The sequence below is a fragment of the Anser brachyrhynchus genome, assembly GCF_964034855.1.
Source record: "Anser brachyrhynchus genome assembly, chromosome: W".
Classification (NCBI taxonomy): domain Eukaryota; kingdom Metazoa; phylum Chordata; class Aves; order Anseriformes; family Anatidae; genus Anser; species Anser brachyrhynchus.
The window spans coordinates 26,026,268-26,165,456 of NC_137704.1; the positions used below are offsets into that span (position 1 = coordinate 26,026,268).

General features: G+C 45.0%; 7 protein-coding genes and 2 long non-coding RNA genes across 24 annotated transcripts in view; 6 read left to right on the forward strand and 3 right to left on the reverse strand.

Annotated features, from left to right (window-relative positions):
* Window positions 1–11,343: 11,343 nt before the first annotated feature.
* Window positions 11,344–16,574, forward strand: LOC308184935. The gene is made up of 2 exons (XR_013943048.1): window positions 11,344–12,947; window positions 15,721–16,574. It is a non-coding gene; the product is annotated as an uncharacterized lncRNA (long non-coding RNA).
* MBD2 (methyl-CpG binding domain protein 2) lies at window positions 16,396–49,164 on the reverse strand. Its single transcript, XM_080572447.1, has 7 exons — window positions 48,848–49,164; window positions 38,704–38,863; window positions 32,385–32,522; window positions 23,900–23,990; window positions 22,984–23,161; window positions 18,335–18,475; window positions 16,396–16,880 (listed from the first exon to the last, which is right to left on the reverse strand). Exons 1-6 carry the CDS (start codon window positions 48,958–48,960, stop codon window positions 18,346–18,348), a joined length of 810 nt encoding a protein of 269 aa, XP_080428573.1. The 5' UTR covers window positions 48,961–49,164; the 3' UTR covers window positions 16,396–16,880; window positions 18,335–18,345.
* Window positions 48,090–65,432, forward strand: POLI (DNA polymerase iota). 6 transcript variants are annotated; one of them, XR_013943045.1, is made up of 13 exons: window positions 49,303–49,549; window positions 50,292–50,417; window positions 51,104–51,268; window positions 52,012–52,164; window positions 52,786–53,022; window positions 53,954–54,132; window positions 54,437–54,528; window positions 55,991–56,124; window positions 57,213–57,415; window positions 58,559–59,361; window positions 59,691–59,963; window positions 62,006–62,083; window positions 64,566–65,432. XR_013943045.1 is itself a non-coding variant. In XM_080572437.1 (11 exons), the coding sequence occupies exons 2-11, from the start codon at window positions 50,381–50,383 to the stop codon at window positions 59,824–59,826; spliced, it is 2,139 nt and encodes a 712-aa protein (XP_080428563.1). In that variant the 5' UTR covers window positions 48,090–48,106; window positions 50,292–50,380; the 3' UTR covers window positions 59,827–60,103. The 6 variants fall into 6 exon arrangements, 4 of the variants coding, with proteins under 4 accessions (XP_080428563.1, XP_080428560.1, XP_080428561.1 ...); XR_013943046.1 differs by lacking the exon at window positions 62,006–62,083; XM_080572437.1 differs by lacking the exons at window positions 49,303–49,549; window positions 62,006–62,083; window positions 64,566–65,432 and adding an exon at window positions 48,090–48,106 and having other exon boundaries at window positions 59,691–60,103.
* Window positions 59,964–67,701, reverse strand: STARD6 (StAR related lipid transfer domain containing 6). 3 transcript variants are annotated; one of them, XM_080572453.1, is made up of 7 exons: window positions 67,658–67,701; window positions 67,125–67,218; window positions 66,923–66,972; window positions 64,021–64,147; window positions 62,555–62,672; window positions 61,030–61,123; window positions 59,964–60,655 (listed from the first exon to the last, which is right to left on the reverse strand). In XM_080572453.1, the coding sequence occupies exons 2-7, from the start codon at window positions 67,212–67,214 to the stop codon at window positions 60,502–60,504; spliced, it is 633 nt and encodes a 210-aa protein (XP_080428579.1). In that variant the 5' UTR covers window positions 67,215–67,218; window positions 67,658–67,701; the 3' UTR covers window positions 59,964–60,501. The 3 variants fall into 3 exon arrangements, with proteins under 3 accessions (XP_080428579.1, XP_080428577.1, XP_080428578.1); XM_080572451.1 differs by lacking the exon at window positions 67,658–67,701 and adding an exon at window positions 67,545–67,617; XM_080572452.1 differs by lacking the exon at window positions 67,658–67,701 and adding an exon at window positions 67,484–67,617.
* A 70-nt stretch (window positions 67,702–67,771) lies between these two features.
* LOC308184927 (lung adenoma susceptibility protein 2 homolog) lies at window positions 67,772–76,015 on the forward strand. Of its 4 annotated transcripts, none has more exons than XM_080572439.1 (8): window positions 67,772–67,973; window positions 68,834–69,155; window positions 69,615–70,388; window positions 71,530–71,680; window positions 72,447–72,555; window positions 73,887–74,018; window positions 74,872–74,945; window positions 75,608–76,015. In XM_080572439.1, exons 2-8 carry the CDS (start codon window positions 68,846–68,848, stop codon window positions 75,708–75,710), a joined length of 1,653 nt encoding a protein of 550 aa, XP_080428565.1. In that variant the 5' UTR covers window positions 67,772–67,973; window positions 68,834–68,845; the 3' UTR covers window positions 75,711–76,015. The 4 variants fall into 4 exon arrangements, with proteins under 4 accessions (XP_080428565.1, XP_080428564.1, XP_080428567.1 ...); XM_080572438.1 differs by having other exon boundaries at window positions 67,773–67,973; window positions 68,834–69,170; XM_080572441.1 differs by having other exon boundaries at window positions 67,774–67,973; window positions 69,615–69,791.
* A 136-nt stretch (window positions 76,016–76,151) lies between these two features.
* Window positions 76,152–88,806, forward strand: DYNAP (dynactin associated protein). The gene is made up of 10 exons (XM_080572442.1): window positions 76,152–76,656; window positions 80,170–80,271; window positions 82,035–82,259; window positions 83,535–83,741; window positions 84,185–84,418; window positions 85,108–85,261; window positions 85,962–86,071; window positions 86,250–86,363; window positions 86,992–87,141; window positions 87,439–88,806. Exons 2-10 carry the CDS (start codon window positions 80,194–80,196, stop codon window positions 87,550–87,552), a joined length of 1,386 nt encoding a protein of 461 aa, XP_080428568.1. The 5' UTR covers window positions 76,152–76,656; window positions 80,170–80,193; the 3' UTR covers window positions 87,553–88,806.
* An 11,831-nt stretch (window positions 88,807–100,637) lies between these two features.
* LOC308184934 lies at window positions 100,638–110,404 on the forward strand. The gene is made up of 3 exons (XR_013943047.1): window positions 100,638–101,216; window positions 108,209–108,388; window positions 108,626–110,404. It is a non-coding gene; the product is annotated as an uncharacterized lncRNA (long non-coding RNA).
* A 95-nt stretch (window positions 110,405–110,499) lies between these two features.
* RAB27B (RAB27B, member RAS oncogene family) lies at window positions 110,500–133,961 on the forward strand. 3 transcript variants are annotated; one of them, XM_080572448.1, is made up of 6 exons: window positions 110,500–110,630; window positions 119,942–120,113; window positions 123,067–123,152; window positions 125,372–125,475; window positions 126,619–126,742; window positions 128,244–133,961. In XM_080572448.1, the coding sequence occupies exons 2-6, from the start codon at window positions 119,961–119,963 to the stop codon at window positions 128,431–128,433; spliced, it is 657 nt and encodes a 218-aa protein (XP_080428574.1). In that variant the 5' UTR covers window positions 110,500–110,630; window positions 119,942–119,960; the 3' UTR covers window positions 128,434–133,961. The 3 variants fall into 3 exon arrangements, with proteins under 3 accessions (XP_080428574.1, XP_080428576.1, XP_080428575.1); XM_080572450.1 differs by lacking the exon at window positions 110,500–110,630 and adding an exon at window positions 118,693–118,820; XM_080572449.1 differs by lacking the exon at window positions 110,500–110,630 and adding an exon at window positions 118,860–119,836.
* CCDC68 (coiled-coil domain containing 68) overlaps window positions 129,362–139,189 on the reverse strand; it is a 13,227-nt gene continuing 3,399 nt past the window's right edge. For 3 of the 4 annotated variants that reach the window (XM_080572443.1, XM_080572445.1, XM_080572446.1), the window contains exons 3-10: window positions 138,458–138,601; window positions 137,858–137,983; window positions 137,438–137,566; window positions 136,959–137,041; window positions 136,507–136,612; window positions 135,771–135,854; window positions 135,497–135,573; window positions 129,362–135,106 (exon numbers count right to left, since the gene is read on the reverse strand). In XM_080572443.1, the coding sequence (XP_080428569.1) occupies window positions 135,040–135,106; window positions 135,497–135,573; window positions 135,771–135,854; window positions 136,507–136,612; window positions 136,959–137,041; window positions 137,438–137,566; window positions 137,858–137,983; window positions 138,458–138,601 (816 nt within the window). In that variant the 3' untranslated portion in view covers window positions 129,362–135,039. The remainder of the gene's footprint in view (window positions 135,107–135,496; window positions 135,574–135,770; window positions 135,855–136,506; window positions 136,613–136,958; window positions 137,042–137,437; window positions 137,567–137,857; window positions 137,984–138,457; window positions 138,602–139,189) is intronic. The other variant, XM_080572444.1, reaches the window with a different exon arrangement.

The following is a 139,189-nucleotide window of genomic DNA, read 5'->3' on the forward strand; positions in this document are numbered from 1 at the left end:
TGAAAGGACAGCAGGAGATCCAATTTTTATAATTAACTATTTCTTTTTCTTGTTTAGAAGGACATTTAGAAATCGAACCTAAAACCTCACAAAATATTCTGTCTTTTAATTACTAATAAAGTTGCCTGGGAAGAAGCCCTTTAAACAAAGAATTTTAATGGAGTGAATATTTAAAATATTGTGGTGAGTAAATACGTTGAAAATGTTGGGGTCTATTAGTTTCCTGGCAAGCTGCTCTCGTAAGCATAGTTAAAGAGAATTACTGTCCAAGCTCATAAAATAAACTAGACAAATAGCTAGCAATATATTTTCCACCTAATTTTTTTTTTTCTGCCTTACTCTGCATTTTCCCCAAGCCCATCTTTCTCTCCTTTATAACCCAAATTCAACTTTCCACTTTGATCAAGTTTAAAACTCCATCTCTTCTTCTTGCTGTTCTTTCAGCTCCGTTTTGGGAGCCAGGCTTATCCTCCTGAAGCGAGATAACAGAACAATGCTCTGTGACCTGGAGTGTCCGAGCAGAGCAGCTTTTAATCATTTTCTTAGCAGACCACATGCAAACTGATTTCTGGAGCCTTGACCTGGAGAATTATTAGTGCAAAGGAGGGGGATCAACCCTGCGGACACTGTTTGCAGAAAGGCAACTTATTTCCAATATGAATGACACTTAATTTTCCATCAAATTGTGGGGAGGGATAATCCTCCGTAGCAGTTATTTTGGAGAAAATTGCCGCATCTTTGCATACGGTTTGCAAACAGAAAAAAAAGGCTGTTCTCCTTAAACAACTTCTGGGACACAAATGATGTACTCAGCTGCGCGGTGCTGAAGCCAGACTGTCAGCAGGACGAGAAACTAGTTCCTGCCAGGGAAAGATGCGAACCACGATGCTCTGCTTGGACCATCACTGTACGTAAAATATTAATATGTTGCCAGCTGTGAATGCGTACCTGGTGCTTCTTTAGAATTGCCCAAACGCGGGTCAGATATTAGATGCCTTCCCAACTAAATCTCCCTGGGGGAATCTGACTGCATGCGTTAACTCACGTACAGCAAACCTGGAAATACGCCTCCGAAGCCGGGCACAACGTTCTCAGCGAAGATGGTAATAAAGCATGCCTTGTTTATATAGCTGCCTGCATCTTCCTGAGTTAGCGGCCTCTACCCGTTACGATATTTACAGCATTATCATTGCCGGCGTCCTGTAACTAAGAAGCAAATCACTCTAAAATATTGTTCTGTTTTAAAAAAAACAACAACAAGGAAAACCAGCAGCCCAGCACAACTTTACTGCAAGGCTGTGCTCAAGAATTTAAGTGCCCAAAAGTCAATGTGTTTACTCAAGCGGACAGGGTGATATATATATGATCTACAGCGTTATACATGAAAGAAACGTATTATTGCTAAAACAGATCGATGACCAGTTACTTCACCTGGTGAATTAGAGTTTGACAGGAATAATCATTTGCATAAACCAAAATCGGACATACCTGAGCATTGAGAGAGAGGCTTTTGAGCTGTGAGGTTATCATACCCTGCAACTGCTACAAGTGATTTTTTTCAAAAAGAGTCAAAGTTTTCCATTTCTCAACATCATGGGCCAAAGGCAGAGGGTAGGGAACGTCCTGATATGTTTTATACTAATCTCAAATGCATTATGATGCCAGAGAGGCGGCTGTAGAAGTGTTTTCTTCTCCATAATCATTTGTCTTTGTAAGTGACTCATGATTTGGCACCCATTAAAATCAGTAACATCTTTTTTGGTTTTGGCAAGCAATGAATTCTGGTTCCAGCGCATAATGACAACAAACGAACAAAGCTGTTAATGGTTTCTGTGTGTTAAAGATAAGTGCATTGATTATTAAAATGAATGACTAAGAGAGGTACAATGGCTTAATTAGTCATCATGCTTCTTTGCTTTGAAAACTCATATTGTCTTTGATTTAATTTAGGTCTTCAGTTAGTACGAATCGCTTGCACTGGCAACTAAAGGCAGGCAAAAGTACAAAGTGACTGCAACCTCTGCCCAGATATGGTGCTGTCAGGTCACACTGCAGCATGAGCATGCCAGTGGGGTAGACAACACGGTCTTCATCGGCAGCATTGCAGGGTCTCTTGGCATCCGTCCTGGCTTGAATGTCCCCAGAACTGACGTCCATCTGGCTCCGTGGGCCCTTCCTTCTTGCACATATATTTCATGCAGCCTCCCTGTGCTAGTATAGGGAAATGCAGGTGGAGTCAGCAGCGCTGAAGTTGTCAGTACAAGGAATAGCAGAGCTTCCTGGAGGGTGCACTGAGACTCTTTCCAACATTAACAGTTCATCGCAGCTAGAAGAGGAAACATTTCTTGTGTGGATGGAGATTTTGCTTAATTGTAGGCATAAGTCATCCAGTTATCTTACTGTTGGCAATGCTACGATTTACTGTTTTTCTTCCACCTTGGATGGGTAAAGGTGTTATAGAAAACCTGATAATACTCTGGCACTGCCAAGGTACAATGCAGGGAGTTGCTGGGATTGTTCCCTAATCCCATCAGCAATCCTGCCGATAGCCTATTGTCCAGGCTGCTGTGCCTTTCCCTGGAAACTGGGGATTCCTTCTCCCAGCTTCCCAGTGGGTGGACAGGTCTCATCCCCTGCTCCACCTACAGATGGGCTGCAGCAGCCTGGGACGGCACCACTGCTCCTGGGTGTACCCCATGTGCAAAACTGAGCGTCCCCTGCAAGTTGTCTCACCCATTTGCACAGCTACGTGATTGTGCCAGGTGTGGAGGAATGCCTCTGAAAACTGAAATTGTGAGCACGAAGCTCATAGAAGCCCTTGTTTGTATTCATTCGCTCGGCGTAATGCACTGTAATGGTTACATTTCATCACTATTTCTTGCTAGCATTATTATGGGTAAATTTCCAACAATCGAAGTGAATAATAATTCAGAGCTGGTTTCAGTTTACAGATGAAGGCGCCTAAATGTTTATGCCTACGCATGTGGAAATTAGGTATCCAAACTTTCACAGTCCTCAGTGGGGACTGAATTCACTGGAGCCCGGGGAGCTATTTCTGCTCAGTTTAATGTCAGTTCCTGGCAGCAGAAGAGCCGATTGTGTTCGCTCAATTCAGCTGCTCTTCTGTTGGTAGTTCTTGCTGTTTGGCATGCTCTGGTGTATTGGAGACACCCAAAATGGAGGTAGGCCTGACACAAGGCCTAAGGGATCGCCGTAGCTGTCGGCGGTAACAACTAGAAGACAAGATTCCGCAGAATGGCAGAAAAGGCACAAAGTGCCTTAATCTTTAACCTAAATGCGACATGGATAACTTTGGGCTAGGTGACATGCCTGCTGGAAGTCAACAGGGCACGTGCTGAGGAGGCAGGATTCCCCGTGGCTATTATATAGCTGAAAACAGATTAACAAAGAACAGGTCCGACTGAAGTTCTGGAAAATTCCTGTGTGGGTTTCAGCTGATTCGGTGAATAATTTGGCTCCCCAACTTCTGTGTGGTGTATTTGGCATATATGAACTCATAATTAATATGTTTATCTACTTCAAGGCTATTGGCATCTAATTTTGTTCCAGATTCTGATCTTTGAGGGTGTTTTCATTCTCTGTGACGGGAGCTGACATTTTTATTTTGCAGGCTGAAGGATTAGTGAGTCCGTCCCCCCTCCCTTTTTTTTTTTTATCTTCGCTTTATATTGGATTCTTCCAAATAATTCAGATCAAAATGTGTGGTGAAAAATGGCATATTAAGGTGTTTGCTCTAAAGGAACTGTACGAGATTTATAAGAGTTTTCATGTCTGGGTTCTTGAGAAGTGATGTCTGTAGCTCTTCCCATTCAAGTACACACAAAATATCAGGGACTGATCGCAGGCCCCGTTCCCCTATGCCGCTCGGGGGGGGGAAGAGGGTGGATGGGGGAAGGCATTTTTAGTTTGCTTTCTATAAAAAATAGGGGTTGTGGTGGAGCTCGGCTGCCCACCTGAGTAAAACCACCAGAGCAGGGCAGGGCCCTGGGCACAGCCTGTGCCCCTGGGGGGTCCGCAGCAGCCCCCAGCTGTGCCTGGGGCGCCCCATGGAGCTGTGGGGCCAGTGGGGTCTCGTGCCCGTGTGGGAAGAGGGTGTGGGGATGGGGCAGTCAGCAGCCGAGTCACAGCTGTGGGTCGGGGGATCGGAGCGAGGGGGTCGGGCCCGATGGACCCAGGGGTCCCTTCCGACCCCGCCATTTGCAGACCTTGCCAGGCAGCACGGGCGTGCGATTTTAAACAGCGTTACCTCAGAGTTTCCCATTACGGAAAGCATGTTGCAAGGGTTAAGTAAGACTAGATTAATGCTATTTTTCAGAAACAGGATTTTAAGCATCCCAAGGTTTACTATTCCTGTACCGAAAGCATCAAAGACAATGGCAGTTTGCGGGGAAGTCCTTGAGGAGAGGCTCACAAATAACTCATGCTGGGACAAGCAAGCATTTAAAATGCATTGCGGTAACACAAATGGAGCAAGTGGGTGATTAAATCCGGAGTAGTTTAAGTCCAGTCAGCAGTAAACGTGGAGCAAACCCCCCCAGAGGTGCCCCGAGATGCGGTTGGAGCTGAGGTGAAGATGAGCTCAGGGCCTTCTTACCTCAGATGGCGTCCTCTGGAAAACGCATTTCGGATCCATTCTTCTAAACGGAATGACTTCATTACTCATTTATCCCAATCTATTTTTTGATAGAGTAGGATTTTAGAAGACCAACTCTTAACCAAAAGACTTTTTAAATGTCTACTTGAAAGAAACTCAGGTAAAATTCCCAGTAGTCACGCTGTAAGATCACTGTGGTGTCCCAGTCAGGGGGCTGAGGATTGGATCACTCCAGAATGGTGATACGGTTGTTAATAACAGATTTTCAGACATTTGTACATTTGTTAATAATGTATACTTGCTGGTGCATTAAAAAAAAAAATCCACATCTTCATTCGTCTCCACAGCAAAATCTCTTGCCTTAATATAGCTAATGCTGACATTATTATTCCCCATCAATAATTCACATCAAGTTGATTATAGTAAAATTCCTTGTGCCATTTTTTCTGCTGCTCTTTGCTCATTCTTTCAGGCAGCCAGCCCGTGGCGGCTGGGTTTGTGACATGGGCTAAAAGCACTAATTTGCAGAACTTGCTCATTGTGAAATACTCTACTCCTCCGTGCTAAAGAGACTTTGCTATTCAATACCAGAACAATTAAGAAGCCTTGAGGAAGCCACAAAACACATGGGATATGAAGTGAATTACTGTGACTATGTCTCATGCCTTTCATTTATTGTTTAGGCTTGTCTTTACAGAAAATTTATTGAAAATATCATCTACTTAGGATCCAGCCCAGGTTCTTACTTGCCCTGTAGTTCTGTAATCCCAGAGCATCCCTCACAAAGTCGCATACCTTAATGAAGGAAAGTTTCTGAAGTATTTAACCAATGTGCTAAGCTCCCGCTGTCTTTGTGGGATTGAACAAATGTAATTAAACTGAATATTCTGTATCTTCCCCCCAAGCCCCTCAGATGCTCCCCTGTGATCGTTATTGAATATTCTTTCACCAGTTCAGTACATAATCCTTCTGAGAACAACTGCATTCACTTAGAAAGGATAAAATCAGATGTGCTATATATGAAGCCAGTTCAAGGCTAATGTTAAATGGCTTCCAAGTCATTCTTTTGAACAATAACATAAAAACAAATTATTTTTTTCCTTCAGATACAGAATCTGTGCTCATTCTGTTCTTTTCTGTCTTCAGCCTGTCTTCGACTTTCAGTCAAGATAATCACTGTTGACTTAAAGTACAAGTTTAGGAACAATATCAAGAAATGATTTGTGTCCAGGTGAGTCCTGGTCCTACTGAAATGGAAGTAAATTAGAGATATTTTAAATATACGTATCATTCAGCTGGACAGAAAAGCCTGGAAGGAAAGCACAGATGGTAAAAACGTGATTTTGAGGAAGTCCCCCTCATCTTTATAGGACTTAACCTCCCAAACGTCGTTTGGGAGGACAACTCAGTGAGATGCAAGGAACCCAGGAGATTTTTTTGTCAATTGCTGTTTTTCTTCTTTGGCATTTAAGTCTGGTGTTGTCTTCCATGACTGCTAGGAGAAAACGGAGGCGCTAACAGAGATATCAGAGGATGAAATGAACGCCGCATGGACAAGGGCTGAACTCATTCAGCAGGTGTCTTTGATGACAGAAGCACAATAAAGAAGAACGAACAATTGGGAAGGACGGAAAAACCCTGAGAAATAACCTCAGGTAAAGAGGAGCTGCTCTGGCAGAGATGAATGTGTACCGATCATGTAGCTGCGTGCCATTTAATAGCATTGCGAAGGTACAAGATGCAAGACATGGTTTTCACATTGTGATACTGGTTGTCCTATAAATACCATGAATAGACTGATGAGTTTGGATAGACAGCGTCCTAATTATGAAAATGTGAACGTATTACATAAATAGGAAAGTACTAGTAATAGCTTTTGGCACAAAGCATTCAATGTTATAATAAGTTAATGGAGCAGCCTTAGGTCCCCAAGCTGTGCAAACAAGGGACGAGGCAGGCTTCCCATTATGCGCTCCTAGCTGAGACCCGCGATACACAACATTTACTCTAACTACTGTCCACCAGCATAAAAATCAGCCCCCGTGGGAGGCTGAACTTGCAGCATAATCAAGTGTGCAACAGAGAAAGGGGTATAGAATTCTGCCAAAGGAGATAATGAATGTCCTTTCCAATCCGGAAAATAATGTAAGGGGCCATTATTGTTTAAGGGATCTGAAAGGAATAGCAAGTAGAGGCGAGACAAAATTACGCTGTTTTAAACACACACATACCTATTGGAGAGTGACTCTTCCCCTGGAGAGTGAGATCCTTTGTTATTGCCTGCAGAATTTATCCCCGTTCTGTTTGCAAACACTTCTAGGTGCTGTAAAAGTGATGGGTGCTAATTTCCCGAGTTACCTCAGTCTTACAGATAAGACGCTCAATTCCACGAGGTATTAAACTCAGTGGTACCCGCTGGGTCCCCAGTGCTCCACCGCTGACGTTTATTGACTTTTTTACTTCTTTTCTGCTGCATACCTTGGCCACTGACACTTTTATATCAACAACAAGACTTGGCCACAAGAGTCAGATCCCTGTTGTCATATCCAGACTAACAGCAATCATGCAGTTGCTTTTTCTCATTGATATTTTTTTCTCATTGATATTTTTTTCTCATTGATATTTTTTCTCATTGATATTTTTTTCTCATTGATGTTTCGACGTACTCGAAATGAGAGAGGTCACCCCTCGTCTTCAGCTGATGCACCTCTGCCTTCGTGACGCTTCAGCAGCCTCGTCCCCTTCTCCTAAATTAACTGGCCAACGTTGGCAGGGGTTTGGTAAGAAACCTGCAAGATCACCCAGTGCCTTACTTCTGGGAGTTTCAACGGAAAAGAAGCAGAAAGCACACAGACACCTAGAGGAAGGACACGACGTCGTTCGGTACGCCTCCCCTCCCCACCGTTCCCTCCTCACTTGTTCTCACAGCTGGCTCAGAATAAATTCATTTATTCAGAACGGGTACTTGACGACGAGCGCTAGCCAAAAGCTCAAAAATGCAAGCAGTTATTTCAGATTTGTAGCGTTCAACATTCTTTATCTGCCCCCGTACAATCCAAATTCCAGCAGCTATGCCAAACACCTTGTTAAAACTTTCAAAACTGCCATGAAAACTGTCAGGGGAGATAAACAATCTTTAAATCAGAAAATAGCTTCTTGCCTGCTATCTTATCAGCCAATACCACCTACTTATAAGAACGTGTGCCTGCTGAACTACTACTGCTGGGAAGACATTTGCAGAAGACTGGGAGCTCTGAGACTTGATTCGAGTAAGAGTCAGCTTCTCTTTTTTTTTTTTTTTTCAGATTTACAGCCTCTCTTCGAGACTGACAGGAGCCTTTGCCTGAACTGATCGTTGTAACTTTAAAAGCCAGCCAGTCACCATCAGGGGCCTTTGCAAATCTCTGCCTTTCACTGCCTACATGAAAATTGCTTTGTGTTTCCAGGTACTTCTAAACCTTACATACAAGCTTCTGCTTTTGTTTACTCCATTGTTTTTTTCTGAGTCTTTTATTATTTTTTTTTTTCTGGTAAGGCTGCTCATTTGAAAAAAGTTCCCTTACACTCCTTTAGTCCCTTCTCCCAAGGCTGGTTTCTAGGGGAAAAAAATTGCCTCTTTCTTCCTCTTACTGCAAGTTGTGACACTCATCATTTTATAAATCCTGATTCAGACCGTCTTTTGAAAAGAGCAGCTTGGTTGTCCATCAAAATATCATCCGAGCCTGGAAGCTGCTGCATAAACCGTTCTCGCTGGTAGGAGGAATATTTCAAACCCAGCCACACAAATAACGAGAACAAATGTATGTAAATAAATCATTCAAAGCAAGATTTTATCCCATTGCTGGTAGTAGTGAATGTTAACAGATAGAGAAAGGAAGATATTTTAGCCACTGAGTGCCTGTCAGGTATTGCAAATAAAGAAACGATGTGCAAGAAATCACCGGTGTGGTGTAAGTCAAAATTTGTAGTTATACAGCCTTCCTGGATGTGCTGTGGCAACTGCCCTGGGTCACAATTTTCAAGAACAATTGACCATTTTGCGCATCCAACAAACGGTATTTCAGCCCTCATTTTCAGACCTGCTGAGCCCCAGACAAGCACACTCCAATCGAATTGCACGGATTCTCAGAAAAAAAAAATAAATAAATAGCTTCAGACTGTTCGGAGCAAAAGTTAAAGCCTGTGCTTGAAAAAAAGTAGTTGTTGAACCCCTGCCTCTCAGTTCCTGTTTCACCGAGAAATGAATAGCCCTGATCTTCCTCCTAGCGGTGGATTTCGAAAGCACAAATCCAGAGAGAGAAATTGAAAAAAAGAAAAAAAAAAAAAAAAACAAAACACAAAACGTTGACGTGTCTTCAGGAAACTCAGTAGTTCAGCCCTTTGTATTTTCATTATGGTTCGAGAGAATTTAAGTGCTACAGCGAGCAGAGGGAGACTCCGTCCCCACCAACACTGGCACAATTCCCTTTGAAACCAGCAGGGTATCCGAGCAGCACTGGGCAGCAAAAAGTGTTTCCCAAAGTCTCTTTTAATGCTGATAAAAACCGAATGACTCCGTTCCCCATGGTGAAGGGGGATTCGTTTCAGAGACGAATCAAAAGTAAAGGCTGCAAGCAAAAGAAAGCAAGCTGGTAAATACAAAGTAATGAAACGCCACGGATTAGGCAGCGTGGTCTGATGGTGTGTGGAAGAAGGGGAACACGCAAATTGGGAGTGACGATAGTGATAATGATATAGAAAAGTGTATTTAGATGTTCCAAAGGGGAGTGAGGTAAGAAAAGAGAAACCTGGGCTATGCTTAGGGGTGAAGTTTCTCGTGGGTCTACGGGATTTTGAATAGCTGCTGGAAGAGTAGTAGATGTCACAGGGGTTAGGGTTGGGGTCCTTTAACAAGGCTGGAGGTAGCTCTAAAATGTAACAGAGGACTCAATCCTATGACGTAAGAAAGATGAGCCGACAGACTGCCAACTCAAAGGGCTTTCCATTACAAAAGAGTTGAATATTCAGCTGGACAACGTGCAAGATACTGTTGTAGGAGAAGCAGAATATCCATAGTCAAACCAGAAGAGAAAGGGACTGATCTTGTTCCCATTACAGGTGACACCTCTTTTTTTTTTTTTTTCCCCTCTTTTCTTTTTTCTTTTTAAACAGCAGAGACATGCCCAGCTCTTCAGTTAGACAATCACGTGTTTCTGCAAGAGAAACTTTTTTTCGTTATCCTTCTTTTCCTTTTATGAAACAGTAAAACTTCAGGAAAAGTTCTAAAGCACTTTGAAGTCTGTAACCTTATAAAGTCGTAAGGTTCTCCTGTCCCTAAGCTACACTGTAAAATAAGTCCACTGCACAAGCTCGTTTCATTTTTAATAATTCTATAGTTATTGCCCCATAACTTTCCTGGTCATGAACTCCAGGTATAAAATCGAGCAAGAAATCTGAGGGCTCATTAATAAAACGCTCTCACACAATTTCTTTGCAGTCACTAATTTAGGGGACGGATTCATCCCTCGGATGTATGCGGACAGATGCCGCCAACGAGTGGCTCCGTGGACACGGCAGCTGAGTTTAACCTGAGAAAACGCAAGGTGAGACGTAATTGTGGAAAAGCGTGCTCTCTGCTGTTAGTTTTAATAGGACAAAAGACAGCAGACGCATCACGCACACACGGAGGTCCGTTCTTGAAAATGTACTGAAGGATAAAATCAGGCTGTGAATGCTGAAGGAATAAGACAGTGTCAGAAAAATAAATAAATAAATAAAAGTAACACTTTATGTAGCTTTAAATAGAGACGAGTCTATATGATCCAGTGCTGGAATTCAAACTGTCACGCAGAATTACAGTCTTTACCAAACCACGCGGTGAAAATAGTCGCAGGGACAAGAGTCCTGCAGATTTTTCAGCGCCTGACTTGTTTCGGGCCCGGGGGGGACGCGAAGCCCCTGCATCAGGACAGGGGGTGTCCGGCTGCAGAGGTGGCTGGGACCCACGGCCAGGGCACTGCCAGAGCACTTCTTCGGAGGCTCCGCAGTGGGTGACAATAAATCTGTGACATTCGAGATTTATTTTTGAAGTTCCATAAGCTTGCAACAGCTGAAAATGGAAGGGTTCAAGTCCTCTACTAAATTTTGAATTTTGGTTTTAAAAAACTGCCTACTAAAGACATCCCTGAAAGGCTTCCCGGGTTTTAATTGAAAAAATATTTTTTGCACATACATGAAGTGTCATTTTAAAAATCACATTTTATATTGTGGTATTACAAAAACTGCACTCACATTTATTGATTAAACCACTATAAAACCAATTATAGATTATAAAAATTCTACGGGATTTTTCCGTGCAAATAAATGATTCACATTAATCTGTGCTGGGAACAAAGAGTTTCCAATGGCATGAGCATAACTGTGAGTACTGAACAAACATCAGGTTCAGAGCAAAACATTTTATTATATTCATTACATCTTGCTTGAGACTCACAGAATGAGAGATATTGGAAATAGGTTTTTTTTTCTTGGAAATGTAAAACCCCGACGCTCTTAAGTAATTGTAAATGTGGTGGTAAAAATTCTCCTCTCCCCAGAAACCTGTCCTGTTTCCTTTTCTATTTTTTTTTCCTTATATTTTTCATGTTCTCATTTTAATCTTTTCATTGTAACACAATTCTTCTGTTAAGGAAAAAAAAGAAAAAATAGAGTCGTGTTTGTCTTGTCCCTCCAAAATGCGGCTCTGTGGTGTCCAGCTGTCCCCGCGAGGCTCCGTGTGCTCTGCGCTCACCCGGGCACCACTCACGCTCCCAGTGCCGTGCTGCTCTGGGAAATTTCCCAAAATAGATGTGTTGGAGTAATTGTTCCCTACGAGTTATTTTGGTATCTACCCCTGCGTGAACTCTCTCAATCTGAAATCATTAATTTTTTCCCCATCTGGAGGCGGATTGAGCTAAATTTGAAAAAATAATCATTGCAATCTGGAACAAATTTCCACAGGGGGCCTACACTGGAATAACTTTTTTGGAAATAATTAGTCTATTGCCAGTCTGTTGGCAAACTTCCCGGCGTAGCGAAGCCGTTGCAGGGTGCTGCTGAATTCGTTTGCAAAGCGCCGCGCAGCGCCGGGACCAAATGCGGATGGCGGTGCCCACGGGGAGCCCAGCGGCAGGGCTGGCAGCAGGAGCTGAGCTCACAGGTGGGTGCAAAGCCTGCTTTCAGGGCTCCACTGTGCCCACCTGCAGCCCTAGGAAGCCCTAGGTAAGTCAGAAGACGAGTTGTAGGGCTTTTCTTTGCTTCCCGACCTTGCTCGGCACCCAGGAGTGCTTCATGTTCTCCAGCAGCTGCAGACGTAAGCTGCGTTAAGGATGAAAGTTATCAGTAGTGATTTTAATTGTAACAGCCAAATGCTGCTCCTTCTGGACCCCCACCACAGCAATGCCTCTATCAAATACTTAATAGATTATTTTTATTTCTCCTCTTCAGCAGAAAGCAGCACGTGCCAGCAGCGCAGACGGGAAGGAGGCTGCTGGAGCTGGAGGGACCCTGCGTGGTGGCAAAGTGCCCGGGAGCAGAGACAGCACACCCAATTTCGTGTGAGATCCCAATCTCACCCGAAAGGTGGCATTTTGAGGAATGAGAGACCTCTACCCTCGTCTTACTCGTTCAGAGGTGACAGTACGGGATGGAATATGACGCGGCACTCCACCTCCTCACTCCCAGCAGCGATTTCGGCATCGGGCCCATCAGGTGCTGAGCCAGCCTGCCACCTCTCCTTGCACAACCTCCAACAAGGTGCTTTGGCTGGAGGCCAACGAGGTTGCAAGCCTTCTCTCTATAAAACAGCTAAATTACCAGGAATGACAGATGTGGGCCACTGCAGTAATTTGAGGTGGATTAAGGGATGCTGGGAAGCAAGAAGGCACCGTAAAACCAGTTCTTGCTAAACTGGCAACTCTTGACTTTTAACAGAAGCTGACAGAGTTTCAGGACTGAAATAAGTAGGATTGAGGGCCATGAAACTGCCAGAGATTTGGAATCCTTCGTGAAAATAGAGCGATGCTAAATTGCCTGCTGAACTGCTGATCTCTGGATTTGAGGATGCGAACCTGAGGGCCTTCCCTTCGATGGAAACCTTTGAGAAGAAGTCATTGTTGATGGGGAGAAACAGGGGCTCACTTTTTACTACAAATTTTCCCCAGAGACAAATGTGAATATAATTATTCAGAGACTAAAATCTGTCCTGGGACAGGAATCGATACTTCTGTTTTAAGCTGCAGTCACAGGGAATGAGTACGTGCTAAAACCGTCCATAAGGGCTTCCCGAGGCTCTGTCCTGGCTGTAGCCTCCCAGGTGAGTGCTCACACCCTTTGCTCTTACCTGGACTGATCTTTCCCCTCTGTCCTCAGAACGAAACTTTCCTGAATGCATTTTGCTACCTCGTCAGGGAAGCAGCAGAGGAAACAGAATGGGAATCACTCCTCATTCAGCCTCATGCTAATGCAATTTCCCTTTTTGTTACTTTCCACCTTTCCGAGTTCAAATTCAGCTGCAGGAGCTCAGATTAACAAGTTTAAAATATCAGAAATATTTTAGGGGCAGCGTTCCCACTTCATAGGCCAGCACTTAGTGCCTCAGAAGAAAGCCATCAGTTTGCAGCCAAAGGTCAGACCCCGGAGGCAGACCTCTGACAGGCTTTCTGTCTGTGCCCCAAACAGAAAGGGGTGCTTTTAAACAGAAAAAAGTCCCTGATGTTTATCAGGCAGGAGTCTTTAGCAAAATTTTAGGACAAACTGCCACCAGCTGAGGAGCTGAAAGCCACACAGGTACCGAAAAAGACCTGGCAGAGTGTTTCACATGCAGGTTTAGGGTGATCACTTCATGCATTTGGTTAGAACTGGACAAATGTCACCGGACAGAGGAGAAATTTGGAAGCACTGCATCATTCACTTTGATATTTTTACCAAAATAACGAAGCCCTTGCTCGGGAGAGATTAACCTTTTAATTTGGCGTGCTTAAACTTTGCAAAGAGCAAACCCACCCGGGGGGGGAGACGCTTTGGGCTAGCGTGTTTCCTTTTCAAACAAGAAAAATCGGTTTTTGTGGTGAACGATGTCCCCTCGGAGCGGTGACATCCCGGGGGGGGGGGCCCAGCGGGTACCTCAGCGCCGGCCCCGCCTGAGGGGAGCCCGCTCCCGCCGGGCCGCGGCCTCACAGGGCCGCAGGCGGCGCCGAGCCTGGAGCCGCAGCGGCCCCTGGGGGCGGCCTCGGGCCTCGGCACACACGTTCAAAGCGTTTCGATTCCCCTCTACTCAAGCACCCCGAGCTAAGCTGCCGGTGTCACCTTGGGAGTGGGGTTTTCATGAAGGCACCTTCAAATATTTGCCTCACAAAGCAATCCTCCATCGGGACTGGGGAGGAGCAGGAATCCATGCGGTGGATGAAGGGAACTGACGCATCCTTTAGAGAACTGTAGCAACTACCTAACGTGCACGTGTTGTAAATCATATTTATTACCGAAAAGTTCAGTATAAACCAGCAGGGGAACACGTCCTGCTGGAAAGAAAATAGGAGGGGAATATTGTGATCAAATGCCACCATTAGTGGCACTGATTTAATGGCAGCATCTCGTCAAGAGAGACAAAAAGTTGTCTCTTGCTGCCCTACCTCATATAAACCCAAAGCTGAGCCCCTGTCCCAGACACCCGCAGCATGGGTGAGAAGAGCAAATCGTGGCATTTAAGCCTTCTTTTGGGTGCTCTTGCTCTAAAGAAGCTGTGGCTGCAAGGAGAGCACAGAGGAAAAGAGGGGTTTGAAATTGTTGTCTGGTTCTGAAAGAGGCTGCCAGAACTGTTCGTGTGCACAGGTGTCCACAACGGACTGCGTTTCAGAGCCCTGAGTGCTGTGAACTTTCCGAGTTCTCCAAATAAGAATAAGTCCTTTAAACAGCAACTGAATCATTCCTGCTTTCTTGTTTTGACACCTGCTTTCACATGAAGTGCTCTCAGTTTTACATACCAGCAGCTTATATCACTTGTCAAATCTATCTGTGACAGGATAAAGCTAAAGTAAGAGCACTAAACCATCAGCCAAAATGATTAATAATCCACTTGTTTAAGGGCACAGGAGAAGGACGAGGACTGTCAGTGATAATCTCAAACTCACTTGAGCTAGGGCAAGGCACGAGATGGGAGAGCAGCAGACGGGTGCCCTAAGGGAAGAGGCAGACTCATTTCAGCTCGAAGGGCCGCCTGTGGAAGCAGGGAAGCCTTGCGTGGGTCTCCCCAGGCTTCAGAGCCAGAACCATGTCCTCTTCATGAGCATGTGCGAGCTCTAGGCCAGCGCTGCCCTTCCCTCTCAGTGCTCTTACTGATTTCCAGACAGAAAGATACCATTAAAACCAGGAAGTCATTCCTCAAGGATCCCTCAGTGAATTTATATCCACCTTCTTAGTACTGAAATGCCACCTTACATGAAACATTGATGCCACTCTGACATGAAACATTTTAACTTGGAAGAGCCTCTAAAGCCACTTCTGTGCGGGTTTTATTGGACTTCAGCACGCGGTCACCTAAGTGTGATGTCCTGGTATTTTCATCCCTAAAATGAGACTGCATTGTACAGCTACACGGGAGAAGCCACTCACATCCTCATCCAGGAGCTTTTGATCAGTAATTACACAAAAACAACTTTGGAACTAGAACAGAGTACAAGCTATTTTTTAAGTCCAAATAATTATCTGTGGCAACGTGTATTTACTAGCCTTCACCACTGTTCTGCCTTCTGAGCTGTATCCCTCAAACCCTTACCTTGTGTTCTGAAATGTTACTAGGCTCTGCAGCACAGACAGATTTTCCCCCAGAAAAGCAATCTTTGTGAAATTCACCAAATAACAACCATTTGCTGGGAACATGGTTTCTTTCCAATTTCACCGAAGCTTGCTAGTAACAGGCTCCATTCTCTTTTTTCTTGAGGAGAGAGTTCGATTGTTCCCTGGTCTCCCGCCAGATTGGAGAAAGCCAGACCCATTAATTTCTTTTATTCTGCCCAATTATAAATGTGAAGGAAGCTCATTCGTAAAAGTGATGGTTTTTCATAAAACTGATGGTTTGTGTTGATTCCCAGCCCCCCAGGACAGGAGCACCTGCAGACGGGCTGGCTCTCTGCTTTCCCTCCTGCAAACCGTGCTGTGCAGACAGAAGAGGGATGCTGGAGGTGATGGAAAACCTCACCCACTGCAGGCTGCGGAGCAGGACGATGTGTTACCAGACCTGGAGAAGCAGCCTTTAACCTTGGAGCTACCGTGACCTGCCAGGCAATTCAGTCATCAAACCCCCAGGGAAGTTAAGCAGACCCACTCTGTTCCTGAGTCTGCAGGAACTGCGCAGACCCAACTCACTTCACAGAAGTCTCCGCAGTGCCGCGGGCCATCCCGGTGTCCTAACTGCTTTGTCTCAGCAGACAGAAACAACAGTGAGTTTCGGCACCTGCTGCATTCTGCACTGAAGGCACTTTCTTTGCAGTTTCACTTCGACCTCGGAGCAGAACTCTGTGAAGCCGTGCCGGCTACTTATTTTTAGCAGTCCTCTTTCTCAGGGGAAACGCAATTGTTCTTCAGCTCAACTGAAAAATCCACAACTGCCCCCAAGATCAGACAGCTTTCCCGAGGCAGTGCTCTGGGCAAAGACAGAACTTTTTGACACACGCCCTTCCCAGCCTACCCAGCACCTGGCCAAGCAAACCAAATATGAGCAGGGACTGTCTTCACTTACCGTATCCACAACACAACAAGTTTTCAACTGATTGGAATATAATCTTTTATTTATCTTTACAGTGATGACGGAAGAATGTACAGGTGTTTTCACCCATAGGTATAAAAATCTGTTTATATACAGAGTCACAATAATCTTTAATTGGGAAATCACTCTGTTCTCCTGATCCATCCTTACTAAAAACCACAGGAAAAAAAAAAACAAAAACAAATATTTAATACAGGCAATATAATTCCAGTAGGTTTGCAACCTGGCATCAAAAGCTCAGCTTTAGATTAAGGGTAATGTTTGATACTTAAAAAAGGACTTTAAGTCATAGGACACAAAATAAAGTTGCTTTTCAAATAAGATATATACATCAAAAATAGGAGTCTAAAAAAGGCATTGGTTTTAATGCTATTAGAAAGCTATATAAATGTGCATGGGTCCGTTTCTTCTTATAACGAAAGACCGAAGGAAAAAGTGCCTCTGGCTTTTGGGAATTTCCTCCTGGGACAAGTCAGTTAAAAGTACCTGCAAGAGAGACAGAAATAATCCCTTTTGGAGAAGTAAAGGCTGACGGTTGCATCAATTAGAGTGACTTTGTTTGAACAGTTACAGCTGTGCTTTAGTTCTGTATTAAGAGCACGTTATAAATTGTTCCTAGTGAATAATAAAAAAAAATTACCACCACGTAAGTAGCTGCTCAGTTGTTAAGACTCCTGCTAGTGCCTAGTTATTTTTTTTTTTATTAAGCACAACCACAACATGACATGCTTTTAACATTCAACCTCTTTCACCACACACCCTCCTGCACGTTACCCAGACTCTGCAGTGTTTCGTTACAGCCTTAAACCACTTTCTGGATTCTCATTTTTAAAGATGGAATAATTAGTATATAAAAAGTTTCTTAGTATCAACAGATCAGACTGGAAAATTAGTCTGGGAATTATTAGGGAAAAATTATTAAGGAAAAGACACTCCTCTTTCAAGCTGCTTTACATTAACTAATCCACTTAAAAACCCTGTTCAAATCTATAATGAAAGTCATTAGGGCAGAAAGCAGGGATTTTATAGAATACAGACAACACACTGGCTAAGTACATGTAAATAGGCAAGGAGCTGATGAAAAATCAAGGTCTACTGATCCAACTGATTTCTACAGAGAACCACAGCATCGGTGCAAAAATAACCACTTCTATGACTCCATTACGGAGTAATTATTTCACGCTAAATTAAGAAGCTCAAATCGACAATTTGAGCCTAAAATGGCAAAGGTTCGAAATTTCACACCTTAAATCAGTGTTCTTGCCTGATTTCCTTCAATGTTATCCATAATTAGACTTTTACAGGAGAAAAATTCAGGGATTAAGAGTTTGATAGTAAATATCTAGAACTTAATTAAAAGATTGTAGTAGCTTGGAAGGTTACTGGCCTGTTAACTGGACTAAACAACGCTGGCAAATAGCTCTCGTACACAACGTAAAGAGCAAATTTCTCTTTATGTTGCGCTCATTCTATAAGTAATAAAAATGTGCATTAGAAACATGAATTAATGAATACGTGAATTCGTATTTGTAAGTATTATCCATTTAAAAATAAAGTTTCGGGAACTTGTTATGTAATTTAACTAAATTAAATTCCGAAGAACAGAAGGCGGCCAATTACTTTGATCGCTTTACCCCAGTTCTTCAGCATCTACTAAGCCCTAAAAGATTCACCTGCAATGGTTTTCAGAGACTGGGCTTTTACCCTAAAGGATGAAAGCCACTTTCTTCCTCCCCCAGTGACCTGTGTAGCATTAACGTGAGGATATTCATCTCGAAATATGCAAAACTGCCCCTGCTGATGTGGTGCACGTCAGCTAACAAATGTGCTGGGAGAACGTCGGGCCGCGTGATACGCTGCCGTCTACCTCATGACTGCCGAGTGATCGCCGGCGGATGAGATAGGGAAATCTGAGCGTGCCTCCTGGAGGCCTGACTCACCTGATTTCTTTTTATGCTTCATCTCCATTATCCATTTCTACCTCTATATCTTTTGTCGTATCAGCCGCCCGTGACAAAATGTCTGCCATTAGTGCTTCCTCCAGTTTTTTACGCACTTGTTGCACCCGCTCTTCTTGTTTTCTGAAAGGAGAGAAGGGAAGAAGGGGCAGAGATGTCAATCCTTCAAGTATAATATCAGCCTGGGAGCATGCTACGTGGATAAACAATGACTCAGGACTGGTTTTTTAACCCACATTGACTAGTTCTTTAATATATTACCTTCACGTTCAAGTATTATCTACTAGTCACTGATGCATTTTGGGCAGCAGCAATAAATGTTTGTTTCCCTGTTGAGCTATTTCAAACATCTTACCTCAGATGTCTATGAAAAATTACAGCATTTTGAGTCAATAGTTAGTTTGGAAGGTAAAATGTAGCTTTCCTGTGTTACCTGAAAACAAGGAGTCCTCTTCTGAAGTTTTCCCAAGAGCACACAACTTTTGCAAAAGAACAATTTTTTTAAAACTCAAAAATACACCTGTTCTATCAAGCTACGTTTTCTAAAAATAAAAAATATGCTTAAAAATGACCAGAACTCATCAGAAACAGGCACAGTCAGCACAGGAAAACATTTGTCAGAGTGCCGCAAACACCCTGCAGCTATTTAGGATGGCAGGACAGATAGGAAGAACATCAAATCTTAGAAGAGCAGGAGTGATATCTAGCGTGCTGCACAAGCCAGAAGCCTCTCAGGAGCACCAGCCTCTAAAGCTGTTCAGTCCTACAGCTGCAGCTACTGCCAGCACTCCCTGAGTACTTCGGAGGAGGCTGTCTGCTCACAGAGATAGCAAAAGGAAGTCAAGAACAAACTAGCAGCTCGGTACAGAAATTGTTTTCTGTCTTCCAGCTGTTTCCTATCCTTGTTTTCTATCCTCCACAGACAGCTCGCTGTCTCCCAGAGCTGTTAACTTTCAGTGCCTTGACAGTGATATTTCAAACCCCTGGGCAAAGAACCGAACCAAAGATGCCTTATAACCTGTGTGACAAAGGAGAAATAAAACACAATAGCAACTTCAGTATTTGTTAATTGAATGAAAGCGATCCCGAGACCAAAAATAAGATGAAATATAATCAAAACCAAAAAAAAAGTTTCCTTCTTACCACCTCAAACCTAATGTCAGTGGTATTTAACTCTCACGAGACACAGAAGCGACAGCCGATTTCCTGCATACTGGACCAGCTGCTGTTATTAAGGGCCCACGTTCCCTATTAACAGGGCACGTGGCCTCCTCCTGAGATTCTTCTTCCCCCTTGCAGGCCTTCCTCACCTCCCAAAGTCAGGTGAAGACAGCGCTTTCCCAAGTTACCTCATTTCCAACTTGTCAGCCAGCTATTTGATCTCCCTGGCAGCAATAACCATAAAACAGCTCGCAGCACTTCCAGTCCTGAGTAGGCTGCTCTTCTAGCAAATAGGTTTAAGTATTAAAAACCCAGCTCTGTTTACACAAGCGGTATTACTTTTAAAGCGCAGGAGCCACCAAGAGCAAACACTTAAGAACCAACAGCAAAAAAAAAACGTGCTACTGAGAAGAAGTGCTCATCTTTAAGTAAAACACTAAGGCTCAGACTATCTGCGCTAAGCAGCTCCCCGGCCACATGCTCTTTTCAGCCTTCCTCCTGCCAAGACACAATCCTCATCCTACAGTAGTCGTGCTATTGTCTTCAAAAGCAAGCGAGCGGTAAAGCTACGCTCCTCCTAACACCGAAATTCATAAGCCCCTCATTCAAATTCCGACCGTATTTTCAGTGGAAAACTGCTTTATGCAACAGGACAGCGTATAAAGTCGCATTCAGACGATTTCTTTAGTGCTCAGAATGATTTTCTTTGTCCGCACTGCTTGCGTACATCACTTCGTGGTGGGCGCTGAGAAGAATGCATGCTTTAAAGACACACGTGATTCGACATCGCTGCCTGCAATCAAACCGTGGTATTGTGCCAGCCTCCCTGATGATTTCTCCTCCTGCTTTGCTATGTCGTTAAACCTATCGAGGCTCCATCTGATTGAATTCCTTACGTACTGGCACTGAAACACGTACTCTGTCACCAAAACAGAAAAAAATTGTAATAGCTCTAGTAAATAGCATTTAGCTGCGGAACACAAACCTGTCTTTACATTTTGGATTGGGGTCAGATTCGATGGAACAAAATGCACAGAACCAACCTGTTCCTGACCGAACACCAGTTCCTCCTCCCTGCGTATCAGGAGAGAGAACTCACCTTCTCCCCTGATCCTCCAGCACACTGAAGTGCAGTGTTTTTTTTGGAAAAAGTCTAATTAAGAACCATCACCATGTAAGTGCTTACAGTAACATGTACCCTATTTCTGGGTAAAACATCCTCCGGAGCTTTTCAGCAGCAGGTTTCCGGAAGTCTTCCACTAACCAGGATCTGAGATGCAGCGCTGAAAGGAGAATTACTCACTCAAATGTTGACAGCATTTGCCAGATTATATTAAATTCAGGTTTAGGGGCATCTGCTGCCTCCCCACACACACACAAGTTTCCAATACATCACTTCAAAAAGATCTTTTCTCCTCCCCTCTCAGCAGAAATTAACCACTGCTGACACAGCAAGTCTAAACAGCAATGACAGAAATTCTCGGCTGCCTAGTTTCCTGACATGCTCCGTATTAAACTCATCATTAGAAATGGGGTCAGAAAGTTTACGTCATTGCTTAAACGGGTTATTTAGGTTTTTACCTCTCTGCAACACCGAAGGGTGCGATCGTTACAAGTTTCTTATTCCTGAGGGAGAGTTCAGACTGTTACAGCATCCTCTCATTTCCTCCCTTTGGCACTTTATAGTTCTCGTGGCTTTGGTCTGCCGCACAAAGTAAGATTTGTGCAGGGCATCGAGGAATATTGTGAGGTACCAAGCTCCAGCTGACTAGCCTGGATCAAGGTTCACATAGCTGAAGAAGATGACGTACTTAGCTCCAAGCTAAGCCAACTTGGAGAGCCCTAAATTTGAATTGCTCTCCATTCCCGTCTGATGTTAAATGCCACTTGGCTTTTGGACAGATTAACAGGTAATTTTTCTTACCCATGACTGTGCAGAGCGTGACGCTGCCAGACATACTTCATTTATTGCTATGCTCTGGTGAATTTAGCAGGTTATGGCTGCTTACAGGAAAAAGCAGAAGTCCTATTAACATGCAATTTCAAAAGGCCATTTGTCAAGACGTCTGAGAAATCTCAGGAATGAAAGCTACTGGGTGACACCACTCATTCAGCAGAGAACCTAGACCGAGCAAGAGAAAAGGCTCTTGAAAACCAAAAGGTAGGATTTTCAGAAACTAGAAAAGCAATCCCTCTGTTTCTTTCAGAAGATACCATTCCCCAGTCCACCCCAAAAGAAGAGAACTAGTTAAAGCTTTTATCTAATAGAGACGCAAGGATGTCACTCCGAGCCTTTTACAGAAATGGAGATAACTCAATAGCGCAGCTGCAAAGAAGAATAAAATGATGTGCTGGTCAGGAAAAAAGCTACAAACAAGCTGTGAATCAGCAATCTCAAGATAAATGATCTCAGACTCTGTATGGGAGAAGACAGTTTACAGGGAATTCCAAAAGCCTGCCTAAGGAGACCAAGACTGAGATGCAAACACCCCTGGGAACCACACCATGCTCATTTTACACCCTTACCTCGCACAGGACTAGCATTTAGAAGCCCGGAATCATTCAGAAGCTGTATCCCGCAGCTGAGAAATGTTAAGTGCTTATCCCTACTAATATGGAAGTGTGGCTGATTCTTATTCATGCATTTACAAAGAGGATATATAAAATGTTTGCTGGACCGAAAGATGAAATTTTGCATTTTACTCTGATTATGAAAGAGATTTATCATCACTATATGACCAGGAATACTTCAAATTAAACACGATTCAAGCTGGCAGCTATTTTTAGAGAATCACAGAACGTCCCAAGTTGGAAGGGACCCACAAGGAGCATCGAGTCCACCTCCTGGCTCCGCGCAGGATCACCCGAAAACCAAACCCTGTGTCTGAGGGCGATGTCCAAATGCTCCTTGAGCTCCGGCAGGCTTGGGGCTGTGCCCACGTCCCTGGGGAACCTGTCCCAGTGCCTGACCACCCTCTGGGTGCAGATCTTTGAAAATTAACAGTGCAGCTAACAAAAAGAAAATTGCCCGTACGAGTAGATGGATCTTTCTATCATATCCGAATCTCCCATTTCAAGAGAGTGCATTAGCCACGAAGTTATATGTTATAATATTCTTTATTTTTCCCTTTTTGAAACACTTATTTTTAACTGAGATCAAAAAATTAACTTGACCAAACCAGAAATGGGAAGGGAGAAAGCCAATATTGATCTATTGAACTATAGCTTAATGGTTACAGCATACTCTTGGGAAAGAAAATGTGGCTTGTGACTCATTTCTTACTGAATATTTTATATTAATATTTTCACCACGAAAAGAAAAAAACGAAGATTTCATTTTTTTTTCTAGTTAATGAACTAATCTGTATGTACAAGAAACATGTTCGTGCTTGTCTTCCCTCATGCCCAGGCCAGGAATCTAGTTTAATCAAGCTTGCTTTTCATTTCCTTGAAGACTTCATAAAACTCACCTAATGTCATCATCTGTGACTATGAAAGCTTTGCAGAGGGGTTGAGATGTATTGAGCCAGACAGCTGGGTTCTTCTCCACAGCTGCGGAGAGCTGTCCCGTGATAGGTGCCGAACTGGTGTGCAAAGCGCTGGCAACAGCCGACAACAAGGTATCGTCGTTGTTACCCGGGCCGACTCCTAAAATAAGGATAACCAAAGAGTTACCATTCACATTTCACGTGCAGCTTTCAGAGGCAGAGCTCCTCTCAGTTTGTAGGGTTACGTACACCAATGATATGATTTCCACTGGATACACGGCCGTATAATCTAAAAAGTTAAACACAAGTTCTTAAAAAACAGCTTTGCAATAACACAGTTGTTTCAATAAAAGTTAGCATTTCACAAGGCAGCTCACTGCTAAAATTGGCTGGATTTTTTCCCTGCAATAGCAATTACGACATCGTGAATTTTTTTAATAAAGCTGATCACATCATAAATTTATCAGTCACGTACTGAAACAGTTTATCTGCAACTTCATGATGATAATCCACACCAGCACAGTCTCTGCTTTAATCCTGCAAGGTGTTAAGTTAATTCTGAAAAATACACAGTAAAGATTTTTACAGCCCTCAAATTCCCGTGAAGGTCTCCTAGGCAGTGGAACAAAGTTATTAATTCTGACCAGTGATTTGATCATATTTGAGATCAACTTTCACCAGTGAGAGTACAGTTCTGCAGCGTGGTTTACATGAACTGCTAAAAATAAAGAGAGTTTTGGAGATTGAGGTATTTTGTTAGGAAGCACATTTACAGTTTGAAGGTTACTAAATCTGACGGGAAACTGAAACGCTCGTTAAGAGCATCAAAAAGTCTGTCCCTTTTAAGCACAAACTACTTTGTGAATCTGAAGCAACAGCAGTTGAGTGAGCGCAGTACCTTGAAGACCCTTAGGGAGCTCCATGGATTTTATGATTTGTTCACTGACATCCGACGCGCTGAGGCCTTGTAGCCTCTTCTCCCAGAAAAGCTGCAAAAAGAAGACGAGATCCCCATTAGAATTCGAAATAAATCAGCTCACGGAAATCAACTGTGCTCATAATCAAAGGAGCATCAGAACAATATACAAGACGGACGCCACCTTGCAGCTTACAAAGCTATGGAGAAGTTAACATCCTATCTGCTGCTGGAGATCCGTGCGATGCTGCACATTACAGCAGCGCAGATCACCAAATAAAGCTGATCAGTAGCTGCACCCCCTCAAACCTACGCTGGCTTGATGACCTGGCCCTTTCCGTTGCTGTGTAGGTATCTCTTTTCTAGAAACAGGATCAAATCTTTTCACTTTTAGGAAGGTACACGAACTAAATTCACATTCTCTTTCCTTTCCATTGTTTAGTTTGTTAGCTGGGAACATGCTTCCATTTCTCATTTCTCGATCTAAGGGAGGTTTTTTTAATGATAGGGATTTCCTTCTTCGCTCCTACCTTACCTGTCTGAAGATACATGCCGAAGCTCTGGGCTGCAGACTGGCCATGCCTATTATTTAGGAAAAGTTCTCTATCTAGCAAGACAGTGAAGGAAGCTAGTTAAAAAGCTGATTTCCATTCCACAGGAAGCTAGGCTTAACAAGGAAAGGGAGAATCAGAGAATCATTAAGGCTGGAAAACACCTTCGAGATCATCAAGTCCAACCACGCAGAACGTAGCTATGCAAGTTCCCGTGGAAAGGGCATTCCAAAATAGTTTTGATTTTTCCGCAGGCTATGAACCTACTTTTTTCATGCCTTCAACACCTGAGACAGAATCAGACATGCAGTTATCCTAATTCCGAGGAAATTCCTTGTTGTAGTCAAGAGCCAGGAGCCTCAGTTTAAGACAGGGCTCTCAGATGTCACATTCTGTTTTGCAGACTCTGACTGCAATATTTCACACGTTCTTGACGTCTCTGACTTGACAGCTTTTTGAAAATACCATTTGCCACTCATGTCATTTTACTAGAAGCGCTTAAAACGCTTCCTGTAAACTGACTCCTCACTTGTATTAGTTTTTCACCATTCCAACCCAGTTTTTAGCTACATCAAGACATCCCTTTGATTTCCTTTTAAATTTTTAAGTATTTAGTACCTCCAGTCCTTCACTCCTACTGTTTACCACTAAGTCCTCACCCCAAGAAAGCACTCTAGAGGTCTCGTAGCAGTCCTTACTGCTTTGTGGATGGCGTGGCAGTGCCTTAAGACTGTCTAAAACTAGCTAAACTCTAAAACGAGCATTAGCATTCATAAAAGTGAAGTCACAGTGAAACCCGATCGATTCAGTATTTCATCACTGGATTAGCTTGGCATCTTGAAGTCTCTAGGAACTCAGAAAGCTTTGGTTGCTTCACTTACAAGACGAAGACGCAATATTCTCCAGCTACAGAAGTGCACGCTCACGTGACTGAAAAAGATCCCGCGAGGCTCGATGCGCGGAGCGTCTGCCTCTTAAGTTACAGCCCTAAAAATAGTTTACATTATTTAACCTGCGACTCTCTCAGCGTTACGGAGACGGGGAACCCCCAAAGAGAAAAGAAGCCTCAAGTTCACACATGCTGTGCCCCGCCCCAAGCAGAGGCCACCTTCTTTGTAACAGCCTGCCGCCGTCTCGCAGTTAGAGGCAGCCTTCGGGACCAAGTGTGCTGCCTGGCTTCGGGGCTTTTCTCAGCCCGAGCGCCCCGGGGAGCACCGCGATCCCCGCTGAGCGGGGCAGGCTGATCCGCTCCAGTCCTCGGCCGCCTGCTGAGGCTGCACCAGCGCAGCCAGAAAAGCGAGATCCATGCCTCCAGGAGAGAGGCATTAGCAAACATGACCCTGTTAGACAGTAATGAGAGTCCTGATGGGAGCAGGATAAGGAAGGAATGAGAAAAGAACCGGATTTAAAGATTCATCATTCTTACGGCGCGATATTTCATTACTAATGCAGAATGAATAACCATTCCGAGCATCCATCAGTCACTTAGGGGTATTCGTCCTGTTGGAGGATGAAAAATGGCCCCATTTCAGTTTCGCCTGAAGTCTGGCCGTTAGGAAACACACACTGAAAAGTGCCTAAAACCCAGGCCCTTCATTTACCGATGCTTGAGCGTTCTGGGTTCAGACGGAGCCAGCTGCCAAGCGACCCATTTCCCAGGAAATTAGTCAGTACGCCTTATGCCAAAAGTGACCTCTTACGCAACAACATCCTGCAGAGCGAGAAATGTATCCCTTATCGCCCAAACTTACTATCTCGAGGGCAACTCTGTTTTCTTCTGATAGAAGAGGCAGCATGGGAACGCCATGCCAAGGTCCCCAGGGCGGAGCGGCATTTTCGCTTCCTTGTTTTTTCTGAGACCCGACAATGGTAGCCCCGCACTGCAGATGTGCTGCTGAAGTCCTTTGTTTGGAGAATTATAAAATATTGCTTCCTCCACAATTGTTTCTTTTCCAAGAAAAGCTATTTGTGATTAATGGCTAGCCATCAGCTAACCTGTAAGCTTTGTAAAAACATCATCTCCTAAGTAACTATTATTTCTCATTCAGAAAACAAAGAAATGATAGATTTGCCTCTCTATTACAAGAGCCACCAAATACAAGCAGCTCCTTTTAGTTAAATGTGTAAAAGTCTACTTTGCAGTTGCTCAAGCAATGGAAGCCTGCAAGAAAACCTTGCTGGAAAGGACACACTCCAATTCTGCTGTTTTTAAAAGAAAAGCACGTACATTCTTAGCATTCAAACATTCTTGGAGGGTGGCTGATTTATACACAAGTCAACCAAGAACCTCAAGTATCACCTGCAACTGACGATTTGTGGTATTAAAAATACCATAGATGTCAACAGAGGAGGTACTGACTGGACACAAAGAAGGCAAGACTGATTCTGACGCTGGTGAGTTCAGAGCTTGTATTTATTCCATAGTTTCAGTTGATTGACTTGGTTTCTTCCATTTAGACAGCTACAAGTATCTACTAACGTGCACCGGTACTCAGAAAAGGCTAACATCTACTTCACAGCTGCGAAGAACAGCAAGTTTAACAGCACGGTCCCAATTCCAGGTAGCTGGCTTGGCACCTCCCCAGCTCCCAGGAACCAGATTCATTTCCACGCCGCCTGCAGATGCGTTATGACCTGGTGAGCAAGCTGATTAAAACCTTACTTCATTGACAGAACTACATCTACAAAATCCAGTCAACATGTTTGGGCTGCACCGAGGACCCAAGCACGCAATTTTGTTACGTTTTAACGTCTACTTTAATGGCTAATTGAGGCCAGAACACCCCAAGTTATCACTTGGGAAACTGCTCAACTCAATGATATTGCAAGCAATGAAATGAGGAAATACGATTATAAAGAGGGCTTTTCAAAGTGTCTGTGGAAGATTTTTAAATGAATGAGAACTCCTCCAGAAAGCTAGAAAACTTCTTTCATCTTTTTATACCCTGTGAGTTGCTCGGCTCTCCTACACCCATAACTGCCAAACAAAATATCAGTGTTTCTCAACTTGCTTGGGAGAGGGAGGTGGAACTTAATCTCATCAGGTTCCTTCCATCCCTCTTTTTGATAACTCTAATAGATATCAACCAACAAGCTTAAGTTTTCCAACCCAATCTAATTTTGGATTCTAATCTTTTAAGTTCAGCCGCAGGAAATAAAATTACATCTATTTGACATCCTGCAATTTTTCTAGTAAATTAGGCTTTTGAGGCTGCATATATCTTCTGCAAAAAAATGACTATGGTCGGATTTAGCTTGTGATCTATCATCTTATTCAATAATTCATTGCAATACAATCCACTGCAAGTATCTACAAAGTATACTAAGTATAAAATAGACTTTCAAATCAATTGTGAAGAGAACTTTTGGCCTGAAGACAGATTATTTTATAAGCAAATACAACAGGTTTGTCCTCAGGTGGTTTTAGGAAGTGAATACTGTCAGGTTTATCCTCGGGTGGTTTTTAAAGGTGGCTATCTGCCATAGAACTAGAGGAATCAGATCACACAGTATTAACTGATTACTTGCTCTTCTTGAAACAAGCTTCAAAGAGGAGGCTGGATGTGTTTTAGACATTTGATGCATGTTCATGGATTTATTTTTTAGCCAAATGTATCAGGAAGATAGAGTTGAACCTTTTGCAAATTCAGTTTTGTAATCACCACTTAAATTAGTTTATTTTACTAGTGTGGTTTCAAGTTCTCTCTATCACCACGGTCAACAGTATACAGCAGAATTAACAAGTGATTAATCAAGTCCTCAGGAGTCTGAGCTCACTCAACTCAATACCTCAGGTATGTTACACGTTTGGAGAGTGAAATAAGTGAGCTTGGTGTTTACTCTGAAAAAGGCCAGTAAGCGTGGAACAACGTGAACCAAGGAGCTCTAAAACACAAAGATGATGTTAAGTGCTCTACACAGGACACAGACCTGTGTCTGTGAAAAGAAGTCTGATTTGCAGCACCACTCCATTTGATCCGATTAGGTACAGAACACTTGACAGGCAAGTAACTCAAGTTTAAGTGATTACATAAAAGATTTACTACCTATAATAGGTTCAAATAGCCACAGGACTTGCTCCGCTCCCCACTGAGGAATACTCAAATCCAGATACAAAAGTGGATGACGAATGTGTCCTGAAGTATTGCTACACCTAGAGTCCTTTTTGCCATAAAGGAGGGAGGAAGAAAATGTGATTTTAAGACAGTGCTCACCATCATCTAAGATGAACACGACAGATACAGCTGCATGATTTTTTGATTCATCATTACCTCCATGCTCAGTTTCAGCAATGGCAATCTGACTTTTTAAAATCCAAACCATTACTCTGAAATTTATCAAGAATATATCATATCTTTTTGAAACTTTGAAGCAGCAAGACTGACAACGTTTAGGAGGCTAAAACAATTTATTTTTTTTCCTTTGCAGGACCCACTAGAAATCTTACAGGGTTCTTTTTCTTATACTGGCTTATTTGTGGACTCTGCAAAGGAAAAAAAAAACAAACCCACAGAAATAGTAAGGAAACGTATCCTAAGTAAACTTATGGAAAACTAAAATATATTTGAGCAGGATGAAGCTTCAAAAAGAGATGTGAAAGCACTTTGAAGGAAATTGCAATTAAGGCTCCTAGATTTGCTATTTATGAACTTAACTGATTTTCTGATCGTTTGATTAGATACAAAAAAATCCAAGAAATCTCCATGGCTTGCCTGGTACTGGTGTTGGAACAGAGACCACTTAGAGGAAGAAGACTTAAGAGGAGAAGTCTTGTGCGTATCAGAAGACCCTTGACGAAATGTATGCACACACAACTCGAGTACTTCCAGGATTCTCCAGAGTATTGCCACTCCTTGGATGAAGTTCTCCACTCTGATGATCAGTAATCTATAGAACCTTTAAGGCTTTGAAAGCCTTTAAGACGCTGTCTTGCAGAGCAGTTGCTTGAAAAAGTCTTAGACAACCCTGTGACGTTATTTGTGTGCAACTAAACATCGCGCTGAATATATGGAACCAGCAGTGCCACAGATCCTTTGCTCTAATTGACAGCTTTACCTACACCCAGATCCCAGGCAAACTGTTATCTTTCCAGGAACTACCACAGGGTTTACTGCTTAAAGAAGAGGCGCTGCCAAACGTCATCCCTGCCAACACTAATAACCATGTCTTTTCGCTCCCAGGTCACAAGAAGACTCCTGACTGCCAAAGGAACTACAATGCTCGTTTATTTTCATCTCTACATAAGGAGGAAGGCCAAAGAGAATCTTCAGGGAACTCTGGTTAGGCTGTCTTTTCAAAAGGGAGATACAACAGATACAAGCCAAGTGAGGCTTTTAGAGATGTGTATCTAGAAATGCAGAAGCAAGAACCCCTTAAGGGATTTGGGCCAAGAATTGAAGAAACAAGGGAGGAATGACACTGGAAATGGGAACTGAATAAGCTTTACATACAAGTAGGCAATAGTCAGTGCTTCAGCATTCAAGTATCCACCACTGATTTAATGTCTATGTACAGGGAGGTTTACACGCCAGAATATAAGAGAAGGAGGAGGCAGTGATGCACGTAGGGATCATTTATAACAGGAAAATATAGTTTTTATCTGGAAGAGAACTCAAGGACGCATTTATCTGACAACTGTATCTCAAGTGCTCCAAGGTGCCGGTTTTATTCTTTTCTATTTCTTTTTTATTTCTTTTATTTTTTATTCTTTTTACTAAGAATAAAGTTTTCCAGCAACTTCACTCCTCACCCCGGCTCTTCTATTTTATCTCAACTGATCACATCAAAAAAAAAGAACCCTTGCTTTTTGAAAACCAAGCAAAGACCATATCTCCTAGTATTTACAATCCAGCTAGTAAGTAAAACCTCTGAATGAACTTCTTGATGCTTTCAAACAAGATGTGCGTGTCCGTATATTTACATACCTTCAGTTACCAATACCCAAAGAAATATTGATAAATGTGCGATGGAAATCTGTGTGTAAAGAAACCAGATCACTGGAAATTGCTTATGGAATTGCTTATGGAGTCTGGCAATTTGCTTAAGATTCTCCAGTAATTGACAGCATAATATCTACACTAAATCGCTTTGTTCCAGATTTTTTAGTGGAAGTTTTATTCAGAACTCATTGAAGCTTTACGTAAAGGCAACGCTGACCAACTACTCTCTCCCTTCTCCAAGCTTCCCACCTGCGTCAGTCACCAAGACAAACAACAAAATAGCTCAAGGCAGCACTTTAGCTTGGGGAAAGGCAGAAGAGTAAGACATTTCAAGACTTGCTTTAATATTAGACGTATAAGATAAACTATTCTACATTCAATGCAAGTAGAGTTAGCATTTCTTCCAAATGAAGTATGTCAATACAGAAGAATAGCATTTTAAGTGTCCTCTTCTGAAGATGTACTGTTGCAAGCAAAGCAAAAGGATGTTGATCAAAACCAAATGCTGACGCAGTGATCAGCAGACAGTGATTTCTTGAAGATCTTGCTATAGTTTCATCTGTTAGAACTTATCTTAAAGAAGCAAAGATTTTACTTGGGTGGGTTTGAAAACCAACTATCCTGCAAGTCTTTACTGGATAGTCATTCTCAAAAGACAAGGGATGCGTTCCAGATGGTTTCAGTTCACGACGTATTTGAAGCAAAGATTCTGGAAGAAAGAAAATTGGGAGGAAATAGGCAAGCACGAGAGGATTTGAAATCCATCAAGATATGAATCGCCAAACATCCACTTCTCTTGCCACAAAGGTGCCGTAACTTTCATACCTTTTAGTGATTATTACCGGTTCAGCAGACATGACTAAAAGGCAATTCCTAACACACAAAGTGTAGTAGTTTAAAAGGAAAACCCAAAGAACGTGAAGAGAATCAATAGACACATGCAATTATGCATCTTTAAGATCTGAACGTGATACACTTACATGGCCCCTGTTGAACTTCACGGGACCAACAGTGAGGTTAGCTGAGGCCTTCAAATCTTGCTAAAAGACATCTCAACAAGATGATCCCATACGGCTCGATATTTCTTCCTTCTCTTTCTCACCTGAATTTAGAGGATGCAGAGTCTAAATTCCTTATGTTATTTCTAACGAGAACAGCATTCAAGATGTTTGAAAGTTCAATATTAGAGACAGCCTGAGTTTCAAAGGAAATGTTGTTAAAAGTTTGTGACATACCAATGTACAAAAATGCGAATATGCCTCTGCATTTTCTTCTCATCCCTGTACTAAGCCAGAATAAGATGCTTCAATTTGATGGTAGCAACACTATGACTCCAAAAATACGCATCAGACTTAAAAATAATGCCTAAATCCAATATACACTATGTTATGTAGTCGATTATTCCTTCAACTAGATTTCCTTTTCTTCTCTGCTCTTCTCCCCATAAAAAACTGAAAAAGCATTGTGCGAAGAGGTGATCTGTCGCTGATATAAAGACAAGCAGCTAAAGGAGAACTTGTGTAAGATGAGTTCAAGTTACTGTTTTTTGCATTTGTTGTAGTATTATACTGAAAAAGAGGGATTTAAAATAATTTTGAATTGATTTTGCACAAATCTCTTCTACATAAAAGGGATAATAGTTCTTGATGACAACTGTATATTTTACAGAAACTTCTATTAAGAAGCTGCACATGAAAAAAGTTTTGTATTTGAGGTCTAACTGCGACAATATAACATGTATCTGAAATTCAAGAGGAATTCTGTTGCCAAATCTGACTGAAGTTTTGGATTAAGAAAAAAATCTCCATATCAACTGACCTATTTCTGGAATTTAATTGTATTTTTTTACAGCATATTTCCATAAGTAACCATCAATACAGGATAGCTCATCTGTAATTGAAGCACAGCTGAAAATATTTTGATTTTCAGCTTGCTTCAAATTTTGCACAGTTACAATGGAAATAGATTAATTCTTACCTGCCGTGGCTGTTCCGTCACTCGCTGCGGATCGGATCTCACTTTGTTACTCGGATGGTTGGTGACTTTGGTGACGGGTTGTTTGAAAATTGATGCAGTTTGTCTGATGGGCAAAGTTGTATTCAAGTCTGGTTTTCCCTGTTTAAAAAAAAAAGGTGAATTAACAAAAGATATACATAAAATTCCTACAAATTAACGTTGGATAAACCATCCTCTACTGATGAGCAAAAGAAAGCTTTTTCTGGAGTAAAGATTTCCCTTAAATGCTGTACTTAACTAACCTTTGCAGCCACAAACTTTAAAGAAAAAAATGTACCAACTCGACCAGTTCCCCACATTCTCACCTTCTCTGGAAGAAGCATACTGCTTCAAAGTCCACCTTTTAGTAAATGATAAATGTCATTTGTGCAAGTGACTTACTTTCTGAAAATAGACAGCTTCATGAAAATACGCTTGTAGCGAATGGTTTATAGAGTCCTAAGTCTTAAAGGACAACAACTTCCTCCTTAACTCATCACAGATTTCCTAAGCAATTCCTCCATAATACAATTTTTAAATCAGTAAAGTAATTTATTCTGGAAAGAAATTAAAACTATATAAACTGTAGCAAAGTCTTTTGGCCAAGCTAGTTTTAATCAGGTTTGTTAACTGGTGGTTCCCAGGCAGACAGAACACTTCACCAGTAACATCTTGGCACATACAGAACCCTCAGACCCTCGGAGATGCTACAGAAAGGCATTCAGGCATTGGTACTAAGAACGCCAGATGAATCATTTGGGGTGGGGAATGGAAGTCTCCCCTAACCCCTAAGACTGATGAAGACAACAGCACATCAACCTACGCATCATTCAGCTTTTCTGAATCTATCAAAGACCTGCCTGCAAATTTGAAGTGCTGTGCCAGCAAAACAGTACCCTAAAGCTCTTTTTGTAACCTCATTTCCCAAAAGTCCTGAAGACATTCAGATTTCTCTGCTTCTGCATTTTGCCTTGTTTTCCCTGAAATAATACCCATTTTCCAGGGGTGTCACTGGCAAGACACGTGCTTAAATCCATATAAGAGAGACGCTGAAAATAAATATCCTATAAAACATACTTTCCCAATTAACATATACCAAAAAGCATGTTCATGTTGTGTGGCTGTCCTCAGCACTTCAAAATATCTCAGTCATATCTAATTTTTGACAAAGAAAAATGTTTTTTAAAAAATTACTGCTATTTGCTCAAAAGGAAGAAAAGTTACTGTGTGGTATTTCAGATCTTAGAAGGAAGTTTTATAATTGGCTTTGAGATCATTGGATAAAAATTGCACAGCGAACATTTTGATAGCGGACTCCATCCAAGGATCACGTTAAAATGATTTAAAGTGATTTCTACCAAGAAGAATCTCATAGCTCCGTGTCATCCCGGAGAGGCATTAAGTGCCTTGCCCATAGGAAGGTTTTCATGTTGAAAATTACTTTCTGCACACTTTCTGTGCAAAGATATTCGTTTGATTGCCGGTTTATAGGTGTTACACTGCACACATACAGAAAGAATGACTTCACACACTCCCCCTCATCAGCCATCCACCTTGCAAGGACAGAATTGTGCTAAAGTACTGGGCATTTTGATGATGGAAGAACCACCCCGTCAGGCTGACCTAGCAAAGCACTAAAAGAGGGACGCTTTTAAAATAACAAGTAAAAAATAAGAGGGATATTTTGAAAATACAAGAATTTAATGTGAGACAGGTGTAGTGAAAAGACTTGTTGGTTAATAAACCTGAGCATCTAGCCATATTTTAAAGTCATTTTTATACAGGTCATTACAGAATACCCATAGTGAGTAGCTAGCTTTCATCATCTGGATGTGTCTTTAGCTCAGAAACTAATGATTTTTTAAGAACCAGAGAGCACACGCTTGTTTAACAGTGTCTTTTATGAAGTCGTCTAGTCCAAATTGTATAATCTAAATACTGAGGATTTGAAGATTGAGATTTAATTCCCATTTCTAAATCCAAGAAATTGCTTTTTCCTCACAAAAATCTTTCCAGTAGAAAAATAAGAATAGAAAAATAAGGAATTCCTCCACATAATTTTAAGGAATGTAATCGATAGGAAAAAGCAACAGAGTAATGCTTCATATTTATCTGGGCATCTCAGTGTTACCTAAACGAAGGGATGGTTGCAGTACTTCAGGCCTGAATTTTTTTTTATCCAGATGGCAAAGAAGGTGATTTATCAAGAGTACCACGTACATTCCTAGCTATTCAACATTATGACTCAATTCACACACTCATTTTTAAGTTCGCCCTGTAGCATGTGGGGAATCTTTGCTTAATACCGACTCACTCAGTCTCTCAGGAAAGCCAAAACAATTTTCCAGAGCAGCAAAAGTATGCTAGAACACAGAAATGAATTCTGAAAGAGTTCTAGAAACATATTATTTTCAGTGGAAGTCTTTCTGTCTCTATTCCTACCACTCCTTTAGAAACACCTTGTGATTTTATAGGTCCCCTTTCTTCATTTCCAGGTAGCGCAGTTAACTCATTTAAATATAACAACGCTAAAATCGCGAATTCCCATGGAAGTTTTCCTCAGAAATGCAGGAATCTATCGCTTCTCATTTATAAACTCACAGCTAGAAGCCAGTCCCCACGTCTTGTAATATTACTGCTAAAAACCGTAATAATACGTCCCTCCTATCAAATACGGGGCCTACGGTGAACCCTCTGACAGGATCTCTAACTGATGTCTAATGAAGTGTAATGTTAGACTTTTTCCCGTGTATTTTTTTAATATTTAAAGCAGCTCTGATGAGCACAGAATCGCCAACCAGAGCTAGACCAGAACCGTGACAGACTTTACTTATCCTACCAGCTTCGCTTTCCCTGATCTTGTGACATCAAGTTCAAAGCCGTACGTGAACCTCTGAAGTCCATGCCTCCGGGACGTTCTCTGCAGTAGCTTCAGTATTAGTGGTAAAACAGCTATGAAAATTTACAGAAGCAATAATACGACAGAGCCATCCACAACGTGGGGGATAAATCTGGTTTAGCTAACGCTTCCGGAGCAAAGGCCTTAGTTTCAAGCTCCTGAAAAAAAAAGATACAGGTTCCTTTTGTCCTGTAATATGACTCACAGAGAAATTTTAAAATATACCCATTAAACTAAGCTTAAGAAAAAAAAAAAAGGAAATTCCTTCAGGCAGTGTGAGAACTTAAAAAACTCAGCTACATTAATGATCTAACCCTTAGAATTAAAGCAAAACCCTGATGAGTAATGAAGTACACAGGAAATGCCATTTTAAGGACTAGATGTCCAATATACTTTTTAATCGAAGCAACACACTAGAAAATGGTCATTAGGATAAACTGTTTAAACTAAGAACAGATCAAGTCCCAAGCACTGTAATTACACTCGTTACTGTCTCACTTTGTTTCCTTTCTCATCACAGTCACATCTGGGCTCGCTGATCTCCTAGCAAAACAGTCACTGTGAGTGTTGAACAACAAATAAACTCCTTAGGACAGAAACTTGCTAAGCCCATCTATCTCCAGCACCTGCAGATCCTCTGAGTTACAGGGAAAAGCCATCCTAAGTTAACAGGAAACGACGGATGTTCAGAGAAACTCTTTTTCACAACAAACCATAAACTCGCCATACACAAAATTCGTCCCTGACATGGGAAGAGCTTCCAATCCGTCTTGAGGAAGGAAGCAGCAGCAAACATCCCTTGATGTACAGTCAGCACCTGTCCCGAAGCACAGGGAACTCTGAGCCTTCCGGCCAAAAGACTTGATTTACACTTTTCAAGTGGTCAGGCACAGGTTCACCACCTGAAGTTCACCACATTGAGCTTTGAGCACACCTACAAAACTTCAGCATCCAGAAACACAAACCTGTGGGAGTTGCATCGCTTGATCACTAGCACAAAAACCTTTTCCTGCCCTAGGAACGATAGCAATATATCAAACAGCAGAAATATCGGTGTCCCCTGCTCATTTTTATTCATTAGGAGCACCTTATTTATTCTCCAGTAACAGTTTCCAAAAGAATTTCAGGTCTTCAAAAAGATACCAGACTATTTCCAGAAGCATCAATATGCCCCCATCATGAAAACATTTTAAAACCTCAGTAATGCACTTCCTAGCCTTTCCTATCCTATAATCTAAGAAGTCATCTATAATCAGACAGCATGTTAAATAGTAGCCTCTATTATGGTTCCCCTTCAAAATAAAAAAATAAGCACATTTTTTTCTTATAAACACAGCAGGAGTTGGACTCGATGATCCTTATGGGTCCCTTCCAACTCGGGATGTTCTATGATTCTATTCTGTATCTATTGTATTCCTTATTTCATTGTCTCTTCAAAAACACTCTAAATAAATAACTTAATCTGCAACTGAAAGGTAAAAAATGGTTACACTGAAAACAGCGGGAAGGTTATTTTAGGCTGAAGCAAAACTCCTGTAGTCCTACAGTAGCTCAACCTATCAAATATATGCCTTTATTTTCAGTACAGAAAGGCCGATAAGAATGCATACTACTAAGATTAGAGAGTACAATTTTGCTAGCAGAGTGTGTGTGTCATTTACACTGTTGCACATGAATGTCAAAACTGGAAAGCATTTATTAGCATGTATTACCCTCAGTTCCAATTTGAACCAGGAGAGGTTCACGTGTCAGTTCTGACATTGAGCTCTAGGCTGCTAACGATGAGAATCTCCAAAGCTAGAGGTATGGCAAGACAGCCTTTCCATCCACCAGATGCATAAATCTAACCGTCTAGACACGTCGCAGAAGGAAGGCTAAAGTATATTTTGGATATTCGGTCTCGTAACAGAAGGGGAGCCAAAGAGTTTAGAAACGTTCGTGGTGAGTTGTTTGTACAAAAACAAACAACCCATAAAATATGAGCAAGTTTATACCCAAACATGCCTACGCAAGGCTCTCGTTTATGGTCCCTCTAGCAGCACAGCTGCAAGGCGGACTACAAGACGACCACAACCAATGTTTTTCACAATGTCTGGTGGAAGGAAGAAAGCAGAAACTTCAGGATTAAGCTGAGGTCCCATTTTTAACTATCGCAGAGACTGCAGAAATTCTTGAAAGCTCATGAGCCACACATTCATTCACTTTCAAATAATAAGTCTTATTTACCTAAAAAAAAGAAAGCGTTAATTATAGATTCTAATCTGACAGTTAAGAGTTACTGCAAACGGCATACAAGCAATCTAAATCATAGCAATACAAAATTAGCACAGTCTCGTCTAGATTTTGTATACCAAATTTTGTAATTTCTGCTCATGCAAACTGCCCACCCAAAACGTTCCCTTGGAGTAGCCTCAATAGTTGTATTATTTGAAAGCCTCACGTCTGTGGGAAGAAAATGAAAGAATCTGAAGGCATGATTTAAATAAAAAGCAATCGGCATGAAATGTTTGGATCACAAATTACAAGCGGCAGATGACCAAAAACAACAGTGCACAAGACACAGCTATAGCTTGTTAGGCATTTTCATACACTACTGTAAATTACGAAATCTCAAAGAATAAAGCTCTTCCAAAAGAAAAACGTTGCAGGTTGTTACAGAAATCCTTCTGAACTTTTGAGAACTGTTGTACAAGGTATCGATATTTTCTTCAGGAATATACTATCTGAGAGTCTGATAAATTTACTTGTCCTGTCCTTATACGCTATATCCATTATTTTAATCCTCTACGCTTCAGACTTTCATTTTTAATCTACCTTACATATTCCCTTCGGCATTCAAAAGGGGATGTTTGTTCAAAGAGAACTAAGACAATCAGAGAACAATCCGATCAATTGACAAAGGCCCAATCAAGCAGAAAAATATCTGGCCTTGCGTGGCTCCAAACGGACATTCGGATTTGTACAGACAAATAAGCTGCCTCAGAAAACAAGCTTCCTGGCACGTACTCAAAATGTGAACTATTTCATCTCAGAACAGGAAGATGAACATAGGAATTAGGAATTTTGAAGTCTTCCACAGAAGAAACTGACGTCAACAGTCCTAACTTTTACCATTGAGAATATTACTCAGGCAGATGACTAGAACTATAGCTCTTTATAGCCTTTAGCCAACCTCTGAGTTACTCAGACCTTTGTTTCATACTTAACATCACCTTGGTATTTCCTTGGTAGTAGCAGAGCATTCCCTCTATTTAAAAATTTTCCATCTCTACCACTACTAAAAATTAAAACATACACGTACAACTTAGAAGCAGGCTGCTTTAAGCAGAAAAGAAATTGCTAAATGAACTACAGGAAAGGAAATTCTTAGGATATCCTTAAACACAGTATTTGCTAACAAACCTTATTTTGATTGAGAGAATCATTCCTTAGTCTCTGTTTGTTCTTCTGCAATTTACTGGGCATCATCTTTCCCGTTCTGAAGTCAAAACTGCTGAGATCAACAGTGTTTCCCAGGTATCTTGCCAACTGAGGCTTGCTTCTGAACTTCTTACCACTTGGACTAAAAAGAAGAAAACACTTTAGTATGTTTTGTTGTACAAGAGGATACAACCTTGACTTCTTACAACAGGTTTTACGCCTTGTTAAAGATTCAAAATGTTTCCATTATCTTTATTCCATGTGGCACGTTCATTGATGTGTGGATTAGCGATGGCACACCTGCCCGATCCCTGCACATATCCAATCCCATCCTTGGCACACGTTTCAATTTACGTGTCAGGCTAAACCAGACTCAGCGTAAGCAGTAGAAACGGCATGTCAGGCTGCGTCCAAGGGCAGGAACTTCTCTGCACAAAAGGTAAAGATCATGTGCAAGGTCTAAATTGATTGCTAAGGTCAGCCTAGACTGAACAGCAACCCTTCTGAGCTATTAAACAGCAGGGGATTAAAGACACAGGCAGAACTGAGACTGGAGGTGACATCTCTTGGCTATTCAGTCACTTACACTGGTGAGCAAAGCCAGCGAAGCACCTGAGCAACAAGCAAGCAAGCAGCAAGCAGGATGGTGCGGAATATGAAGCAGGTCCAAAGTTGCAGTTGTACGTATGGTACATCCCATCATCATAAATTAAACCACTCGTACAGAAGTTATTTAAATCGTACTCGTTTGAAATTACGCCCTTGCTACTACCCCAAATTCCCAGATAAAGTTCTGAGTAAGTGAGACGTTCTCAAGTGTTCCTACGAAGTGCTATTTCTACCCCTCTTTACATTACAGAATTTTCTCTCCCCGCAGCTCGAGCACCCAGGACGGTGATGCACACGCACTGAATTACACATTTCATCTCGGATACGTTTCACCTCTGCAGATTTTCACCGACCTCAGTGAGGCTTCCCGTGGACGGACTCGTCAGCGGGTCATCGCTGATACAGTTTGACAAAAAGCCACAGGGTTTGCATCACCTTAAGGGACAACGGCGCTGCCCCCAGACTCAAAAGGTGGCAGAAAAACTGCTGCGTGAAACTCAAACCGCACCCCTGGTTGGAGGTAGCTTCTTAGTACGTGGTTGTGAAAACAGCCGCATACCTATCGCACAAAGTCAACAGCCATTTGATGGTCTAATGCAAATCTCCCTGCAGAGAAATGACCTACGTGTCAAAAAGCTTCCACACCAGTGACATGCAAGAGGTTAACTGAGCTCAGAGCGTTTTCCACAACACTTTGTGCAGAAAACTACTGAAGATTTTTGTCTTCACTTTTCCTCCGAAGCGTTGTGTTTTTTTTCCAGCTCAAAAAACCCCTCGAGGCAAGAACTTCCACACAAAAGAACACGTACTGAATTCTGGGAAAAACAGCTAATTAAGCCAAACGTTTAAAAAAATATATTTAAATGAATCCAGAAATATGGAAAGATATAATTAACAAGAGGTAAAGGGTGGGAGAAAAAGACTTGAAACAGATCGCAATCTGAAAGCTAACCTCCTCAAGGATGGGTGTGGGAGGGAAAAAAACCAACACACACACACACGCTCCCCACAAAACTCTTTTCTGCTTCTTGCAAGCCAAGAACTGAAGCTGTCCTAGGAGCCAAACTAAACCCAACGCGCTTGAGTTGTATTTTAGATGGTGAAGATGAACGCCCTAGCTTGCTGAGAGCAGGAGAAATCCTACACTGCAGGTCAGACAAGGCGCAAGTCCCTCGTGGGGCAACTAAGTTCCCTGTTAAAATAATCTGATCTATTGCCTTTCAGTCTTCTTCAGAAACCTGCGAGAGAAGTCCAAGATAAAACCTTGTCTAGAAGCACCAGCTGCCTAGCCAAATGTCCCTGCTTGCTCCGACTTCACTGAATAAAGCCTCCTGGTAAGAGCTGCCGCCCCATCCTCCATGAAATCCTGAATGAAAAAGGGGAAACAACGACTATAAGCAAATCCTGAAGTTTATGATTAAGTTCTCTGTTCCAAAACGTGGGTTTTTTTTTGAATTAAAACCCTTACACACTGTCATTTTAACCCACACCTAAGTCACTACTGAAAAGATGGAGAAACTGGAAATCCTAACACCTTCTTCCATTATATCCTAATTTTTGTACCAAGGAAGAATCGTTTTATCTGTCGTTATTCCCACATCACCACCTTCTTTGCTCGGTGATAAGCTAACAGACTGTCACGAAGATAGCACTGTTTCTACTAGCTTTCTTCTTCAGTTTCCTTGGAGAGAAAAGCTTCACGTACACCTCGAAGGAACCCAAAATTCCAGCAGCAGGCAGCCATCAGCCTAACTCCACTACAAATTCTTCCCGGAGAACTCTGAAAACAGATTTCCCAAGTGACAGCAGAATTTATAAACACATGCAACATTCTTAAATTCTATTTTTTAGACATTAAACATTGTGGGGGGCTTTTCTGTTTGTTTTGTTCAGTAATGCAAGAGCAAACCAGAGCATACGCTCCAATATTCTGTATCAGCATCAGCATGGATCATTGGCAGGGCTGCTGTTAAAAGCTATTTCGATCCACAGCACAAATTCCACCACTTTACACTGAAACTATTAGCAGGGAGAAACCGCAGTACGCTAACAAAATACCTCATTTCACCTTTAATTAAGCGTTAAGAAAGAAACGCACACTTGGGCTGAGATTAAAAGCTAAAAGTAAAAAAAAAATACAAATTAAAAAATAAGCCGAAACAAAGAGACTTCGGAAGAAGTCTTCTTGCAAAATGGCAAGAAATATTAAAAAAAATATATATATATTTTTTAAACTGAAAGTGTCAAACCACTGAAGTAATGCCTTCATTCCCGAATCGCTCCCAGATTACCTCTACCCTGCTCCTGCTGCCAAGTTGCCTCACTTCTCTTACCTGCGAAGAAAGCTCCGTTAGGCAGACGTCAAACAGAAGGCCTATTTGCGGCAGCTTTATCTGAACATCTATTAAGTAATTGCTACGCACTAACGATAACGAGCGGGGTTACAGAATCTATTTGGGCTAAAACAGCTGCATACGAGCCTGCTACTCACTCATCTCGGTTGGAACTACGAAACGGTATTTTCTTTTGAAAATAAAAGTTCTAACTTCGTTTTCAGTAGAAAAGAAAGGTGGAAGGATGGACGTTAAGCTTTCTGCTCCCAGAGGGGACCCTCTGGATGATGATGATGCTCTGGAGACACCTCGGAAGTCAGGCTGAAAGGGATGCTGAAGGAAGCTGAAGGAAGTGCAGACTTCAAAGTCACCCTTGCTCAGAAGATTTTTAAAACGCGTTGGTCTGAGTTCACATAGCCGGGAATTTAAACCGCTAGAAGAGTCAAAAAATGGATCACTACATTATTTTAAGGAAAAATTACCCAGATGTGGAGGAAATCGGTACAGTCTGCCCTCATCCAAGTGTCCTGAACATTAATTTTATGCTTCTTTCATGCTTCTTTCAGCACCTTTCAGGGTGCTGTGACATAGGGGAGCCTCTGGTCTGACCAAACTGCTGCATAACCCAACGCTCAGACAGTTTAGAGTCGCAAGATACATGTGGAATTACACATATCTCCAAATACACCTTCAACAACGGATGGTTTTAGGACTGTTATTCTTGTAAGCATTAACAAAAAAAGTTACAAATACGTAGCCTTACGTATTAACTTCCCAGAGCTTTTTTAATAACTTGTCGACCTCAATTCGAAGTTTCTCAGCTTTTTTTCCCAAATAGAAAAATTATTTTATATATTACTTCCAAATAGAAAAGTTATTCCAAATTATATTTAGTGTACCTGAGAGACTTGGGCCTATCATATCTGAAAAGCGTACCAGCATCTGCTCCTCATCCTTTCGAAGTAAACATTTTGGGATGTTTTTCAGCATCATCGGTTAACGACTAAAAGCACATCTCTAAAGAGGTGATGTGGAAGATCTACGAACTACTCCTTCGGTGACGTTATCAGGACTCAGATCGCTCTCTCTGAGATTAAATGAAGCACGCTACACCTCACCTACAGCTACGCGCTTGTGCAAATTTACATGCTAGACAAATTGAAGTTCTTAGCGGGCTGAAGGCGATTAACTTCAACAATGAGCTTGCAAGGAACTTTATTAGAAAAAGGCACTTTACAGATGTTTCCTGTGAAGCAGCAGAACAAGTTAATTCGCATACAAGGAAGTTACCTTGGATTTTATTGTACAGCAAAGCCTACTTGACGCTACTCTCCCCGGCCACCCCCACAGTTCAAAACGCACAGCAAGTTTACAGGCAAGATAGTAGTGCTGCATATTAAAACAATAACCTTAAACTTGGCAGACAGTTCTGTTTTCAGTCGCTTTCAAAAAAAAAAAGAGTGCTGGCAGACTTCCTCATTTTTTTGAGCTTTTACACGCCAGCCCTCCCCATCCAACAGATTTTAGAGGAAAATTTCAACCGGAGCAAGCTCGATGCTCCAACAGCAGATGGTAACAGGGAAAACACGTCGTCATCTTAGGGTTTAAGAGTCTCATTTTTTTAGAGCTACCCCAAATAGCCATAAACTAAAGGGCTCCTGCTTTTCAGGATCCACTCTGACATCCTGCAGTCCGACCTGGAGGAGCACGGAGCGGCCAGACACCAAAGAAGAAGAACAAAAACGCCAAAACGCTTTTCAGATTCAGATTAATGATGTTTTAATTTGGCTACCTAACAGAGGTAAAGCAAAGCGCAGCATTTCTCCCAGTCACTCCTTGCGGGATGGGAATGAAGCCCAGGAAAGGAAGGAGACTGGGAGTATATCCGAGCGTTTCACGGTGTAATAGTAAATAAGACCACAGAAATCCCTCAGTAAAATCAGTCGTTTGATCTTACGTTCAAGGGAACCTAATATTGGACAGCTGCTCGTTAGAGCCTCCTAGGTAGCTGACCTCTAAAGGGAACGTGAAAGATTTGTCCCACCAGCGTATAAAAACTGCTCTGCGATCCTTGGAAGATACCTCGCCTCGAGGATTTGAGTGCAAATGCTCAAACACGCACTCCTAGACGTTCAAAGATTGGGTAAAGAAGTCACTGTATGAACGGTGAAGTAAAACACATTCTCATGCCTTCAGGGAGTTCAGAACTTGGGATCTAATCTTCCTTGCAAGAAAACACTTTTTTTTTTTAAACACACTCGTCCTTACAGTTTACATTGCCACACGAAATCACCAACAGCAATTGATGGCGACGAGCTTTAAAAGATTATTTTCTAGATGGCTGTTCAATTTTCTATTCCTGAAAACATTTTGGCTTCGTTTTTCAGACTCCCTTCCTACGTTTCCTGAACAACTTGACCGGCTGCTTTGCCGAGGCCTGACTCATCGTGCCCTCATAAAATGAAGTCAGTTACCACGACGGCTTGGTAATAACCATCGGTATTGTTCCGTCCGGGGACGGATTCACCCCACTGAGAAAATAAACTTGTTTTACATACTAAGACCCTCTTAGGCAGCGCGGTTCGAGCAGCTACACCAAATTTAAGTAGGGGAGATTGTCACCGTAATATTTCACGCTAAAACCTGCAGATGATCAGAGAAAACAAGAAGACCGAAGGCTGAGCTAACGTGTTTGCTACCACCATTGGCTTCGTTTTGATTACAAGCAAAGATGCAGAGTTTCCAAAGAGGTCAGAAGAACAAGAAGGCAACTGAGAGCTCTCCTCGATGAAGCCCATCCCATGACGGGGATGCTCTGCAGAGAGAAGACGACACAGGAAAAGCACTGAGAGATCAATAAACTGCTAACGCCAGCAACTTTTTTCTTGCACAGAAGGCAAAGCACGGTCTCAAGATTTAGACCTCACTCTTAGGACTTGTTCTACGTCCTAACTACCTCTGGAAGCAGCAAAATAAACAGTAAACCTACACATAACGTAAGCGTAATTCAGCAGCCAAGAGCATCACTCAGGAAGTTACGTCTTGCTCGCTTTTAAAGATAAAGGTCTGCCCTCAAAAAACCAGCACCGAATTAAACTAATCCCGCTGTCACTGGAAACTCTCCGGCGTTTATCTTCCTGTCAAACCACAAGACAAACTTCAAAGGGATGTCTGTTTGCCCCACGGGTACACCTAGGCTGGAAAAGCTTTTGTAGTTAAGCGTAAGAGCCTGTTAGAACCCACTGAAAGCCGTGTCAAACTACTCAGCTTTTTTAATCTCAACTAGGGAAAAAAAAAAAGAGTAGCTCTTGCTTGCTTTTTTCCCACGAAGAACAAATGCACCAAACCAGAATACTAACGCGCTGTGAAAGAAGTCGTTCCGTGCCAAGTTTAAGAACCCTTTTTCGACAGGTAAATGCCCGAGGGGGTTACACACGCTACGGAGGAGACTTCGCCGGCAGAAAGAAGGGGTCGTTAAAGCAGAAGCTGAGACACCCTGTTCAAAATTCCCACTTTGGCAGGACTCGGGAAGCAGCTCCGAGTATTCGACAGGACAGCAGCACCCCCTACCTCACGGTACGCTGAATAAATAATTCAAAAAAAAATCGTGGTGCCAATTTCAATTCAGCATTGGGACCTGGAGAACGAAGGAGAGGCAGGTACAAAAATGTTATTTGTGGATGGAGTTTCTTGGCTAATTTCGATTGCAAGAAGATAACAACGGTTACGACAAATTGGCAGCGCGGCTCACACAAGCACGGAGGCTTGATTTAAAAAAAAAAAAAATCTGATGTGGAGCCTTCAAGGCAATATCCTGTCTGCAGGCAAAGCGAGAACACGCAGATTATCGCGCCGCAGATACGGGCAGGATGTCATAAATGACACGGAGAGGCGAGCTGCTCGGAGAGGGGACTCACTCTTCCTGAGGATGAAGAAGAAAAGCTACCTTCCAGCTCGCCTCTGCTGCTGCTGGGTCACTTTATCACAAAAAAAAGACGGTCAGTAAGGGAACTCCTACCTTCTTCCAGCTAGATGGAAGCCTAACGGGAGCGTTTATTCTGAGAACACCGCGCCGCTTGCATGTGCCCTACATTCAGCACCGCGATTTTTCATGCGGCGTCGCCTAGATCAAATAAGTTTGTAGCGCTAAATATAGAAGCTCCCCATTACGCTCAGCTCCAGCAGAATTCGGTTTTCCTGCCTCGCCCTTAGCGAGGATTCCCCGAGCCATCCTAGGCCTCCGGCGTCACCCCTGCAAGCCTCCTGGGAAGAAACCCACAGAAATTTACCCGGCACACACAGAAATTTGCCCAGCACGCACAGAAATCTACCTGGCTGGACTGCCCGCGTACAATTAAGCAACTGGACCCTCGATCAAATCACCCTGGCGATGCCACGCTCCGAACGCAACGTGTATTTTCACCGCTTCCTGCGACTGCCAAAAAAGTGTAATATTAAACTTCGAGCGGCCGTGCCAAATCCTGGCTGCGCAGGCTTTTAGGGAATATTAGTCCCTCTGAGGCACGCCAGGCAAAGCCCACTGTATGCCCACCTACGTACTTCAGCATCACAGTGTTTATTAACATTCACTTCTTATTTTTTTTTTTTAAAGGCGCTGGAGTGACATAGCCCTTTCGAATGTATTTGGCCTGCTCTGCTTTTACTGGATCAAAACAGGTTTTCATTTGTTTTAAACACAGCGATGCCGAAATCTGCCTCGTAGCTATAACAGAATGGAAAAAAAAAAAAGAAGATAAATTTCCTATGCCAGTCCTGCCTGCAGCCATAAAAACATTTTTTTTTTTTATTTGTTTCGCTTTGGTTGTGCAGAAGTAGGCCTGTTGCTGAACAGAAGTTATTTCTCCAGACATAAATGACTACTTCTTTTTCCAAACCTGTAATCTGTAGTGAAATCAACAAGCTCTGAGCTCTGAGCTGCCTGGTAAGTTTTTAGTTTCAATTTTGCGGTTGTTTGGCAGAAGATCTGCATCACTGCTAACCATGCTGGAAGGCGTCCTAAAATGCGAAGCATTTATTCCTCCCGCTTTCCCACATTAAAAAGACAGAATTCCGGAGTCAGTGATGAGCAGATTACAGCCCTGCATCTTAAACCGAAGAGTGTTAAAGAGCTCCTTAGCAGGATTTTCAGCAGCGGCAGAATCTGAAGGCCCAGATCGTCACAGAAGGGGCTAACGCTAACCCTAAAAGCCGCGGTTTGATCTCGCACAGTACTTGTGAGCTACTTCCACCACACCCCTCCTTTAATAGCTTTTTTATGATAATCGGCAAGGTCAGTACGACTCAAGGCTGTACGTGAACGAGGGGCAAAAACCATCCGAGCAGAACCGACTGAAAGCGTTTCCAGTCTGTCCGAGCGACTGATTCACCTCTTCCTAACGCGTGTCAGCTTAAAGCACCGTAAAGCAGTCCCGAAACAAGCGAGTTTCGAAATGCAAATCAGGTAGATTGCAACATGTATTAGCCTCGCAAGAGCTCTTCTTAATTACTGCCATTATTTAGACCATCACCATAAATGAAGCTTCGTCCAATCCCTTTTTATTGTGCCTTTTTTTTTTTCCTCTAGCCTTAAGAAGTCATAAAACCATAAACCTCAGGTTTTTAGTCAGCTAACTAGTTCTAAGCAGCTAACATTAGTGCCTTAATGAACTTAATGAGGTTCCATTATCATTCTTTGCGAAGCAAGAACTAAAACCTGGAACTGCCAGGACGTATTTTCCGTATATTTTGGTCAAGAATCTGGGGCGTATAAAACTGACACCCCCGCGTTGTAGCGGGACGGACACATGACTGAAGTCAAGTGTTTTTCCAACAGCCCACTTCGAGCAAATAACTGAAGTTATTTGGGCTTTCTACATTACATGTACTCTAGCAGAGTCAGCAGCGAGTGCCCAGCCCGAGAAAAGCCTGGCGTTTAACTCTGGAAAGAGCAGCCCTACGCAGCGAGTTCAGGTCAACGGTCTGCAGGAAGCCAGGAGCCATCCAGAAAACGGGATTCCCGCGGCAGGACTCGGGTTCAACCTCTCAGCCAGGCTTCACGAGGCAGCGCCGAAGGAAGGCCAAGCAGACGCAGAGAGGCAGACAGCGAGGCCGGAAGACAAAGGCAGCGAGACGGCAGAATTTGCTTTAAAAAGTTCTCGGCTGGATTCGTTCAAAGGGCTCGAGGAAAAGCACTACTCCTCCTCCGCACGCGGGGACGCCTCTGTCGGACATTTCACGGTGTTTCGCAGCAACACGTGATGGGTCAAGTGATGCCACCCTCGGCACTGGCAGGAGCCGACTTCTCCATCAGCCGGGATGCGCGAGGGAGCAAGGCTGCCTTCTCCCTCCTCCAGCTGGCCGGAGGAAGCCTCGAGTCCATTCACTGCAACAAAAGGAGACTGCTGAGGCTGCTCAGAGGCAGCAGCGTTAGCGAGAGGTTTCAGGTGCGGTTCGTCAGATGCTCACCGAGCTATAAATAGAGGAGCTGTGGCCAGCAGGCCAGCCTGTGCACAGGGCGGTTTCCTCCGCTCTGCAGCGGGCTGGACCTACTCGAGCACGGCCTAAGAGCACGCTTTCAGACCTGATTCTTTTATCGCCGCCTCGAGAAAACAACTATCCGTATAACATTTCTAAAAGCAGGCGGGAGGGGGGAACGAACCGAGGGTGCTGGCGCTTCTCCTGCTTTCCCTACGAGGCGCGCTTGCAGCGGGAAGGCTGGCAGCTCTCGCACGCGTTCAACTTTAATAAAATTACGGCTCCTGCTCCCCACAGGCGGCTGAGGGAGGCTCCCCCCTGCTTCTGCCCCACAGTTTGGGCACCACAGCAGCTCCGGGTCGGGGTGAGGCGAGGGGCTCCTGGCACGCTGACAGCCTGAGGGGCTCGGGCAGGGGCCGGTGCCGGTCCTGAGGGGACACCGGGCCCGGGGGGGTGCCCACAAACCCCGGGAGGTGCCCCAAACCCCGGGGCCGGCTGCTCTGAAGGGAACCCGGCCTCCAGCCGCCGCTCCGGGCCCGGCCAGGGCCCGACCCCCCCGGTCGGCGGCCCCTGAGGGGCTGCGGGCAGGGACCGAGCCCCCCCCGAGCCCGGTTCCCCGGCAGGTGGCGGGGCCGGGGGGGGGGGGGGGGGGAGGGTGGCTTGGAGGGGGGGGTGCTGCAGCCGCGGGGGTGCCCGGTGCCGGCGCCTACCTGAAGTAGTAGACATCGCTCTTGCCGGCGCTGAGGCCCGACTTGCGGATCACCTCCTCCTTCTTCCAGCCGGGGGGCAGCGCGGGGCAGTCCATCCTGCCCTGCCGCTCCATGCACCGCGCCGCGGCCCCGGCCGGGGGGGACGGGGCTCGCCCGGAGCCCAGCGGCTGGAGCCGGAGCCGGGACCGGGAGCGGGTCCGGGGCCGGGAGCGGGGCCGGGACCCCCTGGCGATGGCGGCGGCGGCTGCTGGGCGCCAGGAGCGCGGGCTGCGCGCGCAGCCGGCGGGGCGCTCGCCCGGCGCCCGCTTCCGCGGCCGGGCCCCGCGGGCGGTGGGAGCGGCCCCGCGGGCGGGGCGCGGCCTCGGAGCCCGGCCCGGGGTGAAGCGGGGGGGGGGGGGGCCGGACAGCGCCGCCCTCACGCGGGCAGCGCCGGGAGCGGGCCGGGAGCCGAGCCCGAGGAGCCGCCGCCGCCCTCCCCGCCCCCGCGCGGGCACCGCCGCCTGCTCCGGCTCCGCGGGACGGGGCCGCCGCCGCTGAGCGCCGCCCGGCCGCTTCTAGGGCCTGCGCGGAGCCGCCGGGCCATGGCGCGGCCCCGGGGCGGCGGCGGGGCCGGGCAGGGCGACGACGAGGAGGAGGAGAAGGAGGAGGAGGAAGAGTGGCGGTGCCCGCAGCCGGGCCGCGAGGCCGCTCCGCCCGCCCCGAGTGAGAGGGGGCCCGGGGCGGGGGCTGAGGGGGGACGGTGTGAGGTGGCGTGAGGGGCTGGCGCGGTCTGATTGACTAATTGCTCGACTGATTGACCGATGGATTGATTAATTGACTGATGGGTTGGCTGATTGACTGTTCGATTGATTAGTTGGCTGATCGATTGATTAATTGGTTGACGGACCGCCTGAGGGACTGATTAACCCGGCGGCTTTGGGCTTGCTGCCTGTCAGGTGGAGATTTGCCTCCCTCTTTGCCTTCCCCTGGAAAGGCTTCAACGTCCGAGTCCCCCAGGCTTCTCGGAACAGCTCGCTTAGCCTCATCCTTAACCCCAAATTTTGTGGAACTGACAAGGGTTACTCTCCACAAGGGTTTGGAGTCACTGCTACTGTGCTTAGAACTGAGCTAAAGGCAGATGACTTGACAGAAATATACCAAAATAACTTCAATATTCCACTGGGAACAGCTACTGCATCGCTTAAACTATGTACTAATGTAGTCCAGTGAAAAAAGAAATCCAAGTGGCCACCTGAAAACAGGAAGACGCCCAGCAGTAAGCTGAGCTGCTGTGGATGACTTACCCTCCTAACTGACCCCAGAGTTAACACGGTGCTAGAATTAATATAAATCTCATCGATTTTATATTCTCGTCATATGTTTAGTAGCATAAACTGATCTAAAACCTTTCATCGCGTTGAAGGCGGCTAGTAATATTTAATCTGTTTGTTTACTCTCCTTGCAGCAGGCCACGGCAAGTCGGCATCAGCAAGAAACGCGGCGTGCAGAGTAGTTGTGCACGTGGACTTGGACTGCTTCTATGCCCAAGTAGAGATGGTCCGTAATCCTGAGCTAAGAGACAAGCCTCTAGGTAGGAGTTACTTTGCTGCTGATTAATCTGGGGAATGTCTGCGTTCAGGCAGGAGAAACCGAGGAGGTAGGGCTGCACGGTGACACGCAGGCAGTCACCCGGCAGCTGTAACCACATCCGCAGTGAGCAAGGTGCAGGCTCGGCTCCGTGCAGCCGGGTGACTACGAGACTAATAAATCCTCGGGAGCACAAGCGTGGGCACTCGCCAACACGTCCGAACAGTTCTGGGGATTGAGGCTGGTTCATAACGCATGTAGGCACGGAGAGGGCTGAGCTCCACGGGTGAGCCGTTTGACACAGTCATGCTCAAAGCACGCTTTATTCCATCCAGAAGCTGAGCCTGAATGCAAGGCAGTCAGTAATGGCCACAATCGGTGGAGGGTGCACATCTTAAATTAACTCATACATAAAGGTCACTTTCATGGGTAAAATTGCCTGAAAAGGGCCAAGGGTAAGAGGAAAACGTGAGATTTTAAAATGTTCTTACCAGATGCTAATCTAAATCAGCAGATCTGTCCTTGCAGTCTTGTGAAGTAAGACTTTTGGGATTGTTTGCTTATTCTGTAATGTCATGTTCTGATCAAAATCTATGCTTTGTAGTCTTTGCAGTGGCATGAAAGTACTCCGGCCTTCTGTGAAGTACCAAGAAACCGAGACTTTGAAAAACATTTAACCCTTATTTTCAGGTGTGCAGCAGAAATCCCTAGTAGTAACCTCTAACTATGAAGCCAGAAGACTTGGAGTTAAGAAACTGATGTCTGTGAAAGATGCTAAAGAAAAGTGTCCTCAGCTGATACTGGTTAACGGAGAAGATCTAACTCCATACAGGGAAATGTCATACAAGGTTACAGGTACAAAATTAACAATTTTTCGGTACAGGACAAACACATCCAGTTAAATCCTGTGTGCACATGCACATGTATGCAATATTACCGCTATATGCTGCTCTAAAAGTTCTTGAGCCTCCTACTATGGTGATAATTATGGTCATCAATGTCAATATTTCATAAAATAAGATGCTAAACTTGGTTGCAGTCTGGGTCAGGCATTATATCATACTGATGTTTTATGGGATCTGTATGCTGCATTGGGTTTATAGCCGTGTAGTTCTTACGGAACATTTTTTCTTACTTAAATACTGATTTCATTAACATATTTCCGAATGTAAAATGATGGAGAACGGAATCCTGAAACCTTCAAGTTGGTAAACTTCTTCAGAATCTCTTAATTATATGGTATGTCTGCGTTGTCACTTATTACTGCTTTTTATTACTAGCAGCTTTAACAGCTGAAATAGTGATAAATGTGAAAGCCAGTCTGACTGAGAAGCAGATTTTCTTTGAAGAAGGTACTGCAGAGGTTAAGAGCTATCATTTTGTAAAGAAATGAGGAAAGAAATTTGAGGAGAAGAAAAGCAGCTGACGGAGACAATTGTGGGATGGAGAAATATTTTTCTTCTTCACCTGCTCTTCATTTATTCAGTAAATACATAGATAAATAAATGTATATTCAGGGCCTTATCGTCCAGAAGAGAATGGGGTCTCTCTTCTTGCAAGCATTCTGTATGTTAAATTTGGGTATCTCTTCCTCCTAGGATTGTTGGAAGAATTTTGTCCTCTAGTGGAAAGGCTTGGGTTTGACGAAAATTTTGTAGATATCACAGAGATTGTCGAGAAAAGGCTAAGCCAGCTACAACAAAGCGGATGTTCCAGAGTGTGTGTGTCTGGCCACGTGTACAACAACCAAGGTGAGTATAACGTTCTGCATGCTGAAAAATACAACGTTTGTGACATTCAGGAAAAGTATCCTTCTGCCTCTAAGTATTGTCCAAAGCTGAGCAGCTGGAAAATTGTCTTGCTCTGTGCTTTGTATTTGAGAGTTGACATATCACAAGTGTGAATTGGTCTGCCAATTAGACTGTACATAAAATAAATCTCCGCGGCAGAGAAGCACGTACAATCATTATAAAGAACTGATTTTCCTTATATTGTTTTTTTTTTCTTGTTCTTGAAGCTATTCTTAGCGAAGTCAGGGCAGCCCTCTAAATCAAAGATTCTGAAATCTCTCATTTTATTACATTGATACAAGAATCTGCAACGTTAAATACTTTTGCACCAATTAATATATTGTATTTAATGTTTAAAATGCTCCCTTAACATTCTTTATCCTTGACCGCATGCTCTTGGTTTAGACAGTGGCAGCGTCTTTTACCGGGACTTTGGGGAGGAGTGTGGTTAAACTTGGATGCTGAAATCATAGTGGTAGCACTTGTACAGCTGTAACAGAATGTAAAAAATGCCCAAATCTTATTAGAGAACCAACTAAGGGACTGTTTAGACACTGAACGCAGCTTGCTTGCCTTTTGCAGCTATCGATTTACGTGATACAACGCACGTAAGACTGGTTATTGGATCGCAGATCGCAGAAGAGTTCAGGGAAGCCATGCACGCTCGACTCGGCCTCACAGGCTGCGCAGGAGTGGCCTGTAACAAGTTACTGTCTAAGCTGGTATCTGGGACCTTCAAACCAAACCAGCAAACAGTTCTGCTGCCTGAAAGCTGTCAAGATCTGATGCGCAACCTTGATCACATCCAAAAAGTGCCTGGTAAGCGTGGTGCTATAGGCATAGGTGGCGAGCATATTGACAGCCCTTAAAATAATAAGAAAAAGTACTGCAAAGATGATAAATGGAATAATTTTAAATCTAGTTCCTCTAAGTGGGCAGGGGGATGTAGAGGTGTATGTTTAGGGTGCTTTTTTTTTTTTTTTTAATAAGCTGTTTTGTTTAGCAGAAGGAACAAAACGACTTTGGTCTTCTTCGTTTTTGATTGTGACATGAATGTGTTGCTGCGCTTTACAAGATACCTTCAAAATACTTAAATCCTCGTTTACCGAAGCTTGAACGTTGTGACTGACGCTAGGTTTTACATGCAAAAGTTTTTTTGGTTGTGTTTTTTTGTTTGTTTGTTTGCCTTTAATTTTCTGTCTGGGAACCTATTGAGAGTTATTTAAACAGTCTCTTGGAGCCTGGTCGAATATTCTGGGGAAGTCCTCTGCCTAATTATGCTACGCTGCCGCTATGTTGTTGGCCAGCAAGCATTGTTGCAGGCTACAGGCACAGCAGGACCTTTGCTTTGTCCCAGTATGGCTTTTCTAATGACAGATCCTAAAACTGGAATGGAAACTCATGGAATCATAGAATGGTTGGGCTTGGAAGGGACCTTAAAGATCCCCCAGTTCCAGCCCCCCGCCATGGGCAGGGGCACCTCCCGCTAGACCAGGTTGCTCCAAGCCCCATCCGACCTGGCCTTGAACACTTCCAGGGACGGGCGTCCAGAGCTTCTCACCAAAAATGTTGCTGAGAAGCCTTCACTGCATTAGCGAAAGTAACTGTCAGCGCTGATTTCTACGTGGGTGGGCAATATTTTTATTGCGTACATACAAACATTCACAGAAAAGTGAAAGCGTGTGGATACGTGTGTGTATTTTTTGATTTTCATTTTTTTCTATGTATTTTTAATACACATTTTACTTAGGCATTGGCTACAAAACCGCCAAGCGTCTCGAAACGCTGGGTGTTAGAAGTGTGTGTGATCTCCAGGCGTTTCCATCTGCTGTGTTAGAGAAGGAACTAGGGGCTTCCGCTGCTCAGCGCATCCAAAAACTCAGCTACGGAGAAGATGACTCCCCTGTGACTCCCTCAGGCCCTCCTCAGGTACAAGTATTGTTCTGAGATACTTAGCAGAGAGCAAAAAAAATTGCTTTGAGTTCTATAAGGCTTAGCTGGGCTAGCTAACTGAAATTACTCCAATTATTTTGCTAACTTTATATAACAATTCCTGCATTTTCATATGCGTTCCCTAGCATAACTCATAATAAAATATAGTTCTGAAATTCAGTTGAGCTCTGTCACAGTTATCTTGGAGTCAATTCTACAGAACTATGGTGTGTTGTTTTTTTTTTCCTCTTCAGAATTTTGAAATGAATATAAAATTGAAGGGATTATTGTGTTTTTTCAGTCCTTTAGTGATGAAGATTCCTTTAAAAAATGTTCCTCAGAAGTGGAAGTTAAAGAGAAAATTGAAGAACTGCTTCGTAGCCTCTTAGACAGGTGACTGCCCTCCATAGCTCTTTCTGATGACTGAATTTGTGAGCTGAAGGGACTCGGAGCATGTGTTAGGTTTGTCTCATACTCGACATTTCTTCTCCGAGCAAAATGCATTTTTAGGAACAGCACCCGCCTTTCCAATTTCTCTTTCTTCTTTTTTTTTTTTTTCTTAATCCATGAATCGTCTTTCTGTATTTTCCTCTCTCCCCCTGGTCTTTTGGCTCACCCCTACCTCCCCCTGAGCTGGCTGCCAGCCCTTCCGTTGCCGTCCAGCTTTTTCTGACAAAGGTCTCCGCATCGTTCCGCTTGCTGATTGTTCTCTGTTGCTGCGGTCGGGCACTGCAGTTCTTACTGCGTCGTCACTAATGTCTCTCATTTCCTGTGAAGATCCCTGGTTTTTCTTTCGTTTTCTGTAGGTGAGTGTCTGTTGCTACTTTCAGACCCTTGGTTATCACTGTTTATATTTGTCTCCTACTCCACAACTTACTCTTCTGTTGGACTGAAAGAATAGTTTCACTTCTTCCCCTTCCTTTGCCTCAAGAATCCAGGCACTATCCAAACCCAAAATATTTGAAAAGGCAAAACAGCATAGCAGGTGGATTCCACTACTCATTTCTTAACTACTATGACTTTCCTATCCTCCCTTTTTATCCTGTAACTGTTTAAAACCAGTTAATTACAAGGATAAATAGCCTTACAACACTGGATTGTTTCTCTTCTGCTATGCTTTGATTTCTTCTGACTTTTAAAACCCCTTGTGTCCCGCAGTTGCTTTCGATATTTTTTCTTGAGAAATAGTTTTCCTATTCTCCCCATGCCTCTCTAAGCCTTAAAATAATCTGTAAGTCATGAAAGCTTTTTTTCCCCCTACATCTATGCAAGTCTCACAACAGACACAGCAAATTTAGTTACATTAGCATTCTGGACAGGGAATCTTTTCTCTGCATCTTAGATGTTTCTCAGAACAGTCTCTGTCTTTAGAGTTTTTAATTACTGTGTCCTATCTTGTTATCTTTTTATTTATTTATTTATTTATTTTGTAGGGAAAATACCTCCATGGCTTTTGGAGGGGGAAAGAGAAATGAGTACATCATACTTCGTTTCTTCCCTTTCTTCCAAAAGCTAGCTATTTTTTTTTGCCCCTGAATTGGGGAAGTCTTCTTGAAAAGCTAAAAACTAGAAGCTGAGGATTACGTAGTGTGGAACTGCAAAGACTACGCTAAATGTATTTAAATGTATTAAATGCTGAAATGTGGCAGTATTGCAGACTAACCCACTTAATTTTCACATTTTTTTTTTTGAGTCTTTTTTTAAGACTCGCAGAGACAGTACTCACACGGTTTTGGAATTCTAACTTGTGGGTAATTAAGAGAAGCAGGTAGGACCTAAAGTTCCCCACGTAATCAGCGGAGGAAAATAGGGAGTTGGGAGAGCTTATCACTTTGCACACATTCATGTTCCGCAGGGTATCCAAAGATGGAAGACAGCCACACACCGTGCGACTGACTATCCGCCACTTCTCTGCGACCGATAGGTGGTTTAATCGGGAAAGCCGTCAGTGTGCCATTCCACCTCATCTCGTTCAGAAATTCGGAAAAGGTGCGCTTAGAATTTTTGAAAGTGGCAACGCTTAGAATTTTTGAAAATGGTAGCAGCACAAAATTGGTCCTTAACTTCTCTGAGCACTGTATGTTGTCCAAAGATATTAAATGTTAGCTGACTGATGCTACAGTCAGAAGGTGCGTATTAGAACAAACCCAGGAGTTAAAAAATGTTTTGAAAAGAGCTAGTCTGGTGCTTTCTGACTGTCAGAGTGGCTTGTGCTAACTGGATTAAGAAGAAAAAACTGAGATACCTGGTCTGTTTTTTCTGCTAAACTCAATTACTTTATTTCATGATGATATTCCCTATATTTAATACTTACAAGCTTTTCCATTACTTGTCGTGGATGTATCGTGGTGAGATATGTTAAAGACGTGTAGAACTTCACTTCAGGGATAATATCTAGGGTACTGCCAAGTTCTAACCCGGCCTGGCTGGATTCGTGGCAGTAAACGTCCTGGGCTGGGGGAGGTCTGCCTCCTGGATTAATAATCTGCTTGGTTTATGGATTTGAATTGTGTTCTTAGATGAATGGCTTATTTATTTATTTATTTTATTTTGTAATAAAATGCCTTTTTGCTCTATCTCAGAAAATTAATAACATGCATTTGACGCTTCATTCCGAACTGAGGAAGAGGAAATAAATCTGAATCGCTGCTGCGTTAGCATGCAGAATTGCTATTCCCTGAATTTATTTATAATTTATTTCCCTGAACTTTTTAATTCAGTTCGTGGCATACCTGACAGGGCAGAACAAACATCTTAATGACTATATTGATGAATAATTTTGGAAGCCTATAGCAGTGTTTAGAGCCTGACACTTCAGGAATTCATCTTTTGAGATGAATAAAGATTTCCTTAGTGGATTTATGGAGTTATATACTACAAATAGCAGCGTGTATTAAGCTTTTTAGATTGTCATTGATGTCTCTGTTCCTGTACATGCAAAATGGTGAAAGTTCACAATATAAAGTTGGAAGTGCCTCGTACATTGCCTTGTACTTTGCTATTTAAATCAATCTTCAGTCACCTACTTTTGATTATATACATAGCTTTTTTTTTCAATTACTGTTTGTTTGTTTCAGAAAGCAGCAACATTATATCTCCATTGATTGCTATACTAATGAAACTCTTTCGAAAGATGGTAAATGTAGACCTACCATTTCATCTTACCCTTCTGAGCGTTAGCTTCTCTAATCTCAAAGATGTTCCTAGCAGCAAGAAAGGATCAATAGGTTTTTATCTAAAGCAGATGCCACCAACATCAAGCTCTGGTAAAAGTGTCCAGGTAAGCTGAAAGATGCTGAAAAATTATCTTTGCAGATAAGAAAGTTCTGAGATATTTCAGTCTTTATTGTTATAGATTTAAACTTTAACTGCTTGGAAGTTTTTGGATCATAAATTGTATTCATCAAATAAAAATGAAGATTTATTTGGAATCTTCAGAGCAGGTGCTACTCGTTTGCTTTCTTTCATTAGATAGCACGAAATTTGTTTTAAGCAATCTGTTTTGAGTGGAACAGCCACGTAGCTTATCAGCCCTCTAGACTTCAAGAGGACAGAATTCGCTAAGGGAGAAATCCAGATGTACATCTTCTGAAAACAATTCCTGATTTTTGCTTTTAGTTTCAGTAAGATGTGCCGTTATTTAGCACTTGTGAAACAATAAGCCACTTAGGTATCGTTACACCGAAGCACGTTTTCATGTTTTACATCTGAAAATTGTAGAGTTCATACTCCTGTACGACAGATTCTGGTGGAAATAATCTCAGCTTCATTTAAGATAAAGCCAGGGATAGAACTTGTAACTTTTATCTTAGATTAAAATCTCCTTGAAGTTGCTTATCATTTACCTTGTTGCTTTTACTACGATACTTTCACAGTGATTATTTAACTTACTATGCATTCTTAAATCTCCCTGTTCAGACTAGAAATTAAACAAAGATGTGGTTCTGTGTTGGCCTCTAGCACCAGCTTCTGCTCTGCTGAGCTTTTAATGCCCACTTGAAATCGAACGCATCTAGCCCCCAGTCACACATGCTGGACTGTGCAGACTATGGAAACACTGCGAAGTAATTCCACAAGATGTTTTCCATACATAATAGAAACAGTGACTTCAAAATGACATTGTGCCCTGAATTTACTGTTTCTGTCCTGACATAGCAATTTTGCATATTGATACTCGTCTGTTTCTTGACTGCTCAGGAGTAAAGCAATAAAATACAGCTTCAGAGTTGCTCCTTTAAATTAAGAAAAGGATTCCTACCTGAATCTACCTGTTTAGATCTGTGTTTGAGAATAAGATTAGAAAAAAGCATTACTGATTCTTATTATTACCGTCTATTAAGGAATAATTTGAAGGAGTTGCCGTTAGTAACATAGCGCTCAGTGGTTAGTAGGCTTGTGGTTTTATGTACATCTTATGTCACAGGAGATGGAAGATGGCTCACAAGGTGAAGGAAGTGCTTCTTGGAACCAGACCTGGAACAGAACTGGCACTACAAAAACGAAGAGACTTTCAGAGGAAAAGAAAAGCAATACAAAAAAAGCAAGAATTCCTGACTTTCCCTGTCATTTGTCTCCTGGTGGTATTGACCAGGAAGTCTTCAGGGAACTTCCAGAGGATATTAAAAAAGAAATTATGTCTGAAAAAGCAGGAGAAGTGATCTCTGCTGAGAATGTCTTGGGTCAGCCACCAGTATGTTTTGCAGAGGAGGTACAGAGCGCTTCCCTGAATTCTAAGGGGCTGAACAGCGATGAGCACTCTGCAGGGTACAGTGCACACCTCTCATCAGCTCGTGAATCAGAATCAGCTTGGACACACAGCTCCAGCACCAGGTGCTCTGTTGAGTATCCTCAAAGCGTGCTCACAGGCAGCAGTATGGAAGAAAACCCTGCTGACTCTCACAGCTTCAGGGACTTGTCAGTTGTTGAAGCTGCTGCCAGCCAAACTGTTCTGCGTGTCCCTGCCTTGGATGAAGATGAGCAGGCCTTTGAAATAACTTCCAAGGGTAAAAACGACAGCAAGAAAGTAGGAATTGTCCTTCCTCCTAGTGTCGATCCAAAGACTTTTTATGAACTGCCTACGGATGTGCAAGAAGAACTACTAGCTGAATGGAAGAGTCGGGAACCTGTGTCCAAATCTTGTATAGAGAAACCTCCAGAAAGGCCTAAAACAAATAGAGGAAGAAAGAATACAGCGTCGAGTTCCTCACAGTCTAACAGTTTGCTAAGGTATTTTAAGCCACAGTGAAACATTTTTCATAATAGTAACGCTGTAGGATTCAGCACTGGAAGGCACTTTAGTTACTGTAAAGATGTGAGTATTAAAAATGTATTTTGACATAAAACCTGCTGCTGACTGCTTAAGTAGTAGTTAGTCTTATTTTTCTTCTCTGTTCATTTATATGATGAATCTCAAATTGTCCTAAGATGTTACTTCATGCTAACTTATTTTAATATTCACTATCAATACCTTAACACGCTGACCAGAGGGAGAAATTTTGAATTTACTTGTCAGTGATTTGTATTATGCACGCTATTAATTTTTTCTAACAACTCAGGAGGAGACCACCCAGTGAAGATGAAAGCTATGTTCACACTCTTCTTTTAATTTGCACCGCTGCTTCTGTGATGATTTGTAAAAGAAATTGCTCTTGTCCTAGCTGCCACCCTTTCCTGCCATTTAAGCTTATGTAGAAGTACTGGAAAATCTACAGGAGTAACGGGAAATGCTACTTCCACATAAACCAGCTCATTCCTGGACTTCGGGCAGCATACAAAAACTCACGGTGGGTTTTGGAGCTCGGGATTCAGAGGATGACAGACAACTCTGAGTGAGTATAAAGAGCAGCTTTTAATGAGATGCTGTATAATCATATTCATCAGTCTTTCCTTCAAATATTTAATTCCAAAACAGTGATATAGTTGTTAATTACACTTGCACACTTAATAAACATGTTTAAAGTCTCTAGTACACAAGATCTTCGCTTGTTTCAGTCAGGAGTGCGTAATTGAGGTAAGAATTTATCAAAGTGTTTAAAGCTATAGCAAAATATTTGACATTTGGCATTTTAACATTGCTGTAATTTACATCACCAAGTTCTCATGTGACTGCAAACAGAAGTGCAAAAATATTACAAGACATCGCCTGATAACAGTGAAAGCTACATCGTCTACTTCGATGGCACTTCAGGGTAGATTCTTGCACCATTCCCCAAAAGCAGAGAAAACTAGCATTCACTATTTTAACAGAGAAGTTGAGCTTTACACGTTTCCACATAAACCATTAAAATAAACTTCACCTTCCATTTTAAATATGAATCGAAGTAAAAAATGCACATGACTTAAGCACATATTATTTTCCACTTCCGTTTAATTACGGTCTTTAAAGCTTTTCAGTCCAGCCCTTGTTTCAGTGATTAAGTTTATGAGAGTCGTAGGTAACGCTGTCTCCACCACAGAGCAAGGAAGCATTCCTCCTAGTTCTGGCTGAATAAATACGACTAGCTTAGAGTGCTCTGGATTCCTGTGATGAAGGGAGCGAAATCCTTCAGTTAACAGTTGTTACTGCTGCTCTGAAACTTACTGAGCTGTGCGAATGTTTACAAGTTACAGTCAGTCTCTGTTGAAATTACTCCTATAAGAAACGGAGGATACACGAATGGTCCTAGAAGATTAAATTCAGCTATCGAGTCTAACGAGGTTCCCTCAGTTGTTTCAGGAGGTAGCGTGAGTCACGAAACTGATTTGCACAAAAATCTAAAAGTTTGCCCAAAATAAAACCGTCTAAATAATAATAATAATAAATAAATAAATAAATAAAGCTGTTTGGGTTCAGTAGATTAAAGCTTTGTATTTAGAGGACAACTGAGTAACTGAAGATGCCACTTAAATACTTACTCAGGCAAGGGAGAACACACGTACCCACAGGGATTGTTACGGCCTCGGACACAAGAGGGAGTTGGAGGGCAGTTGGAATATTCCACACTGATAGCTACAAGTTGCCACACACACACAAAAAAAAAAAAAAAGGCAAATTAACCTATTTTTATACGTGTGAATCATAAGACTCAAAAATAACTTCTGGAAACATCAAACAACTCCCACCGCTATGGGATAGCGCAAGATCCCACAATATGCTCACTGATGTGTTTAATCGTTTTATTCTGTAAGCGAGATACCTAAAGGACATCAAATATTTGTGCAAGTAATTCAATATGCATCGAAATCTCCGTGGATGTTTGGGCAAGCGTAACCAGCAGGATTATCCTTGAGACGCGATTACACATACTTAAGTGTTGAATTGTGGTTTAGTTCAGGGCAAAGTAGTCAGTTTGTTAGCAGATGTCTTTAATTAGTTAACGCAGTTGCAAAGAAGACGAGGAAACTGTTGGCTGCGTACATGCACAGTAGTAGTTGGGAGGGGTTGTTTTGTTTAGTTACATAGTAGTAGTTAGGAGGGGTTGTTTTGTTTAACTCTCCATTAGTTTTGCGTAATAAAGTATTGTGACATGGCTTGAAAAATGGTCGTAGGTCACTAAAGATCCAAGATGAATAAGGGCGTTTTCTGCCATGTTCTAAGACCCCCCACAAAAGGAAAAGCTCATTACAGAAATAAGAGATAATAATAATAGAGATAATTTCCTTGTTTATCATGTAATATCAATCGTTTTACATTTTGTATATGTATACAAAGCTAAACTCAGGATCAGCTACAGAACAAATTAGCAAAGTTCAGTCTGAGAATTCCGTATTAGGCAAGTAGTATTTGGTCAGGAAGACCCCCAAGTACAGAAAAGAGTTTATTTAACAAAGACTGAACTTCTATATCGAAATAAATTCTAAATTTCTCGTTACTGCTACTATTTTTTTTTAGGGCAGGAGGGCAACAGAGACAGTGAAAGGACTAGAGGGCATGTGAGGAGGAGTTGCGAGGAGCAGCTGAGGCCACCAGGTTTGTTCGTCCTGGAGGAGAGGTGACCTCCTCACCAGCCACAGCTTCCTTGTGAGCTGGGAGCAGAGAGGGTGGTGCTGAGCTCTCTGGTGACCGCAAGAAAACAGCTTAAAGCTGCATCGGGGAAAGTCCAGGTTGGACTTCCAGATCAGGAAACAGTTCCTCACTGAGAGGGCTGTCAAGTACTCAACGCCTTTAGCTATATAATAAATGGTTTAACTCCTAGCTTGCCCTGGGCAGAGTCAGGAGTTGGACTTGATGATCCTCCTGGGTCTATTCCAGCTCAGGAGATTCTGTGAATAGTTTCAGTATTAAGGAAACACCGTTTTGGAACAAACGAGAGGGAACTGTTACCATCAGTAAGACCGTACGCGAGCAGTATGTATACTGTGATTAGACTTAGCAATTCACAGGAGGTTTTCCAAAATGCAGCCAAAATCCGTAAACACGCAGCAGTCCCACGTAACTCACAGTTAGTTGTAAGGATACCGCCAGGGTAGGCTTTGACATGCAGCAGGTCAACAAAATCTCTCGATGAAATCAGGCCCATGCCGTAACTGTGCGTTACGCTGTGGTATATACCCGTGTCCTAAAAGTAAGTACATGTAATTTTTTTTTGTGCGTTAATACGTAAAAAGCTAAGCTTTATTCGATTGACAAGCATTACACGAACAATGAGAGGATGGCAAAAATGTATTTCTACTTGTTAGTGTAAGCAGGCAGTTCTAGCTAGTTAATGGTGAACTAACACCACAGCACCAAAAGGGATCTTCCAGTAAGAAGAGGTGGGGGGATTCTTTACCCGTCCTTGAGGCCTGGATCTGAGCAGGAAAATCGCTGCGTGAAAAACTCAAAACATGCACGTTTAGTATCTGTGGAGCTAGAATACCTATTTGCATTAAAATACACGTGCTAGATGGTACAATACATTTTAAGGTGTAATTTATTTGGTAAGGTAAGCCAGTAATCCAGTTCCAAAGAAAAAAGCGAAGGAGGACGGATGGCTGTATCACTACATCCCAATCCTGATCAGCTCCGGCAGATCCAGGCAGAGGGAAGTGGGGTTAGATAAAAGCTAAAATGTTTTTGTTCAGCTTAGTGAGTACTTTCATGTACTCGAGTCATTCATTCATCGGCCGCGAGACCCCTCCGTGATGCGCAGGGCCATCTCTCTCAAGTTGTTACAGAGGTCCCCTAGTACAGAACTGAGATTTTCCAGAGGAATTTCAAGCTCCTGGTTTCCAGAGTGCTTGGGACAAAGCCCCAGACAACTGGAATTCAGAACACAGAGGAGTTCGCAGCACTAGTACAGCATCATTACGTTCTGCCCTCGACTCGTGTACCCAAATAAGCACAGCACCCAGTCAAATCCAAGAAATGCTTTCTGATAATTTCTGTTACCACTAGCATAAATTAAGGATTTGATTTGCAGATTCCCTGGTGTGATTTCATTCATACTTCCTACAGCAGCATGGAAGTAACTGTAACCTACCTTTTAAACCCCCGTATTTTACACCCCATTCCAAATTTGTGTGCTACCTGAGAAGCACACTAGCCTGTACAGTGGCCAGAAGAGGTTTTTGAGTTTTAGTTGGTTTTTTTGTTTGTTTCTTTTAAATCTGTGTAAACTATGCTTAGAGAGAAGCGTTCCCTAAATTTTGTTATGATTCTGTCTCACCCTGCTCTTGGTGGAGACTTCTGATGTTTTCCATCCGCTTAATTCTTGGCCTCTTACTTCATAATAAATATTTAAATCTTAAGGGGAGCGATGTACACATCCATTTCACATAAGCAGCAGGTTTAGAAAAAGTTCTGACCAACTCAGAACGGATTTCATATTAAGAGCTTTCTTCATCCCAAAAGAGATCTTTTTAGTCACCACAATTCAGGCAAAAATAGTTAAAATAAAAGCTGTGTATTTTAAACAATTGCATTACCTGGTCAACGCTTTCTAACAGACTGTAAGATTTTAATGCTTTGTCCCATTTGTTTCGATATTCAGGAAGATACATAAAAGGAATAATTTTACTAGGGACTTCCTCAATTATCCCTTCTCCACGGTATCTACATTTCGTAAAACAAACAAAAACAAAACAAAAAAAACCAGGTTTTTAAATTCACATTTATTAGAAAAATAGGTTACACAATAATAAACGTCTAGAAGGTGGGAACACCAGCCTACAATGAGGGTAAAGACAACAAACGTGATTGCGCTTGATGGCTTGATTAAAATGCAAGTAGTAAAAAGATTACTATTATTTGTAGCTGATTTTTGAGACCATCACATTCTTAATACCACACATCTCAAATTAATATCACACATCTCAAATGCATCATTTATTGTCAGCTATTAGGTAAGAACATGCTAATTTAAATGTGATTTATCTATTAATTTATATTTTTCTACATGAATACTTTCAAACCGTTTTGATACTGCAAATCTTCTTACTGCTTATGAACCAGTACACTGGTGTTTCTCCAGCTTTTGTTCCTAGTACTCTGGGAAGTTCAAGGGAAAGTTCAGAGCGGGGAAGAGCGGCCTCTTACAAGGAAATAGGAAACTCCTCTAATGCTGGGAAACGCTCCCTAGCACGGGTAGTTCACACACCTGGTTTCTGGGAAACGGTGAATCACTCTGATAATCACTAACAGACAGCAATCGAGCGCAAAGGTTAAGGATGCTGCACAGAGACAAAGGAGCTCAAAGGATACTGCTGGCAAAGAGTTTAAGAAACGCGGTTATCAGATTTGCGGCCCCTGACAACACACGACTGGAAGCGAGAAAGGGCGAACGGACATTTCAGCACCACTTACTGCCTCGGTGAAGCGAGTGCGCAGCGTGGGTGTGAAGGACTGCTGCGGAAACTTGCCTCTCCGCTAACTACAACAGGTCTGACGGGGATGGAAAACATTTTAATGTCTACTCAAAAATGGGGAACGTAAACCATGGCGGGGCCAGTTGAAATCGTATTTAGTATTTGAATACACCCTTTATTTCCATAGCTGCCAGGAATTGATGTTTACCGGTATCCTAAGCAACTCTCGCCTGCATCCTGTAATATCTTCTCTCCTAAGCTCTGTAGTCGTTAATCAAACAACTACAAAGTTTGATTAGGAGACAAAACATCACGAGAGACCCCATTCACCCTTGCGCAGTTGCCTTAATGCTACCCTGAACTCTGCTGAAAATATTTCACCCATGTGAAAAGCAAGAATCTGCATTTTCGCTACCAGATTCCATGCTGCCTTCTCTTTGCAAGTAAAGCAAACTGTTCCTACTCCTGCCACTTAGAAAAGAAACTGGCATTTGTGATACGCGGTTAATAAATATTGAATGTCAAACTGGAAATGGGAACAGCTCTATTTTTGCTTCTAGAAACAGCTGGTATTCCTTCCTAAAAGGACATGCCAGAGATCAATACAGCTTGTTAACGTGACAAAGATATTTACGAAAATAAACGGAAGAGATCCTGGCTCCCTGCCCGAGTGGCAGAAAGCATACCACGCTGCTTCTCCTGCCTGCCTACGTGCCTGACTGGGACTGCAGGATGCCTTTTTCATCCGAAAGATACAAGTCAGGCGCATCCTTCTGAGTTCCAAGCTACCATATTCTCAGTCCTTCACATCCACCTGCACTGGAATAAGATCTGAAACACAAGAATAATGCCACTTCCAAACTATTCAATTTCTTATTAAGATAATAGTACTCTTAAGATATTCTAATGACATATTACTTTCCATTATAATACTATAATGTAATTCTTTTGTAATACTATTAATACAGCATTGCATTCTCTAGTGAATACCTTCTATGCTTCAGAAGGAGTTAAAAAGCCAAGCACAATCTTTGGATTTAGAATGCCATTAATCAGAAACATCTCATCATACTGAGAACTTACAAATTTGAATAAAAATAATCGGATTCATATTGTCCCTACTGCTTCTTTGTCTAAACTGACATTTAATATAATTTAATACCCATTAGGCATTAAAAAAAAAGCTAAGGACACACCGTAAGTGTCCTTTTACTCCCCTTTCGCATGCTTCTCTTCAGTGAGATTTCTTTTCTCCCTGTTTCAATGATCTGTCTCAGCCACCAGTTGAGTGCCACAGCCAGCATAAATGGGAAGGACTGCAGAGCTTGGAGAGGGGTAAGGAAGCAGAAAGGATGAATGTAAAAAAGAACAGTCTACTCCATCAGCGTCAGCAAGTTATATGATCAGGTTACTCCACCTCCCCTAATTCCACCCTCTGGGCCAAATCCAGCTCAACAACAGCACTGAAGTCATAGCTCAAAAGAAGGATGGACAGATGCTGCTGCTGCTTCAGAGACTAAAAGACCCTCTTCTTCCCAGTACAGCAAACTCCTTTTCAAGTGCCAGAAAGAAAAAGGCACAGGTAAAGCAGCGTGAGAGCTTTATTGTGTTTACATGTGTATCGGTGATTTCACGAGTGTGAAGATGAGAAAAGGGAACTCCTGCTGATAGGTATAATGGCATGAACAGGATATTCCACCAGGAACAGCTTCCAACTTCAGGCTAAAAGGTAGTAATAGGTGTCTACTTATCCTATATTAATAACTGCTATAGAATATTTAATTTCCATAGCACATTTAAAATCGTTTGGGAAATGCATCTCTTCTATTCCAGCGCTACTGCTGACTCAGGGCAACTACAGTGCAAAATCTCTGCAGTTAACAAGACTAAACACATCCCTGAGGGACAGAACACGATCAGTTTTTCCATTTAGATCTTGGGTGTCACTGTTTAGATCTGGGCGTCACTGTTCGAGACAGATGTTGGCGTTCGTTACAACGACAAACAAAATGCAAATACTTACATATTTCCCGCATACTCTTTTGAAGGCTTTGAAGAAACTGTAACATTTTTCTCAAAATGAGAAAAAGAAAATAAAAAGTTAGTAGACTACCTTCCATCAGTTGCTAGTTTTTTAAAGCAAAACAAAGTTTTAAACACTTTCTGCAACAAAATGTGTTTAATAAGGATAACTTCATAAACAGTATTAACTAGTATTCACTTACCGAAACTTTTATCACCCTCCATCCTGAAGTATCCTGGCTGTACGATAAGATTTTTTCTGAAATTTCATCCGTGATTTTCTTATAGTCCATTTATCTGCAAAAACGTAAAAGCAACTTGTTGGCATGCAATAAAAGCATTCCCTGAAGGGCAGTAAGGGCTCGCTTCTCTATTCTTTCCGAAGGCTTTAATAAACCTTGAGCGTTCCTATCAGATGAACTTCTTGGCCATCGTATTCCAATTCAGAAACGAAGCCAGTCGTTTATTAAAACGACATCATACAACCGTTTCCCAGCCCGAACTCCTGATGACCGGGGCTCGGGGTGGGACTTTCGCATCAATTCCAGCGCCCAGCCCGCACCTCGCTGCCACCAAACCCGTTGTCACCACAGGTCGGGTGTCGCCCTCCTCACGGAGCTCACCACACGGGGATCCGGAGCTGCCAGGACGCCTCGCAGCCCGCTCCGCCTCGCCTCCTTCCCTCGCCTCCGTCCCTCCTCACACCCGTCCCCCCCGGGCTCTCCTCACGCCTCACCTCACCCGCCTCACGGCCGCGCTCGGCCCCGCCCCGGGGCATGCCGGGAGCTGTAGTCCCAGCCCGCCCCGCCCCGCCGCCCCGCCGCCCGCCTCGGACTACAACTCCCATGGGGCCGCGCCTGCCCGCCGCCATTTTGTGCGGGTGCGCTCGGCGCTGAGGGGGCTGCGCGGCCCCGCGGTGTGCGAGGGGCTCGGCTCCGGCCGGCGGGGCTGCTTGTCCCGGGCTTGGCAGGGGCACCGGCGGTATTTTTTGGGGAAGAAGCCCCGGGAGGCCTCCACCGGCCCTGCTGCAGGGCCCCGCTACTCCTTTCCGTGTAAATCTCGGTGATCGGCGTGTGCTTGTGGTGCTCTGCGTAATAAAGTTACTAATTCCTGTGCCTTGTCGCAGCGTCTGTTTCCTTCTAACACGCTAACGTGCTTTTCAAACGGGCTTTTGCTTGCAGGAATGATACTTACAAGGAATTTTCGGTCTTGGTTGCGGGGTTTGGAACCAGCCTGCACTTCAGTCCATGGTTTGGGGGGTTACAAAGTCAGCTTGGATAGCAGTGACTCAATGGTGTAGATTGGGGAAATCTTAAGCACTCCGATGCTCTGTCAGTTCCTGTTGTGGCCTGTAAAATTATATCAGTATATGTGTACATCTGGCTGTGTGAAACAATCTATAGGAGTAATGCATTTCTACTTCAGTTACATTCAGCTTTTTTTCTTCTTTATACTAGGCTACTTCTATTGTTTTCCATGAGTACCACCGTTGTGCTGGTTCTGAAATAAAAGGTTATGATATTCCTGCATTTCTTTGCTGAATGTCAGCAACATGAAGCACAGTTCTTGCAAAAGCTGGATGCTGAGGGCCCTTGGGAACTAGCGAGGAGCTGGATTTCCTTGCCATCCTCTTAGCTTTGTGCTCCGCTAAAGCTTCAGTATACAAGAAGTTTTCCCTATTATCTTTTTTTTTTTTTTCCCCCGAGGCTTTATTTTCTGCCTTTTGCTTTTCTAGGCGTGACGCATATGTACGACTAACTTACTTGAAAAGCAGGAAGTTGAATAGCTAAATATTATTTTCCTAAAAATTACTGACATTTTACATAACTAAAAAAAGAAAATCTTAGATACATTACGGTTTGAGAACATGTTTCAGTGCAGATGGTCACTTGGGCTTTCTTTTTCCATTTAGACTGATTAAAAAATGAGTGAAGATTCTAATAGAAATCTGGATAAAAACCATGACCAGCTTAATAAAAAACACAGCGTCTCCTCTCCTGATTCAACAGTATCTTTTCTTCTAACAAGCACTGGCAGCAGCAATTCGTGCTCAAACAGTTTGATTCAATACAAGGACAAGCTTTACAGCTCTGCATCTGAGGCTCTAGAAGCTTATATTGAAGATTTTGATCTAAGTCTCACGTCTTCAGAAATAACCACTGGAAAAATCTGCCTGTGCCAAAGTACTCCCAAACAAGCTGAGTTTTCGAAGCATCATGTCAAAGAAAAATACGGTGTGTTTTCTGCAAGTACGTCTTTTAACAAGTCTCGGAGTTTGCTGTTTTGTTTGTTTTTTTTTTTTCCTCCATTGTCAGTGGTTTTGCAACTCCTTGTCTCATACCAGCTATGTTTTGGTGAAGGAGTATTCCCTGTACAACTGCCTGCAAGTCTTTGTGGTATAATAAATGATGCTTGTTCATGGCTCTTGATATTTGTCGTTCTCTGTGGTGCAAATAATTGAATTCAGAAAATATTCCAAACTGTAAATGTGTAGTATGAAAGGTGGGGTAACTTTTGACTGCTAGTTTTTTTTATCAATATTCTGATTAGAAATGGAACCATTCTTGCAAGAACTAGAATTCAGTACCCTTTGGTTAATAATATATTCAGTTTTAATTTATTAGCTCTTACAAATGTGTCATTCTGGTATGCTTGAAGTTCTGCGATTCATGTAAACTGTCTTTGTTTTTCAGCGCTGGATGACTGTAATGAGCCCATAGGATTAAGTTCTCTTGCTTCACCCCGTAGAAGGGAGACGGAATGTGACCCAGACTTGATTAGTCTTGCGACAGATGATCTCTTAGCGTTTCCAGCAGACGGATCGCTGCCCTGCGTCCCGAGTAGTCCTTTTAAATCAAGACATCAAAATAGTGAGTGGAACAGATGGTCACTTAAGAAACCTGTCTGCCCTTACCACACCGTGTCACTTGGTGCTGAAAGGGGTTTCTGTCTTCAGGAGAACGGCAAGGCTGATGCTAATGAAAATGTACACAAACACTTCAGTAAAAGGAAATACAATGCGTTTACACCTAACAGGTACAACTCTGTCTCCTCTAAAGGAAGTTCCAGAGCCTTATCTGTTGAGAACTCTGCCTCTCTTCCTGCTGAGAACTATCCGAGGTGGCTTACCAGTCAGAAGTCTGACTTAAGCATATCAGGGATAAGCAGTATTCCCAGTTTTCACTACCCAGTCTGGCTTAAGAGTCATAACCTTTTCTCTGCTGCGACTAAAGAAAGTGATGGACACAATTCTAACATACAAGGCAAAGCTTCCTCTTCACAGGTTTTTGAGATCCTGAAAGATCAGTGCTCCGTAGATAAAGACAGTTCTGGTTTTCTTAAAAAAAATGGTTGCCTGGATCTGACAGGGGATAACGAAGTAGCAGAAAGTTGCAAATATGACAGCCCAGATGCACTCTTCCAATCTGGTAACTCCTTTTTAAGGCACACGAAACAGTCATTCGGAGGTAACTATCGTTCACAATTGTTTTTGAATTTTGAGGGTGAGCTAATAAAGACATGTTCATTTTAAAACAAAAGCTCTAGTTATGTTAGTCTGAACTGTACAGCAGATTTATTTACTTCCATCTTTGACAAGTGATTCAAAGCGTTTATTAGTAGATGACCAAGCCGAACAGCTTTTATACTGTAAATTCTCATATATTAATGAGTATTTAAGCATTCCTTTTACAGCAAAGAATATTTATTACAGTGGCATATTTGGTCCCTTACTGCAAGATAAAAACAGTAATTCCATAAATATTTGAATAGAATTTTAGCGTGAAATTAAATTATATGATGTGTATGCTTTTTATTCGTTATGCAAAGCGCAAATATTGATCTCTTCCTTTTTCCAGGAGGTGAGATGGAAAAGCTAAGTTAAAATGTTATTAATGTTGTGAATTCAAAGTCACAAAATGCCAGATAATGCAAATGTCTGCAAACACCTTTCCAATACATATGCATGATGGACTTCGAATACATGCATATATCCTTTTTTTTTCCCACACAGAATTTTTCTACCAATCATGAAAAAGTTGGGCATAAAAATATATGAGAATGTCTCTGTCGTGATTAGTGCTTGTCTCAACTTACTTTAGAATGTGAGTTCTGTATGTGATTGTATATGTGATACGCACGTACATGTTTGTGTTTCTTCTCCCAGGTGTCTGTAAAAACAGCTGTTAGAAGAACCTGTACAAACAAATAAGAAAAGTAACTTAAGTTTTTGCAGGATTAATAAATAATATTTGTTTGGTGAATTAATTAAATTTCTACAGGAATTTTAATTATATTTTCTACAGCATGAAAGCATATAAACATTAAATAATCTTGAATGCAGCATGTGATACTTGTTTTATGTAGGAAGAGAAACACTTGATTACTTTAAACATTCTCCCACCTAGAAACAATTTTTTGGTACTGCTGATGCATGTTTTATATTGCCATACCAACATAAGCAAAGGTGTTGTGATGCGGCTACACAATCTGTGAGATTTTTCCAGTGATAATTTATCTATAGTAATTTTGAGTATTACATAAAATTAAAAGTAGTGTGGAAATAATGTGTCTAATCCTCTTCAAGGGCTTTCTGTCCTTGCTTTTTAGAAGACCAACTTGAGCTGCTTACCTGGAAGGCTGACAGAGATCTGGAGAGTTCAAATGAAGGCTCGTCAAATGCTCTGGAAAATGATGGCAGTCCTTCTACAACCGATATACTCGGAGCAGAAAGATCATGGGAAAATGTTCCGGGTGCTTTGTAAGTAAATACAGATTACGAAATACTTTGTTCGGGAAAATGCGTTATGTATTTAATTGCTTTTGTGTATAGTTTATAAATAATGGTAATACGGTATGTGCATAAAGGCTTTATTGTTAGATTTCCTTTGTAGTGCTAAATATTTGATATTCTGAGGTCAGGAGATTAGTGCACTTCTTTCCCTTTTGCGCTGTCTTGCAAAGAGTGCTGTCAATATTACTTATTGTTGCCTTTTAAGAATATATTTTATATATCATTGATACACAAAGATATTTACTTTAAGAGAACCATTATTCAGTGGAATTTAAATTGGTCAATTTAACAGTAAATGAAAAATGAAATAATTTTAGCTATATTTAACAGGTGAGCAAAAGTCTCAATCTGCAGCATCCCTATTACTAAAAATATTATTAAAATAACTATTTTTCGTCAGGTGTTGAATATTAATGCTGGAATTGCAGATGTAAGAAAAACACCCCCGTATACTATATTATAGCTAAAAATTAGTTGTTGTTTTTTTTTTAATTTATTATCATTATTATTTAGTTAGTCGCTTTTTATGGCTACTCAGGATTCGATTAAACTGGCAAAACTGGAAAAAGTAGTAGTGTGGTTCTCTCACGGTCACCACAGCACTGACAGGACTATTCAGTGCCCTTCAGTGTTGCATTTATGAGGTATGTCTGTTTTCATCAAACGGACTGTATAATTCTCTCAGATTATAAACCCGTTGTTATTCTCCATTGCATGTTTCATGTTGGTGCAGCAAATCACCAGCGCCTGCACGCTGGGAGGACAAAAACGATCCTCTACCGTTCCCCAAGGCGGACATCATTCATAAATTCTTGGAAGACTGTTTAGATGACAAAAACAAGGTCAGTAAAATTGAGTGTTTACTGCTTAGAGTGCCCAAAATGTGTAAGGCTGGTAAATATTAGAAGGGGAGATACCTATAAATTGGTTTCCTTCTTCCAAAATGTACAAAGTAGAAAGTCAAACTGACGTAATTTAGTCACATTTCGGCATGATGAATTCTTAAAGTTATTAAATCCTATAGTCTAACACTTAGTTTTACTTTTACGTTCCATATTTTGTTTAAATAGTAATTTTCCTGCCTCAAGTAAAAGAAAAAAGGGTTTTGTTATTGATTTATTAAATGCTTCCAATTTAAGAACCTTGCTGATGTCGTGCTGGGTATGAGTCAAGTTCAAGGGGTAAATTAATATATTATTATTCATGCTGTTGCACTGGAATTGGGTTTCGGATTGAATTTACTCTCTTTAGATTATTCATTATTTTAATCCCATTCTTACATGTTAATCACCTTCTTGGCAGTCTTAATATTGTTCAGTCTTTCATTTTAATTATATGAACCCTCTCCATTTCTATTATCCTTTACTCAGCTAGGGAGATGAGCCCCGAGCCCGCTGTTCTAGTTCAAAGGCATAACGTTAATTTATGTCGTGGTATGTTTCTTTTACTTTCTGCCCTCTGTCCTTGAATCTTAACTGCTCTGATATTCTGTTTTCCCATCCTGCAGTAAACAAAGCATCATCCTTTAACTTATTCCACAGTGGCACATACGTCTATTTCGCTATGGGGTTTTTTGACACAGAACCTAACAATCCACATGGGTAATTCAAATGATTCTGTCTAATGAATTTGGCATCATTTCTGGGCACGAGTATTTCTAGATTACCCCCAAAGTTTGTCACCTTGAACTATTTTGCTTGCTTGTTTTGTTTTTTTATTATTGAATGAGCAGATATCACGTAGGTGCTAATTATATGAATAAATCTATGCTTATCATTAATGATGCTTACTTGCTCTGTCAGTTATGTTAGAAGATGTTTTAGCATTGCTGCCGTAGCGTTAAAAGGACTTGACACTGACAGTCATCATATTCTTGGATGATTTTACACAAGCCAGGGCTGAGACCTTTCTGTGTTGCTTCAGGTCTTCCTAACAATGTACGTATTTACAGTGACTTCACTAACTCTACAGTGGCATAAATTAAGATGATCCAGTGTCATATATGTGCAATTTATTAATAGATCTGTAAAGAACAAATAGAGAGAAACACTCACAAATTTGCCTTTAAGCTGTTTGAGGGAAACTTCAAAACTTTTTTGAATTTTGATGCGTACTGATCAACAAATGTTACTGTTAAGTGCACAATCAACAAATTCTTTGGATTTTGGTTTAGGAAAACATCTTTTCTGGAGACCATAATCACAGACCCCTGGAAGCCTTGAAGCTAATGTTGTTTAAGCTTCAAGCAGCTCAGGGAAGTTTAAACCCGAACGAAACGGCTGGGCAGAAGGAAGAGTTTGCAAAAGTAAGTAGTCAGTTTCCTTGTACTGTCTTGCCGGTATTGATGTGCTGTTTACATTCTTTTATGGCCTAGGTTTCCAGTCAGTTTCAAAAGAACGCTGCCAGCAGATTCCATCCAGGTTGCATCAAGATCCAAACCGCTGTGCCCTAAAGCCCCGGGTTTGTTTTTTTTTTGCTGTTGCTGCTGCCGTTGTGAATCAGAGTCTCTGCGTCCTGTTCCGCTGGGGCAACCTGTGGCTGATCAGCAACTCGACTGAGCAAGTTGGCTTCAACGGTGCTGCAGAAAGCTCTGGTTATCCAGAAGATGGCGACATTCCAGAGCATCCTGCCCGAAGGGAGCACATCCCGCTCACCTGCTGCTCCAGCAACAGCTAGAGCAGCCACTTGCTGTGCTCTGGTCACGCTGTCTTCTGGTTATGTCCCAGTTAACATCAGGCTTTCAGTGGGACGGGCCACATTTTAAAAAAGGTCATTCTCAAATGCGTTATCCTCGCCTGCTTTGGCATCAGGGATTCAGTATTCTGTGTCCCTTTTGTTTCAAAATGATTTCACAGATTTATTTCTTCGTAACGTTTTCATAATGCTTCTTATATACAGTGCTTAAAGTTTATGTCCTATACTCGGTAGTGAATGAATTCTCCGTGCATATGGCTAAGGCAGGCTGAAGGAATGGGCCGGGGGGAGCAACCTTCTGTAACATCATAGCTGCATAGGAAGCTTGGATTAAACCCCTCCTGAATTACTCCGTGTTTCTGTAAAGTTGTTGGTAATCCTTTCCGATGAAATGCGCTATAAAAATGTTTTGTCACATTCAGGTATGTTCCTCAGTTTACAATTTCTTTTTTTTTTGTTTTAAGCTTTTTGAAAAAGCAGACGCTGAATTAAAACTCTGTGACAGCGAGATAATCCCTCTTACTAATTCTATTCGGAAGTAAGTGACCTGATTTTCTGACTTTTCACTGTTTTCAGGAAGTAGAGAAAAAGAATGACAAATTAGCTGAGAGTTGTTGTGTGATCTGAAAACTGTTAAGAATAAGCAAATTATGAGTAATTAACAACAATCTTACTGGGATGTCGTAAGTAACTAAAGAAATAACTTTGGGAAAAGGCAGAATGGAAAACAGGTTTTGATTATGCAGAGCATTTGTTTCAACAAAAGTCAGTGTTGCAGTGTAGTTTTCTACTGTAATGTGAAATTAAAAGGTTTATGTAAAAATACAGTAACTTTTAGTGCGGGTATCCTCTTTGGTAACATGATGTTAGCGTTTATCACCGTGTTAAATACCTATTCCGTAATAATTTAACAGAAACTGGGTGTGCATGAGTGGCCATATTTGAGAAGATGTGTTTAAAATTTCAGTTCCAAAAAGTATTTCATCTTTTTCTTAAAGAAAATCTTAATATGTTTTATAATTTCTAAAACAGAATGAATGGACAGTTAGACAAGATGATGTGAACTGTTTCTAAACAATTCAAACTGATAAACTGTTAGTAAGCAACCTGTTAGTAAGCAAACTGTTAGTAAAACATAATTTTGTGTTGAATGTAAATACTTATACACTGTTATTAAAGTCTTCATAATTCATAATTTAGGGCTTTACACCATGTGTCACGTCTTAAGAGTCTTCTTGAAGATACCAGTATGAAACAAGAGCAAAGTGATGATCGTCAAGAAAATAAAGAAGAAAAAAGCTGATATCTACGAATAGTTTAATACTGTATAATTTAAATAATTTGTCGGCCTGTACGTTGTTCCTTTTTTTTGAAAGGTGGACCAGTGCCTGTTCTGAAACAATATTTTATTCATTATTTCTGTACATGTTCGTTACTTTCATGAGTTATTTCAAACCTTGAGTTATTAGTGCTTCCAGCAGGATCTAACAACATGTGATAAGACACCACTTTTAAAAGAATACGGAATTAAAACAATGTTAACATTTCATGGAAGAAGCCCTGCATGTTTATATTTAAAATAAAATAAAATAAAATAAATAAACTAAACTGTTTGTCCAGTTCTGGTTATCATTGTTAGACAGCCTATTCAATTTTTTCTTATTTTCTTATCTGAACTTTATGGCCACTAAAGAGTATTTTAAAGAGGGGTTTGATTGCTTATATATCAACAGAAAAAGTAACTTTTAGGATATATACACGATGCACTTGCAATTATAGCTGGAATTTTGTTTTCTTCTAAGCTAAAATGAAGTTACCACTCAGGAACAATAAATGAATATCAAGTACCAAACAAGAGTAATTGCCATTTCCAAGTTGTCAGAGGTGTTTGTTTCCTGGAGGCTACATCAGGGAAAAGGCATTTTATTGAACTATAATCTTTGTTTCGATAGTGGCGGGGTGGGGAAGGCAGGCAGAAAGCCCGAGTCCGGCACTTGGAGGAAATAATAAATTAGCAGGGCTTGTTAGAAGGAATGTTACCGTTTCTCAGCAAGTTACAAGAAGTGTTTGATGAAGATGTACACAAGTGTCCGTGACCGTATGTATTTGCATACACAGGAAATCTTTTCTGCAGAAGGCACTTCCTGAATTACAGTGTATATATACATGAGTAAAACCGAGCTAGGGCAGCAGAGGCTTTGATGAGGACAAGTATTGTGCTCTGAGACCTTGCGAAGATCCCAGCGGCGGTAAGACAGCGGGTTGGCACGGTGGGAGGAAGACGGATGGGAATTTTGTCTCTGGGATTTTTGTCCTTCCAAGGGAAGGTCTTTAGATGGAACAGCTGTATGCTGCAGTTGTGTTCTCCTCTGGAACAGCCCATTTGCATTAGGGCACCTCTCTGCATCAGTTCACACTGATTCGGAAGGATGCTGGTATAGGAAAACTTATTTTCAGGGTCCAGATATCATGAAGACTGCCAGCTGAGGGGTAGTCTGGTTAGTTTATACCCCTTCTGGTCTGAAAAGAAGGATCTGAAAAACTGCGAACCCTGCAGTCACTCATTACCAACAGCATAATAATAGTTGTCACTATTAATTCTTTTCCTGTGTAACCAGGTGAACTCCTACCCTATCAAGCGTTTGTATTTGTTTGTCAAAATATGTTTATGAAATCTCACATATGTATACGTATCTGGAACTGTGAAACCCTTGAAAATCGTAGTATGTATTTTCTTTCTTGTTGATCACGGATTCCGTGATCTGCCACGTTTTTTCATTTTTCTTTCCTTACTCAAAATATTCGGTCAGGTTTACAGCTGGAAAAATATCTGTGCCGAGGGACTTGGTGTTCACAGAGAAAGGAGAAAAGCTTTTCGTTAATTCCAGTTCACTCTATCCTGCTGCTAACGACGCGAATGGCTGAGCTTTTCACAGAACGGAATAGAAAGGACTGCTGAGGAGAGACAGGCAGACAGAAAAAGAAATGCCTCTTTAAATTTAGGATTACGAACTTAGGAGGGACGGCTTTCAACTAGAGCTAACGAGGAATGACAGCAAAAGAATGTGTTATCAGTGCAAAGAAAAGGGGAGGGAAAATACATTTCTCTACGGATGTTCGCCTTTTTATCAAAGTTTAGAAAATAAAAGGAGCTAATCTGTTGAAAGTCTCTTGATGACAATAAAGGGAGAAAAAATCTGTTACATTGAGCTCCCACCATTAAGACCACCAAACCAAGAAGATAAGATGGAAAGAACATTGTTGTAAACAACTAGAATAATTTGCCTTGAGGAGATGTTATTTAACCAAATGCCTGTTGGGAAAAAGATAAATTGATCACAGAGTATCCAGGATATTTTTTAGGCTATGATGATGTCAGGTTTTGATCAGAATGTGAAGATAAGTACAAGTTTTAAAGATTTAAAGGATTTAAAGGTTTTTAGAATGGAAGAGAGGAAGAATAGGAAAAAGCAACTTCGATAAATTCAGAGGGCTGTTTGCAAAATCCGGTGAAAACAGTCTAGGAAAAAGGTGCTCAGGAATTTGGATGTTCGTAAAGGTACAGGTATTTGAAATATAATTGTAGGACATCGTTACACGGAGCAATGAAAATAAATATAATTTGGCTTGTAGTCTGCAATGGTCTCCAAGAAGGAAGCACCAAGGAAATAGGTGGAATTGTACCTAACCATGAGTCATCTTTGACTTTTGTGCTTTTGGGAATGTCCAGAGCATAAAGAGGAGAGACGAGGAGGAAGAACTGTCAAAGATAATAAAGTGGCACCGAAGTTCCTTATTGTTCGCCTTATTTGTCCCTTACTGACGGAAAGGAGGACCTGGAAAATCCTGGTCCATGAGTTTCCTGCAGAGATTAATAAATTATGTCCGTGAAGATACAGTGTTTACTTAAATTCATTAACAGCAATCAAACAGCTAGCAATACCACCGAGGGGCGGTGAATAAAGTCCAGATTAGAAAAGAGAAACCATGGCCGAGAGGTCTTACGCAAGTTGCCTGTGGTCAGTGGACTGTCCCTTTTGGCATTAATGCCAAGAAGAATAATAAGAAGGAAAGGAAAGGAAAAGGAAAGGAAAGGAAAGGAAAGGAAAGGAAAGGAAAGGAAAGGAAAGGGAAAGGAAAGGAAAGGAAAGGAAAGGAAAGGAAAGGAAAGGAAAGGAAAGGAAAGGAAAGGAAAGGGAAAGGAAAGGAAAGGAAGAGGAAAGGAAAGGAAAGGAAAGGAAAGGAAAGGAAGGAAGGAAAGGAAAGGAAAGGAAAGGAAAGGAAAGGAAAAGGAAAGGAAAGGAAAGGAAAGGAAAGGAAAAAGGAAAGGAGAAGAGAAGAGAAGAGAAGAGAAGAGAAGAGAAGAGAAGAGAAGAGAAGAGAAGAGAAAGAGAAGAGAAGGAGAAGAAGAGAAGAGAAGAGAAGAGAAGAGAGAGAAGAGAAGAGAAGAGAAGAGAAGAGAAGAGAAGAGAAGAGAAGAGAAGAGAAGAGAAGAGAAGAGAAGAGAAGAGAAGAGAAAGAGAAGAGAAGAGAAGAGAAGAGAAGAGAAGAGAGAGAAGAGAAGAGAAGAGGAGTATAAACACAATGTATCACACAAACCTAGTTTCCTTTTATGACAGGCTAACAGCATTTAGCACTTATGTGTCTCAAAACAAAGAATCATGGTCTATATTAAATTATTTTTAAGGAATCATTGAGATGGTTGGAGAACAGTACTTGGGGTTAACAAGGTTTGTCTGTTGCTATTCATGATTTTCATTAATGGGGTGCAGTTGGAGAAGGTCTGAAGGAGAAATGCTGAAACGATGAAGGAGAGGGAAGAACTGCCTAAAAGGGAGAGACTAAAAAGGCTGGGACTCCAGCTTGGAGAGGTGAATGCGTGTGTCATGGTGATATTGCTCCAAACCCACGATACAGAAATGTAGGAGGACTTAATGGAGCTATATTAAGTGGTCTGTTTAGAACAGAGAAGTGTGATTTATTATTATTATTATTATTATTATTTTTCCCTTACCCAGCAAGCAGCCTATCTATTAAGTCAGGGAATGTAAACGGGTTCAGGAAAGACTTAAACAAAGTCATGGTTTTCACAGAACGAAATCCAAAGGAAAGAGGCTATTCCCTCTAGCATCTCTCACCCAAAAGTTAAGGGTGCTAGTAAAGCAGGAGAGGCGTAACCCAGGAGTAGTAGCCCAGCTACACCCTCCCTTATCATCTCCTAAAGCCCTGTCGGAGGGAGATTTCAGGGCTGGACGCACTGCTGCGCTTCCTGCGCGGTCGGGCCCGCGGTGGGAGGGTAACCGTAACGGGCTGCAATTGCAGCAAGAGTGACTTAGCCTTGTGAAAAACTTCTCAATTATAAGAATATGGAAGCAGCGAAGTGGATTGCCAAAGGAGTTTGGGGACCTCGGCCGTTTTTGTTGTTGCAAAAGTAGGTTACGCAACCACCCAGCGCCGCGTTCGGTCCTTGAGCGAGGGCACCAGATGACCTCTGATGATTCCTTTCTGCCTTTTTTTTTTTTTCCACGTATTTGGTGGTTCAGCCTCATCTCGCCGCCACGTTGTGTCAGGCCTTTCTGCCGTAGCTCGGCGAGGCGTCCCTGTGTTGCCGCGCATCGCTGCACAAGGGCGCTGCGCTCAGTGCCGCCGCTGCCGCCGCGGCGCAAAGGCGATGGGTCCCTTCCCCGGCCTTAACGCAACCTAAACGAGCACACGTCGGAATTAACAGCCTTTCGTGTCAATGTGTCTCTCGTCCTTTGTAGATTGATCCGTCTCGGCTTCACGGAATGGATAACCAGGCATTCGAAATGCACGGAGAGAGAATACAAAGCCCTTCAAAAGGGAAAGAATGGCCCAGGAAAGAGGTACCAGTCCGTTTCTTTTGCAGTCTTATCAAAACGTTATTAGCAGAGACGGTTTGAAGATTTAGCCCTTACTTTTTATTAGTTCACCATACGACCCCATCCTATACCATTAAGAAGGTCCTGAGGAAACCAAAAGCTCCCAAGGGCTTCTGCTGCCAAGGTTTTACGATGTCCTATCTCACGTGCACGTGCCAGGAGCTGGACAGCGAGACAAAATTCCCTGGCCTCACTGAAGTTAATAGCTAAATTCTTTATCCTGTGACACAGTAATTAGCTTTGGAGGATTCCCCCTTGATTTTAACCAAAACAGCTACTTAAAAGCACATCTCGTGGTGGTCTTTAGTATCTCTTCCGAGTTACACATTTGAGTACTATTTCATTTTTTTTTTTCTTGCCCTTGAGAAAATTCACTCTCTGTGATTTTCTCATTAAACCTTTTGCTTCTTGGGATTTGAATGAACTTCGTGGAGAAGGAGCTGGCGTATTGCTCCTAAAGGCGTTGCATTTGCTTGCAGCCCGCCCAGCGCTGCCTCCCGGCTGTAAATACAGCAAAACCAGTGATTTCCTCGCAACATAACTCATTCCACACACTTGGGCTGAGGCTGAATGCTCTGCGCTCGCCATTCTTTCTACATTAAAAGTAATTATTGTATCGGTGCCACTGCTGTGAAAACGCCGTAAATTAAAGGTCGTTCCAGCCTGGAAAATGAGGATTTTGAATGCATTTAGGTCTAAAGCCTTGTTCTCTGATGAAACTCTGTGGTCTGTGTACTACTGTTGTAATATTTAATTGAATACAAGCTTGAAAAAAGGGGTAATTTAAACTGAAGAAAGGATTATTACTGAGTAAAATACATTGGTATTTTGAGCACTTTTCCACTGGTAAGGGAAATTTATTAGTACAGAGCTTTTGTCAAATAGATTCATGAAAGAGGTCATTTTGTTAAAATCAGAGGGCAACCTTCAGATTTTTCACTTCTGAGTGTCCAGCTAAAAGAATCAGCTTTCAGAGCTCATTTTCAGGCCCTCACCATCTGAAAATCAATCTTTTAAAGGTAGATCAAGCTGTGCACCCAGAATCGCTGGAGGTTAAAAATCTGGGTCAGGGAATGTAGTTTTTTATTCATCTGAACCTGCAGCTTGTAAGAAAAAACGGTAAGGGGCAGGAAACTGAAAATCCTCATCGAGGAGATGCTTTGTGGTGCCAGAACTCCTCCAGTAGGACAGCACACAGTTGTGGCTTCTTTTTTAAGAGCAATTTTTAGTGGTTTTTTGGCCTTCCATAAGCTCCTGTGCTTGTGTGTGCCCAGCTGCTTCTTTCTCCTTGTCATTCCCCTCCCAAGGCCTGTGTGTCCGGAGGTAATTTACAGCAAATAAACGATGCCACGAGCATTTCTCCTCCCATACCCCATGGACGAAGGGTTGCTGTGGGGTGATCCTACGGGTGTCAGCGTTTTGAGGGACAGAACAGAAACAGCAATGGGAAAAAAACTTCAGGTGCTTGTAAAACCCCCGGCTGATGAAGACGTGTTTTCACTTGGTGAAACAATGGAGGGACAGAATGAAGCAGCCCTGTAACATGTGCTGTGAGTTTTCCCTGCACTGGGCCCAGAGATTTGGCTGTAAGCGTGGTTCTGCAAGGCATGCTGTTACGATTACGAAGAAATTATCACATATTTTTTTTCCCCCTGTGTTCGATCTAATAAAGCTTCTTGTTTTGCTTTGCTTTTGTTTTGTTTCGGTGGGCTTTTTGCTAATGCCAGGAAAGAAAAGGCAACTGGTCGCTGATGAAAATCTTCCTAGTTTGTCTGCTGGCCTGCGTTATCACCACCGCGATAGGAGTGCTGGTCTTGTCCTTGGTCTACACGAGCACCACCGGCATCGTGAAAGAGGTCAGCATGAAAGATGATGGGGCAAGCTCCACAAAACCAGATGAAAAGAGCGTGGATGTCAAATTCCAGTTCCTGAATCATCTGACGAAATCAAAGGTAAACTGGTCAATAATATTCTGGCATCGTATGTAGAAGTTTAGTGAATTCATGTCACCTATTTACTTATCTAAAACATTTACTTATTTAAGTAATAGGGGACCAGTCTAGAATCGGTGAGGAGAGACCCAGACTTCCTAACAGCGGTTCACTGCTTTATACAACAGCTTTCGGAGGTGCTTTGCATCTCTGGAGCATCTCTTGGAGAGCTAAATAGTTGCTCCAATAAATAAGGCTTGCAAGAGAAGGCAACTGTTTTAAGTGCGATTCCCAAACTACAGAGTGTGAAATTGGGTGAAGCATAAACAGAAAGATCAAATCTTAATGTAACCTGAGTAGCACAGTAACTCTTTAGTTCTTATGACTGGATTCAAACAAATTCTTATGTTGCAAGAAAAATGGATTCCGTGGTCTTGTTTCAGTGAGCTAACACGTTAATTTTACAATGTCACAAAGCTATAGGAATTATACAGTTCTTTTTGCAAGTGTATTTTGATATTTATCGAAAGGTCTCCTTTGAGCAAACACTAAAGACAAGATCCATCTTGTATTGTTATATAAAAATAATTTCTGATTGATTAAAAATTTAATTAATTTAAATTTAAAAATTTAATTTAATTTTGCTCAGCAAAGAGTGAAAAGGATAAATTAGGTAGCTGGACACTTTAAACTGATGACAGCCATTCTGGTACTCCTATACGTTATATTTAACTATGTAATATATTTGCAAACAAAAATGTGTTTAAGAATGCAAACAAAAGGACAAACAATGTGTTTAAGAGGAGAGCAACCCTTTTCATATGCCTTTCCCCAGTGCAAGATGATTCTTTCAAATACAAAACACATCCTAGAGGCAGTACAAATGTTGGGAAGGGAATATTTTCTTGCGTAAATAGTTTGCAAATGTAGAAATGCAGGAAAAATATCTTACTCAGGAAATTTTCTAAGCCTTTTGAATCTAAAAGTTTAAGCATGTATGCAACTGGTTTCCTAAATCTGACTCCAGAATGACATAAGAAGATGAGCAGATAATTTTGTCCTTGATATTTCTATGTATCTCTCATTTGTACAAACATTACTATCCCGTCATGACATGAGAAAGCATGTAAGTGATTGTGAGAAGTGGCTAAAATACATGCTGCAAGGACCCTCACTGAGGAAAGAAACAAGTCTCATCAGTATTGCTCAAATCAAGTATTTCCTAAAATACATTTGGACTGTTTGGTCACCACAGTCCACAACTGATAAAACTATCCACTTTGACTCACTTTACAGGTGTTTAATTTCGCCGGTGGCGAAATTCAGTGGGCAAGATTCAGGAATGACGTAAATGAATACGAAAACGATGAAGAAATGGAATTTGGAAAAAGTATCAATAACCATCGCTCTTCAATGACTTTTGGAACCTTGCGGATCAAAAGCAAAGGGCTCCGGGTTCCCCACTGGCACTTCAATGCCAACGAACACGGCTACCTGCAGCAGGTACTCCTGATTATTTCTGCATCTTTGAAATCTTTGTTTGCTCTATTTCACCTTAGTGTCAAATTTCATAGCTGTAAAAATAAATACAAAAAAAATAAAAAAAGATAAATAGAAACTCACAGTGAGGAAAAATTCAAGATACAAACTTTATTTGAATGCAAAATCATCTTTCATTGGAAGTATATGTATTTATATATATCTCAATTATTAGTTGTATTTCTAAGAACAATGATTCTTAGTTAATGCTAATAGTTAGCACATAACCGGGCTTTAAGGTCTCTTCCAGCCCAACCCATTCTGTGATCCTATGATTTAATTTCACAAAAGCTTGCAGGCGAGTGCGTCAGGTTCTGTTTTCTCCTAAGAGCCTATTCGAATTTTGGATTATGTAGATTAAATGAGCAAGTTTTCATTCCTATTGTTAAATTCCAACTGTGCTACAGGGCACTGCCTGGATTGGAGTCATTGGTGCGGACGACAGCACGGTTACCACCTACAATGTCACAGCTGGCCAGGTGATCTTCTTCCCCAGGAACACCGTGCACTGGATAAAGAACGTAGGCACAGAAGACTGCCTGTTCTTGCTGTTTTTCACGACACACGAGGAACTTCAGACCTTGGATGTAGATGATGCGTTCTTCTCTACCCCAGAGGATATAGCCGCAAGAGCATTAAAGGTCTGTACGCCGGGATAACCAGCCTCTGTCTAGTCTTCTTGCGCTCAGCACGGCAGTCCTTTTTTTGGGGGAGAATTCCCCTTATCTCAGTTCATCTCCTCAGTTCCCCCAGTGTGGGGAGACGTACGCTTGTCCTTTGCCCAACGTTGTGCCACCCTGTGTGCTCCTTTACACGCAAGGAGAAATAAACTTTTCACGTCTTCCCAGTTCACGGGGGAGCCTCCACATTTACAAAGATGGCAGGGAAAATGACGTACTGAAGCCCAAAGCTCATTTCCCAACAGCCCCTTGATGAATCTTGTGGTAAAATAACGTCTCATAAGAAAGTATAGATAAGTCCACCTCATTGTTAAAACGGAGGTCATCTGAACTAACTAGTTGGCAGTGTTCCTTCATCAAGAATACAGCCTCAGAACTTCTTCTGGGTCTGAGGAATCTGCATGTTCAAACCACAAAACTGTGATAAATCTCCCCACCCTGAAAGAATTTGATGGGAGATGGACCGAGTTACTCTTCTGCTCCAAATCTCTGTGGCACCTGAGAAGGAAGGGCAGAGCACAGGGGCAAAACAAAGCATTGGCAGGACTAGGCAGTCAAGGAGGTGAAGAAATATCTGGAGAAATACAATTCTAATTCCTCAGTTTGCTTTTGTGCATCCGTCAACTCTATATGCACTTCGTGTCCCGCAGCCACGAGGTGGAGTGAACTTCATCAGAACGTTCAAGAAACAAGTGGAAGATCAAGCAGTTAACCTCCCTCCAAACCTGGATGAGCTCGTGAAAAGTGCCGACTACGTGCAGTCTCCGGACCACCTGGTGTGGCAGTACTTCTATAACCTCAAAGGTACGCACCCAAGAACCTGGTACGGAAGAGCTCTCTGCCTTTATAGACAGGGGAGAGAAGGGGATCTGTAAACATTTCACCGAAATGTGACTTAAAAGCGTATAGAGAAATGATAATTTAAGGAGATTGAAAGAATAGGGAGTCATAATAATTTGTTAAACATCCCTCTGTGCAACCCGGGTGTAGTGATTACCAGGGAGCACCTAACGAACACGGACGGCAAAACTTAGTTCCAAGTAGCACAGTCTGTCCAAGAAGGCCTAAAAATCAAATCTAGGTCCATAAGTCTACACACAACTGGGTGGATCATGAGAAAGAGATGTGTGACAAAGATCTTCGCACGTGGGCCAAAACGTTCCCCTGCGTTAGCAGCACCTTACGAAATACAGCGATACGCAGTCAGAAAGGTAACATGTAAATATACTGGAAGTTAATGTGTTGGTATTGGTAGCAATTTGGGGTGGAAAAGTTCTAGTCTGCGGTTTCCGTTGTGGTGATCTAACTACTCAAACACACAATAAAGGAGATTGCATAGTGCCTAGTGCATGACAGGCAGATAAGCTAAGCGGGCTTTCTTTTTTGTTCCAGAGGCTCACAAGATTCGAGGCCTCGAGTTTAGCACGTAGTAATTCCCTGAAGTTCCCTAACAATGTTAACAAAACCTTGCTGTAAGTGCTCATTTAGTTGTCTTTGTCTTAAGGGTCCAGAGAATATCATTTTCCGGGAGGAATCTTCCAGTGGGCTCGCTACCGCAGAAACAGCACCGGGCTGAATGAAACAGAGAAAATTTTCAGTGAGTCACTGAACAAGGTATGTGCTTTCAGCTGAATAGCTACCTAAAAATAAGGCATTGAATAAGGTATTTATAAATAGGGCACTTAGCTACCTAAAAATAAGGCACGGAATGCATTTTGTGTAGGTTCGTCACTGCTATGTGATGTATAACAGGGATGTAACTGACTCTGAACATTTGTGTTCTGCTTTTCAGCATGAAAATACCCTCACCTTAGCAACTCTCAGGATATTCAGCAATCAGCTGGGACAGCCTCATTTCCACTTCAATGCTAACGAGATGGGTTATGTCATCAGCGGCTGCGGACAGGTAATTCCTTACCCCAGTAAGGGGCAAGGCAGTGGAGTTCTGGCTGTATAACAATTACGGATCTTATAACGGATTCCCATCCCCGATTATTAATAGTACTCCAATCAGTATTATTACAAAACTTTCAGCGTCCACACATTCCTTTTCAATATAAATTTTGCTCTCGGTTACATTTGTGGCAGCCTGTCTAGTCAAAGTGGAGCTGAACAAAGAGCAGAATTTGTCCTTGGTAATTCTTCAGAAGTCATACATGCTATTGAAAAGAATTCAAACCGAATAGTGGGAGAAGAAAGTAATAGTAAAACAAAACAAAACAAAACCATACTTTTGAATTAGCTCCTCTGAGAAAAAAGAGAAAGCTTACTAGAGTGTAGGATTTTATTATTTGTTTTTCACTCAATTTAAATCTGAAGTGCAAATGCAACTGAGACAGAATGACGAGACCCCATAACGCAAGGCGTTTGTACTTGGGAATTCGCCTTGGACTATTCTACCTTTCTAGAGTCTCAGTGAAAGCACCGACACTGCGCGAGCTGATTGCAGCACAGTGCTAGGACGTCACTGCGTGCTTATCCACTAACAGTGCACTGAATGTAGCTGTTGAACATTGCCACTTTCCTTGCAATAGGCTGGAGTTATCACCTCCTCTGGGGCCGTCAGCAGTTTCAACATCGGCATCGGAGATGTTATATTTTTCCCCGTTGGAACCCAACATTACCTTAAAAGCATATGTGATGAGGACTTGCTTCTGATTCTAGCCTACAGCACAGGCGACCAGGTGAGAAAACTTCATAAGGGCAGGAGGAGTCAGAAAAGCCCAACTGTACATAATCTTATGCTTTAAGCAGCTCTGCATCCGAGGAGCCAGAGCAAGGCTGTATTTTTCTAACCTAGGCATCCAGTGATATTAACAGCTCAGTGTAAGGCTTATTGTTAGCTGTATACTTTCATAGTCATTGGTTTTCATCTTCCATTTGAGATGCACTTTAATATTTCATATCATGAATGTTGTAAAAATAGCCCGGTAGCTATGATTATTCTCTCTCAAACAGTGTGGTTTTTTTTTTTCTTATAGCTGGAAACTCTTCGTATGACTGACTACTTCCATGCGACAGCAGACCATATCCTTGCTCAGATTTTTTTCAAGGAACAGGACGAGTTTCAGAAGTTCCCAAAGTCTAAAAAATAGACTGCCAACAAGTGGTCTCAGCAGTTAACGGCTCCAAGGATGTTTTGTACAATTGCTGTGTTTCTGGCAGTACCTTCTGATGTGTACAGCACCTTTCTCACTGTTTATCCAGAAGAGATGTTCAGAAAACGGAATTTATGGTTACTAATTTTTTTAAATTTTTTTTCCTCTTTGTATTTTTTTATCATGTATTATTTATAGTGCGATGTATTTTGAGCGTGTATTAAATTAACTTCTACCTCTGCAATTGCCTCTTGTTCTGTACATAACCCATTATCCCGCTTTATCTCTTTCCTCGCATTACCGAAGTTTACGTTGATTTTCTGTCACGTTGACAGCACTTTATCTACCAGCATCTGCACAAATACAGCACATTTACCCAACTCTGTCTGCCCCGACACCAGGCATAGCTGTAAGCCCTGCGTCTAGAAGCGGCTGCAGGAAGGAGCTCATCGTGCGTTCACCTCACATTCCCTCTCCCTCCGCTCACCGCAGCCCCCTCGGTTGAGCTCTGTGTTAGCGTTTAAGACAACTAGTTTATTTTCCCCACTTTGCCACCAATCTGCTTTCTGAGGATTGATTCGTGGGATATTTGAGGACAGGTTCTTAGCAGAAACACGGACCCAGCAGCAGCCAAGCTCCGTGCTAGACACCCATGCATCCCGCACAAAGGCTGGGGATAGTTGAGCCCCACAAAAAGCAGGCAGGCCAAAAAGAAGCAAGGGTGACTTTTCAGATTGGCAGCTATGCCGTTGTGTTGTAACCCTCGGGATCGCTCTCCATCTGTAAGTATTTAGGTAATTATAGCCAAGGAGATGGCTGCAGCAGGGAGACAGAGCTATCTTTCTCCATTTCTTGGGGTTTAGGGTGTGGGCTCTTTTCAGAGAAACGGTCCCTGTCTCAGGAAATACTCGCCTAGTTCTTGGGGCTCAAATCAAATCAGGATTAAGGTGGTTTACTAAGTTATTATTGCAGACATTGCTACACTTTCCCCAAGATGAGGCCCCAAACGCTCTGAGTTACGTTGCACCCAAGGAGACAAGGACCTGGCTTATTATTAGAGCATTAACTGCTTTCAGGCATTAGGAGAGTAACAGGCTCTGCTCATTACGAATAATGTCATTCAGGTGCCACCAATCAATCCGCCCAGGGCTCTGGTTTAAAGCAATTCAGCTGAAAAGTAGAAGGTTTAGATGCTGGCTGCTTGCTTCTTAGTTGAGCTGCTCCTTAGGAAGTTCTTCATGTCCTCACCAGGTAGGGGAGATGCTTTGCTTGGCGGGTGGGGGAATGTAACCTGCTAAGGAACAGGGATGTGGCTCTTGTCCTGCTGTTGTCGTGTTTTTTTGCTGTTCTGAGGGTAACAGGCTGAAAGCTGAGGTCTCTTATCACAATGGCTGTGGTGTCTGCTGTCCTCTGCCCGCACAAGCCCTGCAGTCCCAACGCGTGGTGTTCGGATGCTGCTTACGGGCATCCCCTAATTATTTCAGTGCCCGGTTTCTGTCTGTCTTCTCAGCTCTGTGCTCCTTGGGCTGGGTTTGACCTGCTGTTGGAGTGGTTTGGCTTGCCTGTTGGTGTTATTTCATGCGTTTGGCTACAAGCTGCTCCTTAAAATACTATTTTGATAGATTCAGGCCCTTTGCTTGTTGTTATTCCCGATGTAGAGCAAGACTGTGACCCCTCAATAGAAGAGGGTCATAATGTTAGTTACCGAAAAAATATTTAAGTGTTGAAAGATGTGACTTTTTTTTCCTATTTGTATCTTGTAAACTGGTCTTTGTGAGTCCTGAAATCCTAGAAGGCCTCTGAAGACTGGGTTTAGGGTGTGTGCCACGTATCCAAACTGAAGGAAGTGCTTATTTCATGTGCTTCATCAACTTATTTAGCTCTAACTACTCTATTAAGAAACGCAAATAGTGTGTTCAGGTATCAGTGCTTCTGTAGGCATGTGTCTGGAGCCCTGTGGGAAATTTGGTTCTCTCCCGGTGTTTTCCTGTTTGGATGCGAACCTCTTACTTGATCTCCCTTGCTTCGTGCCAGTCTGCCTGAAACGCCGCGCTCCGTAGTGCAGCGAATGCTCTCTGGAGAATCTCTTGGAAGGACCGTGAAGGGAAATGCATGGCTGTCATTTATCATGCCGTAATGAAGCGATCATTGCTTTGCATGTCCAAATCCATCAGGTTAACGGCCTGTGAAATGCATTTTCCGGCAGTGATTACTGCCCAGTCAGCTGCTGTAGCAGTGCCCTTGTGCTTCGTAGGCAGGCTAGCGCTGAGGAATGCTACAGTTCTGTTTGTTTTACTAAATAATTAGCATGTTTTCAGGCTTATTTTCAACTTTGATTAAGTTTTGGTCAACTAATTGCAGACCAGTCCTCCAGCAGAGTGAAGTGGTTTTTGCTGTGAGTGTGTATGCAGGTGGACTAACTTCACCAGTTGTCTTACTGATGGACCGTTTTTAATTATTTATCAATTTTTACAAAGACTCATAACCCAATTGCTGTCTCCATAGCTTCTTTAGGTATCAGTCAGTCAACCTTTAGGTCGACATCCAGCCATTTTTCAGCTGACTGTGGCGGAGTCAGTACGATGTTAAATTACACTTCTCGTCTTTCCTCTTGGAATCAGAATCCAAAGAAATGGTCAGAGCAGAAGCATCAGATCCCCATTTTGCGTTAAGTTGCCTAAACCGGGGAGCGTTCATTAACGTTGAGCCGAGAGCCTTCTCTACAGACCTCGTAAAGATCCAGGCGCCTGCTAGTTTCATCCTGCCCTTAGGGTCTGAAACTGCTGCTCGTACAATATTTGAGATACGAGTGCAAGGTGGAGCATTAGGTGCTCAGAGGAAGGAGCACAATGAGATGCTGCGGAGATGCTTGAGGTTATAAGGTAGCTCTGTCTGACAGAATATAAGATTGTTACTGTGCGTTGTGGAGTGCTGGCCAGCTGTCAGCTCTATAATTCTTGTTATCGTTCCAGGCTGTTAACATCACAGCTCTGCAGATAACGCTTGGATAGAGTGATGTATTCAGTGGGTGACAGAACATACTCTCCTCTCCTGCTTTCTCTTTGACTAGCAAACTATCTAGATTCCCTCCCCAAATACTACAGGCCTGAGATGATTTAACCAAAATGCAGTGAGGTCTGGTTCCTAAATATCAGATTTACCTCAGAACTCTCTTCATCTCTTTGAAATCTTTTTCCTATTTACCCAGAGGACAATCAGCTAGATGCTGTCCAAAAAAAACTTCCAGTCATGGCAGCGAGAGGTTCTTGGATTGACGTGGTAGAGCTGGGCTTGAAACGCATCTAACCATCTGTGATGAGCTTTGTCAAAAGAGATTAGGACCAAGCTTCTTAGCTCGGCTCTGAAGACTAAAAAGGCTGGAAGCAATAGGAACTGCAGAAGTTCACGAGACTGCCTGTGATACAGGGAGCTCCTCGCTGTTGGTTCTGGTTTCCGTTAGCTCGAACTCCTGTTTGCCTGAGGGCTTTGCTTTAATCAACAAAAAGATACACAAGCAGACACAGCGTTCTGCTCAGTCCTTTAGTTTCAGTGCCTGCTTTTTGTTTGTGGTTTGGCTTTGCCACTTACCCATCGGGACGTGTCCTGCACATGAGGAGTGACGGATGGGAACGGTGAGGGCACCCTGTGCTGAGGACACGGGTGCTGGAGGTGTGCTCGCTGCAGAGAGGAAAACAGCGGGCATGCTGAGCACGTGGGCTGCTCTGGGATCTCCAGCACAGCCGTGCAATGCACCTTGTCCTGCCGGACCAAAACCCGGGGAGATATCTTGGTTGAGCTGCTGGGAGAAAGGGAACTTGGCAGCTCTGGCTTTCTCAGAATATCCCTGCAGCGATTCACTTGAAACTAGAGGTGCTGTTCAGGCGCTGTAAGTCCGTCCTTACGTGTCCCCTGAAAATAACGGGTAAAGCATTGATTGGAACAGCAATACCTAAAGAATAAAGGCTGTGTTATCCTGCCCCTGGGAGAAATAGGAATTATGGCAAATATTTCTTGTACAGAAACTGTGTGGGTATATGAAATAGAATAGGTCTTGTCGTGTTTGGGTGATTATAATCAGGAACACTACTACAATGGGTGTGACACTTGAGTGGTTGGTAGTGTGTGAGTGAAATTCATTCAGAGTAAGTCATCCCGTGGCTCATTTAAGACAAATCATCATGTGGTAACCAGCGGTAAGCTCTAAGCAACCCTAAGGGCAGGGTCCAGAGAAGAGGTGGTGCGGTTGGACTTGACAGGGAGAGCCTCATGCTGGGGACGACTGATGTGATATATGGAGGCGTGGGCAACCCGAGGGTGCTCTCGAGAGCTGGAGCCCAGGGCAGGGCGGGGGCAGCAGGACTGCACTGCACAGCCACTTCTGCCCTTGAGAAGAAAGCTTAAAATCTGCCGGGAGGCGATGACGCCAATTCCCTGACTCAGGGTCTTGTGGTGCCGGGGTCACAGGAGAAGCCTGATTCACATCCTTATTTCAGGGCTGTCTGCTCTGCCCCGTGCGGAAAACACAGCCCAGGGCAGCTGGGCTCCCTTCCAGTTTCCCCAAATGTAACCCCCTTCCTCAAACTGCTTTCTTTTTGAGGTTTTCTGACTGGCTTCAGACCTTCCCGGAGGTGACAGCAGTCCCTGGCATGGCTGGGACGGGGCTCGTGGCTATCTGGGGGATGTGAGGTCTGGAGGGTTTGGCATCTGGGCCGCCCCTTTGGGGAAATCCCCTCTCCCTCTGTCTTCCTCCTGAGCTGTCCCGCCGGGGCCGGCTGGGTTTTACAGCCAAGGGTGCTATAGCACTGCTGCAGCCCGTGGTCATAAACCTCCAGCGGCCGTAAACCAGCCGCTGCTTCGTGCAGCACGTGAAATATGTCATGTTTTTTTAATAATCCTCTGAGCGAGTTTCAGAGTTCGTGTGTATTCACACAGTGGTGCTGTAGCCCCACTCCTGTGCTTGTTTTCCGATGTTTCGCACCTAAATAGTCTCAGTTTACAAATATTGCCTTTATAACGAGTGACCTGTGCTGTTTCTGTGAGCCCACATGAACACATCCAAACACCTGCAATGTTTCTGTTGAGATCCCACCAGCTAAAATCCCTCGGCAGCCTGGTAGGATCTCGAGAGGCCTCGATATGTGATGGTTTAATAACTTACCCTGCTCTGTAAATCTCAGTCCTGCGTGCTCCTCCTCGTGGTGTGTTTTTAAGGATGTGTGTACGTAAAACGTCTGGATTGTGTATAAAAAAATCCAGCTGTTTTTACTGGTTCAGAAACATGCCGGTTTTTGTGTTTTCTGAATGGAAAGAGGGTGTTCAAGTGCTACTGCCAAATAAACCTTGAGGTGAAGCTTGGTCCTTATGGATCTGCCTTAATGAGACCCTTCAGTCATTAAAGCCTGTAATCAGTGGCTGCTTCAGAGCTGTTCGCCTGAAAAATGCCGAGAGAAAATTGTGAGGGTTTTACATGTCAAAAAATCAGCAGATATTTCAAGGACTCGGTAACTGAAGGAGGCATTTCACGGCCTTCAGGACAGTCACTGTTCTCTGCAATTCCTGGCCTTGGTTCGGTGGGATGCTTTACGTGCAGAAGGGATGCAGCACCGTTGCCTGCATCTCTGTCTCCTTCTTGGGTGAAATCCTGACCGAGTCCATCATAAAATCCGCACTGACCTTGTGCTAGGTGAGGTCTTCCTTGGTGTCACCCGCTGCTTTCCTGGAGAAGCAGGCGGTGGATGTGGCCCGGGCGTGCACTGCTGGGGCTGCCCCGAGCCATTTCCCCTTCCCCTGCTGCCACTTCCACCCTTCCAGGAAGGGTGAGTCAAGGGCAGGAGCCCCGGGGGCGGCAACAGCACCCAAATACGAGGAAAAACCTGCCTGCGGATGACCACGTGAGCGTACATCACAGAAATGCCGCTGTGAAGAATGGATGTTAAAATCAGCCCATCTCTGTGGCAGGCAAGCTAAAAGTTTGGGGTTTTACTCACTCTAGATCAAAGAAAATGTTGAAATAGTAAACTTCTCTGCAGAAATACATTGTTTTGGAGACTGGCCTGTCTATTTTCTTCTTGTTATTCAGAAGCTGAGCAGCTGGGGAGGCTGTGAAGCCGAGCTGGAGCCTGGCTCTGCAGGTGCCAGCTAACGGGGCCACCTCAGCTGAAACACTTCTGCTCCAGCCTGTTGTGCAAACCACCTGGACAGCCTGCAGGTGTGCCTGTATTTTGGGAGAGGGAGCTTGCTGCAGGTACCACCCAGTTTTCTGCCTGCTAGAAGAGACCTTACAATACTTTACTTTTTATGAACACATCAGTTTTTGGGGCAAAATCTTTCTTTGCGGCTTTTTTTCTTGTGTTGATTAGAAAGGCACTGAAATATTTTGAATTTAAACTTGCAACCTAATGAAATTTAAAGCAAAAAGCTTCTGATAGTCCTCAGCTGGCTGCCATGGGCAGGGTGAGCATGTCGCACCTGAGGGAGGCACAGCTGGCAGGGTTTCATGTAGATTTTCAGGTAAACAATTTAATTGCAAAGCTATAGAAAAGATGACTTAAAAATAATGAGATCTGGTGCTTGCTCCGTTTTGGAGAGGGAAGCATTTGCAGCTGCTTTTAAATGAATGTCGGGTATTTAAAAAAAATAAAAATAAAACCAAACCGTTTTTCATAGCATGGGCTGTGTCAAGCCCCAGTGGCTTGCGGTGCTGGTGTGAGGGTCCTGCAGCCAGGAGATGGAGCTGCCTCCGGGGCAGGTCTCAGCCCTGCTGGGAGGATTACCTTTTCTCAAGGGCACCGGTTAGCTACGGTCACCTTTCCGCACTTATTCTTTGAAATTCAAGCATATTGAAGAAGAGAAAGAGAAGACTCCAGGATGAACATTTGTGCTGCCTTTTCTAAAAATACAGCAGTAGCTTTGAGAGAAATGTAATGTTACCAGGGGAAATATATATATATATATATATATATCAAGCACAATGAAACAAAGCCATGTTCCTCATTCTGTGGGGATGAGGCAGGAGCAAAGCCTTCCCTGTGCAGTCCCTGCTGAGCCACGGAGATGTGCTCATCTCCTGCTGCACCTTGCATTTTTTTTATAGATGGTTGCAATTTCCCTTTGCCTGCTTGGCGCAGGCAGAGCGTGGGGCTGTGTGGTGTGCCGGCAGCTGAGATGTTTCTTGGCCCTCTTTTTGGCTGTGGTTTTGGGTTTCCGCAGGGGAAAACGTGCTGTTGGGGGCACAGCTCAGCTCCAGGCCAGGTCCGGGGGATGTGCGGCTGCCCAGAAACAGCACAGTGGCTTGAAGCCTGCAGTTGTGAGCACGGAGGAAATCTAATTTTATTAAGTGATTGGTTTGAAATGTCAATTTTTAAAGACTAAAGCTCGTGATAAAGCAGGAAACTGGTGGTAAGCTTATTCACTAATCAGCAACATGTGTTATGATTTCATTTAGGCAATGTATAAGTAATGGCACCTTCTGCATATAGAAAAATCAATTGGCTCGTTCTCCTGGACACCATCAGTACTTCCACCTATTTTTGTTTGTAAGTGTTACGACACAAGTATATAATTCTTAATTTTGAGCAGAATATCAGTAGGATTGGGGTACACAGGCTGGAGAATTTATGGCTTTTCTGATATACTTTAACCCCCGATTAAACACAGTGAATAAGTTTCCATGTTAATTTAATGGCTAGGTAAAATTCAGATTAGAGTGTGCTACTTGGTAATAAAAATTCATGAGACAATACTTTGTGCAGAGAGGGTACGGTGAAATCAGAATGATTTCCCTGGTGCTGTGGGGATGTAATAATGCAAAATCCTCTTCAGCCTCTTAGTCCCAGGAGTTTGGCCTTTCCTTGCTGATGAATTGAATTCAGAGATTGGTCTTTTAAAAAAAATACTCAAAATATTTAACATTTAATACTTCTAGCTTTCATATTTATTTACTGAAGTTGTTGGTTTTGTGCTCCTAGCTCAGTGCAAACCTCTGGGAGAGATGGCACCGGAGGGGGATTTCAAAGAGGGGATTCTTGTTTTGAGGCTAATGGCTTAGTTTTATGAATGACGAGAGAATTGCAGGGCAGGGGAGGGCACTGGGGACTGGGCTTTCTCTGTGAGAGGTGCCTATTTTTTGCCCAAACCAGCTTTGCCCTGCATGCAGCAGGCATTCTGGTTGCTCTCACTGGCACCGAGGAGCGAGGGGCTGGCAGGGCACGCAAACCTTCTGCTTCATAAATACCTGACGAAGCTCACTTCCACCATTTCGTAGGTGTTTTCCGAACGGTGCTGCTCAGGACTAGCCTTCTAAAAGCAAACCTTGTGCTCCGTGAGAGCTCCAGGATTATTCTGGGCTGTGAGCTCTGGTGCAGCCACGGGGAGAGTTTGGGTGGATGCTGCTTTGCTCACACCCAGCACGCGGCCTGGGCAGCTCGTTCCCTGTTCAGTGTGGTGAAGGAGGTCCCCTCTGAGGACGAAACTGCCTTACAAAGACCATTTTTATATTAATTTGTCTGTCAGTCACAAGTGCTGCGAGTTATTCTCAGCTGCTCTCCATTCTCCTCCTCAGCTGAGAGCACACAGCAGTGTACAAAGGGAAGTAATTCAGCTGACAATCGCTGTTGAAGTGGCTGAAATTTCCCTTTCTCCCTCCTCTCCCCACCTTTATGCTCTCAGCAGGCATAAAGCTGACCCGGCACAGCTCCCCGGAGAGCCAGACTGAGAAAACGAGCAGCAGATGCCGCGTGCTGCCACGTATCCCCTAGGTACACAGGGAAGAAGTATTAGAAACCAGATTTTTTTTGTCCAGCTTTTTTACAGCATCCATTGTCTGTGTCGTGTGGGGGAATTTGTGACAAGTGTCAGCCCCCTGACAGCGGGCACCGGCTGTGGGTTCACCTGCCAGAAGCTCACGGCGCCTTTGATGTGGCTGGAGAAGAGCGGCGTTTGAAGCTGCGCGGCGTTTATCCGTCCCAACCCTCCCTTTGATCACGTCCGCGCAGGGTTTGAAACTGGATGCAGCAATGTTTCCTTGCTCCTCTTTCATGCTGGTAATTAGCTGGACGTTAATTGCAGCTGCCACCCATGACGAGCCGCTGGGTCCTCAAAGGCTGGTGCTGCGGCCTTGCTGCAGGGCCCGAGCGACGGCAGCCAAACCCACCAGGATAAAGGCTTCTCTCGAGTAATTAGTGGAAAAACTGTGCGCCTGTTTTTTTCCCTCATCGCTTTCCAGGCCCAGATTCTGAATTTTTGTGGAAGATTTTGTATCTTCAGGTGTTTGGGAGCCTCGGGTCTGGCTGTGCCAGGTCTGGAGCCGCTCGAGCTCGGGGAGGTGGCGATGGCTGCGGAGGAAGCTGCAGGCAAAGGGCTCTGCTGAGCCCTTGTGGCCCTTCCAGCACCGACAGGGCGCACCCTCCGGGATCGAAATATTGCCTGGAGCCCTCTTTCTGCCACAAATCCTTTACACACAGCGGCAGAAAGGAAGAGGGAAAGCGGGACCCCAGGGCTCCTCTCTCATCAAGCAGGCAGCGAACGCTGCTTTCGAGCTTTGGATCAGGTCCTGCATTTTTTTTCCCCCTGAAAAAAGCCAATCGCAGCGAGATAAGAGCAGCTTTGAGGAGCAATCTGTGTTTGCCCTAGCACGGGGAAGGCGCTTCGTGTCTTGGCAGAGCAGAACACGAGCGCAGTTGTATTGAGGCTGGGTTCCTCCCAGGGAAAAGGGCTGAAAATGGGGCCGGGCTTCCCACCTGGGACCCCACAGCCAGCATGCAGCCCCCATATCCCGAGGGACCATTCGGCATCCTTCTGCCCTGGTTTGGAAATAACCAACATAAACGGGTGTCCTCACACCAGAGGAAAAAAAAAAAAAGGCAAAAAATGTTAACATTTCTCAGAGTAACATCTCTCTTCTTGCGGTTACAAACACCGTAACATCATGCCCAATCTTTTTTTTCCCCTGCATATTGATGGCTAGAAAGCCACAAAGGTGGGTGAGTGATTTATCTGGGGTGCATTACTTTGGAATATCCTTAGGGCTGTCTCACATTTGTCCACGATGTCGTTAGGTTGGGACCCTGAGGTCCCCCAGCCCTTCTGGGCATCCTGTTTGGGAGTTTCCCAGCACTGGGATGGTTTTCCAAAAAATTAATGTTTTCCCCTTCCTTAAGTGGAGCTGACAGCCCGGTGTGATCGTTACTCCTGGATTTCCCCAGATCTTTCCTTTCGTTCGCTTAAACGAGGTGAAACAATGCAACGCTCTTGAATGCTTTTTATTATTCAGTCCGTGGGGTGAGTGATACCCGCACGCAGCCCTTGGGCAGCTCTTCCCTCATAAAAAGCTCCTGAAGTTTTTGGTGTTTCAGATGCAGATCGACGGGGAGGCAGCGAGCTGTAGCTCTGCTCCTCTGCCCAAAACCCGATGGTTTTGTGGATCGCTCTGCTCCTGGCCACCAAAACCTGCCCGAGCCCAGCCAGAGGCGATGGTCGCTGCTGCAATATGGGATGCATCCTGCAGCCCAGGCTGGAAATTGGGGCCCTTTACTTTAAACATGGGTCCTGGGGCCTCTCCTGTGGCCCGGCATAGCCCTGGGTATGTGCCCTTGCTTGCCTGTGATCATCCTTCGGAACCCGATGCGCAGGAGCGGTTTGAAATGCCCTTGCTGGCATTTCGGTGCGTTTTAATTGACTGGGGCGATGTAGGGCAGGGAGTAAATGGCAGGCTTTAAATAATTAAGGTGCTGCTAATCCTCCAGAAATGTCAGAAAGTCCCTAAGAGATGTCACATGCCATCCTCTTCGCTGCGCATCGGCTAATTAAAGGGATCCTTTGGCTGGGCAGTGCTGTCAGCCCCGGCCCGCTGAGTGCGGAGACGGGAGGGCTGTTTGGGAGGGCACGCTGCAACGTGGCCTTCTGATTCACTGGGTGAAGGTGTTTAGCTACAAATCAGGGCTGTTTTTCTGTGATGTGGAGGGCTGGCGGGGGATCTTGGTGCTGAAGAGGAAGGCGGTGCCTCGGGATGGATGCCAGGAGGGCTCCGAAGCTGCTGGCGAGCCGCGGGTGAGTGGCGAGCTGTGACAGCGGGCTGGTGGCCGAGTGCAGGGGGCCAGCTGGGAGCTGCAGGGACCCACATCTGGGCCCTGCCGAGCTCTGGCAGCAGCCCCGTGCAGTGGGGCCGGGCCCTACACGGTCCCAGCCGTGCTGGGGAGATGCCTGCAGGGCGTCTGTGCTCACACCGCATGCACAGGTGAAATATCTGGGCCCCATGGCATTGCTCAGGGACTGAGCTAAATGTAGGTCTTATTTATCAAAGCCTTGTCTGTCACTGTGCCCGCTTGCTCGCACGCTTTCCAGAAGCTGCCTCTGTTTATCAGCAATGCCAAAAAGAGGTTGCTGGGTTTGGGACGGGAATTTCTGGCACCCGTAACGTGAGTCGGGCAAGCGGGGAGGAGCCACCAAGTTGGGAAATTACAGCACCCGGAATTGTGTCTTTAAGGCATTTTACTAAATAATGAAGAAGTTGAAGAGAAATTCCCCTTGGGATTAATTTTTCATGGGCAGAAAGTAGTAAAAGGCGTTGCCTTTTGGGTGCACCTCCCCTGGTGCACCCAAAGCCACCCTGTGCCAGGGGAGCAGCCCTGGGGGGGACTCGCAATGGGGTGGGAATTAGGGGCTGGCAGACTTGAGACCTTAGGAACGGGGCAGTGCTGCATGTGCTGGCTTTAATGTTTTATATAGTCACAATAAATGATCGCTTAGAGCTTGGAAAAACAGCAGAAGGCAGCATAAAATCTGAATTTTAGCTACATCTCTGCTAAGTTTATTTTGCTTCCTGAAGGAATGCTTTAACATTATTTTATTAGCTCGGATTAATACGAAGTTTCTCATCTGAGAAAGATACGAGGGGGAAAGAAATCGATTCACTGCCGCCTGGTGTTTAACCCGTGCTTCTATTCTGCCGTGTGGAAGGTAATTTTAAATGGGATTTTCTTATGTAGAAATGTTTATGAGATACAGAGGAGTGGGTGCTTGGGTAAATAGGGTGACAGGCTGCAGGCAGGCAGTGAGAGGGGCCATGAACTTGGCTTTCAGAGGAGGTGCGCCCTTCGGGTCTGTCGGCACATCTCTCCACGAGCAGGCTCCTCTTTTTGAGCTTTAGGTTCAGGGATTCGGACCGCACGGGCTTCAATCCCTTCCAGCCCAAATTCTGGGCTTTGTAAGGAAACGGGAGAGAAAGAGGGAAAATAAATCGTGTTCTCAGGCTGCTGCAGAAGCACCAGGCTAAAAATGAGCTTATCTGACGGAGGCTTTCACCTGAACCGGTAAATGTGATCCCGAATCCCGATTTGGCACGGATCTCAGAAGTTACTTGAAGCCCCAGATCCTGAAGTCACCCGAGCGTGAGGAACTGGGCTTTTTTTCATTAAAATGCTTCTAGATATTGAACCAGCCTCAGCTGTACGAGCACGGAGGTACCCAGCAGGGGGCAACAGAAGGAGCCCTGGCTTGCTGTGGCCTCTCAGGGCTGGGGATGGCACCTGCAGGGTGACGGGGTTTGGGAACCTGCTCTAGTGGGATGGGGTTGGAGCTGGGTGGGTTTTAAGGTCCCTTCTGACCCAAACCGTGGCAGACGAGCACCGCGGCTGCGTCTCCAGTAGGCTGCTTTTCAAGCAGCAAAAACCTCAAAAGCGGAGATTTTTGTGCCGTGAATGCCATGTTCCCAGTGTGGCTGTGTTACAGACCGCGGGCGGGTCGGTGCTGGTGGACTGGGGGCTGGATGCTGCCCCGGTGTGAGTGCCCACAGGAAGCACCGGGTGGGCTCAGCGTGGTGCTGAGCAGCAGGAAGCGTGGCTCCATCTCTGCTGGAATAACCCCCGGGGCTCCTTCCCTTCCTGCTGCCTCCGCGGGTGATGCCACCCTCTGGATGCCAGCTGAGGGGGCTCTGAGGACGCTCAGCATCTTTCCTGGGGCTTCGTTAATGTTTTGGGTTTCATAATGTCAATGGAAAGAAAGAAAGCTATGAAGAATTAATTTTGAAAGTTAATAAGAGGGTTTCTTTTAATAGTGTTTGAATTTAATTAAAATTAGGAAATGGGGGAGACCCGTTCTGAAACCTTTATTTCTCAGACTATTGTCACTAAATTTATCATTACAGAGCCTTTTATTATATCACAGCTTCTGGGATTCAGCACTTCATACACTCAGTTATTACCCGAGTGGATGGCATGGCGAGGGGACGCAGCAATGCCCGCGGGGCTGGCGAGGGCACCGCTGAGCCCCGCTGCTGCAGGGGGTGCTTTAGCCAGGGCCCCTGCTTATCCACGGCCGAGTTAATATTGAAGTAGTTGTGATTTAGAGGCTGACTCACATTGTTTTCCATGCCAGCACGAAACGGCGCTGCCGGGAGCTCGGTGTCCCCTGAAATCGGCGCTGTGATTCGGGCAGCCCACGCAGGCTGGGTGTGAAACGGAGCCCCGCTCCTGCGCGCCTGCAGGGGCTGCAGCCCAGGTTTCACCGGCAGTCCTCGCTGGAGGTGTTCGAGGCTGCGTTTTGCTCCTGGAGCCGGTTCCCAGAGCGTATTTCACGCCGTAGCTTAGCTGAACCACGGTGCGATCGCAGATCAGATGAGCGAGGGTCTGGTCTTTAAGCGTTCGAGGGAGCTCCGTCACAGTAAGGTATGTAAAAGGAGGTTTAAACAAGTTTCAAAATGTGCCCGGGAAATGCAGCCCCGGTTCCCAAAATATTCCTGGGGCTCTGCGCCCCTTCCCCAGGCCGCTCTGGGTCCAGTCACCATCGCCGGAGCCCCTCAGGAGCCCTCCCGCAGGGGGCTGCGGTCGTGCCAAGCTGCGCGTGGTGGTCAAAACACGTGGGTATGCGTTTCGGGGGACGTCAGGCTCGGTGTTTGTGGCCCAGCGAAGGGAACCTGCGTGTAAACACAGCGGCGGCCTCCTCCTGGGCGCGAGCAGGCTGCGAACTTGTTGCTAAGGCAACATTTTCCCCAAAGCCCGGGGTTTCACGCGCCGCTTTTTAGCGCGGCTCCGTTAATAGCGGTTATTCTACAAATCCCATCTGAGCCGTGAGCAGGCCGCCGCTGAAGAGCCCCTCGGTCACCTCCCCGGTACGCCTCGTGCCGAAGCGGAGGCTTTTCAGGAGTGCTCAGCGCCGGTTACAGGGCTCTCCCGGGCTCTGTTCCCATACAACGCTCTGTTCCCACAGGATCGCGGGTTCCTGAATGGTTAGGGCTTGGAACAGGCCTTGAAGATCATCAGATCCGTCCCCCTGATGTAGGCAGGGAGGCTTCCCACCAGGCCAGGCTGCCCAAACCCCATCTGGCCCAGCCTGCCCTGACATACAGGGGATTGCCGATATATAGGGGATTGCCCTGACCCAGGGGTAGGATCATCCCTGTGGCCTTATTGATGAATGGGAACCCTCAGGCACGGCTCCACCGTCCCTTACCCGTACCCACGTGGGGCTTTTCCACCCGTCTCCCACCAAAGGAGCGCGGGGGGACCCTGGCCCCAGTTTGGGTTCCCGTGGGAGAAGTGAGCGGCCGCTCTCGTCCCCGTTAGCGAGGGCTGCCGGGGTGGCAGACGGCAAATAAACTTTTCTTGTCCCGGCAGATTTATAGGAGGGGATCAGACTGGTAAAATGATTGTCTGGAGTAACGTAGGCAGACATATATTGCGTGTCAGAAAGCTAAACGGTAGATAAATGCTCATTTATCTTACGGGATTGCTCCGATCGGGCTTTGTTTCCAAGCGCCTTCTGCCTCATAACTTCCTCCCCATCGCTTCCCAGGCAGAAACTGGGGGAAAGCAATAAAGGGATCTGTTCGGGGCCATCCATCCTGCTCTGGGGGCACCCGGTTGTCACTTGAGTGGGAGGGAGGAATTACTTACACTGCAAACAGATGCTTATATTTCTGGATAACAAATGCTCATTTGGTTTGGAGATAAATCACTGAGCTTTCTGCTTCTCAGACTACTGCATACGGCTTTTCGTTGCCAATGAAATGCTCCTCTGGTTAAAACCGGGCTGCAAATCGATGCCTTATAAACGTTACTTGCTTTGGGGTCAGCACCAGCGTGCCATCAGGCTGCTCTTCTTGCTAAGGCTGTGGCATTATTTGGGTGTGTGCGCACAAAAACAGGCAGCGAGAGCTCCGTACCCCTTGAAAAACATCCTATGTCCTGCAGGGGTGTACTGCCTGTGATCCCAAACTGTATCCGGGGCTTCTGCCACCTGCCCTATCCCTCGTGCTAACAGGGGGACACGGGGGTTCTTTATATCCAAGGTATGTCAAAAAATTGAGGAAATCTTCCTCCAATTGCAATTCCTTGTGTGCAGCACTGTCAGTCCTGCCATTGGCACCTCGACTTGGAGATGCTCGCTGCTGCAGCTCCCTCCCAAAGGTGCTAAGCACTCTTCCCCCTGCAGGACTTCGTTGCTTCTTTATAGGTCTGAAACGAGACGTTTGTGCTGGAAACGGCCGATAATTGTACACAAACCGCCAGGTTTAGGTTACAGGGAGGAACCACTGATGCCCGAAGCACATCCATGGCTTTTCATGGGAACGAGGAGGAGGAGGAGGTCCATGGGAAAGCGTCAGCAAGGCAGAGACAGCATGAAACCTGTTTCATCGCAGTTCAGTCGCTCATTCTCACAAGTATAAAATGTAAAAATAATCCAGACAGTTCGGCAGACTGGGCAACCTGCTTAACACCGAAACAAACACAGCTTTCATCTCCAGCATCTGGAAGCAGATGAATAGCAACAGGTACAGGTGGTGGAACTGGAAAACTTGGTTTGAGATGATCACTTTCTCCTTCAGACAGCACTATTATATACGTTCCCTGTTATACAGCCTTTAATTTAATTAGCTCCCATATTCTCTTGGATACAAATGCCCACCCCTGTTCGCATCCTCGGTCTATTCTTTGCGGTGTGCTCCAGATAGCATTTCACAATGTGGCTAAGAGAAGTCGGTGCCATCAGAGCAAGCATTGATTTCTTAATTTAATGCATGCCCTATGGTGTGCAAAAGATAATACACCCTGCTTAGACAAGATGATTTTAATGTTAGGGGTGTGTAACTGTATGATGGCAATGTGTAGGCTATTATTTAGGCTGATTTGTGGTTAAGAAGCCCAAGTCACATCCCGGCACCGCGCGTTAGCTCCCTGAAACATTCACTGAATTTGTGAACTCTTCTCTTTCCACAACTCCTCCATCATTTTAACGTCATCAGTGAAATATCTTCCTCTTTTCAGTTATGAAATCATTTTCTATCATATTTACTATAAGAATTACATCGTACAACAAGGTAGTATTGTACAACTCTGTAAGCAATATGAGTAACTCTTAAGAATAATTTGGCATTTTGAATGACCCGCTTTCAGCTTGCCGTGTTTGTTTTCAGTCTGCTTTGAGGCTCAGGTGACGAGGACGGGAGGAGGTACGTGGCTCCCCTGCCTGGGTGAATCCAGCCTGTTCAGCCCAGGGTCTCCCTGGGGAACAGATCGCTTCGTTACCTCCCGCTTCCTTCCACTAGACTGGGTTTGGAGTTACCCTTTGTGGTCTCCTAGAAAGAGTCCTTGGCCTCCCCCCAGCAGGTCAGCGGTTACAGACGGAAAACCAGCGCAGAGCTGCACTCAGGACGCAGAAAAGTCTGATACCTGGAGGCTGAGGGTTTCCCTCTGCTCACAAGTCATAAAATTTTCCCAAATCCCAAAGAATACCCAGGGAAATTGCCCAAATCCCAGAGGATATACCCAGGAGTTCCTCACTGGTGGTCTTTAAAAGAAGCGAGCAAGCCCAACCATCCCGCAGACCAGCGTGACTGAGCCGCTGGGAGCAGCGGGTTCGGGGCTGTTAATTACAACAAAAAAGAGTCAAACGAGATGCGAAGCTCTGAGATTAACTCGGAAAGCGTCTTTAAGTTAAACAGAAGGCATCTCGAAGAAAAGGGTGGTGAGATAAGGATGCGAAGAGTCAAAAAGGCCCTAACATGGAGTTCCTTGGTGCTCTGCTGACTGGTGAGAATGTGGAAAAAATACATATAAATAATAAATGGTGATTTATGTACTAAATGCACGTGGAGCTGAGGTCCTCCACAATGGACTGATACAGCAAGCAGGTGGAGTCTATTAGATATATCCTTGATCTCAGGGATTTGAAGCATGCGTACAGCATAACGCTGAGAATTAGATCCCCTAAGCAGAGGAGCAACAAAAAGAAATGTCTCCTGGTAAAAAAAACAAAACAAAACAAAACAAAAAAGCATGTGCCAAGCTGTGAGGGCATCAGAGATGAGAAGAAAATCGTGTCTGCAGCTACGGGTTCTTGCAGAGAGGAGGCTTGAGCTGTGCCACGAGCCTTGTTTTGGAAAATTTGGAAATTTTCCAAAATTTCCATTTTTGGAAAAAGCAGGAAAATTTGGGGTAGCAGCGGGAGCCAGATATCGGCGTGCGCGTTCATTCCCAGTTTCTCTTCCCTCCATCTCCTGCTGGGCAGGCGCGAGGAGGAAGATGTCAACGTATAATCGCACCCCCAGATCAAGGAACAAGGTAGTCGAGTGTGTTTGTTTGTTTTCCCCGTGTTTGGTTTCTGCATGGAAGAAACGTGCTTTTGTGCTGGAGCCCGTGCAGAGGGCACGGACGGGCGTTATTCCTCCACCCGGCCTGGGGGCGCGGGGCTGCCCCCCGGGCTGCGGGGTGAGCCTGCGATGGCATCTGGATAGGAACAACTGGAAGCGTTGTTTCCCTGGGAAATAAGAGATGTTCGCCGTCTGAAGGGAACGGGATCACCCCGCGTAGAGCCTTGAACGCCGTCTGTGCTCCAGGCGCTGGCAGCGAGCACGCTGGGACGTGAAAACCTGCGGATAGAAAACAAAAAGGAGAGAGCAGAGAAATGGGAAATAACTAATAAAAGGTTGGGACAGCTGCTGAAATATTAGAAAATGGATTTTGCGAGGCAGCAGCGGAGTAGTTAGAAGTGCCTGCTGCTCTTGCTGTGCTGCTCGTGGGGCTATGAGCTCCATGCGGCGACGCAGCGGGAGCACCAGCGATATCTGCAGGCTGGGGGGATCGGTTTTTTGTACTCAAAATCGAGGCCAACAGTGGAGGAAAGTGGAACAACCGGGATTTGTTACATCCTCCCCATAACGATGCCTGTGGCCGGAGGGGAAATAACGAGCAGCGCTGCTTCTGCATGGCCCACGCTTTATTTTCATGCCTCCCTTCACCACGTATCCCCGACCTGGGCATGCTCTTCCTTCCAGGGGGATGCTGAGCTGCCAGCACGACATTTCTGCCAGAAGCAGCACCTTTATCTTCAGACAGGATTTGTGGTACAGGAGGGCCCAGGCCGGGCAGGAGAAGGGGCTCTGGGTGCACCTCCTGGGCTCTGCAGCCGTGCGCGCGCTCGGCAGGGCACAGCCGGGAGCTTTTCTCAAGGTTGTGACGGTTTTTATGGAAAACAAAATGCTGATTTTTTTTCAGCAGGGATAAAGCACTCATTCCTCCTTCTCAGCGCTCCACGCTGTTTTGCAGCGCCCGGCAAATTAGATTTGCTCAGCGCATTAAGCAGCACTCGGCTGCTAGGTTTTTACAGATTAATTTCATTCGGAGCTCTTCGGCCCTCTCTGTGCTGCACGTAACGAGAGGAGGAGAGCCTTTGGGGCGGAGAAAGTTTGTATGTGATCCAGAGGGGGTCGCGCACAACACAGCGTGCTCTCCACCAGCCTGTTTTCCGAGCTTACAAAGGGATGCCACCTAATTTTAAAGCCAGTTTGCAGCTAGTGCCATTGGAAGAAAGGATCTGCTTGCTGAAAGGAATGCGCTTCATGCCTGCGTGAAACGTTTTGCTGTCACGTTTTGTTCTGTTCTTGCAAGTTTCTGTAGATAACGTGAAAATGCCCAGAGGAAAGCCGGGGAAAAGAAACCCACGCGGATAGCGTGTGATTATACAGCTGTAATAAATCGGCGCAAATGAAGGTAGGATACCGAGGCAGTTCTGCCCAACTCGGAGCGTTTTTCCCCTGTCTCAGCCACCCCAGGTACTGGCAAGGGACACGAGGTGTCTCAGAGTGGTCAGCACTTAGCGACTGCTGCTTCTGCAGCAAGTGGAAGGTGAAATCCGAGTCCAAGGCCTGATGAAGTCCAGCACGAGCCTTGTTACTACGTGGCTTTTCTCACCACCAATACCTCAGTGCAGATGCACGCGATTATTTAGGCACCGATACCCAGCGTTTGCAACACCGAAGCGATCTTGGCTTGCTTCTAAACGTCCAGGCACACGAAATATTTAAAACATTGTAACACGGGGAATTAATAACATTGCGTGCGTTTTAAAGTTAAATGAGAGATCTGATTTTTTTAAAAAGCGATGCGGATTACTTCCACTGGAGATTGGCAGAAATCGAAGTATTCGTCCGCTGGCCGTAACGATGTTACGGGAAAATAAAATGTTCTGGGTCTGAAAAAATACGGGGCAACTTTCTAGATGAAAAATGAATCTTAATCCAAAACCTTGGTAGCAATAATAATAATAAAATAACACCTAGGGCCTTTCTTTCTAACGCCATTTCAAGCAGAAGAGGATATTGGTTTCTGACTGGCCTCGCTCTTTCCTCTTACTCTTAACTAATTAATCCCTGGCCACCCATTCAGGGGGCAGAAAATATGAGCATATCCTGCTGACTTACTACAAACAGAAAATGGATACAGTGGATTAAATGTGCGGTTAGGGTAAAACACTCGAGGTCAGATGGGCTCGGAGGAGCCAGGCGGGCAGCAGCAGGAGGCCGGTGTGCCTGCAGGGACGGGGCGCAGCTGGGAGGGGACGTGGGTGGCAGGGCGATGGGGGAGGAAGCAGGATATACAGGGCTTAGTCATTAAATAAATCTGCAACGTACGCCTTATCTAATTAACTTGTTGCCGTTGTGTTGTTAAGTCAACTCTTTGCTCCAGATTCGCCTTGGTCGTGTATCTCATTTCTCCGTTGTAATTAAACAGGCGTTTTAAAAATGGCTTAGAGTAGTACTTGTCAGTTTAGACTGGCATTTTTTTTTTATTTTCTTAATGTAGGCGAGCAAGAGGAGGCTTGATACTACTTAAAACACAGCAAGTTTCTTCTCGGAGAACCTGGACAACTCAGGCAGTACTTTGGTCAAGGGCAGGACGAGAAAATATGAAATATGCTTGCAGCAGTTACTTGGTTTGGACATACCCCTGCCTGATTGCGTTCACTAATTACTACTGCTTGCACTGACAGCTCTTTTGGGGACCGCTGGACAGCCTCGTGTACATTAAGGCTCCCCACAGCAGGTCGCACACAAGGTGACAGGACACGTCTGGTGTCCCAGGGCTGTCCTCCGGCCCCGTTAGGGAGCAGCGTGCCTCTGTCCTTCCAGCCCCACGCGAGGGGGCTGAGCGAGAACAAAGCAGGCTGAGGGCATTTGCATGAGAAGCTTGTCGCGGTTTAATTAGGTCGAGTATACATAAACATAGCTTGCGTTAGTAAAAGGAAAAATGCTGCTTATACTTTGTGAAAAACCACAACTGAGCCGCAAGAACTGGTTTCAGACAGCTTATTTAAAGGCATGCACCAGTTTTGTTAGTTAAAATGATTTTATTACGTTATTATTTTTTTTTTCCCAAAGCAGAGCAGGCCTTGAAGAAGAAACTTGAATAAGTAATAACTTTGTGGGATAATTAAAGAAAAAGCAGGGGGGGGAGAGTTGGCTGCAGCCTCTTCCTTATTCCTGGAGCACACCGAGGCTATGCAGGGCTGGGTGGCCGCTGGCAGCTGCTGCTCGTCCCCTCTGTGGGCACAGGGAGAACAGGTGAGATAAAATATTTGCTCTCTTTGTGGTGCAATATAGCAGCTAAGGCAAATATGCTTGTCACGGCGAGCCTACATACCACATCCTGCTGCTATTTCCAAAGGAGACCCAGCCCTCTTTTAAAAGAGGTTGATTCAGGAAATACCACCGCTTCGTTATTAATTTTGTATGGTTTATTCTAATAACTCAACGTACTTGTTTAGCCACTGCTGTTTCACATGAAATTTCTCTATCTAGGAAGAACAGAATCTAGGCACGTTTCCTGTTCTTGCGAATCGTGCTGAGCTTGAATTGTTAGAAGAACAAGCAGGAAGCTGAGGTTACTGAGCAAGACACTCGCCTTTAATTTCAGGAACCCAAAAGAAACGCAACCAAAATCCTTTGGTTTGCCATTTAGCAGCCTAGTGGGGATGAAGAGAGAGCCTGTCTAGAAACTGCAACTGCTTCGGCGAAATGCTTCTGTCCGAAACCTTCCGTCACTGCAAAATGTTTCCAGTGACATAAAGAGAGCTGCCAGCGCGCAGCTCCTAATGGCTCGTGTGCTCAAACCGCACCGCCGCTGATCGCCGGCCAGGCTGTAGGACGCCGCGTGGGTGCGAAGTTCTGCGACGCGAGGCCTCGAGGAGGTGCTTGCCAGCGCCTCAATCTCCCCTTTCTGCGAGCACTGGGTATTTACCAGCGGGGAAAGTGGCAAACCGAGCAGCCACGAGCCGTCTGTGAGCATCACAGCAGACAATGCTGGCACCGGTGTGGCTGATCCTAAACGGAGTGACCGGCGTGCCCAGCTGAGCTGCAGGAAAGTCCTCTCTAAACGGATGTGCGTGCCATCGCTGAGATGGGTTATTTGATTTGTGCTGCCCAAAGAACAAAGCTGTTCAGAAAAAAACCTTTTTCTCTTGGTAGCGACAGCACTGTCTTGAAACGTTGCCAGTAACAAATCCCAGCAAATGGTAGCAACCATTTAAACAGATTTATGAGTGGCTGCAAGTGCTGGAAACTGGTCCGGGGTGCAGGGAACTGCAGCTGGAACATCCTCCCAGGATCATGAAAGGTTAGAGGCAGCCACCCAAGTTCTGCAGCTATCTCTGAAAAGACAAAATTCGAAAGAGAAAGATAATGGCGGAGCATTCCTATGTATTTCAGCAGGACAAGAACCTCAAATTCCAGTTTCCAAGAATCGTTTCCAATTCTTTTTTGGGTCTGTATTACAGCATGTGCCCTTCTGAAGACCAGCACTACCGCTTCTGAAGGACGTTGAGCCCTGCAGAAATTCCCTACCTCCCCTGAACACGACCTATCTCGGCCCTGTCAGGGTTTAAATGCGGGATTTTCCTCCTGCGGGAGCTCCTGCATGTCTCTGCCCATCGGGGCAGCACCCGGGCTGTGCAGTGCTGCGAATCAGCGGGACGGGCACCAGGAGCATCGCTGGCAGCAGCAGCGCAGAGCCGACAAGCCCAGGTGCCACGCTGGCCACCTGTTTGCCTCCCCCACCTGTTGCGTTTCTATTTTTAAGGCAGAGATTTGAGGGCTAAAATCTGCTAGTACTAGGTGCCGGTGTCTTGGAGGCAGGCGGGTGTCCGACCCCACGGAAGCCCCTTCGGGCCTTGCCACGCGCCAGTAGCGACGAGCCTGCAGCAGGGCCGCTGGTAACCGTGCTGTTTGGCTGTCAGCTCCCTGAAGTAATTCACTCCTCTCGCTGCTGTGCGAAAATGCTTCAGGAGGAGCAGCGCCCGAGTTACCGGGTGCCGTTTCTCCTCAGGAGCGCGGGGCCGTGGGATCAGCAGCGACTGGGTTGTGAACTCTCACAGCTCGGGGCTGGAAGCACGGCCTGACCGACAGCCTCAGCCTGCTTTTGGGGAGAGGGGGGGCACGGCTCGAAGCACGAGCTGGTGAGGCGAAGCCCTTCGGATTTCTCCCCCGGGGCTCAGAGGGGCGATGAGCAACGGGGGCAACGGGCCGGGCTGAGGCGGTGCGCGGAGCTCCGTGCCGGAGAGGGGCCGGGCGGGACCAGCCCCACACGCAACGGGCGGCACCGGGGCAAGAAGACGACCCCCCCCCCTCTCCTCCCCCCGGGCACCGGGAGAGCGGGGCTGAGCCCTCGGCCCGGGGGGAGGCCCCGGCGGCGCCGCCTCCGCCCCGGCTCCAGCCCCGCGGCCGCCCGCAGAGGGAGGCGCTCGGCGCCCGGCCCCCCCGCCGCCGGCAGCAGGAAGCAGCGCAGGCGGCGCGGCGCTCCCCGGAGCAGGTCGGTGCCGGTGGGAGCGGGCTGGGGGGCGGCCGGGCGGCACCGGGACCCCCCCCCTTCCACCTTCCCTCCCTCCGCTCTCGGCCCCCGGCCCCGCGGCGGGGCGCCGCGATGGAGCCCGGGCGGCCGCGGGCACGGCCTAGCGCTGCCCGCCGGGCTGCGGGGCTGCACCTCCGGCCCCCGCCGCCGGACGGAGGGGTGGGGAAGGGGAAGAAGGGGAAGAAGGGGGAGGGGAGGTGGGCTCGGGCCCGATCCCGGTCCCTGCCGGGGGGGCTGAGGGAGCCGGCAGCCCCCCCCCCCCCCCCAGGCCCCGTGAGGCGCAGAGGTGCTCCCACCCGCCTGCACCCGGGGCTTTCTCCCCTCGCTTTGCGCTTCTCGGGGCGCCCGAAGCGGCTTCGTCGCGCCCAAAAGGTGGTTACCCCGAAATGGCTCCCGCGGGGCCGCCGGCACCCGCGCCTCCGCGGCAGGGGTGAGCCGAGAACGGGAGACGAAGCGTAGAAGAAGATGGGCGCAGACACAGAAGGGATGCGCTCGTCGTTTGGAAACCGGCCCCGCTCACGGGCACCGTGACACGGGGGGTCTGGGGTCCCATCGCACCCCACGGGGGTCACCCGCGGGTTTGGGACCCCAGCTCCCTGCGGGAGCACCAGGCCCGCGGAGCAGCAGGGAAACAGCTCGCCGCCTCCGAACTCGGGCGAAACGCTCCTTAAAGTAAGCCGAAGCTGCGGGCTGCGGGTGGAGGAAAGCGCTGGAGGCGAAAGGGATCGCGCGCTTGCAGGCGTATGGGGGAAAAAGGCCAAGCGCTGGAGTCGTGCTAATTCACTCCGGTGAAAGAGAGCGTGCCGCCGCGTCCCGTCCCTTACTCAGGCTCGACTCGAAGGAGGAGCAGCTTCCCCACGCCGAGGGACTCTTCCCAACAAAGCTGGTGGGTTCGGCGGCGGCGGGTGAAGCTCCCCAGGTGGGGCGTGACGAGGGGACGCGCGGGGAGGCACCGCTGGCAGGTCGGCACGCGGCGTTGCTGGAAGGCTCCGCCGAGCCGTGGTGTCAGGGAAGTTTGAACAGCTGCAGAGGGAGGCGACGGCTCTCACGGCGCGGGGCTCGGCGTTGCCCTGGGAGGAGCAGCGCTGCGTGGCAGCCCCTGCGGGAAGGCTCCCTTAACCCGCTCCCGTAGCTTGTGCCTAGGAGTTGCTGCGGCAGAAACTGGCGTAACGGCATCTTGAAAAATATGCTTCCCTTAGGAAGGTGCCACAAAACGCAGCTGCGTGCTGCTTACCCAGATATCTGCGAGTCCAGCCTGCCGAAAGCCCAAATTCGCGCTCGAGAAAGCTGCGCAGCTTCTTTTTCTGCAGGATGCTATTTTTTTCCCTCCCTGTTCACGCATCGCAGCCTCAGACCTCCAAGCTGATTTTCCTGCGGGTGAAGGTATTCCTGTCATCTCTGAGCGGCTGCGGAGGAGGCTCTACGTATACGTTGTGTTGCTTCTTCCCGTGAAGGCTTCAGGTTTGCTCTCTTTCACCGAGGAACCAAGGATTACTGCAGCAGAAAGTCCGCGTTTTGCGTTTTGTGTGTTGAGGCACGGCACGGCGAAGCAATGTCTGTTGCGTGGTAGAGTGGGGCAGGATTTGATTTGATTCGGGTGATGCTGGGGCGAGGCCAGGCCGGGCAGTCTGTCCCTCCCCGCCATCCCCGGGTCGGGCTGGTGGCCTCGGTGGCATTAGGTTGATGTGACGGCGGAGATCCGAGCGTGACCCGGTGTGGGCATCCCGGCCTGCCGTGCTGTGATATTCCACCTCTGTTCTCGGCAGTGCAGCCGTACAAAATGACCAGGCAGCGTGGAAATAGTTTCAGTGATCTAAAACGCAGGGGGCTTATCAGGCAGCGAGTAACTCTCTGGAGTGGCTGATGGAGCGCGGACGATGTAATTGTCAAATACCGTAGCGGAAAAGATGCTTGGGGATCTATGCATCCTTTTAACTCTTTAAAACCTGCAAATTCCGGTAGATGAGGGTGATAAAACTCACTGCTAGCCTTGCTTGTGGCAGCTTATTGCCCTCTGCGGCTTCGAGGGGTTCAAAACTTCTGGGACGAGCGTTTGTGCCTGAGCAGCGCCGTAGCCTTGGAGTCCCGAAGCTTGCGTGCAATAATCAGATTGCTTCAGTGCTCCCATAAGATCGTCTGCCGCAGAAAGAGGAAATGATTTGCTCTTTCCAAAGCGGTGCTTTAAATGTACGATAGCCATTAGCGCGTTAGAACTGATGACTTTCTGTCTCAAGAAACCTCCCTTACAGTTCTCTCGGTCCTTAAAGAGCCGCGATAAGTGGGATGGGATTATTTGACAAGCCAAGCCGTTTTGATCACCGTCGTGCGTTTTTATTTAACCGGAATTGTACAGGGCACGGAAATCCGCCTTAACGTGCCGAGGGAGGCGTCGGCTGCTCTTGTGGCTTACCATGATTGCCCGGCTTGTTTAAATGAGCTCTCAGAGCGTTAGGAGCTTTCCGAGCCTGTCCTCAGCTGTATGGGATGAAACCCATTAATTTTCAGGTATGCCCAAAGTCCCCTCTACCCATCTGACAGCAGAAGGAAAGCTGCTGTGAGGGTTGCGAAAGAGTGGTATAATTTCAAATTTCCACAAGTCGTTTCTGACCAGCTTTGGTTTACAAGGGGCCGGGTGTAAGATGGCAAAATGGGTTCGGGACTTTAGGAGAGCAGTCAGTCCCCGCTCCTGTGCCGGGCAGGGTCGGCTGAATATCTCAGTCATGGTTTTGTAACCTCCTGCGGACCTCCAGGGACGGGGATCCATCTCTAGAGGATGAAAAATTAGAAGCTTTTTATTTAAAAAAGAAATTGTTAAAAGTAGAAGAAGGAGGATAAAAAGTAGAAGCTTTTAATTTTCCTCCGTTTCAGAAGCTTCTGTGAAGAGGATGGCCTCCCAGCCCTGACCCGTTCCCACATTTATATGCCTGTTTTTTCATCATCATCATTTTTTTTTTCCTTTGCTGTGCATACAGCTCATTATCTGCAGGCAGCACAAAGCAGAAATTCTCCTCGGCTTAGTCTCGATTCGGACTTTTCGTTAAATTCTCCGCCATGAAGATGCTCCAAAAGGCAGGTTTGGGTTTGATTTGGGGATCAGTTATGGGGTTAAAGATGTAATCAACCAGTTGGGTGTCTTCACCAGCTTGTCGGGGTTCCTGAATTTAAACAGAGAGCTGGCAAAAAGCAGCCTAAGAGTTGTGCGTGTGGTTGCGAGGGCTGGCTTTTGTCAAAGGAGCTTTGCAAAAGATTTGTGATGAGTTTTGGATCCGCAACAACCAGAAGTTGATAAGGTCAGGGACAGATGAAGCATGGATAACGATATCGTGTTCCTGCAGTTAAAAGGGAAGTCTAACCCACTTGGTGCCTTTCCGATAACCGTATTAGCTCCTAAATTTTCATAGAATTTATTTATTTTTTTTTTCCTGACAGATAAGGAACGTAATGAGTGGTAGGTCGCGCTTGCCATCAGAAGAGCAGGAGAGGCTGAGGGGGTTTGAACGGCAAGGCAGCAAAGAGCTACTCGGACTCGCCCTTTGGCTTTATGGCAAGTTGGGTGGTGCTGGTAGGGCGCGAGGTGACCCGGTGCTTGTGACAGCACCCCCCTTACCCTCCTCCTCCTGCATTTAATAGGAGCTGTGCCCAGTGCACGTCCACTCCTTGTACATTCAGGCGTGAAACACCGGGCTGAGGCCGGCCAAGAGCCTCCACATCCCAAATCCTGAACCTGTCTGCGCTCAAATGCTGTGCTGCTCCCTCCGGTCCTTTGGGGTTTTCTGCTTTAAGGAAGGAAAGGATGGGAGATCTCTCCTCTCACGCCACTGCTCCATTTCTTCTGTATTGTTGCTCCCGTGTGGGAATGAGCGTGTGAGCCCGGTTTTGAGGAGAGGAGCCAGCTTTCGTTTCAGCTCAGCGTAGCTCCAGCGAGTTGTTCTATTTTTTTATTTTTTTTTTTTTTAGGGAAAAAACAAAAAGCGTTTGGCTCATTGTGTGCCATTTCCTTGGCAGCTGTGAGGCTCCGCTTTTTTGGCGGGTGACTGCTGACAAAGCATGGCGTGATGCTGGGGTAACTGGCTGGAGCTTTATCTCGCCATCGCCGTGTCCCATCTGTCTGCTCGGGAAGGCTTTGTGAGGCTACTGTCCGCTAACGCGCTCTTAAATTTCATTTAAATCTTCTGCCTGCGTCCCACCTCGTCCTGCAGACTTCCCTTGAGGTGCTTTCTGCTAGGGAAGAGGTGTCTGATGTGCCCGCTGATGAGTCGGATGTTAAGGATGTGATCGGTGAGGGGTTGTCTCTTGGGATACGCTGTCCCACCAGGCTGTGGGTATTTGGGGTGGGACTAGGATTTAGCTCTTCATAAAGCGCGCAGAGGCCTCAGGGATTGAAAACAAGACAAAAAGAAGCCGGAAAACCAGGGGGCGGCTTCTCTCTTCAAGGTATGGTTAAAAACCGCTCTCACCTGGGGTAAAACCAGTCTGGTACCTGGAAGGTCTCGTCGTCCTGGTTGAGCATTTGCGTGGCCTGGCTGCTGAGGCTGGGGGCTCAGGGCAGATTCTGTAGTTGGTTTGTTTTGCCTTGTCTTCTTTCAGTAGCTCAGTTTTCCCTCGGATATTCTGATCCAACAGCCCGGATGGTTTCGTTAGGAGGTCACGCAGAGCTAGAGACAACGCGGTTCCATCCCTCTGTACGTACCGGCTCCGATTTGCAGCAGGAACCTACTGCCGTGAGTGGTTTTTGTCGTCGAGAAGCGAATGGAAGAGGGCGCCTAGCAGGCAGCCCGTCCTCCCCCGGAGCGGCTTTGCCCATCGGCACCTACCACACGTTGGTAGCGGGGACATCTCCGCTCGCGCCTGCGTGGGTGACGAGTGTCCTGGTCACCTGCGTCCCGCCGCTGACCATCACCGGTTCTTTTTGTCCTCAAGCTTTGGGTTTTTTCAATGGAAAAACAGATGAATAGCGGTGGTGCCGACGCGTTTTGCCGCGGAGGGAAGGAGTCTCTGCTGACCAGCTGCTGGTACAATATGTGCGCTGCCATTTTACATCCCGCGCTCTCTAGAGCTAACGCTGTTTATCCAACATTTGTGTGTGTTGGCCTTTTAACTAATAATGCGTCGGGGAAGAAAATCTTGTTTTCTGGAACTGACTTCTCTCTCGTTGCGGGCATAGCTTTTCCTTAATGATATTCCCAGTAGCTGCTTGCGTAAGTATAAAGATGTCCTCTTTTAAACAACCCTCTCCATTAATTAGAAAATGCATTATCAGAAAATTCAGCGTGTCGTCTGTTTGTTTAGGGCATCCTTTCAACATTTAAAAACCCGTCCAGCTTGGAATTTAGAAGTTTTAAGATTTTTTTCATAAAATAACCCCTTCCAATTCCGAGAGGGCAAAAATATGACTTAACGGGCTCTATTTTTAGGTTAGGTTCATCAGAGTTTTAGCCTGCTTGATTTGTTTTTACTACACGTCTAAACGTCTTGAGAGTTAAAAGAGTTTCTGAGTTGAAACCATTTTTCTGCAGTTTGTGCCCAGCCAAAATTAATGGTTTTTTTTTTTTTTTTTCAAAACCGGGTTAGATTTCAATTTGGAACCGTACTTGTAGTTTTTCAGGAGCAGCGCCAATGGAAGAAGAAAGGATGCGGCGTGCAGTCAGCCCCGAGCAGCCGTGCCATCTCTGGCCTGTTAGGAAAGTGCAAGAAGAGAACTGGGAAATCCACAGAGGAAAGGGTGAGGCTGTCAGGAAGCAAAACAGGACACGCTTCGCAGCTTCGGCTGATACCAGGCTGAAATGTGCTGATACCGGCAGATGTGCTTCGAACTCCTTGTGTCCCCGCTGTAGGAGATGCCGGAGGGTCATGCTGCTGTGCTCGAGATGCTCCTCCAAGCGTGCAGGGAGAGCCAAAGCGTGCTTCTTACGAATTCCCCATCGGGTGCAGAGCAGCAGTGTGGTGTCCGAGGAGTAGATTTGCCTCTCCCGTAGGCTACAACTAAAACATCTGAAGGTTAGGCTGGTTTATTTGAAGCCTTGTCTCTCTATTGAGAAAACGCTCTCTGGAGCATCTGCTGACAAGTGCCAGATTTTAAACGATCTCTTACCCTGTAGTTAGAGAACATTAAATAGGGATGGGAGAAAATAATCAATCAAGAAACAGGATGCTGCTTCTGATGTAGATGGGAATCTTGTCTGCCAAGAAAGCAGGGAAGTGTCGTTAAAATCAGGCGCTGTCTCGACGCACAGCCCGGGAGAACAGCAGCGAAATGACACATTTATCATCCTCTGGCTATCGGCCACGTTGCCGGGAAGGCTGGGGAGGAACGGCTGGGAGCTGTGTTTGGGTTCCGGACGATAACACGCCACCAGAGCGAGAGCAGGGCTTGGAACTGGAAGGTGAGGTGGGTGAGTCGAGTGGCAAGCTGCCTTTCGTCTGCCTTAGCTTCTAGTACAATTTCAGACCCGTGCGATGCTCTCGGGATGGTGAGGACTTGAAGGGTAAGATGCCAGGATCCGGTGGTGGTGGTGGTTTGGGCTGTTTTGTGTTTGTTTGTTGGGATACCATTATGGAAAACCATGAATTAAGTTGTGTTGTCTTTACATGAGACTTGTACATTACAGCCCATGGGTATTTCTTTTCAGGAGCTCCATCTATTGAGCCATTTATAATTACAGTTGGATTAGAATGAAGAAAAGTATATTACGCTTTTCTTAAAAAAGGCCTTGCTGATTTCTTAGTGGAAAATTTTGATGTGTTTTTCAGACTTGCGCAAAAACCCTTGAAGTAAAGGCTTTTTTTTTGTTATGAACCTCAGATATTATAGTTTGATTCTTATACCTCAGTTGTAGGTATTATCTAAGGTAACATTTGCCATGGAGCAAATCGAAACATTCAGAATTTTTAAACCCAGTTAAATCACAGACACGGTGAAGAGCAAGCTTAGATGTTTTACTTAATAGTAATTGCTAGTAAGCAGTAATAGTTTTAGCATTTTCATTCGAAGTGAAAATCTTCATGGTAAAATTTCCCGCGGAACGAGAGCGCGGTTTGCTGCACGGCAGCATTTTGCGAGCATTAAGTCAGTGATGGAAGTGGGATGGAAGAGGACGGGTCTGGCCCGTGAGCTCCCCGCCGGCAGCGTTTTGCGCAGCGTGCTCAGCTGGTCTCCATCAAAGAGCTCGCCAAGCTAGGAAGGGTTTCTTAGTGGCTTCAGGTTCCAAGCCGAGGGAATAAATAGGCTTCGTCCTACGTGTTATGAACTTACTTTCCTAAGGAGTCAGGAGAATGAAGAGGGCGAAGCGAGGAAGAGGGTGAGGCCGCCAGGATGCCCTGGGTCTGGCCGCGGAGAGGACCGTTCGTATTAACAGGCAAGCGTCGGGGGGGGGAAATCATCGTCCTTTTTTCTGATTTTTTGAATGAATTACCCAAAGAAGAGTTACTGCGTTGACCAGAAACAGTTTGATTTTGATCATCCTTGAACATCTGGGCAGAAAGTAGTCTCACCCTGCTGGTAAACCTGAGATACCGTGGGAAAGGTGAAAGGTACTGAATTAATTTTGGTGACGGTGCTGCGGTGGCGCTCTGACCTCTGAAGAGCGCAGGACGGAGGCAGAGTAAGGCAGAGCAAAGCATGCAGGTGAGAGCCTTTTCCTCCGATTTCTTTAAACCCTTGTCATCTGCAGGTGGATTTGGATCACAAGCTTGTCCTGCCTCTCTGGGTGGCTCTGGATCTGTCAGAGGTAGGCGGCTCATACAATGAAACGGCTTGGTACGCAGCCAGCTTGCTTTTATCCTTAAAGCTCTTGAAATACAGGGTAGTCAAAACGGGCTGGGATCTCTATTTCAGGCGAAGCAGGCCAGTGCTTGCTAATTGAAGTGCTCAAGAATGTAGGTTTTATCCTGATGGAAATTAAGGGCTTGCACCGAACGAAGGAGGAGGTTTTATGAATGGAGCGTGACCCCGGGTCTCCCGCTCTGGTAGCGCAGCGATTAATCTCAGCGTAAAGATCCGAACGGAACGGATGTGTTCATCTGGGCTCGGGATTAACAAAACGTTGGAAAAAGCGAGGGGCTTAAATCACATTGAGAACAAGCGAAGAGGATGTAAACCAGCTGTTGTTTCGCGTAATTCCAGTTTTCTCCTCATCAAGGCGTTTCAAGCAGGTGAATAAATATTTTATAGGCCTATTTCTTGCGTACGTCGTCCCCTTTCCTTCCTCTGCAGGGCAAAACTTGGCAAAGCCAATACAGTAATGGGATTTTCCCTCCCATATATACCATGTCGCTTGACTCAGCAGGTTGGGAAAACTCAGGACGTGCTGTGTGGGGCCGTGAAAATCTCCCGGGAATCGTTTCGGTGGCATACATTTAGCTCCGGGAGCTCTGCCTGGGCTGGGAGGCAGCCTGGCAAAGAGGAGGGAGATTTCCCCCTTGCTGGGAATTTGTCTTACCCTGTGATTTCCTGATGTATTTGTTTCACAAGTACCTAATAGGGCAGGCTTTGCTGGTCTCGTTTGCAGAAAATAGCCTAAACCCGGAGCTGTTTGTGGTTTCCTCAGGACATCGCCTAACCCGAAACGCTTCCTCCTGGCCTGCAGGAAATAAATCAAGCTGCAGGCAAAAAAGCAACTTCACTGTGGCAGAGCCGAGCCCACGCTGCGGGTTTGCCATCTGGTTTTCGTTCGTCTTCACTCCAATTAGCATCGGGCAGCATTTGATTAGGGGGCGGGTTTTGTTGCGTGCGTCGCGGAGCGAGGCAGATGTGCGTGCCTCTGGTCGCGCTAGTGAATAAACTGTGCGGGAGAGCCCTGCCCTTATTAACGGTGACCCCGGGATGATTGCCTACTCTGCTTCTTAATTAGTTCTTTGAGGGAAAAACACGTCTCTGTCGAGATAAAAATACGTAGCCCTGATAACTTCATGCAGTGCTGTTAGTAGCCTGAGCCCCGCAAGTCTCGTCATCCAAGGCAAGTCTTTGCAAGCCTTCTTTCGTCAGGCTGTGTGACACTGACCCCCGCCTACAGAGGAGCAGCAGCAGAACCTTTTCTAACCGATGAAAAGCTGCTCCTAAAGCCGGTGGATGGTTCCTGGGACGAAGCCCACCGGGAGGAGTCAGCCGAAGGAACAGCCTCAGAAGGCCGTGCAGCTCCAGAGGACGTAATTTTCGACCGTGCACACAGGCCAGCGGCATTTCAGTGGCCAGAACTCTAAATGAGGCAAAAACAAAGAGAAAAGGGGAGGGGTCATTCTCTTTTTAAAACATTTTGTTTCTTCTTTTTACGTAGGTTCCTAAAAATTAGCACTATGACTGATGGAGACTATGATTATCTGATCAAACTCCTGGCCCTTGGAGACTCTGGGGTTGGAAAAACAACGTTCCTCTACAGATACACCGATAACAAATTTAATCCCAAATTCATCACGACAGTAGGGATAGATTTTCGGGAAAAACGAGTGGTAAGTTGTCTCGTACGAATGATAGCAGCTTCCTTTTATCTTTATTCGTTACTGCTGAGAACAAATTTGACGTCGATGCGTGCTGCTTCTCTTGCTGTGGGATATGGCATGTTGATAATGCTTTTCCTCGTCTAGCTCTTGGCTTAAGCAAATCATAATTAGGAACTGGATAAAGGAGAAAAATGCCATTATCTTTATCCCAATGCGGGACTGGTAAGTGGTTTATTGCGTATTTCCAAGAACAGGTTTCCATAGTGCTAGTGAATGAGGTGTGCTTGCTTATGACTAGAAATAACTCCGGCCCCAAAACGTAAAAATTTAAAGAGAAAAGATGGAAACTTTCAGAAACGCAGAAGTTTCAGCTCGCTTCCAGATCAGACGGTAAACTAGCAAAAGAGCCTGCTGCTTCCCTGCTTCCCCATCAGCAGCAAGGCTGGCAAATGAGTGCAACCAGTCTGTTATCAGCAGCCCTGGTAGGATTGATGTAGTTCCTAATGCAAGGCGTGCAAGCCTGCTCCACAGTGCATTTATTTCTTTATCCTAAATAGAAGATGAGAGTCTTCTGTAGCGTCAGTCAGACTCTTTTCAGGAATATGAGAGCATGCTTGCTCTGTTTTAATTTCACATGACTAATGTATCTGCTCGTACATCCTGATACCAGATACAAGCTAAATATAGGGGACAAATTCAGCTTTCTAATAGGAATCGTTCCGGCTTGCTTGAACAGTAAAACCATGATAAATACAAGATATTAGACCCTGGAGGATGATTTTAGTTCTTTATTTGATAAAAAAAGATGTAAATACTTGCCCAGTTCACATATGGAGACCTCTTTAAATTTGCATTTTTTTAAATTTAAATACTTGAAGGATTTTGCACGAAAAGTCCTTGGAAGTCTTGACAATGCAGAGATGCTCAAGGGGCAGGAGAACCGCTGCTTGTGGAGAGTTTTTCAGCCTGGAGAGGGGCAGACCCTTTTTCCTGAGAAGTCAAGTTCTGACAAAACTTCCCACTACTTACTTTCAACAAAGCCATGTTTCTTAGCCCCATCAGGTCGATGTAAGAGTTAAAAAGCATTTAAAATATTTTTCTTAAAAGCTTTCCCAGTTTTGAAGTAGTTGAACGAGAATGAATGCGTTGGCAATATAAAGTTGTTCACGTGTTGCCATTTCACGTGTTTTCCGGTCCCTATTACTGTGCAAAAAGGTGAGCTTCATTCCCCCAGACACCCAAAACCTCCCTAACAACTTTTTTTTTTATGGCTGAGAGCATTTGTGGCTGTGGTGTTGAGTTCGGTGGTGCCATTGTGGAGGGTACATGCCAGCCCCACTGAAGAGATGGCCCTGTGTGGGTTTTAGGGGTAAATCATACATTTCTTGGTCCCCTGCCCCATATGGGTTTTAGGGGTAAATCACACTTTTCTTGGTCCCCTGCTTGAGCCATAGCAGCACACGGGTTTATAGTGTGGTCAGGACACACTAGGTGCATTTAGGTCCCTGGGGAACCAGGCAATTAGCAGGTAACTCTTGTAAATCAGCAGTACTGGAGAATTAATCGTTAGGCCTGAGGTAGAATAAAAGAATCAGGGCTCTGGATTATGTCTTAAATTACTCCTAATCAGCACTCCAGCAGCTCGGACCGGTTAAGCACGATGCACAGGTCGGAGGGGAACCCGGTGCCTCCACCGCACCGCTGGATTCCCCTGATAGAACGAGAGGAAAACATTAAAAGCAGTTTTATTGCAAGGAAATGTCTGAACACGCAGATTGCTGGCGTGCTCTTTCCCTGCCTGGTCAGACGCTCGTTAGCGTGTTTTGAACACGGGTGCTGGCTTCCTTCCAGGGGGCTGAACTTTTCTGCGAAAGGTTGCAGACAGATTTCTTCTGTAATTTTCCACTGCCGTACATTTTGGGGCGAGATGGTTTTATAAGGACGGAAGAAACTACGCCTCACGCGCAGTTACGAGCTTTAAAACATCTGGAAGGTCCGTCTGAATAACACGTCCTTTTAAGAAGGAGATCCAAAAGGTTCAATGTGTGTGTGTTCTTGTGGTGCGTAAAAGTCATATTAAAAAATGACCCCGTGAAATTCCCTGTTTATAACGCTGGGTATTGCAGGAACATGCTTCAGTGAGCCTATTTAATTCGCAAAGCGTGGTGTGTGGTTGATCCTGCTGGTTCTTCTCAGATTCTCAGATCTGGCACCTGCCGCAAAGGAAAGAAAAGCATGTTCTGGTTAGAAGCTACGTGTTGAAATTACAGCCGTTTAAATAAATCCGTGGAATCACAGAATAACCTAAGTCGTAGTGGGCCTCCCGAGGTCATTTAGTCCAACCCCCAATTAATATTAACTGGGTTGAGCAGGAAAGCTGAATGCTGTATTTTACAGCCCAGAGAGAGCAGGCGAAGAAGCATTCCTCTTCCTCGAATAAGGTCAGTGGAGCATCTGGATAAAGACATGCCCAAAAAGTCCGTATCTTCTTGCTGTAAATGCAGGGGCAACGTTTCCCTGCTTTTAAAATTGCTAAGAGTCTGCTGAGCAAGTTCAGAGAACAAAAATGGCTCGTATTTGTTTTTTTTTTCCTTCTGTCTTTTACTGTAACGGTTAGTGTACACATTGTTTTTGTTCAATAAGGAATTGAGCCCCAGAAAAAGGTCACGGTGCTTTCTTTAAGCGCCACAAGGTTACGGGTGCAGTTGGTAAGGAAGTCGTTGATGTCTAACAGGACTTAACGAATCCAAAATGGTTTTAGTAATAGTGGCTAACGCTGTCAGCCAGCTGCAAATTTTGCAAGGACAGCAACGAAGCAGAGCGCAGAAAGCTTGCTCAGCACAGAGCTAAACCAAGTTTTACAGAACTGGTGTCTAATTTGAAGTACTAAATGTGACCAAATAACCTTCCAAACGAAGGTTTCGTGTGATTCATGTGTTTACTGATTGCACTCTCTCGTTAGGTATACAATAGCAGAGGACCAAATGGATCTGCAGGAAAAGCCTTCAAGGTGCATCTCCAGCTTTGGGACACCGCTGGACAGGAAAGGTAAGGGTTCAGCTCGTTAGAAATGAAGTCTGAGTTTTTCCACATTTGTGGGTAAACCATTAGCCCATACATGTGAAGAATCTCAAAAATCCTCTTAATTTGGGACAAGAAAAGTATTTTCCAGAAATAAAGCTTTTTCTGACGCTTTATTTAGCACTTCTGAGGCCACATCTGGAGTGCTGTTCCCATTTTTGGGCCCCCCAGGATGAGGTACTGTATACTGATAACTGAAGTCCAGTGGAGTGCCCTTAAAACAGGTCAGGAGGCGGAGGCACATGAGGCAGACCAGATTCTTTTCAGCTTCGCGGCTGGAGGACCAGAGGCGCCAGCTCCAGCTGCAGCAAGGCAAAAGCCTAGTAGGTAGAAGGAAAAAAAAGCACTAACAGCACGAGCGGTTAAGCACCAGAGCAGGTTGCTCACAGAGGCTGTGCAGTCTGCATTCGTGCGGGTGTTCACAGCTCCGACGGACAAGGTCCAGAACAGCGTGATGCCTTCCTTAAGTCCTCTCCAGTTTAAGTGCCCCTGACTTGCTCAAGCTTTCTGTTAGGAGCATGTTCTCTTCTGTATTGCCCTGGACTGATGTCCCTTTCATCACCAGGATGCAACGGGGTGGAGAGTTCTGGTTCAAGTCTTACCAACGCTGACTGCTTGCATGGTTTTGGTCGCGTTTGCCCTCTTTGCAGCAGCACACTGTGGTTGATGGATGTGAAATTCGTGAGTGGCCCAAATCTTCCTTTGCAGAAGAGTTCCTTAACCAGTTATTCCCCGTCTTCTGTTTGCAGGGATGTTTGCTATTCCCAGAGACCTTTTCCACTTGGCACTATTGAACTTGGTCTTGTTGTTTTTCTTTGAGAGGGAGAAGTGTGCGTGCCGCTTTCTTAAGCTTCCCCGGCTGGGTTTTGTGTGTGAGGTTGCCCTCAGCATGATTGCTGATACCATCTGTTGACAAGGGAAGAAATTGCACGTCACACCTCTAACAGCAGCTGAGGAGCAGTGGACGAAAGCGTCCGCCTACTGCAGAGGAAGCAGAGTAGTGATGAGGCAGATTTCGGGTTTCTAAATAAGCAGTGCCAACACCGTGTGGGAGGGGTTATTGCCATGTGAAAAGCAGAAGCAAGCTGAAATTTTGTTTGCATCTCTCGTGCTTACCCTCAAACACCATCTACGTATTAAAAGTTAAACATTTCGAGGCTATTTCCTTTTGCCGAGAAGAAATACAAAGAGTGTGTCAGGGTATCTGACATATTTATGTGGAGAGCTTTTGTTTTAATCTGTATATACGTGTGTCATGAAATACCCGTTTCTGTTTCTGCCACCGTTAGTTTCTGCAGGATTATATAGTGCTGTTTTGGGATGGGGTCGATCCCCGCCATATACAAAACACCAGAGTGCCGTTGGGTGGTTTGCCAGCACTCTGAAACACGTAATATCGTTTGGATTGTCTCCACGTTTCTGATTTGAACCGAGTTGTGACCTTCTGGTGACAAACGGCTGCAGTTCCATGGTTTGTACTTCTGTCCAGCTCCATGGCTTTGCGGGAAGCCTGTAGGGGAGTGTAAATGCACAGAGCGCACGTGTGGCTAGAGGTCTGCAAAACCAGGTTGCCTTTCCTTATTGCTGAGCTTACCAGTAGAAAATTGCATCGAACAATCGAAAGCGTGTAAACAGCCAACTACTCTTATTTTCTTTAATAGTTACTGTACTAGGCAGTGCACATCCATCAACTAAGTGCATGTAATCTCACCAGAAGCATCCGTGTCCCTGTGATCTGTGATGCACTAAATGCTTCTGTCTCAGCTTATTTACATTAGCCAGCTCTTCTCTCTCTCTGTCTCCGTCCCAGGTTAAATCAGACAGAATTTGAGCTGATGCATTAGTCACCGACAATGTTTATTTCTCACGTATAAGCTTCCTCTGGCCAGTTACTAACACACTGATTAATATGTGTTGACTGATGTGATGTATCATAGCTAAAATGAAAATCACATTTTATTTTTTTTTTTACTTCCAAGGGAATGTACATCCTTTAAATCATGCAGACTTTTCTGACTGGGATTTTTGTAATAGTTTTTCACAAGTGATTTGGAAAACCCTTCATTTACTTCATCTCTTTCTCCTTACTCAGTTCCGTTTTGCCAAAGAAATGTGCTTACCTCGAATCTTAGAGCTCACTTTGTAATAGAGCTATGCTCTCTTTTTTTTTTTTTTTCCTCCTCCAGGTTTCGAAGCCTCACCACAGCATTTTTCAGAGATGCTATGGGCTTTTTACTGATGTTTGATCTCACCAGTCAACAGAGCTTCTTAAATGTCAGAAATTGGATGAGTAAGTAGAACTACAGAGTTTGCATTTATTGGTTGACTTGAAGCTTTCCTGCATGTATTTTGTGCTTCTAGGCTTTGTGTGTATCAGTGTTGGTGAACTGGAAAATCTTCAAAGGTATTTATGTCTAAAGCGGCCATATGTGAGGTACTCACAGCCTGCGTGCTCTAAAGCACCTCTGCTCCGGATCAAGGTTTGAGATGCACGTGAGATGAGTTGTCATCCTTGCATGCACCATTACAACTGAAGGGCTGCCAGAGGTAGGAGGACGTGGATTGTGGTCCTGTGGAGTGTGGCACCCTGTTGTGACTTACTTTGGGCTACGCTGACTTGCCTCGAGCAGGATACGCCCTTTGGTTTGGGGCGAAAGTTTCATCAGATTTGAAAGATGCACGCTTTTCTTCTATTTTTTTTTTTTTGCATGGTAGACTTCTGAACACATACTTGATAATCTTGTTTGGATTTGGTACAATCCAAACAAATCTGTCGCCTCTTGAAAATTTCTGGTATTTGACACTTCTTTGGCCAGTCTCCTTATTTGAGATGATACAAAGGAGCTTGGGAAATGCTGTTTAGTTTAATGGTGTGATTTGTATTAGCAAAACAGAATGAGATTCCTTCCTGCTTTTGAGGTTTTGATTAAAGTTGGTCTTTGTTCTTGTTTGGAAGCAGATAGTATTTGCCTTACTAACTGAACAGCTGAATGTATTCTGACCCTTAACAAGGCAAATGGGATTACAGCTGGCACCTGTAGGGAGTTTTTATTGGGACAACCACCTGACTAAAAGTGAAAGAAAGGTTAAATTCTTAAAGTTTGTTTTTAATTGAGGGTATTTAGAGTTCTGGAAGGACGGAGGTTGCTGCTTTTCCAGCTGGTAGCTTTTCAGCCAGTGAGCTGAAGTGGGGATGATGCAAGAATCCAGGCAGATTTGTGAAAACAGCTCCATCAGATTTTATATACTAGCTGAATTTCTTCAGAGATTCCTCCCACTAAAAGGTTGGTGTCATCGCAATCTTCCACTGCTTACCAAGTTGAGTCCCTACTTTCTTCTGTGTTGCAGGCCTTTTGGATTGTTTTGTCAGCAGTCTGAGTCTCTAAGGCACTTCCAGCATTCTCTTAACTCTCCTGTTTATTTTTCCTTCTAGGTCAGCTGCAAGCCAATGCATATTGTGAGAATCCTGATATCGTGTTAATTGGTAATAAAGCTGATTTATCCGACCAAAGGGAGGTAAACGAAAGGCAAGCAAAAGATCTGGCAGACAAATACGGGTAAGCACATTATGGCAGAAGCAAAATTTAATGTTACGGTTGTTGGAAGTATAGCTGATGCCTGGCTGGAGACTCTTGCAAGAAAGAGGTACTCTAAGGTATGTAGTCAGCGCAGTATCACACGCCTTCTGTAGTGATCTGCAGCTTGTCACGCTTTCAGATCAACCTGTTTGAGTAGGAAATAGCACGAAACACAAAAAACCATAAAACATCTAGATCATGATGATGTGATACAGGCGTCGTCTTTACAGGAAAAATAAGTGTTACTTTAAAATAGTGGACATAAATGCATCTGTTGCCTGCGTGGGCTTTTCAAATCGTGTTTTGGCAGAGGTTCTGTGTAGGAAGCAGCGTTCCGGGAGAGAGGGGAGGTGCCGGAGCTGGGTAGGTGCTCACGTATGAAAAAGGAGCACAGGTTTGGTGTGTTTTCGGAACAGGCAAATGCCTGCATTTGCAGTAGATCGATTACAACCCGAGGTGTGAGTCAGAGACTTGCAGGAACTGTGGCACGCAGGCTGGTGTAGGAGGTACGTCTTCGCTCAGACACGTGGCTGGGTGCTGGCTGAGCCCGCGCTGGTGCCTGGCTGCGTTTCAGCTCTGCGCTGGAGCCAGCGCTCAGTGGGTTTAACGCTTGCTGAAGTTGGAAGGCGTAAAGACCGGGACAAAAGTGGCAGTAATGGGGCATCTCTGTGGTACTGTGCCAGTTCTGGGTTGGAAGGAAATTGGGAGGAATGGAAAGGAATGAATGGTAGGAATGAAAGGATTCGGCATCCAGAGAGCGTATGAGAAAGGTGTAGAAACTGTGCTCACCTCGGCATTAAAATAAGAAGGCCTCCGTTTTAAATCTGTTAAAGAAACTTGCCTATAGAAATTGTTCTCAAAAGGAGCAAAAATTAAGGACATTTTTGATGTTTTCTTCAATACCTGGGGGAAAAGAAAATAATCTCCACCTTAAATATGGGAAAAATCTCTCCCTGTTCTAAGTTGGGAAACAGTTTTTGCCTTATCCATTCGCTGTGGGTCAGGAATTTCTGAACAACTGAAAGACATACTGTAATTTTTTCTAAATATTTTGAAAAGTATGCCTGTTAGAGAAACCACACAGCCTGCAGTGATACGCTATGTCGTACGGTCCCTGAAACTTTCTGTGATGCAGACCAAGGTTTCTCTTTAAAGCAGACGTCCTGGTTACCTGAAGGACTTTCAGGCGAGGTTTGTGTTGACGTTCTTACTATTTGAAGTCAAAATGTCAGGACAGATTTATTTTTTTTTTAATTAATGATTCTGCTTTGTGTGCATATCGTCACACCACCATGTGCTAGGAACAGGAGTTCGGGTTCTGGCGAGCAGGGAAATAAGAGTCCAACAACCCCAAAAACCTCTCACACTGTTTTCATTAACACTAAACCCACCACCGAGAGCTGGGCCAGGAGTTTTACCAAGAGTTCAGTCTCCGTTGCCTTAAAAGCCTCTCCAGTAAACCTTTTCCTTTTCGCCCTAGCATCCCCTACTTTGAAACAAGTGCTGCTACCGGCCAGAACGTGGAGAAGGCCGTGGACACGCTGCTGGACTTGATAATGAAACGCATGGAGCAGTGCGTGGACAAGACGCAAGTCTCTGACACAGCCAACGGAGGAAGCTCGGGGAAGCTGGATTCGGCAAAGCCGGAGGAGAAGAAGTGTGCCTGCTAAACCTCGCCTCTAAACTGTGAGGACCGGCGAAAATATCGCATCAGAACATGGCTGACCTACCACCCAATTCAAACCTGCTCCGTCGAGCCGTGCACAGAAGCAAAGTTCCATCGTGTTAGTGGGATCGTGCATTTTTTTTCCTCCAAAGAACTGGTTTCAAAACCGAAAACCTGTATTGCGGTGAGGCTCTTGTGCTGAAATAATTATTCCTGATACGGTGTCATCGTCCTGAATAATTCTCCCACCTGCTCTTCCCCGCTCTCCCGTTCCCTCGGCCCTCATCTTTAGTTGTTTTGTGATCGGGATGCTGAACAGAGGAAAGTAGCTCTATTCAAAATATATATAAGAAAAAAAGGCGGGGGGGGGAATATATTGTCTACATCAGCTGGATATTGAAACTTAAATGGCGGTGGGTGGTTTTCTAGGTCTGTGCCATTTTTCCACGGAATCTTTTTTCTTTACGGTTCTTAATCTGCATCAGGGCCCGCGTGTTTTCGAAGGCAGAGATACGAAAGGTTGTGCGTGGCCTCTTCGGAAAAACTTTCTCGCTTGCACGGAGTGCGGTGCTGTGAAGCTGTCCCGACTGAGTCACTGAGAAGCTGCTTGGGGGTGGCATGCGTGTCCGTGTGCGTGCGTTTTGGGCTTGGGGGCAGGAAGAAGGGCATTTAATTAAAAAATAAAAAAAAATATTATCAGGGAATTGTGCAGCATTGCTGATGTTGCCAACAATCCAAGCAGGGATTGGAGCGTTACAGGAAAAAAATGTTGTATTGAGAGGGATTCTGGCACTGCAGGGACAGTTTATACAGGTGGGAATGTAATGCATGGGAACAGATATCAACTATATTTTATGAAGCACCTTTTGAATCTTGCCATTAGCAAAAAATAATTGTCTCCCCCTTTTGAGGAAACTGTCCCGTTTCTTTCCTTCTTTTTTTTTTTTTGGGGGGGGGGTGGGGTGTATTAACTACATATCCCAGGTAGGATATGGGAACTTGTGAATGTGTTGCACTGCCTAAAAGGGAACTGCAAATCGTGCCACGCTGAGAGGTCCTCGAGGTTATCGCGCAGGTTTGGTCAGGTCCTCTGTACACGCAGGCTTTCAGCAGGAGACGACAGGACAATTGTCTCTTAAATTCTGTACAGAATATGTGACCGGCTCCGGATAAAGACGTGTTGCACGGCTTGCCAGGTGTTTTGGGACAGAAGTTATTCTGCTGGTGTGCTGCAGCAGCGGGGTGGATTGCAAAGGATTTCTTCTAGGGGTGAAAACCACTTCTAGTGAAATAGCAAGCTGCTTATCACGAGCACAGATAAATACAGGAAAAAGTAAAGAAAAAACACTATATTTATAAGCGAAGAGATCATTTTCTAAACCAGGTTACAGCATAGAGTTTATCCCGTCCTTTTTTATAGAATAACAGTTTGGGTTTTATACAGCTGGTAGTTAAAGGTCTATTTGTGGTTATTGCGCTTTAAGCTACTTAAAAATCATTCAGGGGAGGAAGGGGCAGATCTCTTTACAAGTCAGGCTTGGTTGGTTGGGTTGGCAGAACCGCAGCCGTTCATTTATGTAAATGTTTTCAGCTTTGGTCGAGTCACAATTGCAAACTTTGTGAATAGCAAGCTCATAAAGTGTTTCAGCGCTTCCCAGAAACAGAGGATTTACCAGATTCACTGCTGAAAAAATGAAAAAAATGACAGATTCTTCCACCCAGCTCATAAAATGATGTTTAGTGGATGATTTGGCGTGTCAGCGGGGGCAGACGGTACGTCCACAGGAGCAGATCCTTTGGGTGAGTAACCAAATCGCTGCAATTACCAGACCACGAATCCCACTTGGAGACTGTAAAGATTATTGAAGTGACAGGCTGTGCCTAAAGTGTGGTGAATATACACGTGCATATATGGTGAATAATATACAGCCAGGTGTATGAAGCACTCCTGTGCTTGACTGAGTTAACTTACGGCCAGCTGTTGCACTATTTATTACTCAAGGGATCCATATAGGAATGAAAGGGAAATGACTCTAGCAAAAGTTTTGTTCCTTGCTAATACAGGAAGCTAATTATTATTATTATGTGTTTTTTTAAAAAAAACGAAGCAGATGAAACCATTATTCCAAAAGGATTTGTTTGCAGGAAAAGGGAAAGAAATGGAAGCGTGTTTCTTACCTGCTGCACGTAGGTTTTGTGTGGTAGCTCTCAGGTATTAAAGTAAGGAAGTAATAAGTGATTCTAAATGCCTGCCAACAGCTTTGTTGTTTATTAGGTTAACCCTCCTTGAAAAAAAACAGGTAACAGACTTACTGAAAACCCTGTCCTGTCCCCTCTCCATTTACCTTTGACTCTTGCTCCCTTTTTTTTGTCCCCTGCTAAGCAGCTGCAGCCCTGCACGGGTGCCTCAGAGCCACTCCTTGGCTCGGGAGCAGCTCAGACTGAGAGCGAGGGCAGCGTTAAAGTTCCCAGGTTGTGTGTGTGTAACCCCAGGTTGTATGTGTGTAACGTCCTGGAAACAATGGGAACCGCAGCAAAGAAAGGCCACACCTGAGTCATCCGTGTGATGGATGGTGCTGTCCCGCAGGAAGCCTGTTGTGGAGGGATTAAAGCCCAGCACGCTGGCACAGCGCTTTATTTGCTGGTTCTGACCCTTCTGATTGCACTCTGCACTCCTGAACGTATCCCTACCAGGTGCCAAACCCTGCTGTTTTCCCCCTTTTTGTGCTCCCGTGGGGGGAAGTGTTTCACTCTACCGTGTTCTGCCCTAGAAGTGGCTCTGGGACAGTGGCCTTGGAAATGAATTTGCTTTCATTTAATCTCTCTGGCTGGATATGGCCTTACCTGGCCCCAGCAGATCTTGAATTCGAAGCCTGCTGTTGCAGAACTTCCTTATAGGTCTTTGAATTGGAAGCAGTTGCTTTTGAGGCCAAGTACAGCTTGTTTGCGAGCCTGCTAGGCATCCCACGCGAGGGGTGGAGAGGGAGAGGAGGTCCAGCGATGCTTTGTCCGGTTTGATGCTAGGAATTAAGCGCAAGTATTCCGACCCTGTTGGCCTGGGTCTGAATTTCAGTCTAGACATAGTGCTTTTTTTCAAGGTGTCTTTTTGTGTCCCTGTAGAAGCATCTTCTTGCAGCTTTTCAGCAGCCGTCCAGTAAGTGCTCTTGCTGCAGGCTTTATTGTGCTCTGTGTAGTAATTTCCCGACTCAGTAGCGCTGTGCGTCGACAGAGGTGACGGCAAGGCCAGTCCTTTACAGGTCCAACCTGCAGGATCTCACAGACACTAGAATTTTGTTTCCTTGTCTCTCTGTATAGATGTTTTCCTTGTCTCTGGCAGCTGTCTCAGGCGCTGGTGTTTACAGGACGGCTCAAGTTAGCAGACTTTGTTGAATCTGGTCTGGTGGAAGGGGTCGGGTAGCTGGGGCTGGCTGGGAAGCGCAGGGCAGCACAGGTATGAATGTTGTGGGTTTTTTTTTTTGTATTGTTGTTGTTTAATAGTGTCTAGTGATTTAAAAAAAGAAAATTAATCAACTGAAGAATGGTAGGAGGGTACTACTGACTGTGCTTCAGTGCAGTTTTTAAGACACTTGAGCATACGCTCTCCAGAAGGCCTTACAAGTTGGATCTGTTGCCTGTGGTAGGGGTCGATGCTGCGGGGGGGTCCAGGCACTGCTTAAAGGCAGGCTACAGGGTATGGCAAATCACACGGCTTAGGCTTTGCAATCATTTAAGCTTCAGTTTCCATTTTACGGAATATTTTTATCTGGGATTAGCTTTTCAACGTGTTTCTTTTCTCGATCTGATGTGCCGCGTCCCCACGAAGCAGGCTGGCACAGCCAGCAGGATGCCCTGCGGGTACCAGTGCCCCCAGCTGATGGGGTTTCCCCACTCCACATTTCCCTGTCCAGCTGGGGCCACTGCCCCTTGTCACCCCCAGCAGGCTCCGTGCCTGCTAAAGGTGGTGGGAAACCAGCACGAGGGGCTTAAATAACTCATCTTCTCTATTGCCTTCGCTTTCAGCAGCTTTCTTGGGACGTTTGCAAGAGGAAAGGCAGTTAAAATAAAAAATGTTGGGTGCCTGAAAGATGCTTTTTTTAAAAGCAGAAGGGATGGATGGGGAATTTGCTGCTGCTCCTGCAGCTGCGCATGGCCTCAGGAGGGTGTGATGGAGCTGAGAGCAGTGGCTGTGGTTGCTGGCTTGGTAATTTTATAAAAACCCATTGCCTTAAAGTGTTTTCTGAAGGCTAAGCATTCCTTCTGACCGTGTAAAGGGTTGTCACACCTCCATTTACATTTTAGAGGACTGGATCCCGTAAGAAACCTTATTAAAAGTTGTACGAGATGTGATTTTGATACCTGCTCCATAGCAACTCCTTGGGGCTATTTCAAGGTAAGAGGTTTTTATCTCCTAGATCTACTTCAGCTCCTGGATGTAACTAGCTTTTTATTCAGCCGAAACATAAAACAAAATGAAAAAAAATTGAGCTGTTATTTTAAAATTTGTATTCCTATCACTATAACCCTAGAAACGTAGGAGGTGTAAAAAATAACCTCCAGTGACTGCTATTTTTACGTGTGCGAATGCTGTAGGCGTTTCAGACCATGCTCTGATATTGCACAAAGAAAAGGAAAAGGGAAAAAAAAAAATCAATGTCTTGTAACTGACATGAAAATGTTAAAATGAGTATTTTTTTTTTTAACCTGACTGCTGTGAGACCTGGCTTGAGACATCTGTAAAGAGAGAGCCAAATTTTCACAGCTTCTTTTCTGTCTTTTATAATTCTTTTACTTTAAACAAATCAATCCTTGCACCTCTTCCCCTGAAAGAAAACCAGAAGTGCACCCCCCCACATAGGATGAGTTTTGTTCTTTTTTTCCCCAAGAGGATGCTATCTGGCTTAGAATTATGCTCTTAGGTGCTGGGCAGATCTGTTTGTAACTTATTATTATTTCTATCTAACCTCGTTAAAGGCAACAGAGGAAGTGATTCTTTGCTTTGTGCTTTTTACAGTTACCTAGTGAAAACTTTAGAAAATAAACCCTAAAGTCGTCAGTCCTCATTGTGCAATAGGGCTTTGATGGACAAACTGTGTATTACAAAAAAAGCCTCTTGTCTCTTACCAACTTACTCACGGACGTCGAATTGCTCTTCGGTTTCGTTGCGGTATCTTTCATCTTCCAGACAAAAACACTAAGGAGCCTCTGTCAGTTCCTTTCCGAGTGGTTTCTTCTGTTGTGCTAGGGTAAGCATGGTTTACGTTCGTCTGCGGCAGATCTAGCGACATGAGCGTGGCTGACACTAGATCTCAAACGCAGAGAGTATTTTCATTATAGCTGCCCCCTCGCTGGGGCCATGGCGCTTGCTTTAACAATGTTACTGTCACTTTTTGTGTGCCAAAGCACCTGTGGCTTCAAACCATGCTGTCAGATGATCCCCCCCCCCGCTGTGTGGGTCTGTGTAACACAGCTGAGGAATGTATTCCTGTGATCCGGTTTCTGCACTGTTATTTTCAGAATAAAAGTACGTTTTTAAGCGGCTGGCTCAGCTGTTTGGGGGGAAAGCGGTTATTTTTTTTTTTCCTGACCTGCAGTTGAGCTCAGTTTCTCCCTGAGGACCTGAACACCAGCTCACCACCTTCCCACGAGAGAGGTGCAACGTACCACGGGCACTGCGCGAAGCTCTGCAAAGCCAGCACTGGTGTGAGGATAACCCCAGCGGGCACCGCCGCTCGCCTGCACCTGGAGTCCCTGCAGCACCAGGCCTTTACGTGCACCTTAGCAGAGGTAATCCCCAAGCGACGCTACGTTTGAGCAGCGCTTCTGAAGCAAGACAAGAAAAGGAAGAGACAAACTGGGTATATTCAAGTCTTATTTAAGGATCAATACTACTTTTTTTCCAAAATACTGCTATTTGTGACACAGGTGAGAAGGCAAACTCCAGACTACGCAACGCTTTGGCTTTCCTTCCCCTAACGCGCGCAGGAGCCCGGCGCAGAGGTAAAGGTGCACGTGCAAATAGCGTCACTCATGCAGGGGACACGAGTCACACCACAAGGTGACATCTCGAACAAGGGACAGCCGGTCCCCAGCGCGCTTTGGTGTGAGAGCAGAGGGACCAGCCTGTCCTGGGCACAGGGGTAGGATGGGCGAGGTGTTACCTGCACCTGGGCACCAGTGCAGAGAGCAGGGGCTGCTCATCCCCCTTTGATGATGCTGGATTGAAACGAGGTCATAAATGCCAGAAACCATCCAGGGAACGAGGCCAATCCCACGCAAACGGGATTTCGGGTGGAGGGGAGGCTGAACGCGGAGCTTCATCCTCGCACCGACTGGGGCACAAAAGCCGCCACTCACCGTGGAAAGCGTTCAGGAAAACGGAAGCTGGTTTACCACCGAGGGATCGGCTCAGTCCTCAGTCGGGGAGCCCCCCGTGTGCAGCAGCCCCTGGGCTGTCTCGTCACCTCGTGCCTCATTTCCAGGCTTATCCTTCCAGGAGCAGCTCCGCGACACCCCTTCTGCACCAGCGTCTCGGAGAAAAGCGGCACGTGTTGAAGGCACGTTGCAACGCAAGAAGTCCTTCTGCCAAGGAGATGCGCGCCCAGTACTTCGTTCAGCTGTCCTGCTTCTTCATCCTGGTCAGCAGCAGGTAAGGGGATGCTCTGTAGTCCCGCAGGGGGCTGCGGAGTGAGGCAGAGAAAAGCAGGGATCGCTCAGAAACCTTCCCACACCTCTGTTTTTCTTAAAAACCCATCACAAAGCCACCCCTCTCTACACACCCACGCTCACACCACCAGTGACGCAGAACTGCTGCCCTGCGTGTGGGGCAGCTGACCCCAAACCTTGGTTTCCCGAGGGCAGCTCTGCCCCCAGGCAGCCAGGACTCCCGTGAGCCCCAGCAGAGCCCCGTGCTGAGCCCGACCCCTGCCCAGGACACAGCGACCTGCGTCCCTCAGGCTCGTGGATCCCTTTCCTGCATCAGGGAGGGATCCTCTGCAGGCCGTGGATCTGCTCCCTTCCACCAAGGCCCGGATCAGTTTGCCCAAACCTCCGCGGGCAGAGGCACTCACTCTGTCAGGACGGCTTTCGAAACTTTTGTCTTGGGCTGGCCGGACCATAACGCCACTCTGTCTTTTAGTTCTTTATTCTGCAGGGGGGGGAAAAAATAAGATGTAATGCAAATAAATAACAGCCAGGCGCTGCCCCCAGCTCAGCAGCCTGCAGGGCCCTCCCTGCTTTTTGCTGCCCCCTCTCCTGACATTTCCCCACCTGAGAAACAAGAGGATTTCACGGGACCACTGCTGATCTCTCCTCTTAATGCCTCTTCCTCCTTCCTGACCTTACCTGAGTCTCAAGCGCCGTCACCTTTTCCGTCAGGTCTTCTATTTTTTTGTCCTGGATTTTGAGTTCTTCGTTCAGTTCCTCCACCTAGAAGTTAGGAAAGGAAGTTTGTAAGAGGTTCGAAACACGAAAAACAAGCGAAACCACAGCGTTAACTGTCCTGCCACGCCAGGGGGATTGCAGCCACTTCTTTCACCAGAGGAAAAACTGGAGCTAAGTGATTGCCCAACGCATAAGACAATTTCCCAACACACGGTGTCGCATTTTCCTTAGTCTGCCTCATGCTGGTGTACGTGCAGGAAGGTGCTTGTGACAGCTAAGTGGTGTGGGGACTTGCCTTAACTGCCTGGGGAAAGGCAGGCCAGCCTTCTGTGAGGAGCGTGCAGCAGGAATAAATATATTTTAAAAGTCAGCAAGTAAAAGCAGTTCACGTTGTATAGTTACTTGGGGAAGGGGGCTGATTGCTTTCAACTTTGCTGGAGTCTTTCTAGGATCTAGGCCTCTGGTTTGGGGAGAGGGACTTTATCAGGGAGTGACAGGACAAGGGGTAATGGCTTTAAACTAAAAGAGAGCCGACAGATTACGTGTTGGGAAGAAATTCGCGATGAGGGCTGTTCATGACAGCAGGTTTACAGCCCGAGCTCGTCCCATCCACCCCAATAATCCCAATTTTGGGGGTAATGCCTGCTCTGCATTAATCGCAGGGCCAGGCCTCTGCTCCCCCGCTGCAGGGCCTCACCTCCTGGATGACGCGGCGCAGGCTCTGGTGCTGTGCCCCGATCAGGCGCTGCAGGTGGCCGATCTGCTCCCGCAGCGTGGCGATGTCCTGCTGCACGGCCAGGCACCTGGGGACAGGAGCACGGGGTGAGCGCGAGCATATACACATAGAGAGGCTTCTCTGCTGAGCAGGGCAAGTGAACCCATAAAATAAACCCCACAAAATAAACCAGACTGTGGGGCAGGACCACCCGCCAACCCGAATCCCTGTTGATCATTAAAATCATCAATAACTCCACAGGCTGAAGTCGCCAACGAGTTCATAAGCAATAAAGCGTTATCTGATATTAAAAAAAAGTTGTAAGGGGGGCTGCAGAGGCTCCGGGAGCCCCATGGGGCGGGCAGGTGGCGATACCCTACACCAAGTCACCCCCCAGAAACAAGGGGAGCACTGCACCACGTGCATGTAATCACCGTTTGCTGTCTTCATTCCTTGACATCATCTGCAGAAGCATCTTTTCATAGGACATTTTCTTTTCTATCAGGGTTTTCTTTTCCTGAGGAAACAGAGTTTTATGAGAGTGGTATTACACGCCCTGTCATTTCATTACAAAGAGACATTTGGCCTTAGGTCCGACCGCTCTAGCCAGTCTCCAAAAATTCAGCAATAGCCACCTACATCAACCTCAGCTGCAGATACAGAACAGTCTGACCTCTCTAAACCAACCCACAAAGGGATGGCAGCGTACTGATTTACCGTGAGAAAATTCACTCTTTAAATAAAGGCAAAAGCTATTATTTTATTAGCAAAAATTTCACATCTTGAGAGTGGCCGTGCTCAGCCGCCAGTGGGAACCACCTGAGCGCTACAGCCACCTCTCTTTACAGGACGCTGTGGTACCAGAAGACCACAAATCCTTCAGAAATACTTTTTCAACCCTTGCGGCGCCCACCTCCTCCATCCTCTGCACGCGCTGCTCCATGTCTGCGATGCGGGCGCACCTCTCCTCCACGTCGCCGGCGAGCCGCCTGGCCTTCTCCTCCTTCTGCTGGAGCTTCTCTTCCTGCTCCCCACTGCGGGCCTGCGAGCGAGGAGGGCGGCTCAAGGTGTGCAGGTGCGTGGGCACAGGACCCCACTGCAATTTTGGGGGCTCCAAGTACCCGCAGGCTTGACCCACAGTAGGAAACATCCCCCTCTATGGGCAAAGAGCTGCTAAACTCACTCATTCCAAAAATCCATTTGTATCTGGGCCCCAGCTTTCCCACCCCACACCTCAGAGCAGCCGCAAGTTAACTGGATACAAGAAACACCTTCCTGTAACAGCTCGATACCTGAGCAGGACCATCGTGCCCCCACGCAGGGAGATCTGTACCTGTATTTGCTTCTTCTCATCCTCGTGAGCTTTTCGGAGTTCCTCTGACCGAGTCTGGTAGTTCTCGTAGAGTTTCTGGGAGGCAGCTCGGAGAGCCTGCATGCCCGCTTCCCTTGTGGCTTCCAGCTAGAAAGGGAATTTCACAATAAGCATATATGGTGCTTTAAAAACAATGTTATAATCACGTGTCAAAACACAAGCACCCTATAAGATCAATTTTCAGTATTTTCCCTTGTCAAAGAACAATAATCCTACCCACCTGCCAGCAGCGTGCAACAGGCAGTTCAGTTTCTAGACAAAGGCAGATTTATTCAGCACTGAAGCACCCCTCCTTGACAAACAAAGGACGATGGTTTAAAAGGAGCGAGGTGCTTCAAACTGCTCCTGAACACCTCTGCTGTCAGCCAGCAGCAGCACTACATTGTCTCACCGCCCACAAATTGCGCGTGTGAAGCAGCTTTAACACAAATCTCATGGTCTGGCAGAACAGAGCAGCTCGCACCAGCTGGCGAAGCAAAGGCAGCTCTGCCTCCTCCCCAAAACCAGTTGTCCTCTGGGCCACGAGGCACGGGTGAGACCTTGGGAAGCCCCAGCACGCACCTTGATCCGTAGCACCTGGTTCTCCCTGCTGACCAGCAGCAGCTGCCTCTCCGTTTCCCTCATCTTCGCCGCCACGGGGCTGCAGCTCGAGCCCCAGCCGCCGCTCCTGGGCTCTGGGCTACCGCCCGGCACCGGAGGGTGCTGCTAAAGGAAACACACGTGGAAAGCAAGCTCAAGGGATCGGAAAAACAGCCTGAGCAGTTGATGCTGATGACTGAGCCCCTAAAACAGGCTGGTTTCTTGCAAGCACCCCTTTCCTTTTCCCGGGAGGCAGCTTTGCAGAGCAGCCAGCCCTACCCGAGGGCCAGCAGAGCTCCCGGCTGCGCCGCTCTCCAGGGCTTCACATTTTAAAGCCTTAGCACATCAGTCCTTACAAATAGCTGCCTTCTGCTCCCTGCATTGTTACTCCGCACGAATAATTAGCTTGTAGATGATCGCAGCATGCCTATGGCAGGTGAGGCCATTCTTACTTTCCGCCGAGTTCGTTTGTTAAAAATAAACCCCTAAAAACAAAGGGCTGCCTGTACATTTCAAGGAGTTCAAACCATAAATCACTTTCTTTTCGCTTCTTTTCTTCTGCCTCACTCCTCACCTGAGCAGAAAAAGGAATAAGCATTTTGAAGAACTTGTTGTGATCAATTATTTCTTAACGAGCACTGTTTCAGCCCAGTGATCCTTCCCCTTACTCATTCCTGTGCTCCTTCAGGCTCAGCCAGGATGCAGAAAAACAGC

What these genes read in the sequence shown, in the direction of transcription:
- POLI (XM_080572434.1), top strand. Translation starts at nt 49,429, where the DNA reads ATGGCGCGGCCCCGGGGCGGCGGCGGGGCCGGGCAGGGCGACGACGAG. An exon ending in TCACATCCAAAAAGTGCCTG is followed by an intron (nt 53,023 to 53,953) that starts GTAAGCGTGGTG and finishes CATTTTACTTAG; the next exon opens with GCATTGGCTACAAAACCGCC. An exon ending in GCTCTGGTAAAAGTGTCCAG is followed by an intron (nt 57,416 to 58,558) that starts GTAAGCTGAAAG and finishes CTTATGTCACAG; the next exon opens with GAGATGGAAGATGGCTCACA.
- RAB27B (XM_080572448.1), top strand. Translation starts at nt 119,961, where the DNA reads ATGACTGATGGAGACTATGATTATCTGATCAAACTCCTGGCCCTTGGA. An exon ending in GACACCGCTGGACAGGAAAG is followed by an intron (nt 123,153 to 125,371) that starts GTAAGGGTTCAG and finishes TTCCTCCTCCAG; the next exon opens with GTTTCGAAGCCTCACCACAG. An exon ending in GATCTGGCAGACAAATACGG is followed by an intron (nt 126,743 to 128,243) that starts GTAAGCACATTA and finishes TTTTCGCCCTAG; the next exon opens with CATCCCCTACTTTGAAACAA.
- LOC308184927 (XM_080572438.1), top strand. Translation starts at nt 68,846, where the DNA reads ATGAGTGAAGATTCTAATAGAAATCTGGATAAAAACCATGACCAGCTT. An exon ending in ATACGGTGTGTTTTCTGCAA is followed by an intron (nt 69,171 to 69,614) that starts GTACGTCTTTTA and finishes TTTGTTTTTCAG; the next exon opens with CGCTGGATGACTGTAATGAG. An exon ending in CTTACTAATTCTATTCGGAA is followed by an intron (nt 74,946 to 75,607) that starts GTAAGTGACCTG and finishes TTCATAATTTAG; the next exon opens with GGCTTTACACCATGTGTCAC.
- MBD2 (XM_080572447.1), bottom strand. Translation starts at nt 48,960, where the DNA reads ATGGAGCGGCAGGGCAGGATGGACTGCCCCGCGCTGCCCCCCGGCTGG. An exon ending in TGACGGAACAGCCACGGCAG is followed by an intron (nt 23,991 to 32,384) that starts GTAAGAATTAAT and finishes TTCTTTTTGCAG; the next exon opens with CTTTTCTGGGAGAAGAGGCT. An exon ending in GCTCCCTAAGGGTCTTCAAG is followed by an intron (nt 23,162 to 23,899) that starts GTACTGCGCTCA and finishes TCCTTATTTTAG; the next exon opens with GAGTCGGCCCGGGTAACAAC.
- DYNAP (XM_080572442.1), top strand. Translation starts at nt 80,194, where the DNA reads ATGGATAACCAGGCATTCGAAATGCACGGAGAGAGAATACAAAGCCCT. An exon ending in AAGAATGGCCCAGGAAAGAG is followed by an intron (nt 80,272 to 82,034) that starts GTACCAGTCCGT and finishes TGCTAATGCCAG; the next exon opens with GAAAGAAAAGGCAACTGGTC. An exon ending in TAGCCGCAAGAGCATTAAAG is followed by an intron (nt 84,419 to 85,107) that starts GTCTGTACGCCG and finishes CGTGTCCCGCAG; the next exon opens with CCACGAGGTGGAGTGAACTT.
- STARD6 (XM_080572453.1), bottom strand. Translation starts at nt 67,214, where the DNA reads ATGGACTATAAGAAAATCACGGATGAAATTTCAGAAAAAATCTTATCG. An exon ending in GGAGGGTGATAAAAGTTTCG is followed by an intron (nt 66,973 to 67,124) that starts GTAAGTGAATAC and finishes TCTCATTTTGAG; the next exon opens with AAAAATGTTACAGTTTCTTC. An exon ending in TGTTAGAAAGCGTTGACCAG is followed by an intron (nt 62,673 to 64,020) that starts GTAATGCAATTG and finishes ACTTACTTTTAG; the next exon opens with GACACGGGTATATACCACAG.